Consider the following 144,179-nt stretch of genomic DNA (forward strand, 5'->3'; position numbering starts at 1 on the left):
CAGCAGGGCTCACCCCAATGGGAACATTAGTGGTTAAGTACAAGGACAAGAGGGATGTCCTTGTACTGACAACAGTTCACGGGAACAGCATTCCTGTATGAGGTACCACTACATTCAAGACAGACTGCATCCTGGACTACAATAGGCACATAGCAGGGGTTGATCTTTCAGATCAAGTGCTGAAGCTATACAGAGAGATATGGAAAACAAAGGTGTGGTACAAAAAGCTAGCTGTGCACATTCTATAGATGGTGCCATTTAACTCTTATGTGTTATTTCAATCTGCAGACCAGACATGATCCTTCCTTCATTTTTAAGAAGTGGTGATCAAGGCGCTAATTTTGGAAACCAGGAAGGGGAGGGCTCCAGTACTTCTGAAACTGATGGTGCCCAAATTGTACAAGGGCAATATTTCCCTGGTGAAGTCGCCCAAACAGCAAGCACGGGAAGCACCCAAAAAGATAGAGTGTGTTCCAAAAGGTAGATATGAAAGGATATAATTTATAATTGCCCCGAAAAACCTGGCCTCTGTATAAAGGATAGCTTCAAAGTGTACCACTCATCCATGGGTTATTCATTTTATCCTTTATGTGACCGGTCATTTTACCATTTTATTACATTCTTATATACTCTGCACAGCGTACATATTCACTTTTCGCCATCTACCTATACATTCATTTCTGGAAAATGCTTGAGAGGTCAAAATGCCCACCATACCCCTTGAAAAAGTCTTTGAGTGGTGTAGTTTCCAAGATGGAGTCACTTCTTGTGTATTTTGACTGTAGGGTTACCTCACAGTCTCTTCATATATGACATGGCGCCCAAAAACCATTCCAGCTAAATTTGTCTTCCAGAAGTCATATAGTGCTTCTTCTCTTCTGAGCCCTGCTGTATGCCCATACACCAGTTTATGACCACATATTCTCATGCCGTATTCAGGAGAAATGAATACGTTTTAGGTTGATTTTTCTCCTGTTAACCCTTGTGAAAATGAAAAAATTGGGGCTAAAGGAATATTTTATTGCAAGCAATATAATTATTCCTTTTTTAAAGCAAAGTGTTATTAAAGGAAACCTGTCATCTCCAAAACACATTTTAAACATCATTACCTTACAGTAGCCCCCAGTGTGTTCCTAATCATGTTTTTCATTCCTCCACTGGTTGTATATGCTGTTTTAATCTGTGTTTTCACTATCCTGAGAGTCAGCTTGAAGTCAAGGGGGCAGCGGCCTCCTTGCTTCAAGTCAAGCTAAGCCTCCCCTTACCCATCCTCACTTCACTGTGATTGACATCCTGCTGTGAGGCTGGGATCGTGCAAGTCTCCCGCATGTGCGGTGCGCTACTTGTCACTGCGCAATCACATCTCCGGCTCCCGCACTCAGCCGGCCGCTTTCCTCTCTGCGCATGCGCCGGGCTTTTCCATCGTGCGCGCGTGCCCGGCGCATGCGCAGAGAGAGCAAAGTGGTCGGCTGAGTGCAGGAGCCAGAGACTGGATCGAGCAGTGACAAGGAGCACACCGCGCATGCGCGAGACTTGCACGATCCCAGCCTCACAGCAGGATGTCAATCACAGTGAAGGGAGGACGGATAAAGGGCGGGCTTAGCTTGACTTGAAGCAAGGAGGCCGCTGTCCCCTTGACTTCAAGCTGACTCTGAGGATAGCAGATTAAAACAGTGTTTTTATGAAGTATACAACAACCTGTGGAGGAATGAAAACATGATTAGGAACACACTGGGGGCTACTGTAAGGTAATGATGTCGGTGTCACGAGGCGCCGGCTTCAAATTTCCCCTCCTCAGTGCCCCCGGCACCCTGCGGCTAGTACGGAGCGAGGACGTGCGCTGCGTCCTCGTCTCCACAGCAACGGGAGGCGGGGAGGACCCAGCTGCACTCACCTCCATAGCGCGGTCGGCGTCCGCTCCCGTGGCAACTGTAAGGAGTCCGAGCGTCGAGGTGAGTACTCGGCGCTTGGCTGGTTGCAGGGGAATAAGTCATGTGGTGCTGGCCACGTCACATGACTGCTCTTGCTAGGAATGAGTCATGCGGCACTGGCCACGTCACATGACTCCTCTTCCCCACTATATATACAGGCAACAGGCTGAACACAGGTTGCCTTTGAATAAGGTCCTATCCAGAGTTCCTAGTGTGATTCCGTGGGTTTTGACTCCTGACTTGTTGATCGTCTCCGTCCTTGTTCCTTGTATCTGCTTCGCTTCTCCTGGTTTTTGACTTTGGCTTGTTTTTGAGCCGTCTTTGCTTATCCTCTTGTACTTTGGTTACCTCTTGGTTCTAACTCAGCTTGTTGACCATTCTATGTTTGTCTGTCTTTTTTTTCCCTCCACACTTACAGAGGCTAGGGAATGCTGTTCAGTTGCGCTCCGTTACTTAGGACGGATAGTGCAAGTAGGCAGGGACAGGGGTGTGGGTGGAGTCAGTGGTGCACCATCTCCTCCCCCTCTTTGTGACAGATTCACAGGCCCACTTTACCACTATGAATCCCTTGCAAAATCTGACGGATCATGTCCTGAACCTGGCCCAGGTTCAGGAGCTAGGAGAGAGGTTACAAGTTCAAGAAGCTGGCCGTAACCTCACTGTCTCCTCTCAGTCCTCCTTTGTCATGCCGGTGACAGGTTTGAGAACGTCTGAAAGAATATCTGCACATTAGTTATCTGACAGCCTCTTTTGGTTTCACTTTGTCTGTGTGTTGCTGGTATGTCCACACCCCCTGTTCAGGTGTGGATCATGTGACCTTCACCTCCCCCTATTTAGTCTGACTTTACCCATCACTCCTTGCTCTGGATAGCTTCATTTGGTTTTTGGAAGAGCTGGAGTGTGGTTCGTGGTGAAGTCCTGTTCGTCCATCATCCATCAGCCTCAGAAGTTAAGTGCTCCGCTTGTTGTGTTTTGTATTCCCCCCCACCTTTGTTGTTTACTAGGCTTCAGCGAGACGCTGGTTCCTTCACCAGGGAAGGAGCGGGTTGTCTCTGCCCGGTCATTACTATTAGGGCAACTGAGGGCCACCAGGGTTTTCTAGGTTCCTGTGTATGGGCATCTCTACCATCAAAAGGTGCCCATACGGATAGAAGTTAGGGCCAGGAGCAGGGTTTTATAGGTGGTGACCCTTTTCCTTCCCTAGCGATGAGGCCTAGTGTCTTTTCCCTTTCTTCTTGTTGTCCTTTGGCGTTCTCCCCTACAACATCCGTGACATTATCCAGAGCCAATACCGCAATTTTTTGTTCTGATCTGTGCAGCTATGGATGCTATGACTGCACTGGTCAAACAGCTGTTAAATTTGACTTTCGAGATAGCAGACCTCCTTGCGATGGTTTTGCAGATTCAGAGCCCACAGGCTGCTTGTTCCGGTGGTGGGTTCCAGTCCTGCCCTGAACTGAAGGTAGCTCTCCCGGACAGGTTTTCCAGGGGTAGTGACAATTTCATCCGGTTCAGGGAGTCATGTAAATTATACTTTAGGCTGCGTCTATACTCTTCTGGGGATGAGTGTCAACGGGTAGGTATGATTATTTCATTGCTAAAAGAGGACGCCCAATCTTGGGCTTTTTCTCTGCCGACCGGATCACCGTCCCTCCGGTCGGTAGATGAATTCTTTAGAGCCTTGGGTCTTATCTATGATGACCCGGATCGGATCTCTCAGGCCGAGACCAAATTACGGGGTTTGCGGCAGGGAGACCTATTGCTCAGAATTTAGGAGATGGGCTACGGATACAGAGTGGAACGATTCTGCTCTCCGTAGCCAATTCTGTCAGGGTCTCTCTGAGAGACTGCAGGACGCATTGGCTTTTCATGAAAATCCTGAGTCATTGGAAGCAGCTATGTCTCTTGCTGTACGTCTTGATAGACGCCTGAGGGAGAGATCTAGGGGTCCTCACCTTCAGGACGTACTGTTCAATAAGGGTACTGCTTCCTTTGACACTTATGGTGGAGAGACACGGGTGGTTGTGCCTTGTGATGAGCCTATGCAGTTAGGAGGAGCTACTCCTGGAACTATTGGCAAAAGCTTGGGTCATGTGAAAGGAGTCTGCTTTTGTTGTGGCAAGAAGGGACATTTAGTGAATATTTGTCCGTACTTGCAGCATCAAGGTGTAAACAAAAAGAAAAAAACGTTTAATCCCCAAATTACTATTGGTAGTATGGGTGGGGAGCAAGAAAACCTACTTTTGTCTTTTACTGGTAGTACCCGTTTTCTCCTGTCTGCCGAGGTGGTGCTAGAGTCCAAAACTGTGAAAATCGAAGCATTTATCGACAGTGGGGCAGGAGTTAACTTGATTAATGGACAGTTTGTACGCTTTCACGGGTTGACTACTAATGCATTAAAGAATAGTATTTCTTTCTTTGCAATTGACTCAGCACCTCTCGCCCAAAAATGCCTGTCGCAGGTAGTGAATGACATTCAAAAAAATATTGGATGGGGCGGCTCACCCTGCTTTCTTCCAAATCAAGAAAGAGAGATTTATAATAGAAATGTAGAAGGGCACTCAGCATAAGGAGTCACATCGAATCATGAAAGTTCGAACAGTGCGATTTATTGAACACCTTTACAACAATAAAACCATATAAAATAGCAACTATAGTAAAAAACAATAATCTACACACCATAAAACATAAGGGCAATTAGCACAATATAATACATAAAATGAAGACTGTCCAATGTAAAAAAGGGAAAAAAAAAAATCGAATAAAATGTCCTATATCACAAAGTGACGCACTTGAGCTTTGAGGTAAATTGTATATATGCAATCATGGGAATTTTTCGAATCCAAATTTTTTCGAATTGAATAATCGACTTAAGCTATCTTGATTAGAGCCAGTTCGTGGCGTCCCACGTTTTCAAATAATATTATAATCGATATGGGAAAACAATGTTCGTCGAATAAACAATCACAAACTTTTACTTAGCTTATTCGTAGCCGGCACTGTAGTATGCATAGAGTTTTCCACTATGACGTACTGGATCTAGGATTTAGCGTCCCACATGGTATGGCCTATTTGCGGCCTTCTGTTGGTCAGCAGTATAACACAAGTCGAATCTTTCTCTGTAAAGTATCGAACTTGAATTTTGGTATCCCACGTGTTCGTATTATTCATACACAGATTCAATAGTCGACCCAGGCACTGTAATTATCGAGTCACGCACATTCACATTCAATGGACCTTGTTTAGTTGCAGCAAGATTTAGTGCTTGCCTTTTCCTCGATCCTGTGGGCGTTCCTCTCCAGGTGTTGTGTCTTTCGGGTCTTTATAATCTGTTCAGTTGTATCTTTTCCAAAAATTGTGGGTTATGGTTATAATCCCACTATGCAAGTCCATAAATTGAGCACCAAACGCGTTTCGGAGTGTTGCCTTACTCCTTCCTCAGTGGTAATGCTTGCATAGGGTGTTGACTGTCTTTTATATCCCTTCTTCATAAGTTCCTAATAAGATATGGACCAGATTCCCAAAAAACGGAATGACATTCATTAAAGAGTGGGTGATTTGCATCAGGAATCTATCTCCTGTTATGTGTTGGAGGGTCTGCCTGCTCCATTGGTGTTGGGCTTACCATGGTTAAGCAAACATAACCCTAACATCGATTGGCAAGCGAGACAGATTCTCGATTGGAGTGATTTTTGCATGGACAACTGTCTTAATGCATCGTTCTCTATGGTTACCACTAAAACTGTACCCTCGTTCATTTCAGTTATTTTCTGATGTTTTCTCTGAGAGTGGTAATCAGTAGTTGCCTCCAGACCGGGAGTATGACTGTCCCGTTAATCTTATTCCCGGAGCTAAATTGCCCAAATCTCGGTTGTATAATCTTTCGGAACCCGAAAGAAAGGCTATGCGAGAATATATCACCGAGAGTTTGGCAAAGGGACATATTAGACCATCCAAGTCCCCAGTGGCTGCTGGATTTTTCTTTATAAAGAAAAAGAATGGTAACCTGAGACCATGTCTGGACTTCCGTGAGCTCAATCGTATTACCGTCCGTGATCCTTACCCCCTTCCTTTGATTCCGGATTTGTTTAGTCAGATTGTCAGTGCCAAGGTGTTCTCTAAATTGGATCTGAGGGGGACATATAATCTGGTAAGGATCAAGGAGGGGGATGAGTGGAAGACCGCATTTAATACCCCTGAGGTTCATTTTGAAAACCTGGTCATGCCCTTTGGGTTAACCAATGCTCCTGCGGTTTTTCAACACTTTGTCAATGACATCTTTCATCATCTGGTGGGGAGGTTTGTCGTTGTATACCTTGATGACATACTAATTTATTCACCTAATATGGAGACTCATCAGGATCATGTGAGACAGGTGTTACAGATCCTAAGAGAGAATAAGTTGTATGCTAAGATGGAAAAGTGTGTATTTGCTGTACAGGAAGTGCAATTTCTGGGTTACCTGCTCTCATCCTCAGGTTTTCGTATGGATCCCGAGAAGGTCCGTGCCGTGTTGGACTGGGATCGACCCGAAAATCTGAAAGCGCTTATGCGGTTTTTGGGGTTTACCAACTACTATCGTAAATTTATCTTGAACTATTCATCAGTGGTTAAACCTTTAACAGACATGACTAGGAAGGGTGCTGATATTTCTATCTGGTCTGATGCGGCATTACAGGCCTTTTCTACTGTGAAAGAATGTTTTGCTCCGGCCCCTATTCTGGTGCAACCGGACGTGTCTCAGCCATTTATTGTTGAGGTTGACGCGTCTGAGGTTGGGGTAGGAGCAATATTGTCGCAGGGTCCTTCACCCAGTAAATGGCGCCCATGTGCATTTTTTTCTAAAAAACTCTTGACTGCTGAAAGGAATTATGATGTGGGGAATAGGGAATTGCTGGCCATTAAGTTGGCGTTCGAGGAGTGGCGGCATTAGTTGGAAGGAGCAATTCATCCTATTACGGTAATTACGGATCACAAGAATCTGGCCTACTTAGAGTCGGCTAAGCGACTGAACCCAAGGCAGGCCAGATGGTCATTGTTTTACACCAACGGAAAATGCAAATGTGATCGCACACTACATCCAGCACTCTGCCCTCCATGCTGGACGAGACATTGGTTTATATTTTGGCCAAAGCATAGTAAGCCACTCACCGCGTCAAGGTTGTCTCATGAGTGGTCCCTAACTCTTGTTCCTACCTGTTCATGGGCCATGACAGCCACATAAAATCCAGGGAATGCAAGCCAAGTACACTTTGCTTGTAACCCCGTCCGGTGCCATTACAGCTTTCATCGGATCCAGGGATGCAAGTACCAACATGCATGCTGAACCCACCATATACTTCTCCTGGAGCCAGATGGCTAATGGTAGGTTCTATACAAGCAGACTCAGTTTTATACTGACTTTAAAACCAGCCTCAAGGACAGATTAACTGGTCAGGTGTGCAATGACTCCAAGGAGATCGCCACGCCTCCAATATATACTACAAAGAAAAAAATAAGGGGTTGGGTCAGCACAACCTGCCTGTAGGTGCACATCACTATGGCGAAATACATATACAAACGGAAAATGCAAATGTGATCGCACACTACATCCAGCACTCTGCCCTCCATGCTGGACGAGACATTGGTTTATATTTTGGCCAAAGCATAGTAAGCCACTCACCGCGTCAAGGTTGTCTCATGAGTGGTCCCTAACGTGGAGGCGTGGCGATCTCCTTGGAGTCATTGCACACCTGACCAGTTAATCTGTCCTTGAGGCTGGTTTTAAAGTCAGTATAAAACTGAGTCTGCTTGTATAGAACCTACCATTAGCCATCTGGCTCCAGGAGAAGTATATGGTGGGTTCAGCATGCATGTTGGTACTTGCATCCCTGGATCCGATGAAAGCTGTAATGGCACCGGACGGGGTTACAAGCAAAGTGTACTTGGCTTGCATGCTGACCTGCATTCCCTGGATTTTATGTGGCTGTCATGGCCCATGAACAGGTAGGAACAAGAGTTAGGGACCACTCATGAGACAACCTTGACGCGGTGAGTGGCTTACTATGCTTTGGCCAAAATATAAACCAATGTCTCGTCCAGCATGGAGGGCAGAGTGCTGGATGTAGTGTGCGATCACATTTGCATTTTCCGTTTGTATATGTATTTCGCCATAGTGATGTGCACCTACAGGCAGGTTGTGCTGACCCAACCCCTTATTTTTTTCTTTGTAGTATATATTGGAGGCGTGGCGATCTCCTTGGAGTCATTGCACACCTGACCAGTTAATCTGTCCTTGAGGCTGGTTTTAAAGTCAGTATAAAACTGAGTCTGCTTGTATAGAACCTACCATTAGCCATCTGGCTCCAGGAGAAGTATATGGTGGGTTCAGCATGCATGTTGGTACTTGCATCCCTGGATCCGATGAAAGCTGTAATGGCACCGGACGGGGTTACAAGCAAAGTGTACTTGGCTTGCATGCTGACCTGCATTCCCTGGATTTTATGTGGCTGTCATGGCCCATGAACAGGTAGGAACAAGAGTTAGGGACCACTCATGAGACAACCTTGACGCGGTGAGTGGCTTACTATGCTTTGGCCAAAATATAAACCAATGTCTCGTCCAGCATGGAGGGCAGAGTGCTGGATGTAGTGTGCGATCACATTTGCATTTTCCGTTTGTATATGTATTTCGCCATAGTGATGTGCACCTACAGGCAGGTTGTGCTGACCCAACCCCTTATTTTTTTCTTTGTAGTATATATTGGAGGCGTGGCGATCTCCTTGGAGTCATTGCACACCTGACCAGTTAATCTGTCCTTGAGGCTGGTTTTAAAGTCAGTATAAAACTGAGTCTGCTTGTATAGAACCTACCATTAGCCATCTGGCTCCAGGAGAAGTATATGGTGGGTTCAGCATGCATGTTGGTACTTGCATCCCTGGATCCGATGAAAGCTGTAATGGCACCGGACGGGGTTACAAGCAAAGTGTACTTGGCTTGCATGCTGACCTGCATTCCCTGGATTTTATGTGGCTGTCATGGCCCATAAACAGGTAGGAACAAGAGTTAGGGACCACTCATGAGACAACCTTGACGCGGTGAGTGGCTTACTATGCTTTGGCCAAAATATAAACCAATGTCTCGTCCAGCATGGAGGGCAGAGTGCTGGATGTAGTGTGCGATCACATTTGCATTTTCCGTTTGTATATGTATTTCGCCATAGTGATGTGCACCTACAGGCAGGTTGTGCTGACCCAACCCCTTATTTTTTTCTTTGTAGTATATATTGGAGGCGTGGCGATCTCCTTGGAGTCATTGCACACCTGACCAGTTAATCTGTCCTTGAGGCTGGTTTTAAAGTCAGTATAAAACTGAGTCTGCTTGTATAGAACCTACCATTAGCCATCTGGCTCCAGGAGAAGTATATGGTGGGTTCAGCATGCATGTTGGTACTTGCATCCCTGGATCCGATGAAAGCTGTAATGGCACCGGACGGGGTTACAAGCAAAGTGTACTTGGCTTGCATGCTGACCTGCATTCCCTGGATTTTATGTGGCTGTCATGGCCCATGAACAGGTAGGAACAAGAGTTAGGGACCACTCATGAGACAACCTTGACGCGGTGAGTGGCTTACTATGCTTTGGCCAAAATATAAACCAATGTCTCGTCCAGCATGGAGGGCAGAGTGCTGGATGTAGTGTGCGATCACATTTGCATTTTCCGTTTGTATATGTATTTCGCCATAGTGATGTGCACCTACAGGCAGGTTGTGCTGACCCAACCCCTTATTTTTTTCTTTGTAGTATATATTGGAGGCGTGGCGATCTCCTTGGAGTCATTGCACACCTGACCAGTTAATCTGTCCTTGAGGCTGGTTTTAAAGTCAGTATAAAACTGAGTCTGCTTGTATAGAACCTACCATTAGCCATCTGGCTCCAGGAGAAGTATATGGTGGGTTCAGCATGCATGTTGGTACTTGCATCCCTGGATCCGATGAAAGCTGTAATGGCACCGGACGGGGTTACAAGCAAAGTGTACTTGGCTTGCATGCTGACCTGCATTCCCTGGATTTTATGTGGCTGTCATGGCCCATGAACAGGTAGGAACAAGAGTTAGGGACCACTCATGAGACAACCTTGACGCGGTGAGTGGCTTACTATGCTTTGGCCAAAATATAAACCAATGTCTCGTCCAGCATGGAGGGCAGAGTGCTGGATGTAGTGTGCGATCACATTTGCATTTTCCGTTTGTATATGTATTTCGCCATAGTGATGTGCACCTACAGGCAGGTTGTGCTGACCCAACCCCTTATTTTTTTCTTTGTAGTATATATTGGAGGCGTGGCGATCTCCTTGGAGTCATTGCACACCTGACCAGTTAATCTGTCCTTGAGGCTGGTTTTAAAGTCAGTATAAAACTGAGTCTGCTTGTATAGAACCTACCATTAGCCATCTGGCTCCAGGAGAAGTATATGGTGGGTTCAGCATGCATGTTGGTACTTGCATCCCTGGATCCGATGAAAGCTGTAATGGCACCGGACGGGGTTACAAGCAAAGTGTACTTGGCTTGCATGCTGACCTGCATTCCCTGGATTTTATGTGGCTGTCATGGCCCATGAACAGGTAGGAACAAGAGTTAGGGACCACTCATTAGACAACCTTGACGCGGTGAGTGGCTTACTATGCTTTGGCCAAAATATAAACCAATGTCTCGTCCAGCATGGAGGGCAGAGTGCTGGATGTAGTGTGCGATCACATTTGCATTTTCCGTTTGTATATGTATTTCGCCATAGTGATGTGCACCTACAGGCAGGTTGTGCTGACCCAACCCCTTATTTTTTTCTTTGTAGTATATATTGGAGGCGTGGCGATCTCCTTGGAGTCATTGCACACCTGACCAGTTAATCTGTCCTTGAGGCTGGTTTTAAAGTCAGTATAAAACTGAGTCTGCTTGTATAGAACCTACCATTAGCCATCTGGCTCCAGGAGAAGTATATGGTGGGTTCAGCATGCATGTTGGTACTTGCATCCCTGGATCCGATGAAAGCTGTAATGGCACCGGACGGGGTTACAAGCAAAGTGTACTTGGCTTGCATGCTGACCTGCATTCCCTGGATTTTATGTGGCTGTCATGGCCCATGAACAGGTAGGAACAAGAGTTAGGGACCACTCATGAGACAACCTTGACGCGGTGAGTGGCTTACTATGCTTTGGCCAAAATATAAACCAATGTCTCGTCCAGCATGGAGGGCAGAGTGCTGGATGTAGTGTGCGATCACATTTGCATTTTCCGTTTGTATATGTATTTCGCCATAGTGATGTGCACCTACAGGCAGGTTGTGCTGACCCAACCCCTTATTTTTTTCTTTGTAGTATATATTGGAGGCGTGGCGATCTCCTTGGAGTCATTGCACACCTGACCAGTTAATCTGTCCTTGAGGCTGGTTTTAAAGTCAGTATAAAACTGAGTCTGCTTGTATAGAACCTACCATTAGCCATCTGGCTCCAGGAGAAGTATATGGTGGGTTCAGCATGCATGTTGGTACTTGCATCCCTGGATCCGATGAAAGCTGTAATGGCACCGGACAGGGTTACAAGCAAAGTGTACTTGGCTTGCATGCTGACCTGCATTCCCTGGATTTTATGTGGCTGTCATGGCCCATGAACAGGTAGGAACAAGAGTTAGGGACCACTCATGAGACAACCTTGACGCGGTGAGTGGCTTACTATGCTTTGGCCAAAATATAAACCAATGTCTCGTCCAGCATGGAGGGCAGAGTGCTGGATGTAGTGTGCGATCACATTTGCATTTTCCGTTTGTATATGTATTTCGCCATAGTGATGTGCACCTACAGGCAGGTTGTGCTGACCCAACCCCTTATTTTTTTCATTGTTTTACACCAGATTTAACTTCATCGTCACTTATCGGCCTGGGGTTAAGAACGTCAAGGCGGATGCTTTGTCACGTAGCTTTCCTGGGGGGGGTTGAGTCTAATGACCCTAGTCCCATTTTATCTGAAGGGTTGGTTATAACCGTTATTTATCCTGATCTCGAGGCCAGGGTGTTGGAGGCACAGGACGATGCTCCGGACTCTTGTCCTCAGGGGAAATTATTTGTTCCCTCCGAATTACGTCACAAGGTGTTCGAGGAACATCACTGTATGGTGCTTGCTGGGCACCCTGGGAGCAGATCGACTGTCGATCTCATCTCTCGCAGATTCTGGTGGCCGGGGTTGCGTAAGTGTATTGAGGACTATGTGTCAGCCTGTGGTACCTGTGCTTGTGCTAAGGTGACACATACTCGGCCTTCCTGATCTCTGCTTCCATTGCCTATCCCGTCCAGACCATGGACCCATTTGTCCATGGATTTTAGCACGGATTTACCGAATTCTTCGGGAAAGACTGTGATTCTGGTGGTTGTCGATCGTTTTAGTAAAATGGCACACTTTATTGCATTACCTAGTCTACCCAATGCTAAAACTCTTGCACAGGTGTTTGTCGACAACATTGTGAAACTACATGGCATTCCCTCTGATGTGGTGTCCGATAGAGGGACTCAGTTTGTTTCCAGATTCTGGAGAGCGTTCTGTACTCGTCTCGGTATACAATTGACAGACGGAGCACACTAATCAGAATCTGGAGACTTACTTGAGATGTTTTTTTTCAGAGAATCAGGAACAGTGGTCTTCATTTTTGTCGTTAGCTGAGTTTGCTATAAATAACCGTAGACAGGAATCCACTGATAAGTCGCCGTTTTTTGGGGCATATGGGTTCCATCCACAGTTTGGTACATTTTCTGGTGCTCAAAATTCCGGCATTCCTGAGGAGGAACGATTTTCCTTTTCTTTGTCCAAAATAACCTGGAAAAAATGGGCAACAGGTATAAGCGTGCGGCTGACAGGAGATGTATGAGTGGTCCGGACCTGAGAGTGGGTGATTCTGTGTGGCTGTCTACAAGAAACATTAAACTTAAGGTACCTTCTTGGAAGTTGGGACCAAGATTTATTGGTCCATATAAGATCACTGCCATTGTTAACCCTGTAGCCTTCCATCTTGAACTTCCTCAGGCATTGAAAATCCATAACGTATTTCATAAATCGTTGTTAAAGAAATGTGTTGAACTTGTTGAACCGTCCTCCTTGCCTCCCGCTCCTGTCATGTGGACGGCAATTTAGAATTTCAAATAAGCAGGATTGTGGACTCCCGAGTTCTCCGGAGATCCCTCCAGTATCTCGTTCATTGGAGAGGGTATGGACCAGAGGAGAGGATGTGGGTTCCAGCGACCGATGTTAATGCTAGCCCTCTGGTGAGAGCATTCCACAGAGCTCATCCTGATAAGGTCGGTCTTGGGTGCCCGGAGGTCATCCGTAGAAGGGGGGGTACTGTCACACTGGTGACAGGTTTGAGAAGGTCTGAAAGAATATCTGCACATTAGTTATCTGACAGCCTCTTTTGGTTTCACTTTGTCTGTGTGTTGCTGGTATGTCCACACCCCCTGTTCAGGTGTGGATCATGTGACCTTCACCTCCCCCTATTTAGTCTGACTTTACCCATCACTCCTTGCTCTGAATAGCTTCATTTGGTTTTTGGAAGAGCTGTAGTGTGGTTCGTGGTGAAGTCCTGTTCGTCCATCTTCCATCAGCCTTAGAAGTTAAGTGTTCCGCTTGTGTTTTGTATTCCCCCCCACCTTTGTTGTTTACTAGGCCTCAGCAAGACGCTGGTTCCTTCACCAGGGAAGGAGCGGGTTGTCTCTGCCCGGTCATTACTATTAGGGCAACTGAGGGCCACCAGGGTTTTCTTGGTTCCTGTGTATGGGCATCTCTACCATCGAGAGGTGCCCATACGGATCAGAGTTAGGGCCAGAAGCAGGGTTTTATAGGTGGTGACCCTTTTCCTTCCCTAGCGGTGAGGCCTAGTGTCTTTTCCCTTCCTTCTTGTTGTCCTTTGGTGTTCTCTCCTACAACACCCGTGACAGCCTTACAGGTGGAACCCCACATTAAACTTCCTGAGCAGTTCTTGGGGTACTGCAAAAGTTTTCAAACCTTTAGGGAGAGTTGAAAACTATATTTCAGACTGCGACCCCATTCGTCTGGCCTCAGGCCGTGTCTTGAGTAGTGATGAGCGGGAGGTGTCATATTCGATTTAGATGAAATTCGCGAATATTCGCTTGAATATTCGTCCCATATTCGTCCAAATCGAATATTCGTCATTATTTTAGTTATCGCGATTAATATGCGAATTAAATAATCACGTATTGCGATTTTAACTTAAGGTAACTCTCCTATTGGTTTGATATCTAGAATTAGCGAAGATGACGAATATGACGAATGTATTCGTCATATTCCTCAAAACGAAGATAACGAAGTATTCTCCATCTTCGTTTTAGCTCCATATTCGTCAACTTCGCTAATTCTAGCAATCAAATAGGAAGGTTGACTATAGAGACAGCTGTGTTTAATTCGCTATGCGATAATATTACTTAGCTTTTTTTTAAATAAATAGAATAATTATAATAATTATCAAGTATTATAATTATTTTATTTATTGAAAAAAAAAGCGAAGTAATATTATCACATAGCAAATTAAAAACTTAGCTGTCTCGACTCTCTAGTCAACTTTCCTATTTGATTGCTAGAATTATCGAAGTTGACGAATATGGAGCTAAAACGAAGATGCAGAATATTTCGTTAACTTCGTTTTGAGGAATATGACGAATACATTCGTCATCTTCGGAATCGTCATCTTCGCTAATTCTACCAAGCCAACCATAGTAAACCAGGTATAAGTTGAAATCGCAATGCGATTAATTCAAGTTATATTAATCGCATGCCGATTTCAACTTAGCAGCACTGCTATATTCCATATTCGTAGAAACCCAGCTCTAAGTTGAAATCGCAATGCGATTATTTAAACTTAAATTACTCGCATTGCTCTTTTAACTTACAGCTGTCCAGATTTAACCTAATCATAACCAACCAATATAGAGAATCCTACTCTATTTTCTTATTTGTTAATTTTAACAGTCAATTGTTCACATTAGTCAACTTTCCAATTGGTCCCCCACTATAAGTTATAATCGCGTACGAATGGAACATTAGAGCTATTAGTCTGATTTACTATTGGTTGGCTCAATGGAATTAAGTTTCATTCGTACGCGAATACAACTCAGAGCAATGTACCAATATGAAATTTGCCTGCCTATACAGTCTACTATGTTTGTTTTGTTATCACGATAATACGTCATTTAAATAATCGTGTACGTGCATCTGTACGTGCTTTCATCTGTATGTGCGTGCCTGTCTTTGGATCGGAAAGAGAGTGGATAGAGACCGATTCTACAGAGGCAGATTTTGAAACTGATCAAAAGTAAAAGTACTGGGCACTCTCGCTCTATGTGAAACCATATGATTTATTAACATAAAATCAGTGACATATAATGATATATACTTGATTTAAGACGTACTGAAATCAAAAAGTGGAGATACTTTAAAATACCATAAAATACAAAAAATCTAAATTAATACATAAATATTATATTCCCAATATCACATATGACAATATAATTATTTTGAGGTGTAATGAAGTAGGGCTCCGTATAAGATAATGTATCATCCGTCTGAGTGCTACTTTGTAACTTGTTAATGTCCTCTGTGGATCCTATAAATCTCAGAGTTCGCGTATCCTCTGAATTACAGTGGTAATTCTTGTAGTGAGTCCCAGTGACTGTTTAAGCGGCGTCCCGCTATACTCACTGTTCAGCGGCGTCCCGCTGAGTTCTTTCTATTGGCGGCTTTCCTCTGCTGGTGTTGCGGTTCAATGTGCTGCTGTAGCAAAAACTTTTTAGATGCCTCTGCCGTCACCCTCAGTCGCTCTAGATGCCGCTCCGTTATCGCTGGAAACCGGTGTCTTACGAGCTTCAATCTGCCTTCTCCCACGCCAGTTTTGGTAATTAGCGTGTCAGGTCTTCAATTTTCGGGGTTAAATCGGCATCAAGTTCTTTCAGCTGATATTCTTACAGTCCATCCTGGGGGTCTTGAGCCAAACACGTTTCGGGGCTTACTGTCACCCCTTCCTCAGTGGACTTCCTCAGATTTTGAAACTAACTTCGGATTTTCGGAAATGGCAAAAAACAATTTCAAACCAGAAGAGCTGGAAGCTTTGATCACTGTAAGTAATTCTACCTAACAAGTATGTCACTCTTAAAGGGGCGGCCACTGTTCAAGTCACTCTTAAAGGGGCTGCCACTGTTCAAGTCACTCTTAAAGGGGCAGCCACTGTTCAAGTCACTCTTAAAGGGGCAGGCACTGTTCAAGTCACTGTTAAAGGGGCAGCCACTGTTCAAGTCACTCTTAAAGGGGCAGGCACTGTTTAAGTCACTCTTTAAGGGGCAGCCACTGTTCAAGTCACTCCTAAAGGGGAGGCCGTTGTCAAAGTCACTGTTAAAGGGGCGGCCACTATCAAAGTCACTGTTAAAGGGGCGGCCACTGTCTAAGTCACTGTTAAAGGGGCGGCCACTGTCTAAGTCACTGTTAAAGGGGCGGCCACTGTCTAAGTCACTGTTAAAGGGGCGGCCACTGTCTAAGTCACTGTTAAAGGGGCGGCCACTATCTAAGTCACTGTTAAAGGGGCGGTCAGTGTTCAAGTCACTCTTAAAGGGGCAGCCACTGTTCAAATCACTCTTAAAGGAGCAGCCACTGTTCAAGTCACTCTTAAAGGGGCAGCCACTGTCAAAGTCACTGTTAAAGTGGCGTCCACTTTGGAGTTTAGTTCTGATATTTGCCTTGAATATAAATGTTTTTATTTTTATTTTACTTTCATATAGTTCCATAGGGAACTATATAAATATCTACTCTTTTACCGTTTTGATATAAAATTTTATTTTTGATGGTTGACATGACTATAATTACTGATAATTGTATTTTACAACTTTGGGATTACATCCTTTAATTGTTATCTTGCAGACTATGTTGGAGAAGGGTTATGATGATCTAAAATGCCGTTTAGAGAAACAGGCCATAGTACGGAGAGAAGCACGCCGGCTGTGGCATTTGCATGGAAAGATTCATTCCAAAAATGCTATGTTAACAAAATGGTCGGACCTTAAACGGCATCAGATGGATCTTATAAAAGAGGTCAGAGACAAAAATTGTCCAGGTACGATGCTTACATTAATTTTCTATCACCCACCTATTGTTATTTATGTGTTCAGTTATGCAAATAAGTATTTCTATCCCTTTATAACTGATTACTTAGTACAGTGGTGTCGAACCGATGGAACGGGTGCTAAAGGCGGCACTCAGAGCCCTCTCTGTGGGCCGCATACCTTTGAAAAGGTCTAAGGCGTACTAATCGGCTTTAGACATTTCCTACCATACAGCTTCGCAGGCACACTATTAACAGCACAGTCAGCATATTGAATGTAGGCAGGCTGTTACAGCAAAATGATAATTGTGTGGAAGACAGACTATACTGGTATTCAGATACACTGGTAGCGTTGGCTATTTGAGATAAATAATTTAGTTGGTTTTCTGTTCTGCCTCAAAATTCTCCAGCACGATTTAGTAAATGCTGGGACACGTAGCTGATTATTCCTTTAAAATATATACATACACTCACAGCGAGATACAGATATGATGTAAACCCTTATCCAATGTCAAAACAGTTGACTTGGTCCACCTCATTGGAATAACCTGCAACAGTACCTTGCGAACCAATACCCCCCGGTACCTCATCCTAGATATTAACGTACTCAACTGTAAACCATCTGAAAGACTTCATTTATAGTTTCATCTAACACCAAATCAAGTGAAATCAAACATAGGGGTAATCATTATGCCATCCAGATCCCACCATAGATTAATTTGTGTACCGTTACCTTTTTTTTTTTTTTTTTGCTTTCCATGTTTATCTTGGTATTTTTGAAAAATTTGGTCATTACAGGGGTGCCTCTTCCAAAAGTACGAGCTAAGCGCTCTAAAAAGAAGGTGGTGTGGAAGAGAAGGAGATGACGGAGGATGAGGAGCAGGAAGAGGAACAGGCAGGGCCATCAGGGCATCAGGCCCATAGCCCACCTGAGGCAGATGAGGTCCAGGAGGATGATGAGGAGGAAGAAGACGAGGTGGTGACCACCCCCCACACACATACAGGTGTCAATTTAGTCTTCACCACAGGCAGATTTTATTCAAGCAAAGAATTATAAACAAGTTCAAGTTCAACCTCTAATTTTTATTTAGACTTCAGATATTGTATTAATCTAAAGTCCCACACTTTGCTTTCACTCCAAGCAGTGTAACAAAAAGATTAGTATATCACCACTCTTTAGGGTCTGTCAGAGACCATGCTCATTTCTCTGCAGGTTCAGTTTTCACATCTCCTGTCCACACTTGAAAAAAACTGAATTTTTAATCCCCACTTTATAAAAACCCTTGATGGAGTACGGGAGTGACCTGTGCCACTATATCTGTCTGGGCACTCAGTCCAAATACCCGGACCCCAAATCCACGTAAAAAGTTTATTTTAAAGCAAGCTGATGTTACTGGTGTACTGATTTCCTTAAAGTATCTCAATGAGGCATACAATTTAATTAAGATGTAACGAGCATCCAATATATAAAATTTTTCTTAGACTAAAAAATAAAGTCCACAAAACCATATTAATATTTATCTAAAAAATGGTGTAAAAACTATAAAACAGTCAACAAAAAACGTACAACACACAACAGTAATATAAAACATGAAAACTATAAAGTAATTAATCTACATATCTACAAATTCCTTCCCGACTCCAATCAGGCAATCAGACTAACTCCCTGGATCAACGACCCCTCTCTAGTAGCTATAGCCTGTAATATTATTACACTCCAGAAATACAACCAGACCCCTCTTGAATTCCTTTATTGTACTCACCATCACCACCTCCTCAGGCAGAGAGTTCCATAGTCTCACTGCTCTTACCGTAAAGAATCCTTTTCTATGTTTGTGTACAAACCTTCTTTCCTCCAGACGCAGAGGATGTCCCCTCGTCACAGTCACAGTCCTGGGGATAAATAGATGATGGGATAGATCTCTGTACTGACCCCTGATATATTTATACATAGTAATTAGATCTCCCCTCAGTCTTCTTTTTTCTAAAGTGAATAACCCTAATTTTGATAATATTTCAGGGTACTGTAGTTGCCCCATTCCAGTTATTACTTTAGTTGCCCTCCTCTGGACCCTCTCCAGCTCTGCTATGTCTGCCTTGTTTACAGGAGCCCAGAACTGTACACAGTACTCCATATGTGGTCAGACTAGTGATTTGTAAAGTGGCAGGACTATGTTCTCATCACCGCCATCTATGCCCCTTTTGATGCAACCCATTATCTTATTGGCCTTGGCAGCAGCTGTCTGACACTGGTTTTTGCAGCTTAGTTTGCTGTTTATTAAAATTCCTAGATCCTTTTCCATGTCAGTGTTACCGAGTGTTTTACCATTTAGTATGTACGGGTGACTTGCATTACTCCTTCCCATGTGCAGAACTCTACATTTGTCAGTGTTAAACCTCATCTGCCACTTATCTGCCCAAGCCTCCAATCTATCCAGATCCCTCTGTAGTAGTATATACTGTCCTCTTCAGTGTTAATTACTTTACACAGTTTAGTGTTATCTGCGAAAATTTATACTTTACTATGCAAGCCTTTTACAAGATCATTAATAAATATATTGAAGAGAATAGGGCCCAATACTGACCCCTGAGGTACCCCACTAGTGACAGTGACCCAATCTGAGTGTGTACCACTAATAACCACCCTCTGTTTTCTATCATTGAGCCAGTTATTTACCCACATACAGACATTTTCTCCCAGTCCAAGCATTCTCATTTTATATACTAACCTTTTATGTGGTACAGTGTCAAATGCTTTGGAGAAGTCCAGATATAAGACATCCATTGATACGCCGCAGTCAAGTCTAGAACTTACCTCCTCATAGAAACAGATTCCATTAGTTTGACATGACCGATCCCTCATGAAGCCATGCTGATATGACGTTATTTGCTTATTTCCGTTGAGATGCTCTAAGATAGCATCTCTCAGAAAACCTTCAAACAGTTTACCCACAACAGATGTTAAACTTACCGGCCTATAGTTTCCAGGCTCTGGTTTTGCACCCTTTTTGAATATTGGCACCACATTTGCCATGCGCCAATCCTGTGGGACATTCCCTGTCAGTATAGAGTCCGCAAATATCAGAAATAAGGGTCTGGCTATGAGATTACTTAATTCCCTTAGGATACGGGGGTGTATGCCATCCGGTCCTGGCGATTTGTCTATTTTAATCTTTTTAAGTCGCTGATGTACTTCTTCCTGGGTCAGACAGGAATTCATCTGCTTTATACACCAATCAATGATTGTCTTTTAAAGTACATTTCAAATTTTTATTTCCTTTACTTTTACAGCTCACAACAACATGATGAAAAAAATAAAAAAAAATGCAGTGGGAGCAGCGCCAACGGATGAGGGAGTTCAGGGCGCTGCAGATGCGCAAGGGAGCTGAAGCTCCAATTGTCACACGAGCTCACCCTAATGGAGGAGGCCAACCAAAAGGCCCTTGATGAACTGCTCCAAGAGCAGAAAAAAATGAAAAGTTTACCATAATTTTTTTCATTTTTTTTTTGGCTTCTGTTATTTATGTTATTAATATTTTTCATTATTTAAAGACTGTTTTATTAAACTTTATTGTTCTATAAAATTTGTTGCGTTTTGTTTTATTGTAACCAATGGGGTTACAGTACGGACAATTTAGTCTGGGCCCAAGTAATAATTCATTATCATTACATACAGCAGCCGCCGTTACATGGAAACAGGGTAATAGACATGGCGCCGCTTATGGTCGCACCACTTATTCACTATGACTATTTTCTTGTGCCGATGGTCATGTGTGTGCCACAATTGAAACCGAATACTGCGGTCTGTGGCGCTCTTAGCAGCACGCGTGACGGGACCAGGTCCAATCATAGACCTTGTACAATATGCATACATGTAATCCAAAACTTTTAAAATACAAGTATTAGTAATTAATGTGATCATGTCATTAAAAAAAAAATAATTATTATGGCTATAAATGGAAAATATTAGATTTTAGGTTACCGTTATAACATTACATTGTATTTAAATTGTATGTGTGTGGGGTATGAGCAATGGGGTATTGGCCAATGGCCATCTGAGGAGAGGTGTACCTGTGTAGTGAGGTGACGGTATGGTATGGGGTGTACAGCTGGTTCACCCTGGGTTATGGTAAATGAACCAGCGAATACTGAAATACTGGAGGTCAATCATTACTTCTCAAAAACTGTGTGTGAGTGAGGAGGTGGGGGGGGGGGACTTGATGGAGGGGGGTTTAAGGTGGTGGAGGGTTTAAGGGGGGAGGGGGGGTTGGTGTGGGTTTTATAGCGTGGGATATACAGTGTGTAGCACGTAAATAGAGGTGTTATGTGCATATGAGAGATATTTGTCTGCTATCCATACATACATGTTACAGAGATTGTAGTGTGATGTAACCACTATAATTTGTGCCATAATCATTTACCGCTTCACACCCAATGACGTAGCTATACTTCATCCAGCAGAACAATTAAACATGGATCAATCCTTATGCGGGCGCCGTGGCCACCTGCTTTGTGTGGCTGCATACACCCACGGCTAATGTCCGTGACCGTCAGTAATATCGATGGTGGACATTTAACCCATAAGATGTAGTGGTCACTTGTTAACTATAACAATACAAGCAATACGAATCTTTAAGCAATAGTGTTGGATTCGAAATGCAACTAATATTTTATTGCATTGCAATTCCAGCTTTGGAGATTTTGCTATAGGTAGTATTGGTAGAATTAACTAATAAAACAAATATAGTACTGTATGTCAGAATAGTCCATTATAAAAGTTGGATTAGCAATGTGGTTAATAATAATAGCAAATATTATCGCATTGTGATTAAAAATTAGCACTGCTAGATTCAATATTAGTTAAGTTCGTTAATTCTAGAAAGCTGACCCATTCCATTAGAGACCCAGCAGCAGCCTCAAGTTGAAATCGCAATGCGATTAATATAACTTGAAGTAATCGCATTGCGATTTCAACTTAGCACTGCTATATTTCATATTCGTTAACTCTAGCCTAATATGGAATATAGCAGTGCTAAGTTGTAATCGCAGTGCGATTAATATAACTTGAATTAATCGCATTGCGATTTCAACTTAGACCTGGTTTACTATGGTTGGCTTGGTAGAATTAGCGAATGTATTCGTCATATTCCTCAAAACGAAGATAACGAAGTATTCGCAATCTTCGTTTTTGCTCCATATTCGTCAACTTCGATAATTCTAGCAATCAAATAGGAAGGTTGACTATAGAGACAGCTGTGTTTAATTCGCTATGCGATTATATTACTTTGCTTTTTATTTTAAATAAATAGAATCATTATAATAATCAAGTATTATAACTATTCTATTTATTTAAAAAAAAGCTAAGTAATATTATCGCATAGCCAATTAAAAACTTAGCTGTCTCTCTCTACTAGTCAACTTTCCTATTTGATTGCTAGAATTAGCGAAGTTTTCGGATATGGAGCTAAAACGAAGATGGAGAATATTTTGTTAACTTCGTTTTGAGGAATATGACAAATACATTTGTCATATTCGTCATCTTCGCTAATTCTACCAAGTCAACCATAGTAAACCAGGTCTAAGTTGAAATCGCAATGCGATTAATTCAAGTTATATTAATGGCATTGCGATTACAACTTAGCACTGCTATATTCCATATTAGGCTAGAATTAACGAATATGGAATATAGCAGTGCTAAGTTGAAATTGCAAATTCTCAAATCCGACAGTACATTCTAGTATGGAGACGTTCCCATGGTGATGGGGACGCTCCATGAGCACGGAAGTCGGCAGAAGCGGCAGGAAGCCAGGAATCCTAAGGACAGGTAAGAACTACTTTTGGGAAGTGGGAAAGAAAAAAAATATAACAATAAAAAAAAAAAAATGAATATTCGAAATAGCGAATTTATAGCACTATATTCGAAATATTCGCGAATTAGCGAAGTTCCGATATTCGCTAAAAAAATTCGATATTCGAATATTCGCACTCAACACTAGTCTTGAGTCAGTTGATGCGTTTTTTCAGGCCCTAGGGCTGCTATACGATGAACCGGACAAAGCAACCGTAGCAGAGAGTCAGCTGAAAGCTTTGGTGCAGGGTGACCGACCGGTAGAGGAATATTGTACTCAGTTTAGAAGATGGTGCTTTCCATCTGGTTGGAATGAACCTTCTCTCAAAAGTCAGTTCAGATCTGGTTTGTCTGAGACTCTTAAAGGGTTTCTACCACTTCGTTTTCACATAATTAGCTTTCAGACACTAGCGATCCGCTAGTGTCTGCTCTAACAAACAATCCTAATATAATAGCTTTTGGGGCAGCCGTTTCACTAAAAAAAGAACTTATATTGATATGCTAATGAGCCTCTAGGTCAGGGGTGGGGAACCTCCGGCCCGAGGGCCGTATGCGGCCCACGGTATCATTTCATGTGGCCCCCGGCCCCCTGCCAGAACATAATGTGAAAATGCTTATGACCCCTTCCATTATGGAAGCGGTCATTAGCATACGGGAGGCACAGGAAGGTGAGAACAGCACTGCACTGGCTGTCCTCACCTTCCCTGGTCTTCTTTCAGCCCCACACTGTGTCCTGACACATCCAGCGTCAGGACGCAGTGCACGTAGACGTGCACTATGACCTGACGCTGTGCGGTGTGAGGTGACAATATAGTGCGGCAGGAAGAAGAACAGGGAGGGTAAGTGAATCTGCCAAGAGGCAGCGCCGTACGGAGCTGGAGAGGTAAGTTTATTTGTTTATCTTAAATACAGTATCTGATCTGATGTCTGATTGGGGCTGATCTGAGGCTAAAGGAGGGTGGGGAGGGTCTGATGGGGGTCTGATCTGAGGCTTGGGAGGGTCTGATCTGAGGCTGGGGGTGTCTGATCTGAGGCTGGGGTTTGATAGGGGTCTGATCTGTTGAGTGTTGTAAGAAGAAGGGGAGATGCCACACAGTGGTGAAAATGGCCTTGTCCCAACTTTTTTGGGATTTGTTGACACCATGAAATTCTGATTCAACATATTTTTCCCTTAAAATGGTACATTTTCTCAGTTTAAACTTTTGTTCCGTGATTTATGTTCTATTCTGAATAAAATATTAGAAGTTGGCACCTCCAGATCGTTGCATTCAGTTTTTATTCACGATTTGTATAGTGTCCCAACTTTTTTGGAATCCGGTTTGTATAATTAATACGGTCCTGAACGCAATTCCATGAGAGAATATGTTAAGGAAAGTCTGATTAAAGGACACATTCGACCGTCTGTGTCTCCTATGGGGGCGGCGTTCTTTGTAAAAAAAAAAAAGGACGGGAATTGAACAAGATCACCATTAAGAATCAATATTCCCTTCCTTTAATCCCCGATCTGTTCAATCAGGTTTTGGGGGCTTCATGGTTTTCCAAACTCGATTTGAGAGGAGCATATAATTTTGTTCGAATTAAAGAAGGGGACAAATGGAAAACTGCTTTTAACACTCCGGAAGGACATTTTGAATATTTGGTCATGCCTTTTGGGCTTAGTAATGCTCCTGCAGTTTTTCTAAATTTCATAAATGACATTTTCAGGGAATTTATTGGCAAATTTATGATTGTGTATCTTGATGATATTTAGATTTTTTTTCTTCGAGTTGGGATTCTCATGTTATGCATATCAGACAAGTACTTGATATTCTAAGAAAAAATCAACTATCTGCTAAGTTAGAAAAATGCATTTTTGGGGTACAAGAAATTTTGTATCTTGGCTATGTCCTCACTCCACATGCGTTTAAAATGGATCCTGGTAAGGTACAAGCTATTTTAGACTGGATGAGACCATCATCCCTAAAAGCCTTATAGCGCTTTTTAGGGTTCTCTAATTATTACCGTAAGTTTATCAAAAAATTTTAGGTAATTGCTAAACCCTTGACCGACCTTACTAAGAAAGGGGCGGATCTTGTTAACAGGCCTTTGGAGGCCATTGAAGCCTTCAAAACTCTTTTAGGAACGCCCCAGTCTTGATTCAGCTGGATCAAGAGAAACCTTTCATAGTGGAAGTGGATGCTTCTGAGGATGGGGTGGGGGCTGTTCTTTCCCAGGGACCCTCTAATCTCACTCATTTAAGACCTTGTGCGTTTTTCTCACGGAAGTTCTCTCCTACTGAGAGGAACTATGATTTTGGTAATCGGGAATTGTTAGCCATCAAATGGGCTTTTGAGGAGTGGAGACATTTTTTAGAGAGGAAAAAACAATGTATCACCGTTGTCACTGACCATAAAAATTGATTGTTTCTTGAGTCTGTGAAAAGGCTGAATGCTCGTCAAGCTAGATGGGCATTATTCTTCACGCGTTTTAACTTCTCTATTACTTTTAAGCCAGGAAGTAAGAATGTGAAGGCTGATGCCTTGTCTCGAAGCTTTTGTGCATTTCAACCCCCTGACATTCCTCCTGAACCCATCTTACCAGCTAACATCATTGGGGCAGCATTATCCGCGGATCTTGCATCTCATATTAAGGCAGAGCAACATCTAGCTCTAGCACAGACACTTACAGATACGTTTTTTGTTCCTGGGCATTTCAGTCTCCGGCTGCTTGGTGAGTGTCATGATTCTTTTTTTTTGTGGGCATCCCGGTATTGAGGGCACCAGAGAACTCGTGTCCAGGTCTTATTGGTGGCCCACGTTATCTACGGATGTCAGGTCTTATGTCTCTGCTTGCGAGGTGTGTACCAAGTCCAAGACTCCAAGAACGCGTCCTGCTGGTGAGTTACGTCCACTACCCATTCCTAGTAAACTCTGGTCACACATTTCTATGGATTTCATTACTGACTTGCCACCCTCTGAGGGTAAGTCAGTGGTTTGGGTAGTGGTCGATAGATTCAGTAAAACTGTACACTTCGTTCCTCTAGTCAAGCTCCCGAATGCCAAGACTCTGGCTTCTGTTTTTATGGAACAAGTGGTACGATTGCATGGAGTTCCTGAAAACATTGTGTCTGACAGGGGTGTCCAGTTTGTCTCCAAATTTTGGAGAGCTTTTTGTCAGAGATGTGAGATATCTTTGTCCTTTTCGTCAGCTTTTTATCCCGAGACCAATGGGCAAACCGAACGGCTTAATCAGGCTGTTGAACAATTTCTAAGATCTTACATCTCTGATAACCAGCAGTTATGGGTAAAATACCTCCTTTTGGCGGAGTTTGCCATTAACCTCCTCAGGACCGCCGTACGCAGGATTGCGTCTTTGCGGCGGTCCTGTTGTTCTGGGTGGACGCGCCGGTGCGTCCTCTCGCGAGATGCGAGATTTCGTGCATTGCCGGCCCGCGCATGCGCATCGCGGGCCGGCAAAAGTTAAAGAAGTATTTCGTCACCAGCCTGCCAGCAACGATCATTGGCTGGCAGGCTGGCGATTTTCAAAAAATCTAATCACAAGCCAGATAACAGATCATATTAGTAAATATGATCTGTTATATGGCTTCTCTGCTCCTCTGCTGGTCCTTTTCGTCGGTTGGATCCAGCAGAGGAGCAGACTTCACAGTGAGTACACCAAACAGCACACCTTAGCCCCAGATCACCCCCCTGCACCCCAATTAACCCTTTGATCACCCCTTTGATCGCCCCTGTCAATCACTATTGAAAGGAAAAAAAGTGATCAGTGTAAACTGTCACTTTTTTTGTTTCACTAGTATTGGCTGTTAGGTTTTAGGGATAGTTTAGGCCCCTTGGTTAGGTAGTTAGCGTCAGTTAGCGCCCACCCCACCGCACCGCAGTCACTTTTATTCGCTGATTAGCGTATCGCTAATCAGCATTTGTACTTTTATAGTATCTGTAAGTGATCAAAACTGATCACGGTCAGATCTATAATAGTATTAGTGTCACTTTAGTTTGCCCTCCACCCAAAACGCAGTGTTTGCCCAATCAGGCCTGATCGGTCGCCCACACGTGCGTTCACCCACGCCCGCCCCACCGCAGTGACAAAAAAAATTTTGTTTTTTGATCACTGCACATTCACTTTACACGCACTGCGGCGATAAAAAAATCAGTTTTGATATTTTTTATCAACCGCAGCAGCCTCCGGTACTTCGCTAGCCTCCCCTTTGTAAGACAGGCTTGCTTTTTTTCTTGGGTAGTCTCAGGGAATACCCCTAAATTTAGTAGTCCAAATGGCAAACAGGGGGTATTCTTCTGAAGAGGCCTACAGGATTCTGACCCAGTCGGATGAGGAGTGGGAACCCTCATCTGATGAATCTAGCGGGTCAGAATATGAACCTGTGGAAAGCAGTGGCTCTCTGACCCAAAGTTCGGACGAGGAGGTGGAGGTCCCTGGCAGCACCAGGCGTACCCGGCCCCGTGTCGCTAGACCACAGGTTACGCAGGATCCGTTTCAAGAGCAGCAGAGTGGGGCTGTCGCTGCCGGATCACGTGGTGAGGCATACACCAGCAGCGCAGCCCTTCCTGGACCTAGTACCAGCACTGCCGTACAACATGGTGACGTGGCGAGCACCAGAAGGGCAGTTGAAGCTGGTACGGTGGCACGTGCACTAGTTACCCCGTCGCAGCCACCGCGCAGACAGGCCCGTAGAGCCCCTAGAATCCCTGAGGTGCTGGCAAACCCTGATTGGCAGTCACCAACTTCAGCCGCACCAGTAGTTCCCCCTTTCACCGCCCAGTCTGGAGTTCGGGTTGAGACGGCTCAAATCGGTTCGGCCCTGGGATTTTTTGAGCTGTTCTTGACTGCGGAACTCTTGGACTTAGTCGTGGCAGAAACAAATCGGTATGCCACACAATTTATATCCGCCAACCCGGGAAGCTCTTATGCCCAGTCTTTCCGGTGGAAACCAGTCCAAGTTTCCGAACTTAAAATTTTTTTGGGCCTTCTCCTCAACATGGGTCTAACTAAAAAGCATGAATTGCGGTCATATTGGTCCACGAACCCAATTCATCACATGCCCATGTTCTCTGCTGCTATGTCCAGGACACGATTTGAGACCATCCTACGTTTTCTGCATTTTAGCGACAACACCACCTCCCGTCCCAGAGGCCACCCAGCTTTTGACCGGCTCCACAAAATTCGGCCCCTCATAGACCATTTCAACCAGAAATTTGCAGATTTGTATACCCCCGAGCAAAACATCTGCGTAGACGAGTCCCTAATACATTTTACCGGGCGCCTTGGCTTCGGTATGGGGTCAAATTGTATAAGCTCTGTGAAAGGGCCACAGGCTATACCCACAAATTTCGGATCTATGAGGGAAAAGATCAGACCCTGGAGCCGGTCGGTTGCCCTGACTACCTGGGGAGCAGTGGGAAGACAGTCTGGGACTTGGTGTCACCCTTATTCGGCAAGGGGTACCATCTTTATGTGGACAATTTCTACACAAGTGTGGCCCTCTTTAGGCATTTGTTTCTAGAACGGATTTGCGCCTGTGGCACCGCGCAAACTAGTCGCGTGGGCTTCCCCCAACGGCTTGTAACCACCCGTCTTGCAAGGGGGGAGAGGGCTGCCTTGTGTAATGAAGAACTGCTCGCGGTGATATGGAGAGACAAGCGTGACGTTTACATGCTCTCCTCCATTCACGCAGACACGACAATCCAAATTGAAAGGGCAACCCGTGTCATTGAAAAGCCCCTCTCAGTCCACGACTATAATGCGCTCATGGGAGGGGTGGACTTCAATGACCAGGTGTTGGCTCCCTATTTAGTTTCCCACAGAACCAGACGCTGGTATAAGAAGGTGTCTGTATATTTAATTCAATTGGCTGCCTATAATAGTTTTGTTCTCTACAGTAAGGCTGGGAGAACAGGATCCTTCCTCAAATTCCAGGAAGAGATCATCGAGAACCTCCTTTACCCAGGAGGTTCCGTGGCCCCATCCACCAGTGTAGTTAGCCGTCTACACGAGCGACATTTCCCCAGTGTCGTTGCTGGTACCTCAACCCAACCGCCACCCCGAAAAAAATGTTGTGTCTGTAGCAGGAGTGGAATAAGGCGTGACACCCGCTATTTCTGTCCTGACTGTCCTGACCACCCTGCCCTATGCTTTGGTGAGTGTTTCCGGAAGTACCACACACAGGTACACCTAGCATAGGGATTGCATCTTACAGGACAGGCACACAGGGCTATTAGGGCCCTTTTACTCACAGCTGCTGCAAACCTCTCCTTTCACCTGGGATAAAGTGCATAACGTACTTCGCCACATCTTTGGGCGATTTGCGCTTTGCACATTGTCCCATGGGGAAGGAGAGGTTTGTTCTATAAAGGTAAAAAAAACTAAACAAAAAAAAAATTACCGGTAAGTAAAAAAGTTAAACGTTCAGTTAAAAAAGTTAAAAAAAAGTTTCTATGTTCTGTTCAACAGTTAATAAATTTATTGCGTTGCGGCCTGGTTTTTTCTTTTTTTTTTTTTTTTTTTTACCTTTCAGGTGGACCAACCGATCGACTAGCTGCAGCACTGATGTGCATTCTGACAGAAGCATTGCGCTGCTGTCAGATTACACGCAAGTCGGTGTATACGGCGCTGCAAGATGAGATTTCTCCTCTGCAGTAAAAGATACGTTTGCCGAGGCATATGAGCTGAGGAGGTGGCGGTGTTCATATACTTTGGCAAACACTTTGTATATATAAAAAAAAAAAATCCCGGCAATGATTTATTCATCCACATCGATTGATGTGAATGGAGAAATCGGGTTTGCCAGGGCATACGAGCTAAGTGGGTATGGATGTTGGGCGGAGCTCCTATGTCCTGGCAGACGCCTTTCCCCTCCTTTTTTTTTTTTGGCAGAGATTTTTTCATCCACATTGATCGATGCGAATGAAGAAATCTGTGCCGATCATTTTTTTCTTTCAGCCCAGAGGCTGAACGGAAAAAAAAAATCTCATAACCCGTATGCTCAATATAAGGAGAATAGCAGAAACTCCTAATGCTGGGCATACATGTAATGATTGTGGAGACCCTCAAATGCCAGGGAAGTACAAACACCCCACAAATAACACCATTTTGGAAAGAAGACACCCCAAGGTATTCGCTGAGGGGCATATTGAGTCCATGAAAGATTGAAATTTTTGTCCCAAGTTAGCGGAAAGGGAGACTTTGTGAGAAGAAAATCAAAAAAATCAATTTCCGCTAACTTGTGCCAAAAATTTTTTTTTTCTATGAATTCGCCATGCCCCTCATTGAATACCTTGGGGTGTCTTCTTTCCAAAATGGGGTCACATGTGGGGTATTTATACTGCCCTGGCATTTTAGGGGCCCCAAAGCGTGAGAAGAAGTCTGGTATCCAAATGTCTAAAAATGCCCTCCTAAAAGGAATTTGGGCCCCTTTGCCCACCTAGGCTGCAAAAAAGTGTCACACATCTGGTATCTCTGTATTCAGGAGAAGTTGAGGAATGTGTTTTGGGGTGTCTTTTTACATATACCCATGCTGGGTGAGATAAATATCTTGGTCAAATGCCAATTTTGTATAAAAAAATGGGAAAAGTTGTCTTTTGCCAAGATATTTCTCTCACCCAGCATGGGTATATGTAAAATGACACCCCAAAACACATTCCCCACCTTCTCCTGAGTACGGAGATACCAGATGTGTGACACTTTTTTGCAGCCTAGGTGGGCAAAGGGGCCCACATTCCAAAGAGCACCTTTCAGATTTCACAGGTCATTTACCTACTTACCACACATTAGGGCCCCTGGAAAATGCCAGGGCAGTATAACTACCCCACAAGTGACCCCATTTTGGAAAGAAGACACCCCAAGGTATTCCGTGAGGGGCATGGCAGGTTCCTAGAATTTTTTTATTTTTTGTCACAAGTTAGTGGAAAATGATGATTTCTTTTTTTTTTTTTTTTCATACAAAGTCTCATATTCCACTAACTTGTGACAAAAAATAAGAAATTCTAGGAACTCGCCATGCCCCTCACGGAATACCTTGGGGTGTCTTCTTTCCAAAATGGGGTCACTTGTGGGGTAGTTATACTGCCCTGGCATTCTAGGGGCCCAAATGTGTGGTAAGGAGTTTGAAATCAAATTCTGTAAAAAATGACCTGTGAAATCCGAAAGGTGCTCTTTGGAATATGGGCCCCTTTGCCCACCTAGGCTGCAAAAAAGTGTCACACATCTGGTATCTCCGTACTCAGGAGAAGGTGGGGAATGTGTTTTGGGGTGTCATTTTACATATACCCATGCTGGGTGAGAGAAATATCTTGGCAAAAGACAACTTTTCCCATTTTTTTATACAAAGTTGGCATTTGACCAAGATATTTATCTCACCCAGCATGGGTATATGTAAAAAGACACCCCAAAACACATTCCTCAACTTCTCCTGAATACAGAGATACCAGATGTGTGACACTTTTTTGCAGCCTAGGTGGGCAAAGGGGCCCATATTCCAAAGAGCACCTTTCGGATTTCACAGGTCATTTTTTACAGAATTTGATTTCAAACTCCTTACCACACATTTGGGCCCCTAGAATGCCAGGGCAGTATAACTACCCCACAAGTGACCCCATTTTGGAAAGAAGAGACCCCAAGGTATTCGCTGATGGGCATAGTGAGTTCATGGAAGTTTTTATTTTTTGTCACAAGTTAGTGGAATATGAGACTTTGTATGAAAAAAATAAAAATAAATAAATCATCATTTTCCACTAACTTGTGACAAAAAATAAAAAATTCTAGGAACTCGCCATGCCCCTCACGGAATACCTTGGGGTGTCTTCTTTCCAAAATGGGGTCACTTGTGGGGTAGTTATACTGCCCTGGCATTCTAGGGGACCAAATGTGTGGTAAGGAGTTTGAAATCAAATTCTGTAAAAAATGACCTGTGAAATCCGAAAGGTGCTCTTTGGAATATGGGCCCCTTTGCCCACCTAGGCTGCAAAAAAGTGTCACACATCTGGTATCTCCGTACTCAGGAGAAGGTGGGGAATGTGTTTTGGGGTGTCATTTTACATATACCCATGCTGGGTGAGAGAAATATCTTGGCAAAAGACAACTTTTCCCATTTTTTTTATACAAAGTTGGCATTTGACCAAGATATTTATCTCACCCAGCATGGGTATATGTAAAAAGACACCCCAAAACACTTTCCTCAACTTCTCCTGAATACAGAGATACCAGATGTGTGACACTTTTTTGCAGACTAGGTGGGCAAAGGGGCCCATATTCCAAAGAGCACCTTTCGGATTTCACAGGTCATTTTTTACAGAATTTGATTTCAAACTCCTTACCACACATTTGGGCCCCTAGAATGCCAGGGCAGTATAACTACCCCACAAGTGACCCCATTTTGGAAAGAAGAGACCCCAAGGTATTTCGTGATGGGCATAGTGAGTTCATAGAAGTTTTTATTTTTTGTCACAAGTTAGTGGAATATGAGACTTTGTAAGAAAAAAAAAAAAAAATCATCATTTTCCGCTAACTTGTGACAAAAAATAAAAAGTTCTATGAACTCACTATGCCCATCAGCGAATACCTTAGGGTGTGTACTTTCCGAAATGGGGTCATTTGTGGGGTGTTTGTACTGTGTGGGCATTGTAGAACCTCAGGAAACATGACAGGTGCTCAGAAAGTCAGAGCTGCTTCAAAAAGCGGAAATTCACATTTTTGTACCATAGTTTGTAAACGCTATAACTTTTACCCAAACCATTTTTTTTTTACCCAAACATTTTTTTTTTATCAAAGACATGTAGAACAATAAATTTAGAGCAAAATTTATATATGGATCTCGTTTTTTATGCAAAATTTGACAACTGAAAGTGAAAAATGTCATTTTTTTGCAAAAAAATCGTTAAATTTCGATTAATAACAAAAAAAGTAAAAATGTCAGCAGCAATGAGATACCACCAAATGAAAGCTCTATTAGTGAGAAGAAAAGGAGGTAAAATTCATTTGGGTGGTAAGTTGCATGACCGAGCAATAAACGGTGAAAGTAGTGTAGGTCAGAAGTGTAAAAAGTGGCCTGGTCTTTCAGGGTGTTTAAGCACTGGGGGTTGAGGTGGTTAATAACCTTGTGAACTCTCCCACTGGGGTGTCTCCGTTTTTCTGCAATTTTGGTTTCCACCCTCGATTTAATTCTGTTTCATCTGTTTCTTCACCTAACCCTGAAGCTGAGAGGGTAACATGTGTCGCTAAAGGTGTCATCCAGGAAGATTGCACCACGTTTTATTGGTCCATATGAGATCCTCGATGTTATTCATCCCGTATCTTTTAGGTTGCAGCTGCCAGATTCGTTCCGTATTCACAATGTATTTCACAAATCATTGCTTAAAGGGTTTCTGTCACCCCATTAAACCGTTTTTTTTTTTTTCTTTACTAATAATCCCTATAGTGCGATCTCATGATACATAAGCAAATTAATCATTTTGGTTCAGTAGAATTTGCTAAAAATCGATTTTTAAAATATGCTAATTACCTTGCTACCAGCAAGTAGGGCGGCTACTTGCTGGTAGCAGCCGCATCCTCCGATGGTAATGACGCCCCCTCGGCATGCTGATTGACAGGGCCAGGGAAGGGAATCGTTCTCTGCTGGTGCTGTTAGAATTTGAAATCTCGCGCCTGCGCCGTACCTGTCTTCAATCGGCGCAGGCGCACTGAGAGGCGGCCGCTCGCTCGACCGCTCCATCCTCAATGCGCCTGCGTCGATGACGTCATCAAGTACACCCGGAAGAGAAGACGCCGGCATCGCTGGAAGGAAGCGGAGAGTCTGGTGACGTCGCTGGATGCTCGAATCAGGTATGTATGTACATAATAAGCATGCTGCCACAAAAACCACCAACGAAATGGGAATAAATAATTTTATAAAAATGACAGTTATTAACACTATACCACCAACGATTATTAATAATAAATCTCTTCCAGGTGTACTTGATGACGTCATCGACGCAGGCGCATTGAGGATGGAGCGGTCGAGAGAGCGGCCGCCTCTCAGTGCGCCTGCGCCGATTGAAGACAGGTACGGCGCAGGCGCGAGATTTCAAATTCTAACAGCGCCAGCAGAGAACGATTCCCTTCCCTGGCCCTGTCAATCAGTATGCCGAGGGGGCATCATTACCATCGGAGGATGCGGCTGCTACCAGCAAGTAGCCGCCCTACTTGCTGGTAGCAAGGTAATTAGCATATTCTAAAAATCGATTTTTAGCAAATTCTACTGAACCAAAATGATTAATTTGCTTATGTATCATGAGATCGCACTATAGGGAATATTATTAAAGAAAAAAAAAAAAAAACGGTTTAATGGGGTGACAGAAACCCTTTAAGAAATATGTTTCGCCCGTAATACCATCGCAGGCAGCCCCTCACCGGTACAGGTGAATGATCAAAATGAATTTGTCATTTCTAAAATTATTGACGTCAGGAGAGTTCGAAACTCATTTCAATACCTGGTTCATTGGAAGGGTTATGGACCTGAGGAAAGGTCCTGGGTACCGATTAATCGGATTCATGCTACTAGGTTGATTAAAAAGTTTCATCATGATCATCCTGACATCTCCAGTGACTTTGGGTCCGGTGGCCCCTCGTAAAAGTGGGGGTACTGTCACGAGGCGCCGGCTTCACGTTTCCCCTCCTTAGTGCCGCCGGCGCCCTGCAGCTAGTAGGGAGCGAGGACGCGCGCTGCGTCCTCATCTTCACAGCAACGGGGGGCGGGGAGGATCTGGCCGCACTCACCTCCTTAGCGCGGTCGGCGTCTTCCACTCCCATGGCAACTGTAAGGAGTCCGAGCGCCGAGCTGAGCACTCGGCACTCAGCTGGTTGCAGGGGAATGAGTCATGTTGTGCTGGCCACATCACATGACTCCTCTTGCTGGGAATGAGTCATGCGGCGCTGGCCACGTCACATGACTCCTCTTCCCTACTATATATACAGGCAACCTGCTGAATACAGGTTGCCTGTGAATAAGGTCCTATCCAGAGTTCCAAGTGTGATTCCGTGGCTTTTGACTCCTGACTCGTTGATCGTCTCTGTCCTTGCTTGCTCCTTGTGTCTGCTTCGCTTCTACTGGTTTTTGACTTTGGCTTGTTTTTGACCCATCTTTGCTTATCCTCTTGTACTTTTGTTACCTCCTGGTTCTGACTCAGCTTGTTGACCATTCTATGTTTGTCTGTCTTGTTTGTCTCTCCGCACTTACCAAGGCTTACTTACCGATTGCCATCCAGTTGCGCTCCGTTACTTAGGACGGATAGTGCAAGTAGGCAGGGACAGGGGTGTGGGTGGAGTCAGTGGTGCACCATCCCCTCCCTCTCTTTGTGACAATCGGTTTAAAATGTGTTTTGGAGGTGACAGGTTCCCTTTAAATGCTGTGAAATACCTTGTTGGGTAAAAGTGCTCATTATATCCCTTGAAAATTTTCTTGACAAGTTTATTTTCCTAAATCTGGTGATTTCTTTGGGTCTTCCACTATAGGGATACCTCCGTTTTTTTTTTTAAATGCAACATGGAGTGAAATCTGCCCTCCAAAAGCCAAATGGCACCGTGGCCTGATACTGGACCGGCTGCATGTGGTGCTGCTGTGATGAGCGCTCTGACAGGGCCCGGCATGAAGTACAGTGACTGTGCCGGGCCCCGTTACATGTGAGTACAGCAGGTCCCCTCCCCCCACCAGGAACGGTTGCGGTTGTACCCTCTGCGATCGCGATCATTACGCCCCTGATCATGGAATAACTGTCATGAAGGTGTCACGACCTATCGCTGACCCTGTTGTGCCTGGGGTCAGAAGGTTGCTGCGGCGGGTGGCTACTCACTCGGTTTCAAGAGATCGCTCCATGACCTAGTGGTGGGAATGGATTCCAGTCCAGGTTTTCCTGCTTAGGTTTGCGATAATTTTTGTCCCATTTAGGAATCTGTAGTTTTTCCTTTAAGCTGTTCTCTGTCAGCCACTCCCAGCTACTATACATTCTCTCTTGCTGCTTCCCTTGTTGCCAGATATAGACCTTCTTTCCAGATCTTCTAACCTCTGGTGGAGTTGGAGTTGCTGTGGAGGTGTTGGAACTGGAACTGGTGCTGTCGGATCTCTGGTTCTCTCCTGTTCTTGTTGTCATCTCCCTTTGGGGATTGTTTGTGGTGTTTGTGTTGTTTGTCCTTTCCCTGTTGTTACCCTAGGTGTCAGTGGGGAGGACCAGTGCTCCCACCGCTCTATTCACTACCTAGGGCTTATTTCAGGGTAAGCCAGGGACGAGGCACGTGATCGGCGTACGGGTTAGCAGCCTGTCTAGGGATGTCAGGGCAGCCAGGTGCTATTGCTAGGTTAATTAGGGGTCACCACTCCCTCTCCCTAGTTAAAGGGTACTCTACTTTCCTCCCCTCTGCACTGCATGTCTGTTACCTGCCATATCAGACGTGATATTATAACTGGCCCTTATTTTGAAGAGAAAAAAATAATAATATATATATTTTTTTTAAGATCCACTATGGATCCTATTGCTGCTTTAGCAAAGCAGTTGCAAGGTCTGTCTCTTAAAGTGACAGAATTGAGGGCGTCGGTCCTTCAGCAGTACCAGCTGCAGACCTCGAGCTCAGTAGTTGCTATGGGTAACCAGGTCAATCCGGAACCTAAAGTTGCTCTCCCAGATAGATTTTCTGGAGGGAGAGACAAATTTGTGGTGTTCCGAGAAGCCTATAAATTATATTTCCGGCTGCGCCCAAATTCCATATGGTAATGAGGAACAGCGGGTGGGGATTGTTATCTCCCTTCTCCAAGGGGATCCTTAATCCTGGGCTTTTTCGTTGCCAGCTGGTACCCAGGCCCTCCGGTCGGTAGATTCGTTTTTTGAGGCCCTCCGGTCTCATATACAATGACCCTGACCTAGTCTCCCTAGTTGAGTCTAGATTATAGCGGCTTCAGCAGGGAGATCAGTCAGCAGAGGTTTATTGTTCCGAGTTTTGAAGATGGACCACAGATACTAAGTGGAATGACTCAGGAGCCAGTTTTGCCAGGGGTTGTCAGAGAAAGTAAAAGACGCGCTTGCGCTGTATGAGACTCCTATAGCCCTTGAGGCCGCTATGTTGCTATCTATAAGAATTAATATATGCCTTAGGCCTCTTTCACACGAGCGTCACGTGTGAGGGCCGGATAGGATGCGGGTGCGTCATGGGAAAATCGTGCGATTTTGCCTGTGAGTGGGGTGAATTTTGTATGCGATTGCGTTGTGTTTTTCAGTTTTTTCCACACAAGTGCAATGCATTTTGCACGCGCGAGAGAAAAAACTGAATGTGGTACCCAGACCCGAACCCGAACTTCTTCACTGAAGTTCGGGTTTGGGTTAGGTATTCTGTAGATTTTAATATTTTCCCTTATAACATGGTTATAAGGGAAAATAATAGCTTTCTTAATACAGAATGCTTAGTAAAATGTAGATTGAGGTGGTAAAAAAAAAAAAATATTAACTTACCTGTTCCAATTGATCGCGCAGCCGGCATCCTCTTCTTGCTTCTTCCAGGACCTGCAAAAGGACCTTTGGTGATGTAATCAGTCTCACCATGTGGTGAGCGCGGTGACGTCAGCGCAGGTCCTGTTGAATTAAGATAGAAATCTTCTATCTTCATTCAACAGGACCTGCGCGGACGTCACCACGCTTACCACGTAGTGAGTGCGATTACGTCACCAAAGGTCCTTTTGAAGGTCCTGAAAGAAGAAGCAAGAAGAGGATGCCGGCTGTGCGATCAATTGGAACAGGTAATTATTACTTGTTATAACGGAAAATAATACAGGTAATACACTTAAATGGGGTCCGGGGTTGCTTTCATCCCTATTATCTCCTAGCAACCATGCGTGAATATAGCACCGCATCCGCACTTGCTTGCGGATGCTTGCGATTTTCACTCATACCCATTCATTTCTATGGGGCCTGCGTTGCATGAAAAACGCAGAATATAGAACCTGCTGCGATCTTCACGCAATGCACAAATGATGCGTGAAAATCACCGCTCATGTGCACAGCCCCGTTGAAGTGAATGGGTCCGGATTCAGTGCGGGTGCAATGCGTTCACCTCACGCATTGCACCCGCGTGGAATTTTCGCCCGTGTGAAAGGGGCCTTAGTGATAGGCTGAGAAGCTCTTGTCCTCCAGAGAATTTTATGACTCAGACGAATCTATGCAACTAGGGGGAGGCACTCCCTTCCCTCCCCTCTGCTCCGCACATCTGTTACCTGCCATATTAGGCGTGATAACCCTTTTAAAGTGAAAACTGCCTGTGTTCTGTTTAATAGGTCGTTTTCTTATCACATTCCCTTTAAAAGTCCTGGTCAAACCCCTTTAACAAAGCAAAGACTCAGTTAATAGTGGTTATGCTTTTATTGTTTTATTAAGCTTGATGCTGATTTACCACAATTCAATAGTAAGCATTAACATTAACAAAAAAAGAAAAAAAGGTTAGCTATGTTATATATTAGCCCTGAATATTTTTTAATTGAATAACTATTTTTTTTCTCTTTAGAATAATATAGAAAAATATACTAGAGTGAATAAACAGCAAACTTCTTAACCTGTAAATGAAAGCACACATACATACAGTCCTGATCAAAAGTACTTGAAAAATGGCAAAAAATCATATTTAGCATGGCTGGATCTTAACAAGGTTCCAAGTAGAGCTTCAACATGCAACCAGAAGAAATGGGAGTGAGACAAAACATTTTTTGAGCATTCAATTTAATGAAAACAACGAATAAACCGAAACAGGCTGTTTTTCAGCTGATCAAAAGTTTAGGACCACACCTCCAAAAAAAAAAATAAACCCCCCCAAAACAGAAATCCAACTTCCAAACATGAACTCAGTAATAAGTAGCTCCGCCGTTATTGTTTATCACTTCAAAAATTCGTTTCGGCATGCTTGATGCAAGCGTTTCCATGAGGTGAGTGGGAACATTTCTCCAAGTGGTGAAGACGGCCGCATGAAGGCCATCTACTGTCTGGAACTGTTGTCCATTTTTGTAAACTTCCCTTGCAATCCATCCCCAAAGGTTCTCAATTGGATTTAGATCAGGGGAACACGCAGGGCCAAAAGAGTGATGTTATTCTCCTAGAAGAAGTCCCTTGTCCTGCGGGCATTGTGTACTGTAGCGTTGTCCTAAACCCAGTCGTTACCACACAGATGAGGGCCCTCAGTCATGAGGAATGCTCTCTGCAACATCTGGACATAGCCAGCGGCCGTTTGACGCCCCTGCACTTCCTGAAGCTCCATTGTTCCACTGAAGGCAAAAGGACCCCAGACCATTATGGCGCCCCCTCCACTGTGGCGCATAGAAAACATCTCAGGTGGGATCTGCTTGTCATGCCAGTAACGTTGGAAACCATCAGGACCATCATAGTTACATTTTTTCTCATCAGAGAATAAAACTTTCTTCCACCTTTGAATGTCCCATGTTTGGTGCTCTCTTGCAAAGTCCAAACAAGCAGTTCTGTGGCGTTCAAAGAGACGAGGTCTTTGAAGACGTTTTTTGTTTTTGAAGCCCTTCAGTCTCAGATGCCGTCTGAAGGTTATGGGGCTGCAGTCAGCCCCAGTAAGGGCCTTAATTTGGGTCGAGGATCGTCCAGTGTCTTGACGGACAGCCAATTGGATCCTCCGGCTCAGTGCTGATGAATTTTTTTTGGGTCTTCCACTTGACTTTTTTGTTCCATAACCCTCAGGATCATTTAAGAAATTCCAAATGACTGTCTTACTGCGTCCCACCTCAGCAGTGATGGCGCGCTGTGAGAGACCCTGCTTATGCAGTTCAACAACCCGACCACGTTTAAAAAGGGAGAGTTTTTTTGCCTTTGCCATCACAACGTGTGACTACCTGACAGAAAATGACAATGAACCCACATCTTTGCACAGATTTGGCCTTTTAAAGGCATGTGGCCCTAAAATTTTGATCAGCTGAAAGACAGCCTGTTTCAGTTTAATCGTTATTTTCAATTAATTGAATGCTCAAAAAATGTTTTGTCTCACTCTCATTTCTACTTGTTGCATGTTGAAGCTCTACTTGGAACCTTGTTAAGATCCAACAATGTAAAATAAGATTTTTTGCCATTTTTCAGGCGGTCTTAAACTTTTGATCAGGACTGTACATGTAATAATTGATGCATAGCACCGGTATGGGTTTCGTTATAATGAATATGTTCCTTCTATAGCCTGTGCATGCTAAATTCAAGTGCATTTCAACCACATTGAAAAGTCCAGAAACACAGAGAAATATAATAGAAAAAGTTTGAGATAAAGCTAATGGTAGTATTAGCACGTAAATTAATAGCAATGTTTGTTTTCCATGCAATATATATTATTTTACAACTCATCTTCAGATGTATTTTTATGCATATTTGGCAGGCAGGTAAGGAGTTTGACACAAAGGTCCCTTGTTTTACCTAGAGCTTATAGCACTGTTCTAACTAGATAGACTTTCATATAATATTACCGTAATTCAACTGTCAAAATCTAGTGATACATTTGGCACAACCAAAAGTCACGTAATGCTATTGGTACAATGCGTTTCGAAGTCAGTCTGAGGTCACACGACCGTATGTATTTTGCAGAACGGAACAGCTGGCCCTTCATAGAACAGTACTATCCTTGTCCGCGGAAATACGGACATACGGAAACGGATTGTTAGCGGAATAACTTCCTTTTTTTTGCGGACCCATTGAAGTGAATGGTTCCGCATACGGTCCACAAAAAAAAAATAAGGAACGGACATGGAAAGAAAATACGTTTGTGTGCATGAGCCCTAAGGATGATGAAGTCAGAATGACTTTGAATCATGTTATACATTTTGCAGTAAATATTTTATAAGGTTCCTGTATTACGATGATTTACTCTAAGTTGGTGGTGCCAGATGTATCCCTGCATTTTGGTACGTAGCCAAAGTGAAGAAAAAGTTTCACTGATGTTGATCAGTGCTGTGCCTGTATCTTGTACAACCTTCTCTGGTGAGCCATTTTATCTGGTTATTCAATTTTCCACATTATGGAGCATTTGTTTTAAATTAATTGGAATTTAATTATTGCCACTCAGCTGTAAGTGATACATTGATGCACAAAAATATGAGAGACATCTACCACAGTGAAATGTACAAAATACCTCTGTAACATATGTTACTCAGGGTTACATTTTCTGTAATATTTCACAGTTCTTCAGATGTGGTATCATCTGTGCACTTAAGTAGACAGATTTAAAATACAAATTTATGCTAATGTTAAAGTAATTGCTCCTGATAATGACATTTACAACACTGTGCTATGTCAAATATTGGGTAGCTATAAACATTAGATTATATAAATACATGTGAATAGGGAACACTACAACACCAGTAACAATGGTTTTAATGTCTGCCATATGTTATTGTTCTTTTATGTTTATAGTAGTGGTAAAAGAAACTCCTTAGCACTGATAACTGGGTAGGAGTCAAGTAGTTTTTAGATCCAGACATCTCTACAATTCTAGCCTCTCTCGAAGATAGGAGACTGAACTTCACATATTCACATCTTCTGTACCACACACAACACTAAACATTGCTGAATATAGTTTACTCACAAGTTGTTTTTTATATGATTAGTCCCTGCTATGAACAATAAGGATAAATCCCTTTTTACAATCCAAGATTTGATCTGGTGCCCGACTTAGATCTTCCAATTGCTCCATTAATGTAGGAAGAAATCACGGATCCTTGTGGCCTCAATCCAAGGAATATATGTCGAAGTCTTAGTGAAGACACTTGGTTTGTTCTCCACTGTGCAACCAATGGGTCCAAAGCTGACAATACCATGAACTTCCCATCGTTCTCTTCCATTCTGACAAACAAGAGGCCCTCCAGAGTCACCCTGTTGACAACAAAGACTTCATGTCACATGTTTATGCACGTTATCATTAAAGTCTAGACTAAAAAGCTCAAGAAACGCAATACAGAAATTTAGTTGCAAGAACTCTCTAATGATAGACAGCTGTCTCATAAATGGTCATTGAGGCATCTGGCAGTTTATGGCCTGCTTAATCCAAGCAGATCATGGGAAATTAACATATCCTGATTTTCATTTTTTTTGCAGGTAAGGCTACTTTCACACTAGCGTTAATATTTTCCGGTATTGAGATCCATCATAGGGTCTCAATACCGGAAAAAAACGCTTCCATTTTGTCCCCATTCATTGTCAATGGGGACAAAATGTAACTGAACAGAACGGAATGCTCCAAAATGCATTCCGTTCTCATACCGGAGAGCAAACCACAGCATGCTTTGTTTTGCTTTCCATCCTGGGATGCGGAGCAAGACGGATCAGTCATGACCCACAATGCAAGTCAGTAGGGACGGATCCGTTTTCTCTGGCACAATAGAAAAAGGATCCGTCCTCCATTGACTTTCAGTGGAGTTCATGACGGATCCATCTTGGCTATGTTAAGGATAATGCAACCGGATCCGTTCATAACGGATGCAGGTGGTTGTATTATAAGTAACAGAAGTGTTTTTGCTGAACCCTGCCGGATCCAGCAAAAACGCTAGTGTGAAAGTAGCCTAAATTTGGCATTTTGGTGGAAAGGCTTTTTGAATTATTAGCAAAAATGGAAATGTTAGCCAAACAGTTGAATGAAACTGTTGAATTATAAAGTTTGTTCCAAGATTTTTTTTAAATTGTATTTCTTTATTTTACATGTACTTTGAAGATAGCAGTAGATCTGATAAATCTTTATTCATATGTGTTCTAGTTAGGATTATTTTTTGTAAGACGTTCACTGTCCATAACCTACAATGTGCCTGTACGTCTTAGCCACTGGCGAAGTGCAGATAGACTATATATGTCCTTTGCCCCTATAATGTGGAGCATGCAGAGATGGTTTATCACCGTCCTTGTCTTCCCCATGGCTGTTTTTTACAGCACTCAATGATTTCTGTGTATATACTGAACGGGACGGCGCAGGAGCGAGATTTATACGGCAGAAGGGGCCAGCAGGAGAACCAACGCTGGCCTGACCCTGTCAATCAAGACAGAAGGGCATGGAAAGGAGGTGGGTGAACGGAGCCTCTAGGAGCAAGTGCAACGCCCCCCCTGCTCCTAGAGGCTCATTTGCATATAATAAAAGTTAAAATTACACGAAAACGGGGGCATACTTAAATAAAAGAAATGCAGAGTTAAATTCAGGTGACATTTTCACCTCTATAATGTCAGCCTGTTTAATAGCAAAAACTGGGGTGACAAAAACCCTTTAAGTGCAGTATATACAGGGTGGCCATTTATATGGATACACCTTAATAAAATGGGAATGGTTGGTGATATTAACTTCCTGTTTGTGGCACATTAGTATATGTGAGGGGGGAAACTTTTCAAGATGGGTGGTGACCATGGCGGCCATTTTGAAGTCGGTCATTTTGAATCCAACTTTTGTTTTTTCAATAGGAAGAGGGTCATGTGACACATCAAACTTATTGGGAATTTCACACAAAAAACAATGGTGTGCTTGGTTTTAACGTAACTCTATTCTTTCATGAGTTATTTACAAGTTTCTCTTTGTTTACAGCCATTGACATGTCGCCGAGGTTAACACGTGAGGAGCGGATAGAAATTGTGTTGATGTCTGGTGAACGCAGTAACCGGATCATTGCAGCAGATTTCAATGCAAGACACCCTACGAGACCACCCATCTCCCATGCTACAGTTAGCAAACTGCTTGCTAAGTTTCGTGAAACTGGTTCAGTGTTGGATTTGCCAAAATGTGGACGCATGAAATCTGTCTCTAATGAAGAAACATCAGTGGCTGTCCTAGCTTCATTCAGCAAGAGCCCACAGCGTAGCACTCGCCGCATGTCACTGGAGAGTGGCATTAGTCGAACATCCCTTCGGCAGATATTAGCTACTCACAAATGGCACCCCTACAAACTCCAGCTACTGCAGCATCTCAACGAGGATGACCCAGATCGGCGCACTGAATTTGCAGAATGGGCAAAACAAAAATTGGAACAGGACCCTCAGTTTACGCAGAAGAATTTTTTCAGTGATGAGGCAAACTTTTATGTGAATGGTGAAGTTAACAAACAAAACCACCGCTATTGGTCTGACACTAACCCACATTGGATAGATCCCTCCAAGACTGTTGGAACAAAAAAATTTATGGTATGGTGTGGTATATGGGGTACAAAGATAGTGGGGCCATTCTTCATCAATGGAAACCTCAAGGCCACTGGATATACGAAATTGCTATATTATGATGTGTTTCCCTCCTTATGCACTGAAGCTGGCACGTTCCCTGAGTTTTTCCAGCAAGATGGTGCACCACCACATTATGGGTGTCAGGTCCGAGCATTCCTAGATGAACAGTTTCCTGGAAAGTGGATTGGTCGTCGTGGGCCAGTTGCATGGCCCCCAAGGTCTCCCGATCTGACCCCCTTAGACTTTTATCTTTGGGGTCATCTGAAGGCAATTGTCTATGCTGTAAAGATACGAGATGTGCAGCACCTGTAACTACGGATACTGGAAGCCTGTGCTAGCATTTCTCCTGCGGTGTTGCTATAAGTGTGTGAAGAGTGGGAGAAGATGGTTGCATTGAATGCAACACAATGGGCAGCACATTGAACACATTTTATAAGTGGTCAGAAACTTGTAAATAACTCATGAAAGAATAAAGTAATGTGCCACAAACAGGAAGTTAATATCACCAACTATTCCCATTTTATTAAGGTGTATCCATATAAATGGCCCACCCTGTAGTATAATATCTATGTACATGTTTGTAATTCCATGTTGTCTGCTAACATTTTGAAATCTCTCCCAGAACAGAGAAACATTTTGACCTTTTTTGGTGTTTTAATACATAAAAACGTAATAAAATATACTGAAACATCGAAACTCTTTAAACAGTGTATTTCTTGGATGTGTTTTATGCAACACAAAGAGCGCCATGTAGATATGCTGCAAAAATATCAAACTTTAAAGGGGTTGTCTGGGCACAAAAAAAATCTATTGTTGTATCTATTGTTTAAACATCTTCTGGTAACATACTGAACATATTGCTGTACCTCTCTCCATAATTTGAATCTCCTAGTCAAACTCTGTTCTTCTGCTATGTCCCACTGTTTAGAACTCAAACTTGTGGGATGTGGGCGTTTCAGAGTTGGAGACACAAAACCTCCCATAGTGCTGTGTGCTGCCAGCTCATCCCACACTGTAAACACCCACTACACCTCTTCCTTGGTAGCCAACTCTACCCATCACACCTTCCATCCTCCATTACTCCATCAATGTGCTACTCCTTCAATCTCCAGCAAGTGAATGTGCATGCCCTGGCTGGCCGATTACGCATCAAGTCAGTTCCCCATCACATATCACATTCACATGGGACTGATGTTACGACCATTTGGCCATAGATTATGTTGCAGGGCATGATGGGAAGCCTGGTCATGATGTCAGTGAAAATTCTGATGGAATTGAAGAAGAAATCATGTGAAGAGTTCCCCGATCTTTGGAATAAGAAGGTATTAGCAGCACAAATATATTAGGAAATTAGAGGGTCTCGCAGTGGAAACACAATGATAGGGAGAAGTTTAATCCCAGACAACCCCTTTATAGATGGGGTTCTTTAAAACCCCTTTTTACACCATTAAAATTAAGATTTCTGGATTCTTATTGCTTGTACATCTTTCAGTCTTGCTAACAGGGACCCCATTTTATTTATCGATAAATGATAGGACCAATGTACATTTTCTGTACCAGTGGTTATAAAACATAAGTAATGATCATTAATGATCACAAGACTTGCATGAAATTTCATCAATGTACGTTAAATGGTCTGGACAAGCAGTATAATTTTCCATGATCAAAATAAATTTAGGAATGTTATTTCTAAAGCTATGGATCTCCAACAATGTGCATCAAGGAATCATCTAGGAACTAAGAGGGTGGGAGATCAGGGACAAATAAATGTCAGTGTTAATAATTCCACCAATCGTACCGTAAAGGTAATAAATGGAAGTGTTTCAACAGAAAAAATACATTGGCAACCAAAATCCTTGTTTGACATTATACAAAAAAGACATTCATGACACCCAAGGCTTGTGGGATACTGTCCTGTGAACTACATGGAAAGAAAAACTTTTTGGAAGACCAAGATCCTGTTCCATCAAGCATAAAGCTTACACATAATTCAACAGTAGGGATATCATCCACAGTTCCCAACAGACAAGCATCATGGTGGTAGGGTGATGGTGTGATGCTTTGCTATATCAGGGCCTTTATACTTGTCATAGATAGACCCATAGAACCATAAAGTATGTACCAGCAATGTCTGAATGATGCAGTTGCTGTAGGTGAAATGGCTTCTATGCTCTGTTCACATCTGGGTTTTATATGTGGTGTAGAGCTCTAGTCCCATTTTATCCAACTTTATGCCATAGAGTTGCATATTATGTGTCTGCTTGTTGCTTGTTGCAGTTTTTCTCCTACCCTTCTATTGGAGGATAGCATAAAGGACAAGGAAGTCTATAATTTTTGTAGCTCCATTCTCTTTCACCCAGAGCAAAGCTTCAGTGTCCTACTCTAGACCTGTATCTAAATACTTTGGCCAAAGTGGAGTGGTTTGGCACAGAAACTCGAGTGAAAAAAGATTTTACAGCTAGTGATCATTCTATTCAATGTAATAACAGGGAAATGGAACATTCTTTTAATTCCCAGTTTCACCTCAAAATAAAACTATGAGTTCACTTTAAAGGGGTTCTGTGGGAATAATGTTTTTTTTTGCAAGTGCCCCCAGCCCACTCCCATAAGCACAACAGTTATGTTGTGGTGTGGACTTGTGATAATTTGTGTTTGCTAATTACCTGGCAGGCAGCAGGGGGTCCTCCAATGTCACGGAAGCCGGCACAGATCATTGACTCCCGAATCCTATCACCCCAGAATTTTTTCTGTTTGCATGTTTTGGTGTCAATGATTGGCAGCTTAGCTTGGTTCAGTACTTCTGACAGTGTTAGGTTCTCTTTTCCACCTTGAAAAAATACAGAGATTACATAAAATAACATACAGAGATGAACTCTAAGCTGCTAATCGAACCATTATGGGATTACACTGTCAGAGTATTGTATACCCACACCACAAGTCACCTCAATGGAAACGGCCTAATTGCAAGCCTCCTAGCATAGCAGGCACAATAAATACTGAAGTAGCTTATTGTTCAGAAACATTCTGAATGCACATAACTATATGTATTTTGATGTCCACAAAAAAAGGCAGATTTGCAAAATGCGGATGACGTCCGTGTCATGTCTGTGTTGCATCTGTTTTTTTTTTTTTAGACCCATTGACTTCAATTGGTCAAGGGTCTTCCAGCCAAGTATAGGACCTGTTCTATCCTTTTGGGGAAATAAACATAAATCCGGAAAGCACAGATCGGCCCCCATCCAATTAAACAAAAAATGAAAACCTTTGTTCTTAGATTATATATACAAAATAATCACTAATTGTTTATCAGTTGGTGACATGAATTAGTTTATTTGCACCTTGACAAATGCAAAAATAACTCTGCATGTGTGGACAGTAGAGCATTGTCAATTGCTGGTTCACATATTGCACATTTAGGGTAGGTTGACACAAAGGGTTTTATCCATGACAAAATCTACTGCGTATCCCACGGCAGAAACCGCTGCAATTTCTGCCAAGTGTTTTCATTTTGAATAGTGAAGACACAGTCTCTGTTTAGCTGCATTGAAATGAGCTAAACAGCGAGAAGGCTTCAACTGTGGCTTTGCAAGGGGTCTGCATGGTAACTGTGCCAAGAATGGACCTGTACATTCCTGATGCGGTCTAGAAAACCGAGCTGAAAAAATCCTCAGCTGCATGAATGTGCGTGGCCTCCCATTGAAAACAATCCGCCCAAAAAATTAAGGCCCCTTTCACACGAGCGAGTTTTCCCGTGCGGATGCAATGCGTGACGTGAACGCATAGCACCCTCACTGAATTCTGACCCATTCATTTCAATGGGTCCGTGTACATGAGCGTTTTTTTCACGCATCAGTTCTGCGTTGCGTGAAAAACGCAGCATGTTCTATATTCTGCGTTTTTCACACAGCCCTGGCCCCATAGAAGTGTATGGGGCTTCAGTGAAAAACGCATTGCATCCAGAAGCAAGTGCAGATGCCATGCGTTTTTTACTGATGGTTGCTAGGAGATGTTGTTTGCAAACCTTCAGTTTTTCATCATGCGCGTGAAAAACGCATCAAAATGCATTGCACTCGTGCGGAAAAAACTGAACGCAATTGCAGACAAAACTGACTGAACTTGCTTGCAAAATGGTGCGAGTTTCACTGAACGCACCCTGAACGCATCCGGACCTAATCTGTCACGTTCGTGTAAGGCCTCTTTTACACAGGTGTCCCGTATTTGCTCCGGATGCGTCACGTGTGCATTGCGGGAAACTCGCGCGAGTAGGCACGCAATTGCAGTCAGTTTTGACTGCGATTGCGTTCTGATGTTCCGTTTTTTTTTCACGCGAAGCAATGCGTTTTGCACGCGCGTGATAAAAAACTGCATGTGGTACCCAGACCCGAACCCGGACTTCTTCACTAAAGTTCGGGTTTGGTTAGGGTTTCTGTAGATTTTATTATTTTCCCTTATAACATGATTATAGGGAAAATAATAGCATTGTTATTACAGAATGCTTACTAAAATGTGGCTTGAGGGGTTAAAAATAAAAAATTTATTAACTCACCTCATCCTCTTGTTCGTGCAGCCGGCATGGTCTTCTTTCTTCTTCTTTCAGGACCTGCAAAAGGACCTTTGATGATGTAATCGCGCTTACCACGTGGTGAGCGCGGGGACGTCAGCGCAGATCCTGCTGAAAGAAGATAGAAGATCCTTCAATCTTCATTGATTACATCATCAAAGGTCCTTTTGCAGGTCCTGAAACAAGAAGAAAGAAGACAATGCCGGCTGCTCGAACAAGAGGATGGGGTGAGTTAATATATATATTTTTTTAACCCCTCAAGCCACATTTTAGTAAGCATTCTGTATTAAGAATGCTATAATTTCCCCTTATAACCATGTTATAAGGGAAAATAATACAGTGATTAGACTTTAATGGGGTTGCTCATCCCTATCATCTCCTAGCAACCATGCGTGAAAATGCGGATGCTTGCGATTTTCACGCAACCCCATTCACTTCTATGGGGCCTGCGTTGAGTAAAAAACGCTGAATATAGAACATGCTGCGATTTTCACGCAACACACAAGTGATGCGTGAAAATCACCGCTCATCTGAACAGCCCCATTGAAGTGAATGGGTCCGGATTCAGTGCGGGTAGAAGGCGTTCACCTCACGCATTGCACCCGCGCGGAAAACTCGCCCGTGTGAAAGGGGCCTAATTCTGAACATGCCCTAAGGCCTCTTTCACACGAACGATACGGATTAGGTCCGGATGCATTCAGGGTGCGTTCAGTGAAACTCGCACTATTTTGCAAGCAAGCTCAGTCAGTTTTGTCTGCGATTGCGTTCAGTTGTTCAGTTTTTTCCGCGCGGGTGCAATGTGTTTCTCACGCGTGTGATAAAAAACGGAAGGTTTGCAAACAACATCTCTTAGCAACCATCAGTGAAAAACGCATTGCATCCGCACCTGTTTGTTTTTCACTGAAGACCCATTCACTTCTATGGGGCCCGGAGATGTTTGTAAACCTTCAGTTTTTTATCACGCGTGTGAAAAACACATCAAAACGCATTGCACCCGCACGGAAAAAACTGAACGCAATCGCACCCTGAACGCATCCAGACCTAATCCGTATCCTTCGTGTAAAAGAGGCCTAAAGGTCCTTATACACATGAATTTTCCTCAGGTGCTTTTTATACCAGTAAAAAAAAAATCCAGAAGAAGGGCAAGCATTTTCTTTGTATCTGCGGTTTTTGCTGTGGTTTTTGTGGCAGTTTTTTGCACAAGGCATATCTTACCACCAGTGTTTTCTTCATGGCATTTTTCACCTATAGATGTTGGCAAACCTCCAAGAGCTACAACATGCTGCGTTTTTTAAACAAAAAAGCGATCTAATAGGAAAATATGCCATAAGTAAAAAAAAATGCTTGTGTATCATGCAATTCATATTTCCCATAGATCGTCAAATAACATCTGGAGCTGGTGTTTATACAGCAAAAAAATTGTTGCAAAAAACGTAGGTGCAAAGAAAAAAAAAACAACACAAAAAAATGCAAAAGTGATGAAATGCTCAACTAAAAAAACTAAATGTGGAAGCCCCCTATTGGTACATCTCATCAGTCTAATCAACATAATTGCACTGGTTAGCTTCCTGACATTTTTAAATACAGAATTCAGAATTACATCCTTTCTTTTAAATGTACAAGCATGTTACCTCTGGTATCTCCCCATCCAGTTACCCAGCAAAAATGACCTGGGCGCAAAGTCAGTTCTTTCTTAGGAAGGCAGGCATACTGTATAAAGTGGGTGGTCAGTATGTCTCCTACTGGCTTGACTAATGCAATGTCATAGTCCAGCTCATTCAGATGGGGGTAGCGGAAACGTTCATGTCTGTATATGCGCTTCACATCGTAAATTTTTTCCGTAGGTTCTGTACAGTTGAGGTTATGCTTCCCAAGGACGATCCTCCAGTTAGTGGCATCTTCTGCCTTCCCCCTTTTCAATCAACAAATGGCAATCGGATGAGTTAGACAGAAAAGTCTAGTGGTACCAATGTACAATTTTTAGTCATAAGTTATTTACCAAGTTCTGAAGAACTTACACTGGGGAAATTATGAACACATAACATATTTGTTTCAGAAATATCTATAACTATCCCATGTATCTGAATGGGTTGCAAGCAATACATCTGATTGCTGCTGAAATGACACCATTCAGATTACTGAAACAGATTTTCAGTCTTGAAATATATTCTTAGGTAAGCTTTCTAAAAATTTACATAAGTCAAAATGATAGAAAATAAACCAAATTACAGTTTTAATTTTATATATAGTGCACTCGGAAAGTGTAACAGACAGTGGGTGTGGATCCACTGTGCCAACTAACCAGTCTGACTTTAGGCTATACCTAAGGGTGGCCCTTGTAGTCACACTTTAACACAGGGGTCTGGACTGCAGGGAACCAACCAGGCCGGGTACGCCTGGAGTAGTCTTGGTGTAGTTGGCTGCTGACCCACGGGGGTCAGAGACACTGATGCAAAGCACCAAGGGACCAGGCAAAAGATGTAGTCCAAGGTCTGGGTAGGTTGAGTACATAAGTAATCCAGATAGCAATTCCAAGTTCAGGGCAGGCCTCAAAGAGCAGAAACGGAAGACATGCTAGGTATAGTACACGGGTAGTTAGACAGTAGATTACAACTTTGTTGGTTATTAGACACTTAAAAAAAAACAAAGCACAGGAATGGAGGTGGATCCACAGCCCAACTAAATAGGGAGTCTGATTTACTGTTGCTGGATGTGACACAGGTTGTATTTTGTAAAGAGAGAGAGTTAAACTTTTACTTGTGGCCTGATTCTTCAAACTGCCTTTTTTACTGGGAGCAATGGCCTGAGGGCATATACCGTGACACAGCGCTTCACCAGGGCCACTACCACTGCCATTATCTGCAGCAGCTCCTCAGGGGCTCGCTACATGATCAGATCCTTAGTTAATTCACCATCAGTCTGCACTGAATACCCCTTAAGGAGAAAATGAAAACAGAATTTTATACATTTTTGCAAATTCATTAAAAAGGAAAAAGTTAAATTTCGCATGGACATAAGTATTCAGACTCTTTGCTCTGACACTTGCAAATATAGCTTTGTGGGCCATTTCTCTTGATCATCTTTGAGATGTTTCCACCCCCCGATTGGAGTCCACCTGTGGTAAATTCTGTCGTTTGGACATGATTTGCAAAAATACACACCTATGTATATAAGTCTCACAGCTGACAATGCAGATGAGAGCAAAAACCAAGTCATGAGGAGAAACAACTTCCTGTATTGCTCAGAGGATTGTGTGGAAGAACAGATCTGGTGAAGGGAAAAAAATCTGCTGTACTGAAAGTTCCTAAGAACACAATGGCCTCTCTAATAAGTTTGGAACAACCAGGAGTCTTCCTAGAGCTGGCCAACTCTCGAAACTAAGTAATTTAGGGATAAAGGTAGTTGGTAAGGCTACTTTCACACTCGCGTTTGGTGCGGATCCGTCATGGATCTGCACAGACGGATCCGTTCAGATAATACAACCGTCTGCATCCGTTCAGAACGGATCTGTTTGTATTATCTTTAACATAGCCAAGACGGATTCGTCTTGAACAACATTGAAAGTCAATGGAGGACGGATCCGTTTTCTATTGTGCCAGATTGTGTCAGTGAAAATGGATCCGTCCCCATTGACTTACATTGTGTGTCAGAATGGATCCGTTTGGCTGAGTTTCGTCAGACAGACACCAAAATGCTGCAGGATTGGAGATGGAAACGGAATGGAGGCAAACTGATGCATTCTAAGTGGATACTTTTCCATTCAGAATGCATTAGGGCAAAACTGATCCGTTTTGGACCGCTTGTGAGAGCCCTGAACGGATATCACAAACGGAAAGCCAAAACACCAGTTTGAAAATAGCCTAAGAGAGGTAAACAAAAACCCATTGGTCACTCTAACTGAGCTCCAAAGATCATGTGTGCAGATAGGAGAAACTTCCACAAGGTCAACCATAGCTGCAGAATTCATCTGGGTTTTATGGCAGAGTGGCCAGAAAGAAGCCTCTCCTCAGTAAAAGACAAAAGTTTGCAAAAAACACCTAAATGACTCTCACACTGTAAGAAACAAGATTCTCTGGTTTGATAATACCAAGATTAACTTTTTTAGCCTCAATTCTAAGCGGTGTGTTTGGAGGAAACCAGGCACTGCCAATACCATCTCTACAATGAAGGATAATGTTCGCAGCATCATGCTGTGGGGGTGTTTTTCAGTGGCTTGGGCTGGGCGACTGAGCCTGTAATCACTTCTAAAGGTGCTTCAACTAAATTCTGAGTAAAGGGTCTGAATACATAGAAACATAGAAACATAGAATGTGTCTGCAGATAAGAACCATTTGGCCCATCTAGTCTGCCCAATATATCTGAATCCTATGAATAGTCCCTGGCCCTATCTTATATGAAGGATAGACTTATGCCTATCCCATGCATGCTTAAACTCCTTCACTGTATTTGCAGCTACCACTTCTGCAGGAAGGCTATTCCATGCATTCACTACTCTCTCAGTAAAGTAATACTTCCTTATATTACTTTTAAACCTTTGCCCCTCTAATTTAAAACTGTGTCCTCTTGTGGTAGTTTTTCTTCTTTTAAATATGCTCTCCTCCTTTACTGAGTTGATTCCCTTTATGTATTTAAAAGTTTCTATCATATCCCCTCTGTCTCTTCTTTCTTCCAAGCTATACATGTTAAGGTCCTTTAACCTTTCCTGGTAAGTTTTATCCTGCAATCCATGTACTAGTTTAGTAGCTCTTCTCTGAACTCTCTCTAGAGTATCTATATCTTTCTGGAGATATGGCCTCCAGTACTGCGCACAATACTCCAAGTGAGGTCTCACCAGTGTTCTGTACAGCGGCATAAGCACTTCACTCTTTCTACTGCTTATACCTCTCCCTATACATTCAAGCATTCTGCTGGCATTTCGTGCTGCTCTATTACATTGTCTTCCCACCTTTAAGTCTTCTGAAATAATTACTCCTAAATCCCTTTCCTCAGATACTGAGGTCAGGACTGTGTCAAATATTCTATATTCTGCCCTTGGGTTTTTACGCCCCAGGTGCATTATCTTGCACTTATCCACATTAAATTTCAGTTGCCAGAGTTCTGACCATTCTTCTAGTTTTCCTAAATCCTTTTCCATTTGGCGTTTCCCTCCAGGAACATCAACCCTGTTACATATCTTTGTGTCATCAGCAAAAAGACAAACCTTACCATCGAGGCCTTTTGCAATATCACTTATGAAGATATTAAACAAAATTGGTCCCAGTACAGATCCCTGTGGAACTCCACTGGTAACATGACCTTGTTTTGAATGTTCTCCATTGACTACAACCCTCTGTTGTCTGTCACTCAGCCACTGCCTAATCCACTCAACAATATGGGAGTCCATGCTCAATGACTGCAGTTTATTGATAAGTCTTCTATGTGGGACAGTGTCAAAAGCCTTACTAAAATCTAGATATGCGATGTCTACTGCACCTCCACCGTCTATTATTTTAGTCACCCAGTCAAAAAAATCTATAAGATTTGTTTGACATGATCTCCCTGAAGTAAACCCATGTTGTTTTTCATCTTGCAATCCATGGGATTTTAGATGTTCCACAATCCTATCCTTTAATAGGGTTTCCATTAATTTGCCTACTATTGATGTCAGACTCACTGGTCTATAGTTGCTCGATTCCTCCCTACTACCTTTCTTGTGAATGGGCACGACATTTGCCAATTTCCAATCTTCCGGGACGACTCCTGTTGCTAATGATTGGTTAAATAAATCTGTTAACGGTTTTGCCAGCTCACCACTAAGCTCTTTTAATAATTTTGGGTGTATCTCATCAGGCCCCTGTGACTTATTTGTCTTCACTTTAGACAGCAAACTTAGAACATCTTCCTCTGTAAAGACACATGCATCAAACGATTTATTAGTCATCCTTTCTAGTGGAGGTCCTTCTCCTTCTTTTTCTTTTGTAAAAACTGAACAGAAGTATTCATTAAAGCGAACCTTTCACCTCATTTTCACTTGTTAAACTAGCCACAGTACCTTATAGATTATATTGAATGTGTTGTTATCCATGTTAGTGCCGCTTTCCTGCGCTTTTTATTCATAAAAAAACCGTCTTATAAAGTTCTGATTTCTGCTTCAACAGTCAGGCAACAAGTCAAGGGGGTAGCCCTTCCCTCTCCTCTGGCCGTACCGCCCCTGCCCTAACGCCGCCTCTATGCTTTGTGATTGACAGCCGGCTCAGTCGCCGGGACGGCGCTTCTGAATCCTGCGCATGCGCCGTCCTCCTCATTCACCGCGCGATCCCGTCTTTCTGGGGCTCACGATGATCACTGGCTTGCAATCTGCGGCAAGTCTACAGTGATCACGTGGGGCACTTGGAGCCTGAAGATAGTGGAGCGCGCGCACGGGAGGGAGAGCAGACAGGCAGGCATCGCGTACGGCGCATGCGCGATCCTGTTACATGGTCGTGCTTCTGTCTGCCAGAAAGACGGGATCGCGCGGCGAATGAGGAGGACGGCGCATGCGCAGGATTCAGAAGCGCCGTCCCGGCGACTGAGCCGGCTGTCAATCACAAAGCATAGAGGCGGCGTTAGGGCAGGGGAGGTACGGCCAGAGGAGAGGGAAGGGCTACCCCCTTGACTTGTTGCCTGACTGTTGGAGCAGAAATCAGAACTTTATAAGACGGTTTTTTTATGAATAAAAAGTGCAGGAAAGCGGCACTAACATGGATAACAACACATTCAATATAATCTATAAGGTACTGTGGCTAGTTTAACAAGTGAAAATGAGGTGAAAGGTTCGCTTTAAGGCAGTCGGCTAGCCCTTTATTCTCTTCTACATACCTTCCGTCTTTTGTTTTTAATTTAGTTATTCCTTGTTTTAATTTCCTTTTTTAATTTATATATCTGAAGAATGTCTTATCCCCTTTTTTCATAGACTGAGCTAGTTTTTCTTCTGCCTGCGCTTTAGAAGTTCTTATAACTTGCTTGGCCTCTTTCTGCCTAATCTTGTAGATTTCCTTATCTTCATTGCTCTGGTTTTTTTTATAATTACAAAATGCTAGCTTTTTATTTTTAATGATTTGGGCCACTTCTGCTGAGTACCACAGTGGTCTCTTCCTTTTTTTGCTTTTACTGACAAGTCTAATGCAATTTTCTGTTGCCTTCAATAATGCACCTTTTAAGTAGTCCCATTTCTCATGGAGTCCATGTAATCCGTTCCAGTCTGATAAGGACTCATTTATGACTAATTTCATTTTTGAAAAGTCTGTTTTTCTAAAATCTAAAACTTTGTTTTTGTGTGGTGGGACTCTTTCACAGTTCTTATATTAAACCACACTGACTGGTGATCACTAGATCCCAAGGTTTCGCCTATAATGACATCATATACCGAATCCCCATTTGTGAATACCAAATCCAAAATGGCCTCCCTCCGGGTTGGCTCCTCAACCACTTGTTGTAGAGATAACCCCAGTAGGGAATTTAGAATATCTGTACTCCTGGTAGAACTTGCTATTTTGGTTTTCCAGTTTATATCTGGAAGATTGAAATCTCCCATAATGATAACTTCTCCTTTCATTGTCATTTTAGCTATTTCTGCAACTAGTAGATCATCTAGTTCTTTAACTTGACCAGGTGGTCTATATATCACACCTACACGAGTTACTGCATGATTAGCAAACTGCAACGTAACCCAAACTTACTCTATGTTGGCCTCACCAACTTGTATTAGGTTAGATTTAATGCTATCTTTCACATACAGGGCCACTCCTCCTCCTTTCTTGCCTTCTCTGTCTCTTCTGTATAAAGAGTACCCTGGTATGGTTATGTCCCAGTCATTTCTTTCATTAAACCATGTCTCCGTAACAGCCACTAAATCTACATTCTCAGATGCCATTATTGACCCAAGTTCATTGATATTTTTACCTAAACTGCGAGCATTTGTAGACAGGACTCTGAGCTTATCATTTCTTAACCTCTGTGCTTCTGACCTGTTCTGGCATTGTTTCGGGGGGCAATTGGACTCTTTTAATACTTATGTCAATGAAAGATTTAAGTTTTTGCTTTTCAATAAAGATTTTGAACAGTCTGTTTTCACTTTCTCATCATGGGGTCCTATCTTAGCACAAGGACGCAAAATAACAAAATGTGAAAAAAGTGAAAGGGTCTGAATACTTTCCGTTTTTGAGTTTCTTTTTTTTACTCCCTGACTTCCTCAATCCATAACTTTTTTTATTTTTATGCTTACATAGCCATATGAGGGCTTGTTTTTTTGTTGTGTTTTTTTTGCAGATGTACTTACTAATGGCACCATTTAAAATGTCATAATATAGTGGACAAGTAAAATGGGGAGAAATTGGAAAAAAATGCAATTCCGCCACTCATATTGGTGGTAAAACTGACCTGTTACCTTCATTCTCTGGGTGTGACAAAAAAAATGATTACCATTTAGATTTTTTTTGTTTCCGTTACGACATCTGCTGCATGGGATAAATATTTTTTAGATTTTAATAGTACGGGAGTAAACGATGCAGTGATGTTTATGATTAGGGTTGAGCGAATCGGGTTCGGATTGCTGTATCCAATCCCGCTTCTTTTAAAAACTTTATTAACAATATCGGCTCCATCCTACCATAAAATATATGGCCTCCGTGGAGGTTTTTCCAAAATTTCTGCAAATATCTTGAGACTTACTTCGTCCTGCCTCTATTATGTGTCACTTTGTTTATTCGCATAAATTACTGTATCAAAATACTAAGCCGAACTTGGCTTAGGCTACTTTCACACTTGCGACAGGACGGATCCGACAGGCTGTTCACCCTGTCGGATCCGTCCTTCCACTATTTCGCCATGCCGCCGGACCGCCGCTCCGTCCCCATTGACTATAATGGGTGCACGGCGCAGTGCACGGCGAAAGGCCGCCGGACTAAAAGTCCTGCATGTCCGACTTTTTAGTTCGGCGGCCTCTCACCGCGAACTGCCGTGCTGCGCCGGAGCTCCGCCCCGTCCCAATTATAGTCAATGGGGACGGAGCGGTGGTCCGGCGGCGCGGCGAAATAGCGGAAGGACTGATCCGATTTTTTCCTACGGGGGATATGTTCATTGATAAAAATATTTTGTATAAAAAATGTAAACTGTAAAAAATAACAATAAAAAACATCAACAAAAAATAATAGAAATAAGTAAAACAAGGGCAATGGGTTTTCTGAGTGTCACTTGTATCACTAATTCTGTATATCATTTCAGATTCACTGGAATTTCGGGGAAAGAAATGAAAGAACAATGATGAGCCTGGACGGTGGACGAGGAGCCCACAAAGTATTCGCTTTTCCTTTATTATGTAATTTGTTGCGTTTTTTTTCTCTGGGGTGTAGTGTTCTTGTCCCGATCACATATAAGGTAGGGTAGTATGTAGATTGGCAATGCTGACTGCTTGTAGATTATAGTTTTGGTATATACTGATGAGGAGAACCCTCTAGGTCACGAGCCGCAACTAGAATGCAGCCCGCAATGCTGGTGGTACTGGCGTGCATGCAGCATTGGGGCCGCACATAGGGGATAGTTTCCTATCTTGGAAAAGTGGGGACGCTCCTCTAGGTTGCAACTAGTGGAAATCATCCACTGTGACCTGATATTGAATCTAGCAGGCCTGCAGCATGTAATTCAGTACGAAATATATATACTGGCCAAACTCCCTTTAGCAACATGGTGATTCCGAGCTTTAATGATGGGAGTGCGCATGCGCTTTCTTCTCCTGGTGTCAGCGGACGCGACTCAATAGGAGTCAACAATGTGCGTCCATTGCGTAACTCGAGAGCGTCATCACTGGAATAGTGTGGTGTTACTCGGACGCTGACTGATTAGGTATATGCGACCGGGACATGCGCACTTGCACCCTCGAGACGCGCTCAACAACGCGATGGTATGTGTGGGCTGCATCACTCCCCCAGGTACTAACTCATCATTATATCCCCGCTACATATGTGCACAATTAAAGTATTATTAATTACAATGTATGTATAAGGAACAGCTGACAAGATTTATGGATTTTATGTATTATCATATGCTAGTCAGCTCTATTATGCACTTGATTTACTGATAGCACTAGTCACTTTATTCATGATTACTGGGATGACCTCCTTATGATTGTATGTAAACTTTTTACACTGTTTTTTATTAAGTATCAATTATGTTGATGTATCCAATGATTTGATTGGTTCACCTATATATGTCTGCTTTTGCACTTTTATCAATGCTTGAAAAAGGCTCATGTTGAGCCGAAACGTCGCTTTTTTGCTGCTACCACATGAGTGAATAAACACTACCTGTTGTTTTACTGAAGAAACCGTCTGGAGTGCAGTCCAATTTTTTCTATTATCTACAAGTGGGTAAGATCCAGTTACCGTACTTGGACTTTGCACCCGCCTTCAATTGCTTCCAAGGTGGTGCTGCCAGTTGTTTTTCGCATTATATATATATATATATATATATATATATATACTGTATATATATACTGTATATATATATATTTTCTATATTTTAAAAAATGTTTTAGTTTTTTTTTTTTTACACTTTTTAAAAGTTCCCCTAGGGAACTTGAAGAAGCGATAATTATATCACTTTTCTTATAGACTCCAATGAATTAGCATTGAAGTCTATAAGAAATTCGCTATGTTCCTATGGAGGGGTCTTCATAGGAACATAGGTTTGGCAGCCTCAGATCATTCAATGGGAAACGAGGCTGCCGCAGCGAACCCAGGTTTTCACCGCTCAGATGCCGTGGTCACATTTGACCATGGCATTTGAGAGATTAAATGTCTGCGATCTGTGTTATCACCGATCGCAGACATTAATTTCAGATTGCTTCAAATAGCAGACATCCGGCTGCTATGGCACTCACATTAAAGAAATGACTTCCACCATACAGGTACGGTGCTGGTTGCCAAGGGGTTAAACTGCTCTTGAAAAATAAAATCTGAGCCTTAATTGGTTGCTACGGGTAATAAGGACACTTATAGTGTTACACAGTTTTTAGAAATGAGGCCCAAAAGTTAGTTAATTTTATTTATTCTTTTATATTAAACTCTCTCTGCTTTATAGGCACACCACTTCCTAGCTCTACCCATGAAAATATTATAGGCTATGAGGACAGTCATAAACATACTGTAAATAAAATCTAGTATTTTTTTTTTTTATAACCTTTTTCTAGTTTTTCCTCAGATCAATTTATCTGAGCAAATGACTAATAGTTAACTATGACAAAACCAAAATTGTAAAACTCACTTCTGAAAGCAGTGGGCCGCAGTGAGGACCCAATTTTTGTGAATGAGCGTCCCACCGCAGACATGAACAAATTTCTTACTTCCCCTAGCCCGAACCTTAAAAAACAAAGCACAATTCAGTTAGTCAAACAAATAAAGCAATTAACCAAATTACAGTATTAAATTCACCATTCTTCTTGTAGGTCACAAAAAAATGTGAATGTCCATGGAAGGTAGTAAATTGAATTTCTGAAGTTCTTTTGCAGTGTAATGCATGTACAATAGGGTAATTGTGTACTGTAATTAACCCCCTGTGATCAACCAGAGTTCTGTTCATTCACAGAAAAGTCCTGTTACCCTCTGGATGGCTGCAAAAGGGTTATTTTTCAGGCTGCATGATCCTATGTGGCTGCCACTTCGGAGGTTAGAACCCGCAGCGCCTGCATGAGTCTGAATCCCTCAGAAGCGCTTTGGCAAGAGATGCTTGCACTGCAGGTTGTAATCCCAGACTGGGATCACATGCCCAATGATCCCAGAAGTGACAGATGTACAGCGCATCTCGGATAACCCCTTTAACTTAGAACCTAATTGTTTATTTGATGATCACTGTTAATGGCCACCCGGTAATGCCTCATTCACACATCAGTGTTTTGGTCAGTTATTTCCATCAGGATTGGAGCCTATACAGAGATAACACACAAAGAAATAAATGCAATCAGCTCATCGCCTGTCATGGTCCCTCCCTAGACAGAGGTGAGAAGATCAGAGAGACTGTCTGCACGTGAGGGTATCTGACAGTCTCTGTTTTCTCTTTGCAGTGTTGTTGTTTGGTAATCACCACACCTCTTGGCAGGTGCAGCTTGAAGTCATTACTGAGGCTCTATTTAGTCCTGAATCACACTGCTTACTATGTGGTTGATATTTCCTACTGGAGTTGGTTGAGCTGGTTTGTTGTTTCTTTGGATCTCCTGTTCCTCCATTCTGCTTGAAGCTAAGTGCACTTTGTCTTGCATTTTGTTGTTTGATTGTGTGTGTTGTTGTCTAGGCCTCAGGGAGATGCTGGTTCCTTCATCTGGGAAGGAACCAGTAGTCTCATTCCCTGCCACCATTCCTAGGGCCTTCCAGAATCTTCAGGGCCTAGGTTCCGGTATATGAGTATTTCCACCTTCAGGGTCTACTCATACTGGCAGGAGTCAGGGAGAGGTCGAGGTCACCATCCCTCTCCCTTAGTTTTGAGGCCTAGACTCCGGTCTATTCCTTCTGTGTGTCATTTGGTGTTATCCCCCCCCCATTACTCGTGACATTATCAACCGCCCCAAAAAAAGTCATTTTGGTGGTGTCAGTGCATCGATGGATACTGTTTCTGCACTGGTCGATCGTATGCAGGGATTGTTTTTGAAGGTGGCTGACCTCCGCACGGCCGTCTTGCAGTTTCAGAGACCACTGGCGGCGGCTTCCAGCAGCGGTAGCCAGACCTGCCCGGAACCTAAGATCGCTCTCCCGGATAGGTTTTCCAGGGCAACTTTGTTCCGTTCAGGGAGTCACGCAAACTATATTTTAGACTACGTCCTAACTCTTCTGGGGACGAGAGTCAAAAGTGGGGATTATTATTTTGTTTCTGAAAGGTGACGCTCAGTATCGGGCGCTTTCGTTGCCGACCAGATCACAATCTACGATGACCCAGATCGGGTCTTCCTGGCCGAGACAAAGTTGCGTGGCTTACGGCAGGGAGAGTGTTCTGCGGAGTCCTATTGCTCTGAATTTAGATGATGGGCAATTGATACTGAGTAGAATGACCCGGCCCTCCGTAGTCAATTCTGTCAAGGGTTATCCGAGAACCTGAAGGATGCATTGGCATATCACGAATATCCAGAGTCATTGGAGGTGGCCATGTCTCTGGCTGTACGTATTGATAGATGCCTGAGGGAGAGATCTAAGGTTCCTCTCACTCGGGACGCACTATGATATGGGGAAGCGGCCTCTTCGACACTTTGGGTAGGGAGGCACTTGAGCTCATGTCTGATGATGAGCTAATGCAGTTGGAGGAAGTCACTCCTGGACCTGGTAATAAAAACATTAAGGTCAAGAAAAGACTCTGCTTTTTCTGTGGTAAATGGGGACATTTTGTTAACGTATGTTCTTATGTTAAACGTCAAGGTGAAAAAGAGAGAAAGAGAACTAATGTGTTTAGTCCTCTTCTCACTCTTGGTAGTGTGGGTGGGGAATCTGAGAATGTACTTTTTGTCATTTACCGGGAATTGAAGCATTTATTGACAGTGGGGCAGGGGTTAACCTAGTGGATGGCCAATTCGTCTGTATGCATGGTTTGACAACAAGCACATTAGACAAAAATATTTTGGTGTTTGCGATTGATTCTGCTCCACTCTCACAAAAATATTTGTCATAGATTGTGCAGGACATTCGCCTAAAGGTGGGAGATTCTCATCAAGAATCCATTTGATGTTTTGTGCTGGAGGGTCTGCCTGCTGCTCTGATGCTAGGTTTACCATGGTTATCCAAACATAACCCTAACAGAGCGAGACAGATTCTTCATTGGAGTGATTTTTGCATAGACAACTGTCTTAGCACGTCGCTTTCTGTTGTAACCACTAAAATTGTACCTTCTTTTATTTCAGATTTTTCTGATATATTCTCTGAAAGTGGAGACCAGGAGTTATCTCCACATCGGGAGTATGATTGCCCTGTCAACCTTATTCCCGGAGCTAGATTGCCCAAGTCTCGGTTGTATAATCTTTCTGAACCCGAAAGAGTAGCCATGCGAGAATATATCACCGAGAGCTTGGCTAAAGGTCATATTAGACCATCCAAATCACCAGTTGCTGCAGGGTTCTTCTTTGTAAAAAAGAAGGACGGAACTCTTAGGCCATGTTTGGACTTCCGTGAGCTTAATCGCATTACTGTCCGTGATCCCTATCCGCTTCCTTTGATCCCAGATTTGTTCAATCAGATTGTTGGTGCCAAAGTGTTCTCTAAGTTGGATTTGAGGGGGGCATATAATCTGGTAAGGATCAAGCAGGGGGACGAATGGAAGACGGCCTTTAATACTCCTGCAGGTTATTTTGAGAATTTGGTCATGCCTTTTGGGTTGACCAATGCTCCTGCTGTTTTTCAACAGTTCATCAATGACATCTTTCATCATCTGGTAGGCAGGTTTGTGGTGGTGTATCTGGATGATATTTTAATTTATACCCCCGACATGGAGAAGCATCAGGATCACGTGAGATAGGTCTTACATATCCTAAGGGAGAATAAATTGTATGCTAAGATGGAGAAGTGTGTATTTGCAGTTCCAGAAGTGCAATTCCTGGGTTACCTACTCTCATCTTCAGGTTTTGTATGGATCTGAAAAAAGTCAGTGCTGTGTTGGACTGGGATCGACCTGAAAATCTGAAAGCGCTCATGCGATTTTTGGGGTTCACCAACTACTACCGTAAATTTATTTTGAATTACTCAACTGTTGGTAAACCATTAACATTTATGACTAAGAAAGGTGCAGATTTCTTAGTCTGGGCTAATGAGGCATTACAAGCCTTTTCTGCTGTGAAGGAATGTTTTGCTTCTGCTCCTATACTGGTGCAGCATGATGTGTCACAGCCATTCATTGTGGAAGTTGACGCATCCGAGGTAGGGGTTGGAGCAGTCTTGTCGCAGGGTCCTTCTCCTAGGAAATGGAGCCACGTGCTTTTTTCTCAAAAAAACTCTCTACTGCTGAAAGAAATTATGATGTAGGTAATAGAGAGTTGCTGGCCATTAAGTTGGCTTTTGAGGAATGGCGTCATTGGTTGGAAGGAGCGATTCACCCCATTACGGTAATTACTGATCACAAAAATCTGGCCTATCTGGAGTCGACTAAACATCTGAACCCAAGACAGGCCAGATTGTCGTTGTTTTTTACCAGCTTTAATTTTGTTGTCACCTATCGCCCTGGGGTTAAAAACGTCAAAGCGGATGCTTTGTCGCGTAGCTTTCCCGGGGGGAGGGGGGAGTGATTCAGAGGATCCTTGCCCGATATTAGCTGATGGGGTGGTTTTATCCGTCCTTTATCCTGAACTTGAGGCAGAGATGTTAGAGGCCCAGGAAGATGCACCTGATTCTTGTCCTCCAGGGAAGTTGTTTGTTCTTTCGGAACTACGGCACAAGGTGTTTCAAGAACATCACACTACTGTTCTTATGGGACACGCTGGGAGCAGATCCACAGTTGATCTCATTTCAAGGGGATTGTGGTGGCCAGGATTGCGTAAATGTGTTGAGGGCTATGTGTCAGCTTGTGAGCGTGCAAAGCTGACATATACTCGGCCTTCAGGATCTCTACTTTCCTTGTCTATCCCATCCCGACCGTGGACTCACTTGTCCATGGACTTTATCACAGATTTGCCGAATTCCTCAGGCAAAACCGTGATTCTGGTGGTTGTTGATCGCTTCAGAAACATGTCGCACTTTATAGCATTATCAGGTCTATCTAATGCTAAAACTATCGCACAAGTGTTTGTCGATAGCATTGTGAAACTACATGGTATCCCCTCTGATGTGGTGTCTGATAGAGGGACTCCGTTTTTTTCCAGATTCTGGAAGGCGTTCTGTATTTGCCTGGGGGTACAATTGTCCTTCTCTTCGGCCTTTCATCCTCAGTTAAACGGACAGACTGAGCGCACTAACCAGAATCTGGAGACTTATTTGAGATGTTTTGTCTTGGAGAATCAGGAGGAGTGGTCTTCATTTTTGTCGTTGGCTGAGTTTGCCATAAATAACCATAGGCAGGAGTCCACTGATAAGTCGTAATTTTTCAGAGCATATGGGTTCCATCCGCAGTTTGGCACATTTTCTGGTACTGAGACTTCTGATATACCGGAAGAGGAAAGAGTTTCCTTTTCGTTGTCATCTATTTGGTGGAAAATTCAAAACTATTTTTAAAAAAATGGCCAAAAAGTATAAATGTATGGCTGACAAGAGGCGTATGAGTGGTCCGGACCTGAGAGTGGGTGATTCTGTGTGGCTGTCCACAAGAAACATTAGGTACCTTCTTGAAAGTTGGGGCCAAGTTTTATTGGGCCATATAAGATCTCTACCAATATTAATCCAGTTGCTTTTTGTCTTGAACTTCCGCAGGCTTTAAAAATTCATAATGTTTTTCACAAATCATTACTGAAAAGATATGTCGAACCTGCTGAACCGTCCTCCTTACCTCCTGCTCCTGTCTTGGTGGACGGTAATCTTGAATTTCAGATTGCCAGGATAGTGAACTCATGAATTCTCAGTCGATCTCTTCAGTATCTCGTGCACTGGAAAGGTTACGGTCGAAAGGAAAGAATGTGGGTTCCTGCGACTGACGTTAATGCCAGTCACCTTGTGAAGGCCTTTCACAGGGCGCATCCTGATAAAGTTGTCCCTGGGTGTCCGAAGGTCACCCGTAGAGGGGGGAGGGTACTATCATGGTCCCTCCCATGAAAGAGGTGAGAAGATCGGAGAGACTGACGGCATGTGAGGGTGTCTGACAGTCTCTGTTTTCTCCTTGCAGTGTTGTTGTTTAGTAATGACTACACCTCTTGGTAGTTGCAGCTTGTAGTCATTACTAAGGCTCTGTTTAGTCCTGAATCACACTGCTTACTATGCAGTTGATATTTCCTACTGGAGTTGGTTGAGCTGGTTTGTTGTTTCTTTGGATCTCCTGCTCCTCCATTCTACGTGAAGTGCATTTTGTCTTCCATTTTGTTGTTTGATTGTGTGTGTTGTCTAGGCCTCAGGGAGACGCTGGTTCCTTCATCTGGGAAGGAACCAGTAGTCTCATTCCCTGCCACCATTCGTAGGGCCTTCCAGGGTCTTCAGGGCCTAGGTTCTGGTGTATGAGTATTTCCACCTTCAGGGTCTACTTATACTGGCAGGAGTCAGGGAGAGGTCTAGGGATTCCTAGAAGGTCACCATCCCTCTCCCTTAGCTTTGAGGCCTAGACTCCGGTCTATTCCTTCTGTGTGTCATTTGGTGTTATACCCTCCCCATTACCTGTGACATCGCCTTTGTTTGTCTTCGGTGCACAGATCCTTAGGAGAAACAAATCCAGTGTAGGAACAAAATAGTGGGTCCAGAACTTGGGTCTAGAATAAAACCATGAATCTTTTATTTCACATATTTAAAAAAAAGTCAAAAATGGCACACAGCAGGATATCTCATGGGTATATGTCCTAATGTGTGCCATTTTTGGACTTTAAAAAAAATAAAATATTTGAAATAAAAGATATATGTTTTTTTATTCCAGACCCAAGTGCTGGACCTGCTATTTTGTTTCTACACAGGGATAAGGTATTTTGGAAAGATCTGCACCTGTTCTGTGTTTAGAGCCATACCTAGTTTTGGCTCACAATTACTGATGGAAATCACTGCCTGTGTGAATAAGGTATAACCTGTAAAAACTCACGGCCATTAACAATAAACAATGAATAAACAATTTGATTGTAGTTAAGGCTTTATTTAACTGGTTGAGAATTGGCCAGATCATCGCTAAGAAGCATTCGTAGGAATGCTTGTTAGAAATGATCTGCCTGTGTAAAGATGCCGCCGACTACCTGATGAAGGAGAAAATGTTCGTTCATCGGGTAATCATGTTTTTATGCAGGCACAAAAATCATTGTTAGCTGGTAGCAGATTGCGCTGTCTAATCAAGTTCTCCTGCCGGCAAATAATGATTATGTATGGGGATGAGCAATAGCATTAGCGATCAGTCTTCCCCATACTGTGAGATCACTGCATGTAAATAGGGCGGTCTCCTTCACTGACGAGTAGGTGATTGCCAGGAAGGAACACTTCCTTTACGACAATTGTCTGCTAAATCTAAGGGTTCATTCACATGGATCACATAGAGTGGATCTGGATCTGTTCCACAATGTTGTGGAACGAATCCGGACCCATTCATTCCCTATGGGGCCAGAAGAGATGCGGACAGCACACAGTGTGCTGTCCGCATCCGCATTTCCAGAGCGCGGCCCCGATCTTCCGGTCCAAGGCTCCCCAAAAAAATAGACCATGTTCTATTCTTGTCCGCAATTGCGGACAAGAATAGTCAGTTCTATGGGGGTGCCGGCCGGGTGTATTGCGGATCCGCAATACACTACGGACATGTGAATGGACCCTAACTGTGTAATACAGCCCTTCGTTAATATGCTACTGCTGCAGCCTGTATGGATGCATGGTGGTCACGTCTCAACCACAGCTCAACCACACCATGTGGCGGTACCCCAATAGTACTTACTGTAAATCACTTTTATTAATGCCTATTAATTCACTTCCACAAGGTCCTTTCATAGGACTGGACCCTTTTTTCCCCTATAGCTAACCCACTAACCATAATGATTTCCAGTCACATATAATACCCAAAAATATATGAACAAATATTTATCACAGGAGCTATATTTTTACCTGCAAGGAAACCTGCCATGGCCAGGAGAACGGGCGTACTTCATTCCCAGACACAATTCTTCCAGCAGTGTTTTGTTGGAAAAATGCAACCCCACAATCTGCTGGCCAGTCTGAGAAAATAAAAAAATTACTTGTGAAGCAATCTTCATATAATAATGACTTTTCCTGTTGAAAGGGTTAAAATAAAAACCCATGGTCTTTACTAGATTCTATAAGCTTATGATCATATTCTTGGACATATGTGGTTGTGGTGTTTGTATACTTTCCGTTACTACATCTAATTTTCACCCACTACAGCTAAAAAATGTAAACTTGATCACTTTTTGTAATACATTTTCTACTTACTGACTCTCGTGTTGTCTTGGTGCACACTCTTAGTACACATTTTTGTATAGCAGTTTGAAATACAGATTGAAAAAGTGCATTAGTTGATTAATCAGTTTGGATCTGTTGAAGAAAAGATAACTACAAATATACAAGCATAGTTTTGCCCAATGGTAGATTTTTTGATGTGATGTGATGTGTCTGGAGGGTACTTCAGCATTTTGCTCAGTCATTGGAATCATAAGCCTGAACATCTTTGCTTTTTAGGGTGAAAAATGTAGATTTCCTACCATTCATGTTTGACAACCTGACATCTGGGTCTAATCCATTGCCCATTCTATATTGTAATCTAAACATCATTAGTACTTACGCAGGGTGATTAGCGTTGAGCGAATCGAAGTAAAACAAATTAAATTTGATCCAAATTTCTGGATAAATTTAATTTGCCACGAATCCTCGTGTTTCATAGTAATAAATAGTTTTTTTTCCTAAAATAGCTGCTACATGTGTTAAAAACTGAAAGTCAGAAGCTCAGGAAGCCAATATGACCCATAATGCCATGCAGCCAGCCAGTCAGCAGATATCCCTCCCCTGTGATGTCACAGCCCTATAAAAGCCTCATCCCGCCTGGTCTCTGCCATTTTACTGTGAGCTGAGCATAGGAACAGGCGTGCCAAGCACTAGATACAGTGGTTGTAATGGATCTCCTGGCACCCCGACTAAGTACCTCCGTTGATGGATGCTCCTAGTGCTTCCCAAGGGCTCCAAGCACTCAACTTAACACCATAACCACCACAGACCCCACGAACCGCTGCAGCTTGGTTGGGGTCTCACCGTCATCCACCCACGCTGGACCCAAGACCGGGCTTCAGCTTCTAGTGGGTGAACCCTTCAAGGTACACAAGGTACACTGCCGCTGGGGAATGGAGACGATGCTCTTCTCTCCCTGCAAAACATACTGCCGCTGGGGAGCAGGACCGACTGCCCCTACTCCCTGAAAATCCAGCTGCTGTTGGGGATCTGGGCCGACTGCCCAGCATCCCTGTAGGGCCAGTGGAGGGACCTCAATCCCATCTCCACCTGCCATATGGGGTTCCCCCCAGGACCAGTCTATGACTTCCCCTACCTCCGCAGCTGGTACTGAAGCAGGGGATACTTCAGTCGGGTCTTCCCAGCTGTAGGGTTGTAGGTCTGGGACTGACACCCAGCTCTCTGGCAGTGTATATTGGGGCCGAATTGAGCTGAGGAAGTATTGGTAATCCTGCTCCAGCTCCCACTCCATTGTCACTAGAGATGCCAGGTCTTGTCTCACCTCTCTCGCTGTAGCCCAATCATGCATAGGCTCCCTGTAGTCATAGATATTCCAGAACCGGGACTCTCCAGCATCTCCGAACTCCGGTTCTGCTAAGGCCTCAAAGAACAGGCCAGGGCCATCATAATCCTCACCCTCGGGTCTGTTGTGCTCAGCCATCCAGGGGGAGTGCCGAATCACGTACCACCAGAGTGCCTGGTAGGCGTCGTCTAGCCACAGCTCCTTCCATACCAGGCTCTCGAGTTCTGTCACCCACTCATCCAGGGGCTGCTCTCCCAGAAGGGGCATTCGCAGGGCCACTCGCATCTGCAACTGCTGCTCCTTACTGGGGAGACTCTCGCCCCGCCGACGCTGTACATCTTCCAGGGCCTCGTGCCAGACGCCTTTCTGGACTGCATCCCTCCAGTCCGGGTCATCCTCCTCCTCATAGTGGAACGCTGTCTGAAGACTAGCCGATTCCATCCTGCTGTAGCCAGGGGCGCTGTACGGATACTAGTGTTGCCCTCAATATACTCCACGAATGGTGTCTCCGAGCTGCTTCTCCTGGCACCCCGACTGGGTACCTTCGTTGATGGATGCTCCTAGTGCTTCCCGAGGGCTCCAAGCACTCAACTTGACACCATAACCACCACAGACCCCAAGAACCGCCGCAGCTTAGTTGGGGTCTCACCGTCGTCCACCCACACTGGACCCAAGATCGGGCTTCAGCTTCCAGTGGGTGAACCTCTCCTAAATCCACAGAGCAGGAACCATGAACAAGCTTTTACAAGAGCTTATACTCAGGGGAGTATTGTGATATAGCAATCCCCAAGAGTGTAGTTATCCCATCCCCCAAACATGAGCCAAAACTTCATGAAGGAGTAAAGCAGGTCTCTCTATTGAACACACAAGCATTGACTTATATACACATTTTCCAACAAGGGTACCCCGTGGACCTGGTTGGGAACTGAGGACATAACATAGCAGCCAATCCTTTACACAAAAACTATACATTCAACAAACACAATGGCATTGTCTGTGACGCAATTAACAGACACAATGGCATTGCCTGTGACGCACTCAATAACAGAATAGGCATTGTCTTTGACGCAATGAACAAAATACAATTACCAAAACACAATGGGCTCTGCCTGTGATACAATTACCAAACATAATGGGTTAACTTAATCACTCACAGGCAGAAAACACACATTTTCCCCCAAAACACAGAAAACACCTCAAAACCCCACATATAATTTATACATCCATGAATAGCTCTGATCTGGGTGAACAACATATCCAAAAATCACCAAGATCCGAGAAGGGGTTCCCGAATTCAATGGAAGTCACATTTGGCTGACTGCAAGCATGGCTTTCCTGCCCAAAACAGTTCCACAGATTTAGGCTGTGCGGCCGGTCTACCTTCTCCTTCAAAGTTAGTATATGGCCCATAATCCTGAGGCAAGAGGCTGGCAAACAGGCCCCTCCAAAACCCAGTGGCGAGGTTATTTTCGCCACAGTGGTTAACAAAGCTTTTAATTGTAGAATATTGGGATAGGGTCCTGTTGTTTGAGCGTCAATAAAGGCTCTATCATACGGTCAGTATTTTGCATCAGAATTTGATCATGATTTGGAAGCCAAAAGCAGGAGTGGGTCCAAAAACGCAGAAGAAATGCAAATATTTCCATCATGTGTGAACTCTGTTTTGGACCCACTCCTGTTTTGCCTTACAAATAATGATCAAATTCTGATGCAAAAAACTGACCAAATACTGACCGTGTGATAGAGGCCATAAAAGTCCTGCATGTAGGACTTTTTTTTCCATCTGAATAAAACTGATTTCAGACACAAATGGTTAAAACTGATGCAAATTGAGCATGAGACCTCTATCACATGGTCTGTATTTTGCATCAGGATTTGATCATGATTTGGAAACCAAAAGCAGGGGTGGGTGCAAAACACAGAAGACATGCAAATATTTCCACTCCTGTTTTTGCCTTACCAATACTGATCAAATGCTGACCAAATACTGACTGTTTGAAGGCAGATGCTCAAACTACAGGATACGCTTTTTTGCCTGTTCTTCTGATGGATTAGAAGAACGGAAAAATAATCAGTGATGTAAACATAGCCTTACTGCTGACACCCTCCCCACTGTCATGGGGCCACTACTTAAACTGCACAGTTAAGTCCAGGCAGATAAGTTAGGGCTGACGCTAATATTGACCTGTAAGTTCACACTTCTGTTATTTGGTCAGTTTTTTCCATCACTTATTGTGAGGCAAATTCAGGAGCCAAACCTACTCTCAGAATAGGTATCATGAATAGGTCTGCACCTGTTCTGTGGTTTTGACCTGCACCTGCTTTGGGCTGACAATAACTGATGTATTCTCAAATAAGTGAAATGTGAACTAAGCCGGATAGTGACGTACAGTCCTTCTACAGCTAACAGAAGGGATTCAAATGTATGTGTTTGCAATGCCACAACATGGATTAAACGAACCTTTTTTTTCTCCACTACTTTATTGCTTCTGCCTCCATGTCCTTATTTTGTTCACTAAAGAGACATTGGGACACCTGCAGAGGCAGGCAGCGTTTTTTTTTTTTTTTTTTACTGATGGACGATGTATGCTTTTTTTTGGGGAGTTAAGCTAGGGGTTAGCTAGGATCTTTGCGCCACAATCTTCTCCAGAAATATGTCTAATATAGGCGTATTTCTGGTTAGTAAAAGACCCCCAAAATGTTAGGGCTTGATAGGAACTTTGCTATGGCAGGCTTCGGAGCCTTCAGAATGCCCCGGGCTGCCATGGCAACCAAACGGCTCCAGTGATCTTGTCACAGGGGAGCCATTTGGTCAGCAGGAGCTCAGCTTTTCCAGTAATTGACTAAGGCATCTGAGGGGTAAAAAGTCCATGATCAGAGTTGTCTCGGATTAGTGACTCTTCCATTGGATGTTTGCTGTATTAGGCCTCTTTCACACTTGCGTTGTCCGGATCCGGCGTGTACTCCACTTGCCGGAATTACACTCCGGATCCGGAAAAACGCAAGTGTACTGAAAGCATTTGAAGACGGAACCGTCTTCCAAATGCGTTCAGTGTTACTATGGCACCCAGGACGCTATTAAAGTCCTGGTTGCCATAGTAGTAGTGGGGAGCGGGGAGCAGCATACTTACCGTCCGTGCGGCTCCCCGGGCGCTCCAGAATGACGTCAGAGCGCCCCATGCGCATGGATGACGTGATCCATGTGATCACATGATCCATGAGCTTGGGGCGCCCTGACGTCACTCTGGAGCGCCCGGGGAGCCGCACGGACGGTAAGTATGCTGCTCCCCGCTCCCCACTACACTTTACCATGGCTGCCAGGACTTTAGCGTCCCGGCAGCCATGGTAACCACTCTGAAAAAGCTAAATGTCGGATGCGGCAATGCGCCGAAACGACGTTTAGCTTAAGGCCGGATCCGGATCAATGCCTTTCAATGGGCATTAATTCCGGATCCGGCTTTGCGGCAAGTGTTCCGGATTTTTGGCCGGAGCAAAAAGCGCAGCATGCTGCGGTATTTTCTCCGGCCAAAAAACGTTCCGTTCCGGAACTGAAGACATCCTGATGCATCCTGAACGGATTTCTCTCCATTCAGAATGCATTAGGATAATCCTGATCAGGATTCTTCCGGCATAGAGCCCCGACGACGGAACTCTATGCCGGAACACAACAACGCAGGTGTGAAAGAGCCCTAAGACAGTAGACACCTAGTGGCTAAGGTGCCCGCTCAGCTCCTGAATGGACATAATCTTTAAAGACCCAACATCGGCCAAACATGTACAATGTATGTTGAGAAGTGGTTAATCGGCTGTTAAATCAGTTATTGTTATTGGGTAACTTCCTCACTATTATGAGCTTAAAACTTTATAACTGCAAATTTCTTACACATTGTGTAATACTACATTTTGCCTGCTGAGGTTCGGCTAGCTGCATCTTTCTTAGGTGAACAGAGCTGAGAAACATCTCCTAGAGATACTAGGCAGGCTTCAAAGACTTGTCATCAGGAGTCCACTCTATGAGAATATACAAATTGCACTTAGCAAAGCAGTATGCAAACACATCTCAATGAGATGCAAATTAAAGGGGATTTCCAGGGATGCAAATTAAAAGGGATTTCCAGGGTATAGATATTGATGAGCTATCTTTAAGATAGTTTATCCAAATTAGATTGGTGGGGTCTAACATCTGGCACCCCACTGACGACCTGTTTACTGTAGCTGCCAGAATTAACACAGATAACTAAGCAAGAAGCTATCCTAAAGATAGGTCATGAGTATGTATAACCCGGAAAACATCTTTAATTGTAAAGCATTTTTGTGGTCAGAATTTCTGAAAGTAAGCGACAGCTCTACAACTATGTCAGTGCTCACAATCAGTTCTTTTAGAGGCAGATCACATATTGCAGCACATGCTACCTTTTGCTTCTTCACTTTTACTTCTGCTAGACAAATTTGTGTCAGAAAGAGGAAGAACATTTTTTAACATTGCTATTCGTTTCATTTTCCGTGCTAGAAAATGAGAATGCAACAGGAACCCCAATCAGCTTTGTGTAAGAAAAGTTTTAAGCTCATAATACTGAGGAAGTTACCCAATAACAATTACTGATTTAAGAGCAAATTAACCACTTCCCGACATCCATCGTACATGTATAGCCGATGTAGGGTTTTTAACCCCTTCTACCCCGGGCCAGTTTTCGCTCTTTTGTCCGGCCATTTTTTGCAAATCTGACATGTGTCACTTTATGTGGTAATAGCTTTGGAACACTTTTACTTATCCAAGCCATTCTGAGATTGTTTTCTCGTGACACATTGTACTTCATGATAGTCATAAATTTGAGTCAATATATTCCACCTTTATTTGTGAAAAAATCCCAATTTACCAAAAATTTGGAAAAATTCCCAAATTTTCTAATTTCAATTTCTCTACTTTTATAATAGATAGTGATACCTCATATAATAGTTATTACTTTACATTTCCCATATGTCTACCTCATGTTTGGATCATTTTGAAAATGACATTTTATTTTTTGGGGACGTTAGAAGGCTTAGAAGTTTAGAAGCAAATCTTAAAATTTTTCTGAAAATTTCCAAAACCCACTTTTTAAGAACCAGTTCAAGTCTGAAGTCACTTTGTGGGGCTTACATAATAGAAACCAAAAATTACTCTATTTTAGAAACTACACCCCTTAAGGTATTCAAAACAGATTTTACAAACTTTGTTAACCCTTTAGGTGTTCCGCAAGAATTAATGGAAAATGGAGATGAAATTTCAGAATTTCCCTTTTTTGGCAGATTTTCCATTTTAATCCATTTTTTCCAGTAACAAAGCAAGGGTTAACAGCCAAACAAAACTCAATATTTATTACCCTGATTCTGCGGTTTACAGAAACACCCCACATGTGATCGTAAACTGCTGTACGGGCACACGGCAGGGCTCAGTAGGAAAGGACCGCCATATGGTTTTTGGAAGGCAAATTTAGCTGAACTGGTTTTTAGATGCCATGTCCCATTTGAAGCCCCCCTGATGCACCCCTACAGTAGAAACTCAAAAAAGTGATCACATTTTGGAAACTACGGGGTAAGGTGCCAGTTTTATTGGTACTATTTTGGGGTAAATATGATATATTTTTTTTTAAGTTAATGTTTTTATTTTCATTTTCAGCATATAAAAAATAACAAGAGAACAGACAGGGAACAAAAGATATAAACAGTGATGATTCCCAGATATACAGTATACAAACGTTTGTTACATAATTATCATTAATCATCAGGAGTCTATCATTACCCTGTTTCTTTTCTTATATCATACATATATAATAACAAATTATAATAACAAATTATAACCCCCCCCCCCCCCCCCCCCCCCCCCCCCTTGGTTGTCTTGATGGTTTCTTTAGAAAAAAGAGAAGAGATTGATTTCTTGATCTCATATTGGGGATTTCGGTCTGGGATTTCAATCCTCCCTCCTTCGTTTATTTATTAATTCTGAGTTTTAAGCACGTCCCACCTACTCCTTATCTCCCCTCTTTTCTCCTATCTGTTTACCTTCCCTGTTTATTTTATTTTATCTTACAGGCATATTCATATCTCTGCACCCTATCGCATAGGTTCTTCCACTCTTCAATATTTGGTGGTGCGTCCGCCCCCCACTCTCTGGCCACCACAACCCGCGCCAGCATCAGTCCTTTTGCCCATTTCCTTTAATTTTTGCTGTCTAAACCTATTTTCCTAATATATCCGAGCACCGCTATAGAAATCTCCAGTGGCGCAGTGCACCCAGTTGATCTAATTAGCTCCTGAAATACCTGAGTCCAATAATCCTGAATAGGAGGACAATAACAGATCAGGTGGATAAAATCCGCATTGTTCGCTTTGCACTTCCAGCATCTAGAATCCTTTGTTTTATACATCCTACTCAGCACCCAGGGGGTGATATAGGTTCGGTGGAGAATGAAAGACTGTATCAGCCGGAAATTGCTCGATAAAGTGCTTCTTTTTATTTTTCTAAATGCATCTCCAATCTAGACTATTAGACTCCACTTCTAATGTCCATTTTCTTTCACTATTAAACTTAGTCACTCCCACTAGCCCCCTTTTAATTTTTTTTATATATCTGTGAAATTGATATTTTAGTCCCATTACTGTGATAACAGAATTCTACAAATTCTGAGTGTTCAGTGACTAAATACTCTTTGTTCTCTGTTGAGTCAAATGCGTGCTTTAATCGGGTGTATCTAAACCGTGTAAGAGTGTCTAATTCTATACTAAGCCCCAGTTCCTCTAGTGTCCTGAGCTTTCCTTTCACCTCAATCTGTGAGATAAACTTTATACAATTTTTTTCCCAAAATACATAGTCATCCAACTTCTGAAACTCACCCAAGTTTATATTCCCCCATATAGGGGTAATCTTTAGTGAGTAACTTATCCCCAGTAATTTTTTAACATTAACCCATAATAAGTGCATCATATTGCTAATTGGACACTTCCTGCCCTTTATTTTAAAAATCCCAGTTTCCAGGACACTAATAATATTGTATTAAAGACCTTCAAACTCGCCTGCCAGAAAATGACGCAGTCTGTCATCTTCTGTCATTAACCACTGAAGCTGGGATGCATAATAATAGGCTCTAAAGCAGGGGACGGACAAACCACCGTCTTCTTCATCTAACCATAAGTACTTTTGTTTCAGCCTAACCCTTTTTGCCCCCATATGAGATCATTTATCAATCCTTCCAATACATTAAAAAAAGGATCCCCTATCCACACAGGGCAGGAGGAAATGACATAAAGAATCTGCGGTAACAGGACCATCTTGATAATGGCAATTCGATCTGCCTGTCGAATCATAAATTTTTGCCAAATACTTATTTTGTTTTTAACCCTTTTAAGCAGGGGGGAGATGTTAAGTTCTATATACTCCTGTATCCGCGAGCTAATTTTTATTCCCAGATATTCAAATGATTCTGTGGATTTTAATATTTTAACATTAATATCCGTTCGCATAGTTTCATAGCCGATTGGGAGCAACACCGATTTAATCCAGTTCACCCTAAAGCCGGAAATTCGGCCGAACTGGTTTACTATCCCCATCAGGTATGGCACCGTTTGCGCCCCCCCTTCCAAAAAAAACAGGATATCATCCGCATATAAGCATATTTTGTCTGCTGCACCCCTTCCCCCAAACCCCCTAATATTATCATCTGCTCGCACCTTACATTCCAACGGTTCGACAAATATGGCAAACAATAAGGGGGAAAGTGGGCACCCCTGCCTGGTTCCCCTTTGCAATACTACTGACTCAGATATCTCCCCATTAATTTTAATCCTCACTTTCGAATGATGGTATAGCAATTGCACCCATCTAATATATTTTTCCCCCAAGTTCATCTCATGCATTATTTTCCAGAGGTATGCCCACTCCACCCTGTCAAACGCTTTCTCCGCGTCCAATGACAGGATGGAGTGAGCACCCTCCCCGCTCATCTGGATGTTCAGCAGGGCCCGTCGAATATTCGTTTGAACCTGATGTTTCGGGACAAACCCTGATTGGTCTGAGTGTATTATTTTTCCTATGACTCTTTTTAGGCGGTTTGCCAGTAGTTTAGCACATATTTTAAAATCCGTGTTGAGAAGAGGGATGGGGCGATACGAGTCCACCTTACTCTCATCTTTCCCTTTTTTTCCTATCAAAGCAATCACCGCTTCCGAAAGGGAAGCAGGGAGTTCCCCCTTGTCCATGGATTCATTAAGGACCCGCAGGAATACAGGGAGAATAACCTCACCATATCTTCTATATATCTCAAAGGGAAGACCATCCAGCCCAGGACTGGAATTACCCTTTATAAATTTGAGGGTATCCCGTAATTCCTCCAGTTCTATAGGACCATTCAGTGAATCCCTGTCCTCCTCGGAGAGACTAGGGAGCGGTACACCCTCCATAAAGAGTCTTATATCCTCACACCCCCCTACTCCCTCCGAGGAGTAAAGGTCCTTATAATATTTAACAAATTCTTGCTCGATTTCTCCCTGGTTGGATGTTATCCCCCCATCTCTCCTCTCAACACACTTGATTCTGCCGTCCCCCCTTTGGTTCTGTATAAGAGTGGACAGCAGTCTCCCTGGCTTCCGAGACTCCCTGAAATATCGGGCCCCCTCAAAAAATACTTTTTGTTGTGCCTTATCCTCCAAATACTTATTTAGTAAATATGATTTTTAATTGCTCTATATTACGTTTTTTGTGATGCAAGATAACCCAAAAATTTATGTTTTGGCACCGTTTTTATTTTTTACAACATTCATCTGACAGGGTAGATCATGTGCTATTTTTTATAAGGGCTCTTTCACACTTGCGTTGTCCGGATCCGTCGTGTACTCCATTTGCCGGAAGTGCCCGCCGGATCCGTAACACCGCAAGTGAACTGAAAGCATTTGAAGACTGATCCGTCTTCAAAATGCGTTCAGTGTTACTAGGGCAGCCAGGACGCTATTAAAGTCCTGGTTGCCATAGTAGTAGTGGGGAGCGGGGGAGCAGTATACTTACCGTCCGTGCGGCTCCCGGGGCGCGCCAGAATGACGTCAGAGCGCCCCATGCGCATGGAATACGTGATCCATGCGATCACATCATCCATGCGTGTGGGGCGCCCTGATGTCACTCTGAAGCGCCCCGGGAGCCGCACGGACGGTAAGTATACTGCTCCCCACTACACTTTACCATGGCAAACAGGACTTTAGCGTCCTGGCAGCCATGGTAACCATTCAGAAAAAGCTAAACGTCGGATCCGGTAATGCGCCGAAACGACGTTTAGCTTAAGGCCGGATCCGGATTAATGCCTTTCAATGGGCATTAATTCCGGATCCGGCCTTGCGGCAAGTGTTCAGGATTTTTGGCCAGAGCAAAAAGCGCAGCATGCTGCGATATTTTCTCCGGCCAAAAAACGTTCTGGTCCTGAACTGAAGACATCCTGATGCATCCTGAACGGATTTCTCTCTATTCAGAATGCATTGGGATAATCCTGTTCAGAATTTTTCCGGCATAGAGCCCCGACGACGGAACTCTATCCCGGAAAAGAACAACGCAAGTGTGAAAGAGCCCTAAAGCAGGTTGTTACGGATGCAATGATATAAAATATGTCTACTTTCTATGTTTGTTTGTTTCAGTTTTACATAATAAAGCATTTTTGAAAAAAAAATTGTTTTTTGTGTCTCCATTTTCTGAATGCCCTATTTTTTTATTTTTCTGCCGCTCGTCTTGTGCAGGGGCTCGTTTTTTGCAGGAAGAGTTGAGGTTTTTATTGGTACTATTTTTGGGTACATACGGTTGTTTTGGCTCAGTTTTTATTTATTTATTTTTACAGCGTTTACCTGAGGGATTAGGTCATGTGAATTTTTTATAGAGCAGATCGTTACGGATGTGGCAATACCTAATATGTCAACTTTTTCGTATTTATTTAAGTTTTACACAATAATAGCATTTTTGAAACCAAAATAATGATGTTTTAGTGTCTCCATAGTCTGAGAGCCATAGCTTTTTTATTTTTTGACCGATTGTCCTAGGTAAGGTCTCATTTTTTGCGGGGTGAGGTGACGGTTTGATTGGTACTATTTTGGGGGTATATGCCTTTTTGATCGCTTGGTGTTGCGATTTTTGTGATGCAAGGTGACAAAAATGGCTTTTTTTACACATTTTTTTTTTTTTTTTTTTAACGATGTTCATCTGAGGGGTTAGGTCATGTGATATTTTTATAGATCTGGTTGTTACGGATGTGGCGATATCTAATATGTATATTTTTTTTATGTATTTCACTTTAGCAAAATAATAGCAGTTTTCAAACAATAAATTGATGTTTTGTGTCTCCATGTTCTGAGAGCTATATATATATATATTTTTTTGGGGGCGATTGTCTTAGGCTAATTTTTTGTGGGATGAGGTGAGGGTTTTATTGATGCCATTTTGTGGGACATACGCCTTTTTGATTGATTGGTGTTCCACTTTTTGTGATGTAAGGTGACAAAAATTGCTTTTTTTTTCTGGTGTTTATCAGACAAGGGTGGATCATGTGATATATTTATATAGCCGGTCATTATGGATGCGTCGATACCTAATATGTGTGTTTTTTTTTTCTTCTGTTTTTTATTATAAAATAAGGGGAAAGGGGTGTTTTATTTCTTTTTTTACTTAAAAACTTTATTAATTTAATTACTTTTTTTATAACTTTTTTCTTTACTTTATTTCTGACGTTCATTTTTGGGGGTCTGATCCCCTCTGCAATGCATTACAATACATCTGTATTGTAATGCATTGCCTGTTCATGTACTACAGTGAGTAGTACACTAACAGGTTGCCTAGGAGACCCAGCCTAAGGCTGGATCTCCTGGGCACCCGTAGAAGGCAGGTCCCGATACCGTGCAAGGCATTGAGCAGCCTCTGCATGGTATCGGGCTGCCTTCTGACACAATGCACTCCCTCACCCGACACAAACCCCTTCTATGTCGCGGTCAGCGCAGACCGCGGCATAGAAGGGGTTAATCTGCCGGCATCGGTTTGTACAGCGATGCCGGTGGATACAGCAGGGGCCCGGCTACCAGGGACTGCCTGACCCCTCCAGTGATGGGGCGCGCACCGCTCCTATGCGCGCCCGATCACCATGACGTACTATTACGTCAAATTGCGGGAACACAGTGGCTTCCATGATGTAACAGTACATCAGGTGTTGGGAAGGGGTTAAAGATGATGTCCACTCAGGAGCTGAGTGGGCACCCTAGCTACCCGGTGTCTGCTGTCTTATAAAGTAGACACCTGGTGGCAAAGTCTGTGATCAAAGACAACTCTGATCACAGACTTTTATCCCCCAGATGTCAGTCAATTACTGGAAGAGCTGGTGTGTGCAATCTGAAAGAGCTGGTGTGTGTATTTCAGGCGCAGATGGTGACGCTATCTGTGACTTTTCCCCTCTCATGCCAGGTCTAAAATTGTGGGCTTGGAGTGGGCGGCAAAGGGGACAGGCCGGCGTGCCTGTCTCATTCAACATTTTCCACGCCTGTTTTAGACGTAGAGAATTGTCTAATTGTAAAACAGCTCAGAAGCTGTCTTACATTTAGAACTTGTGGAGGATCCGCCAAAGTTATGAAGAGGCTGGTGCCCACAAGCAGTCATTGATGGTGGGCACAGAGCAATGGTACAAATGAATCGCCATTGTAACAACAATGCAAAAGATATTGTAACATATAGTACATGACCAAAAATGCCATATGTATCTGGAGAGTGACCCGGTGAAGCTGGCTTACATTATACTCTGCCTCACATGTACAGTATATCACCATTCAGCAGCTGGCTTCTGTTAGCAACTCCAATGAGCTGAGGCAGAATGTTTGATCATTTTAACTTCAATCACATGATGAGGATGGCTTTACTCTTTAGGCCTCTTGCACATGACCGTATGTATTTTTCGGTCTGCAAAAAACGGATCTGCAAAAAATACGGATGACGTCTGTGTGCATTCTGTATTTTGCGTAATGCAGACAATAATAGGACATGTTCTATTTTTTTGCGGTAGGGAAATATGGAAACGGAATGCACACGGAGTACCACCTTTTTTTTTTGTGAACCCATGGAAATGAATGGTTCCGTACACGGGCCACAAAAAAAATGGAATGGACACGGAATGAAAATACGTTCGTGTGCTATGTTGGTAAAAATAGCAGGCATGTCAGTAGCACAGCGAAATAACATTTGTGAGATCAGAAGTGAACTAAGGAATATTGTAACTTTGATGGCTACTGAGCATGTGAATTGCATGTTATGACCTAAGTTCTCTTTGAGCCAAACTACAAGAGCACCTTTAGCCTGAATTCTGAACCAACCCACTCTAGTAGTAGATTATATGACAACTATCTAAAATAGCAAGTAGAGGAAACAGCATGGTTCTAGGGATTTGCAACTAATTCCATGAACATTTATTTCATATGATTTTCCCAAATCCTAAAGAAATTTTAAGGACTTTGAGGCTACTTTCACATATGCATTTTTCATTTCTGGTATTGAGATCGGGCAGAGGATCTCAATACCGGAGAAAAACGCTTCCGTTTTGTCCCCATTCATTGACAATGGGGACAAAACTGAACTGAAGGGAACAGAATGCACCAGAATGCATTCTGTTCCGTTTGGTTGCGTTTCCATACCAAATGGAAAACCGCTGCATGAAGCATTTTTCAGCATGGGGTGCGGAGCAAATAGAATACGGACCCATTGACTTACATTGGTTTCAATGCTGGATCTGCCATTGCTATTTTACCATTTGGGGTCGAGGCCTATTTTCATTTTTGCATTTTGGATTTTTCCTGCCCACAAGAACAATAAATTTTTTATTTTTCCGTTTACATAGCTACCTGAGGGCTTATTTTTTGCGGGACACAATGCATTTTTAATGCCACAATTTAATTTACCATGTCTTGTAATGGAAAACAGGAAAAAAAATTGTTTGTGTGGCAAAATGTAAAAAAAAACAACAGAATTCCACCAAAGTTTTTGGGGTTTTGACATAACAGCGTTCACTGTGCACTAAAAACGACCTCACATCCTTATTCTGCGGCAGGGTGGATTTGATTTAAATCAAAATGATTTAAATCACAATTTAAATCACTAGTCAGTAAGGCTTCATTTAAATAATAGTTTTCTACATAAAGACAAATTCTTGCTGTTATAACTTATAATATGAAAGTAGATGAAGATTTTTAGAATAACAACTTTTCATATTAGTTTGATTAGGTTGATTCTGCATTCATAGGTTTGTAGAAGTTAGGATTAAGGTATTTTTCTCAACTCTGTTCATGTTATAACATTTTTGCTGTGAAGAAGAGGCATGTGATCTCTGCTGAGTCAAATTCAGTTTTGAGAACTGCAAAAGTAAACCAAGCATCTGTGATAATATCTTGTAGGCAGAGAAACTGCCCAATAATCTTACAAAAACCTTTGGAAGAGCATGACATTGTGAAAGGATTAATGGAATTTATTTACCAAAAGAATTACACATATAGAAACATAGAATGTGTCGGCAGATAAGAACCATTTGGCCAATCTAGTCTGCCCAATATACTGAATACTATGGATAGCCCCTGGCCCTATCTTATATGAAGGATGGCCTTATGCCTATCCCATGCATGCTTAAACTCCTTCACTGTATTTGCAGCTACCACTTCTGCAGGAAGGCTATTCCATGCATCCACTACTCTCTCAGTAAAGTAATACTTCCTGATATTACTATTAAACCTTTGCCCCTCTAATTTAAAACTATGTCCTCTTGTAGCAGTTTTTCTTCTTTTAAATATTCTCTCCTATTTTACCTTGTTGATTCCCTTTATGTATTCAAAGGTTTCTATCATATCCCCTCTGTCTCGTCTTTCTTCCAAGCTACACATGTTAAGGTCCTTTAATCTTTCCTGGTAAGTTTTATTCTGCAATCCATGTACTAGTTTAGTAGCTCTTCTTTGAACTCTCTTCAAAGTATCAATATCCTTCTGGAGATATGGTCTCCAGTACTGCGCACAATACTCCAAATGAGGTCTCACTAGTGCTCTGTAGAGCGGCAGGAGCACCTCCCTCTTTCTACTGGTAATGCCTCTCCCTATACACCCAAGCATTCTGCTAGCATTTCCTGCTGCTCTATGACATTGTCTGCCTACCTTTAAGTCTTCTGAAATAATGATCCCTAAATCCCTTTCCTCAGATACTGAGGTTTGGACTGTATCACTGATTGTATATTCTGCTCTTGGGTTTTTACACCCCAGGTGCATTATCTTGCACTTATCAACATTAAATTTTAGTTGCCAGATTTTTGACCATTCCTCTAGTTTTCATATTTAACGTTCACGGCCATCACAGCGCCGATGCAGCCACATTACAGTGCAGCTGCTCCATTCAAATTGACACTGTAATACAGCAGTTTCGCTCCTGATGAGACATGTAAAATATACTGCATGTCGAAACGCGTACAGCGATTGCCGTGTCATGTATTGCCCACATTCTAGGGGAGTCTTATCTAAGTGATCACCTTGTCACAAGTACTATCCATATGTGAGCATATTTATTCTACTAGACGTACCATTCAGGTGTTCAAGCAGCAGCGTGAGGGTGCACCATAACCCATTTGAGCTGCTCTTACTGTATTGATCCTCCACGGCATTGCTAGGGATCCACAGCAAATGCCTATGATTAGTGAAGTTGATCAATGGTCTCAGTGCCTGCGCTGAGTGGTACGTTTATTATACTCTGTGGACCCAGGTCATACGTCTATCAGTGTGCCCCAACACTGGACGCTGGCCTTGGACATAGGCTACTAGTCAGGCTCTCAGAGTGTTGGATGGACTATTCCCTCCCAGAGTGTTCCCAGAGTGTTGGATGGACATCCCTCTCCACACCTCTGAGCTCCTGTATGCCTGATTTTATCGATACCCCTCAATTAGTTTTATTAAAATATTTATTATTTTCATATTTAACGTTCCTTCAGGCTGAGATTTGACCATTCCTCTAGTTTTCCTAAATCCTTTTCCATTTGGTGTATCCCTCCAGGAACATCAACCCTGTTACAAATCTTTGTGTCATCAGCAAAAAGACAGACCTTACCATCGAGGCCTTCTGAAATTTTGCTATTAAAGATATGAAACAATATGGGTCCCAGAACAGATCCCTGAGGTACCCCACTGGTAACAAGACCATGGTCTGAATATAATCCATTGACTACAACCCTCTGTTGTCTGTCCCTCAGCCACTGCCTAATCCATTCAACAATATGGGAGTCCACGTACAGCCTTATTCTACATAATTAAAAAACTAATCTTTATTTCATGATGGAATAACCTTTGGATGGTAATATATTTTCCTCAAAAAGCATTTTATATAAAAAAAATCTGATTTAAATAAAAAAAAATCTGATTTAAATTAAAAAAAATCCGATTTAAATAAAAAAAATCTGATTAAAAAAAAAATCATTGATTTGTATCCACCCTGTTCTGCGGCTTAATACGAATGCAACAATACCAAACTTGTATATTTTTTTTTTTGTTTTACTGCTTAAAAAAAAATATAAAAATCAAATTTTTCTTTGCATTGCCATATTTTGACAACCATAACTTTTATATATTTCGGTCTACAGAGCTGTATGAGGGCTTGTTTTTTGCATAACAAACTGTATTTCTTGTTGGTACCATTTTTGTGGTATGTATGTCTTTTTGATCACTGCTATTTAATTTTTTTTGGGGGGATAAGATGACAAAAAATGGCGAATCGCGTGTTTTTATTTTTTTTTTCGTTACAGCATTCACTGTACTGGAATTCTTTTAAAATATTTTAATAGTTCAGACATTTTTGGATGCGGCGATACCTAAAATGTTTATTTTTTTATTGTTTATATATTTTTATATGTAAAAGTGGGAAAGGGATTTAAAGAGGACCTTTCATGGGTCCAAACTAGAGATGAGCGAAAAATTAGATTCGGTCGGTTCGCCGAATTTTCTGAAAAAATTCGATCGGAATTCATTTGTGCTGAATCGTGTTAAAAAACAGCTATTTCCTGGCTGTAGAGAGCCTGTATAGTGGTGTAGAACACTGTGCCTTGTAGCAACACGCATAGTGAGTCTGCTGTGGTAGTGAAATAATACTGTGAGTCCATATGACACGCAGATGACAGGTGTCGCTCTTAGAATCACTGCACACTTTACTTCTTTGGGCAGTTATGGTGCCAAAACTGACCAAATAACTCAAGTGTGAACTCAACCTTACAGGTCGATGTTAGTGTCAGGTATAAAGAACCGTGCAGAGGCTCAAGATCCTACTAATAGCGTGAAAGAGCGCACTTCTTTTACACCGTCGTCAGCTGATTCCACATAGATCTCTTCAGAACCTGTTCTATTAAATGCTTATACAAGTAGAGCCGCCCTGACAGAGTGGAGAGGGTCTCAGCAGTAAGTTTGTGTTGACGTCACAGATTATTTTGCCCTTCCTCTGATCCATCAGAACAATAACCCCCCAAAAAATGGATCCTGTCTTAATTCTTCTCCAAATGATGATGAAGCCCCTTCGTCACCCGACTCCCAATTGCGATCGGCTACATCATCGAGTACTGTCTGCACATCACTGATGTCCTCCTTAACGGTCTCTGAGCCAGAAGCCTGACCGCTCGCAACACCAACTCCCACGCCACTCTCCTCATCACTACTTGCCTGCCTACCGGAGTAAGCGGCGGATGTCTCCTCCTGATCTTGGCTGGGCAGTAGCTGCTGACTGTCCTCTAGTATTTTGTCCTTGCTGTATAGTGGAGCTGAGCCCACAGCATATAGTACTTCTCTAGCTGAGGGAACAGAAAAGGACAGAGGCAGGTTGAGGACAGGTGAGGTCACAGGGCCTGCTCCCGGGACATGCCACCTAAGTGTTATGTCTGACGAACCCACCGACTCTTGCTGGGGGTGTCTGATGTCACTTGCAATGAAGTCGGAGATCGAGTCAACCAATCCCCACACAATGGCTAATAAGCCCTCTTTCTTTTTCCCCACTAATAAACACCAAAAAGAGGCTTTAGAACATATAACTGCGGCCGTGAAGGGCAAATAATATTTTTTTTCCCCACTAATACACGGCAAAAAAAGGCTTTAGAACATATAACTGCGCCCATGAACGGCAAATAAAGTAGCATGCCAAAAAGGGCTTTAATTTTCTCACTTCACCACACAACGGCTAATAAGCCCTTTTTCTTTTTTCCCACTAATACACGCCAAAAAAAGGCTTTAGAACATATAACTGCGGCCGTGAATGGCAAATAAAGTAGCATGCCAAAAAGGGCTTTAATTTTCTCACTTCACCACACAACGGCTAATAAGCCCTTTTTCTTTTTTCCCACTAATACACGCCAAAAAAAGGCTTTAGAACATATAACTGCGGCCGTGAACGGCAAATAAAGTTTCTTTTTTTGTCACTAATACACGCCAAAAAGGCTTTCATTTTCTCACTTCACCACACAATGGATAATAAGCCCCTTCCCCCCCCCCCCACTAATACACGCCAAAAAAAGGATTTAGAACATATAACTGCAGCCGTGAACGGCAAATAAAGTTTATTTTTTTGCCACTAATACATGCCAAAAAGGGCTTTAATTTTCCCACTTCACCACATAACGGCTAATAAGCCCTTTTTCTTTTTCCCCACTGATACACGCCAAAAAGAGGCTTTAGAACATATAACTGTGGCCGTGAAGGGCAAATAATATATATTTTTTTGCCACTAATAAACGCCAAAAAGGGCTGTAATTTTCTCACTTTATCACACAACGGCTAATAAGCCCCCTCCCCCCCCACTGATACACAACAAAAAAAGGCTTTAGAACATATAACTGTGGCCGTGAACGGCAAATAATATTTCCCCCCCCCCACTAATTCACGCCAAAAAAAGGCTCTAGAACATATATAAAACTGCATCGCACAAGGGCTAATAAGACCCTAATAGCAAGAACGGTTTGCTGGAATTACAGAGGTACTGCAAACCTGAAATGTGCAGCAGTATAATGCCAATTTGCCTCCTCAGTCAGTGCAGCAAGGTGTAATAGAATTGTTCCTATTACCCAGGCTGTAACCTCCCATATTAGACCTGTTCTGCTTCAATACTGTGGAATAATTCCTTCCTATCCTTTCCCTGTACTTCTAATGCTCTTTCCCTGAACTTCTATTGAGCAAAATATAAGTTTTCAAGTCTTTCCTAACACTGTCCCTAGCGCCTGCTGACGTGCACCCTGCACTAAGTACACTGGAAAATGGCTGAATCCAAGATGGCTGAGGCTATTTAAAGGGCTGTGACATCACAGGCCTGGCTGGCTGCTGATTGGCTACATGCATGGCATTGTGGGTGATCCCTCATTCCCAGAGTTCCTTGCTCCATGTCCTTACATGTGCAGCAGGCATTTTAGGAAATGTGCAGCAGCCATTTTAGGAAAAAATGCGAGTCGTTACCACAAAGCTTTAGGAAATTACTGAAATTCGGATCGAATTCCACTTCGTCAGCTTCGATTAGTTTATCTCTAGTCCAAACAATATGAAATAAGTAGGGTGTTGTGTAGGGCATAGTGCAGGGATGTAAGATCACTTACTAGTGTGTCTGTCCGGCGCTCCGTTCCCCCGCTGTGCCCCACTTTTACTTTTCCCGCCTGGTATGGAAATGAATATCATCGGTACAGGGAGGAGAAGACTGCCCTGTTTCTCAATGGGCGTCTCCTTTTCCCTGGCTGTAGTGCGGTACAATCACAGCGGAGAGCGTCACAGCCAGGGAGAAAAAAAGCTCACCTTCTCCCTGGCTGTGATGCTCTCCGCTGTGAGTGGACCGTGGGACAGCCAGGGAGAAGGAGAAGAAATGGGTTAAAGATAATACAATCGGATCTATTCATAACGGATGCAGACGGTTGTATTATCAATAACGGAAGCGTTTTTGCTGATCCCTGCAGTATCATTCGTCTAATTTTGGTAAGTTTCTTCAAGAAGATATACAGATGGAAATGGACTACAAAGTATGTTAAAAAAGTGAAAAATAATAGCTTAGTATTGTGATAATTTTAGCTATTTATTGTTCAATGCCTTAAAGGGCTTCTGTCACCCCACTAAAGTCATATATATTTTTTTGGGCTACTTAAATTCCTTATACTGCGATATATCAATCTATAATGCTCTTACTCATTTTCGTTCAGTAGTTTAATAAAAAAACGGACTTTTATAATATGTAAATTACCTCTCTACCAGCAAGTAGGGCGGCTACCTACTGGTAGCAGCGCATCCTCCTCTCATAAAGACGCCCCCTCCTCATGTTGATTGACAGGGCCAGCGAACGCGCTCGTCCTCTGACTGGCCCTGTCTGCAATTCAAATCCCGCGCCTGTCTTCATTCAGCGCAGGCGCTCTGAGAGAAGGAGGCTCGCCTCTTCAGCACTCCCTCAGTGCGCCTGCGCCGATGACGTCACCGAATGAGAAGACGTCATCGGCGCAGGCGCACTGAGGAGGCGAGCGTCCTTCTCTCAGAGCGCCTGCGCCGAATGAAGACATGTAGATGTTCCATGGCTCCATTCAAGTCAATGCGTCCGCAAAAAAATGGAACACATACGGAAATGCATCCGTATGTCTTCCTTATCCGTTCCGTTTTTGCCGAACCATCTATTGAATATTTTATGCCCAGCCCAATTTTTTAGGCCTAGCCCAACGGAAAAACGGAACGGAATAACGGAACAGAAACGGAAACAAAAAACGGAACAACGGATCCGTGAAAAACGGACCGCAAAACACTGAAAAAGCCATACGGTCGTGTGCAATAGGCCTAAAGATGTTAGAATGCTTAAGGTACTTTCACACTTGCGGCAGGACAGATCCGACAGGCTGTTCACCCTGTCGGATCTGTCATTCCGCTATTTCGCCGTGCCGCCGGACAGCCGCTCCGTCCCCATTGACTATAATGGGGACAGGACAGAGCTCTGGCGCAGCACGGCAGTTCGCGGTGAGAGGCCGCTGGACTAAAAAGTCGGACATGCAGGACTTTCAGTCCAGCGGCCTTTCGCCGTGCACTGCCATGCTGCGCTGGAGCTCCGCCCCGTCCCCATTGTAGTCAATGGGGACGGAGCGGCGGTCCGGCAGCACGGCAAAATAGTAGAAGGACGGATCCAACAGGGTGAACAGCCTGTCGGATCCATCCTGCCGCAAGTGTGAAAGTAGCCTTAGCTCTCCTGTGTTTGGGTCCATTCACACATCCGTGTGTGTTTTGTTGATCCGCAAAACACGGAAACCGGCAATGTGCGTTCCGCATTTTGCGGACCGCACATCGATGGCACTAATAGAATATGCCTATTCTTGTCCGCTAATAGCTCTATTTTTTTTGGGATCGGAATTGCAGACCCGGAAGTGAGGCCCCATAGAAATTAATGAGATTTTTTTCGGAATCGGAATTGCGGACCCAGAAGTGCGACCCCATAGAAAAGAATGGGTCCGCAATTCCGTTCCGCAAAATACGGAACGGAATTGCGGATGTGTGAATAGAGCCTTACTGAATTTAAATGCTAAGGCTCATTTTAAAATTGAGAGGATATAGTGGAATAACCTGAGTATCTAAATGTAAAAACATGATCAATGCATACACATACACTCAGTATTGCCTCAATATTGGTGCAAGGGTTCATATGAGAGTAACATCTACATGGAGGCTTAGGATGAATTTACACATGGCAGATTTATTGCAGAATTTTCTATGACTCTCTCATTTATTTGAATAGATCTTGCAGAAATGCATATAGTGTAGATGGCTACACTGAGTGGCACCTGGTTGCCATGGCCTGGAGTATGTCTAAAGGGGCATCAATCTTCTCACTTATTGACTTGTGAGTATTCTTCCATGCTTGTTATTCACTATTTGGGTTGCTATTTTGTTTCTCCTGTTCGTAACCTCTGCCTTAGGGCTCATGCACACGGCCATTGCTCGGCCATTGCTAGACCCTTTCAACTTGAATCGGTCCGTGATCCGTCCACACCACAAAAAGAAATATAGAACACACACTCTGTAGTGCTTCCGTGGGGTTCTGTGCTTCCGTTCCACACGGCACTGCACCGCACCTTACAGATTGCAGACCCATTCAAGTGATGCGGGGTGCACATGGCCGGTGCCCGCAAATAGCGGACCCACTGTTTACGGGCTGCAATATGGGCAGGGCTGGGCAACGGCCATGTGCATGAGCCCTAACTTCCTAAATACTTACAGTATTTCTTGATCCTTTGATACCACACCTAATACCTGTAGTGCTAATCATGGTCCTTACTTCCTTATCTTTTTAGTGTTTAGTTCTGGGTATTCCATTAAATTGGACCTGTTACCACAAAGTGCAATGCAATCTGTAGGCAGAATGTTATAGAGCAGGAGGAGCTGAGCAGATGAATATATAGTTTTGTGGGAAAAGGTTCAGTATAACTTATTCATTTAAACCTCTGTTCTTTCTATACTTAAGACTGCCCCATGCTATTGCTGTCTACACACAGAGAAAGCTATCAGTCACTGAAAACACCTCCCCTGTGTGCAACTGAAGTCAAAAATAGCACAGATATAAATACATAAATTACAGTAAATTACAATTACAGATATATCAATCTGATCAGCACCTTCTGCTCTATGGCCCCTTTCCCACGGGCCAGTTTTCCGCGTGGGTGCAATGCGTGAGGTGAACGCATTGCACCTGCTCTGAATCCGGACCCATTCACTTGAATGGAGCTGTGCACATGAGCGGTGATTTTCACGCATCACTTGTGCGTTGCGTGAAAATCGCAGCAAGCTCTATATTGTGCGTTTTTCACGCAATGCAGGCCCCATAGAAGTGAATGGGGCTGAATGAAAATCGCAAGCATCCGCAAGCAAGTGCGGATGCGGTGCGATTTTCACGCATGGTTGCTAGGTGACGATCGAGATGGGGACCCGATCTTTATTATTTTCCCTTATAACATGGTTATCTCTTATAACATGGTTATAAGGGAAAATAATAGCATTCTTAATATAGAATGCTAAGTAAATTAGGGATGGAGGGGTTAAAAAATAGAAATATTAAACTCACCTCATCCACTGGTTCACGCAGCCCGGCTTGTCTTCTTTCTTCTTCTTTGAGGACCTGGGAGAAAAGGACCTTTGGTGACGTCACTGCGCTCATCACATGGTTTAGCACATGGTCCATCACCATGGTGATGGACCATGTGATGAGCGCAGTGACGTCACCAAAGGTCCTTTTCTCCCAGGTCCTCAAAGAAGAAGAAAGAAGACAATCCAGGCTACGCAAACAAGTGGATGAGGTGAGTTTAATTTTATTTATATATTTTTTAACCCCTCCATCCCTAATTTACTTAGCATTCTGCATTAAGAATGCTATTATTTTTCCTTATAACTATGTTATAAGGGAAAATAATAAAATTTACACAACACCGATCCCAAACCCGAACTTCTGTGAAGAAGTCCGGGTTCGGGTTTGAGTACCAAACATGCAAAATGCATTAAAACGCTTTGCACTCGCGCTGAAAAATCACGCATCCTATCCGGCCCTCACACGCGACGCCCGTGTGAAAGAGGCTTATAACGTTCTGCCTGCATTTTTTGGTGACAGGTTCTATTAAAGGCTACTTTCACACCAGCGTTTTTGCTGGATCCATCATGGATCAGAAAAAAACGCTTCCGTTACTGATAATACAACCATCTGCATCAATTATGAACGGATCTGGTTGTATTATCTTTAACATAGCCAAGACGTATCCGTCATGAACACCATTGAAAGTCAATGGCGGATGGATCCGTTTTCTATTGTGTCAGAGAAAATGGATCCGTCCCCATTGACTTACATTGTGTGATCCATCTTGCGCCGCACAACATTGTGGACAGAAAAACGCTGCTTGCAGCGTTATTCTGTCCACGATGGGGACGCAACCAAATGGAACGGAATGCATTTTGGTGCACTCGTTTCATTCAGTTCAGTTTTGTCCCCATTAACAATGAATAGGGACAAAACAGAAGCGTTTTCCCCCGCTATTGAGATCCGGATCTCAATAGCGGAAAGGGAAAGTGCAAGTGTGAATGTAGCCTTAGGCTTTGATATACAGTAAATACATATATAATGACATTTCAATCAGGCTTTTTATTAGCCAGGCCTGAGTATGAATGACAGAGATGGTGCAGTTATATTGGATGCCTCAGCATGAGCAATAACTAATGAGTGTAAAAACATTTTGGTGCAGATTTACCAATGTGCCTGCACATAGAAGCTTTTTAAATAGTGGCTCAAAGCTGCCTAGCCCTGTACCAGGTCAGGTCTAGACAGCCTGTATACGTTTGCACCATTTATAGGAGGAGTAAGTCTGCCTCTTTGTGTGCTGTATGTGATTTAGGATATTCTGAAGTTAAATAAAAAAAATGAGTAATTAAAATAAATGATTGAAATGTTAGGATACATCCATAAATACATTAGCAGCGAAATGTACTGTTCTTGAGTTAACAGTGACATTCTAGTTAGTACATTGATGGACATGGATGCTAGATTCCAGAGGTTTTCCAGCATATTTCTGTCTGGCTCGGTTGAGTAAAGCGTGTCATTATTTGCAAACAGCAATTTCACTTCTTATCTGACACAACAGTATGATAATGCTCCTCCTGAGTGACAGGAGGAACATATACTCAGTTGAGTCACATTATGAACAATTCCTATTTCAACTTCGGCAGCGCGTAGCTCATGAAGAAAGTCACTTGTAATGAGCTGGCTTGGTGGGTATATAAGGGGTGTGTGATAGGATGTCAGCACGCACATCCCTTATGACTGTCATGGGTAAAAGGGTCATTTATCAGAGTTGCAAACAGGGATGATTATTGGCTTTCGGTGCAAGGGCAGAAGTATTTCAGAAACTGTTTGTGAACTGTTCACATTCTGCTGTGGTGACAGTGCATTGTGAGTGGACAAATGGCACCATTGTGAATAAGTGACATGGAAACTGCAAAATACCATGTGCAACTGATGCGAGAGGTGAATGTCGGCTGCAAAGGTGCTCAAGGGCTCACTGCCAAAATTAACCACGGGCTACCAGACGTGTCTAAAACAACTGTTCAGTGGACTCTACTGCGTATGGGGCTCCGAAGCAGACGGGTGGTCACTACACATCTGCTAGAAATGTCTGATATTAGTTGGAAGAGCATGAACTGGCCCCCTAATATCCCAGATTTAAACCCAATTGAGCATCTGTGGAACCACCTTGATTGTTGTGTTTACTCTATGCACTACAGTCACCTGTGAGAATCTGTAATTTGAAGGTAGAAAAAGAATCCAGCATGTTGTAAAAATCAATCCTTTATTGTAATAAATCGCATTAAAAAACACACATCCCCACTGTCACCTGACATGTTTAGTTTTAATTAGAGATGATGTAACAGGGTTCCGAAGGTGCACTCGGTCCCCCATTGCTCGCAGAACTGTTGCTTAGCTTTGGGAATGAGGATCTGTGTTTGACCTCATTCCCAGGGCGGCTTTACTGCTGGGTGGCTCCCTACTCCTAAGTCTGCCTTGAGCGCCGAGCTGATCACTCGGTGCTCAACGGGTTGGTCTGTCGGTCATGTGACGCTGGCCACGTCACATGACCCTCACTCCCCACTATAAATACAGGCAGCCTGCTAGCCACAGGTTGCCTGTTAATTTCTAGGTTCCTGGCTATTTGTTGGACTACTGAATACTCACCTGATTCCGTTCCCTGACGATCCTTTTGCCTGATCCTCCTGTACTGCGCATCTGTCCTGGTATTGTGACCTCGGCTCCCACCTGACTACTCTCTTAGGACTCCTCTTGTACTTCTCTACTCTCCTGGTATTTGACCCCGGCTTCTCCTGACCATTCTTTGCTTAACCCTTTGTACTGCGTAGCTCTCTTGGTTCTGACCCGGTCCGTTCATGTTCCGTATTTTGTCTTGTCTGTCTTCCCTGCACGTATCCTAAGTTAGGGACTGTCGTCCAGTTGTCCCCTGTCATCAGGACTCATGAGGCAAGTAGGCAGGGCCAGGGGTGAGGGTGGAGCGCAGTGGTCACTATCCTTCCCCCTGTGTGTGTGTGGACGTGACCGTTACAGATGAGCAAAGTTTTGAAAAATTTGATTAGGTAAATTTGCCGAATTTCGACAAGAAATTCATTTTGTTCTAAATTAATTAGTTTAAAAAAATCAAGATAAATCAGGTATACCCAGGCCACTCTGCCTAATATTCATCCCACTTGGTGGTCCAATCTCAGTGTGAATACTGCCTAATACTGCCTAATCTGCCTAATCATATTCATCCCACTTGGTGGTCCAATCTCAGTGTGAATACTGCCTAATACTGCCTAATCTGCCTAATCATATTCATCCCACTTGGTGGCCAAATATCAGTGTGAAGGCTTGGAAGTTAAACTGCAAGGAGAGTGCAGGGAGACTGCAGGAAGATTGCAGGGGAAGTGTATCGCCGTGTGCATTACGTTCTAGTGCACCCATATTCATACGTTATCCATTCTGTAGGTACTGTGCTGTCAGTATTACAGGTGTAATTTATCGCCATCTACATCATTGTGCAGTGCACCAAGATTCATAGCTAATCCCTTCTGTTAAACAAAAAGAAAAGCATACAGCACCCTTCAGTAAAGCAAAAAACCTGTGTGCGCCCCTACGGGAGCTGTGTCTGAATGGCTCCTTAGTGGAACATAATAAAAAAATGTCAGCGCCAATAAAGTAGTGGAGTAAAAATTTTTCTTTTAATGCATGTTGTGGCTGTCCAAACACATGCTTTTTAATCCCTTCCGTTAGCTGTAAATTTACAGTGCTACAGTATTACAGGTCAGTGTTACCGTCAGGTCTAATTTATTGCTGTGCATTTAACTGAACAGTGCCTCAAGAATCAAATAGTGGCCCCATGACAGAGTGAGGAGTGTGGCAGCAGCAGCACTGACAGTAAAAGAGACAATAGGGGCCCCATGACACAGTGGGGATGTGGACCAACAGCAGTGGCAGGAACAGGGACAATATTTGCATCTCTTCTGTGTTCTGGACCCACTTCTGGTTTTGGCTTACAAATACAAAATGCTGACCATATTTGCTCAATTTGCATCCGTTTCTGCCACTCATGTCTTAAATATTTTTTTTTTAACAAGGAATAAAAGTCCTGCATGCAAGACTCCCACTGCCTTCCTCTGCTTGTGCAGGTGGTCTAACATATGGAGCGTGGAATTCAGGTGGAATAGGTGGAAATGTCGCATATCAGGAGTTGGGGGAAGAGCATTTTGCCTTTGCAGCTCAAGGAGGGCATGTTTTGCATGGTAAGAGTGGCTGAAGTGCATGCACAGTTTTCTGGCCATTTTTAACAGCTCTTGCAGTTCAGTGGAAGACTTGAGGAACCAGATGACAATGAGATTGAAGACATGTGCCATGCAGGGTGCATGGGTCAGCCCTCCCTGACGTAGCGCAATCAAAATGTTATATCCAGTTATTAGTAACCGTAGTTCCTATCTCCAGTTGGCAAGGGCACAGCCAGTGTTCGATTTCTTTATTGATAACACCAAGCAGTTCCTCCCCGGTGTGGCTCCGTTAGCCTAGGCTGATGAGGTGCAGAACCACGCAGAAAAGTCTAGCTTTGCATACGTGATATACTGAAGGACCACTGTGAACTGTGCCTACAGTGGAGGGTGAGGACAAGGTGGAGGATGAGGTAGAGGAGGACATTGGTGCAGAAATCCCACGATTACAAAGCAGAGGCAGCATTGCAATAATCGGGCCAAGTCGCTGGTGTGCCTGACCCAGCCACAGCCCACTTGACACAGCCCACTTGACATTTACCAAGTGGGCTGTGAGCAATAGATATCGTCCGTGACCATAGTTACAACTCCATGCATCAGCGCTCGCGTGAACTCTACCAGACACTAAGAGGCCTAAGGACTGGCCCACCTTCTGCTCAACGTATGTGTAGAGCTTTTTTGGTAAAGTAATATCGGCTTGGGACTCCACCTTGGGTGGGCACAAGCTATCAGTTCTCTAAAATGTGCAGAGTCAACTACATGGAAAGGGAAGGACTGTAGTACAAGCAACTTGGCCAGGTGCACGTTCTGCGCTCCAAATCTGTGCTGGCCTGTAAATGCTGACTGTCCCCACAAAACTCATCCTCGCTGAAAAGCGGAGAAAGGCCGGCGGCTATTGTTACTTGGCTAGCAGAAGGAGCAGCAAAGGCAAGAGGCATGTTCAGGTAAGGTGAGGGCACAGAGGCAATTCCTGGGCCATGACAACTAGGCATGGTGTCAGAGGAACCCACCGATTCCTGGCTGTGTGTATCTGTTGCCACTTGAGATGATGTTAAAGATCGAGTCAACCATACAGCTGGATTGTTAGTCATAACATGACCCCTGGATGACAGTGGCAGCTCACCTATTGCTGCAGCTGCTGCCATCCCCTTCTTCTGCTGCTACTTGTGCTGGCTACAGCAACATTTTTGCCACTGCCCATTTCTTTGGAGGGCCCAGGCACCTGTCTGTTGGCCATAGTGTACAGTAACTGTTTCATTAATGTAACAGATTAACTTTGAATGTTGCTGCAGCTGAACAAGATGCATGCGGCTATATATATTAGACCATCATTTAATACTGAGGCACAGTAATTCTATTTGTAAAATAACGGATTAACTATGAATGTGGCAGCAGTTGAACAAGATGCACATGGCGATATATTATACCGCCCTTTAATACCGAGGCACAGTAAGTCTATATGTAAAATGAAGGCTTAACTATGAATGTTGCAGCTGTTGAACAAGATGCACGTGGTGATTACACTCAATCTGCAGTCTTCCTGCTGTTTCCCTACACTGTACCTACAGTCTCACAAAACTCTCCCTATGATCTCCCTACACTTTCCCTGCAACCTCCGTATCCAACATTATTTTTTAAACATTTTTCAGCAACACTGTCCCTAGTACATTAACCTGTTGCCACGTCTCTCCCTATGCTCAGCTCACAGTGAAATGGCGGAGACCGCGCGGGATAAGGGTTTTATAGGGCTGTGACATCACAGGGCGATAGCTAACAGTGGTTTGGCTAGCTGCACAGCTTAAAGGGGTTGTCCGGGTTCAGAGCTGAACCCCGACATACCTCCATTTTCACCCAGGCAGCCCCCCTGAATTGAGCATCAGGGCAGTTCATGCTCCGATGCTCTCCTTTGTCCTGCCCTAAATCGGGCAGGGCAAAGGCTTTTTCAGGAGTTCCGGTGATGAACCGGGCTCTCCATGGGGCTGCCAGGAAGCCCGGTGACATCACCGGCACTGATGGGCGGGCTTTAGCGCTGCCATATCCAGTAAAACGGCTACTGGCTCCGATGCTTACATCAGGGGGGCTGCCTGGGTGAAAATATGGGTATGTCCGGGTTCAGCTCTGAACCCGGATAACCCCTTTAATGGGTGATCTCGCATTCCCGATTGTTTGTTACTGCAAAGCTCAAGGAAATTCGGATTTGTGGCAAATCAAATTTTTCCTAAACTTGGGATTAAATTCCACTTCGAATTCCACTTCAGATGCTTTGATTTTCTCAACACTAGTCTTAATCATAGAATAAATATACATACACATACCCTGCTTATATATATACACATATATATATATATATATATATATATATATATATATACAGACCAAAAGTTTGGACACACCTTCTCATTCAAAGAGTTTTCTTTATTTTCATGACTATGAAAATTGTAGATTCATACTGAAGGCATCAAAACTATGAATTAACACATGTTGAATTATATACATAACAAACAAGTGTGAAACAACAGAAATATGTCATATTCTAGGTTCTTCAAAGTAGCCACCTTTTGCTTTGATTACTGCTTTGCACACTCTTGGCATTCTCTTGATGAGCTTCAAGAGGTAGTCCCCTGAAATGGTTTTCACTTCACAGGTGTGCCCTGTCAGGTTTAATAAATGGGATTTCTTGCCTTATAAATGGGGTTGGGACCATCAGTGACGTTGAGGAGAAGTCAGGTGGATACACAGCTGATAGTCCTACTGAATAGACGGTTAGAATTTGTATTATGGCAAGAAAAAAGCAGCTAAGTAAAGAAAAACGAGTGGCCATCATTACTTTAAGAAATGAAGGTCAGTCAGTCAGCCGAAAAATTGGGAAAACTTTGAAAGTAAGGGCTATTTGACCATGAAGGAGAGTGATGGGGTGCATGCGCCAGATGACCTGGCCTCCACAGTCACCGGACCTGAACCCAATCGAGATGGTTTGGGGTGAGCTGGACCGCAGAGTGAAGGCAAAAGGGCCAACAAGTGCTAAGCATCTCTGGGAACTCCTTCAAGACTGTTGGAAGACCATTTCAGGGGACTACCTCTTGATACTCATCAAAAGAATGCCAAGAGTGTGCAAAGCAATAATCAAAGCAAAAGGTGGCTATTTTGAAGAACCTAGAATATGACATATTTTCAGTTGTTTCACACTTGTTTGTTATGTATATAATTCCACATGTGTTAATTCATAGTTTTGATGCCTTCATAGTCATGAAAATAAAGAAAACTCTTTGAATGAGAAGGTGTGTCCAAACTTTTGGTCTGTACTGTGTATATATATATATATATACACTGCTCAAAAAAATAAAGGGAACACTTAAACAACACAATGTAACTCCAAGTCAATCACACTTCTGTGAAATCAAACTGTCCACTTAAGAAGCAACACTGAGTGACAATCAATTTCACATGCTGTTGTGCAAATGGGATAGACAACAGGTGGAAATTATAGGCAATTAGCAAGACACCCCCAATAAAGGAGTGGTTCTGCAGGTGGTGACTACAGACCACTTCTCAGTTCCTATGCTTCCTGGCTGATGTTTTGGTCACTTTTGAATGCTGGCGGTGCTTTCACTCTAGTGGTAGCATGAGACGGAGTCTACAACCCACACAAGTGGCTCAGGTAGTGCAGTTTATCCAGGATGGCACATCAATGCGAGCTGTGGCAAGAAGGTTTGCTGTGTCTGTCAGCGTAGTGTAAAGAGCATGGAGGCGCTACCAGGAGACAGGCCAGTACATCAGGAGACGTGGAGGAGGCCGTAGGAGGGCAACAACCCAGCAGCAGGACAGCTACCTCTGCCTTTGTGCAAGGAGGAACAGGAGGAGCACTGCCAGAGCCCTGCAAAATGACCTCCAGCAGGCCACAAATGTGCATGTGTCTGCTCAAACGGTCAGAAACAGACTCCATAAGGGTGATATGAGGGCCCGACGTCCACAGGTGGGGGTTGTGCTTACAGCCCAACACCGTGCAGGACGTTTGGCATTTGCCAGAGAACACCAAGATTGGCAAATTCGCCACTGGCGCCCTGTGCTCTTCACAGATGAAAGCAGGTTCACACTGACCACATGTGACAGACATGACAAGACATGAGTCTGGAGACGCCGTGGAGAACGTTTTTCTGCCTGCAACATCCTCCAGCATGACCGGTTTGGCATTGGGTCAGTAATGGTGTGGGGTGGCATTTCTTTTGAGGGCCGCACAGCCCTCCATGTGCTCGCCAGAGGTAGCCTGACTGCCATTAGGTACTGAGATGAGATCCTCAGACCCCTTGTGAGACCATATGCTGGTGCGGTTGGCCCTGGGTTCCTCCTAATGCAAGACAATGCTAGACCTCATGTGGCTGGAGTGTGTCAGCAGTTCCTGCAAGACGAAGGCATTGATGCTATGGACTGGCCCGCCCATTCCCCAGACCTGAATCCAATTGAGCACATCTGGGACATCATCTCTCGCTCTATCCACCAACGTCACATTGCACCACAGACTGTCCAGGAGTTGGCAGATGCTTTAGTCCAGGTCTGGGAGGAGATCCCTCAGGAGACCGTCCGCCAACTCATCAGGAGCATGCACAGGCGTTGTAGGGAGGTCATACAGGCACGTGGAGGCCACACACACTACTGAGCCTCATTTTGACTTGTTTTAAGGACATTACATCAAAGTTGGATCAGCCTGTAGTGTGTTTTTCCACTTTAATTTTGAGTGTGACTCCAAATCCAGACCTCCATGGGTTGAAAAATTTGATTTCCATTTTTTAATTTTTGTGTGATTTTGTTGTCAGGACATTCAACTATGTAAAGAACAAAGTATTTCAGAAGAATATTTAATTAATTCAGATCTAGGATGTGTTATTTTTGTGTTTCCTTTATTTTTTTGAGCAGTGTATATACTGTATATACACTCACCTAAAGAATTATTAGGAACACCATACTAATACGGTGTTGGACCCCCTTTTGCCTTCAGAACTGCCTTAATTCTACATGGCATTGATTCAACAAGGTGCTGATAGCATTCTTTAGAAATATTGGCCCATATTGATAGGATAGCATCTTGCAGTTGGTGGAGATTTGAGGGATGCACATCCAGGGCACAAAGCTCCCGTTCCACCACATCCCAAAGATGCTCTATTGGGTTGAGATCTGATGACTGTGGGGGCCATTTTAGTACAGTGAACTCATTGTCATGTTCAAGAAACCAATTTGAAATGATTCGAGCTTTGTGACATGGTGCATTATCCTGCTGGAAGTAGCCATCAGAGGATGGATACATGTTCTCATTCTGTTTACGCCAAATTCGGACTCTACCATTTGAATGTCTCAACAGAAATCGAGACTCATCAGACCAGGCAACATTTTTCCAGTCTTCAACAGTCCAATTTTGGTGAGCTTGTGCAAATTGTAGCCTCTTTTTCCTATTTGTAGTGGAGATGAGTGGTACCCGGTGGGGTCTTCTGCTGTTGTAGCCCATCCGCCTCAAGGTTGTGCATGTTGTGGCTTCACAAATGCTTTGCTGCATACCTCGGTTGTAACGAGTGGTTATTTCAGTCAACGTTGCTCTTCTATCAGCTTGAATCAGTTGGCCCATTCTCCTCTGACCTCTAGCATCCACAAGGCATTTTGCCCACAGGACTGCCGCATACTGGATGTTTTTCCCTTTTCACATTATTCTTTGTAAACCCTAGAAATGGTTGTGCGTGAAAATCCCAGTAACTGAGCAGATTGTGAAATACTCAGACCGGCCCGTCTGGCACCAACAACCATGCCACGCACAAAATTGCTTAAATCACCTTTCTTTCCCATTCTGACATTCAGTTTGGAGTTCAGGAGATTGTCTTGACCAGGACCACACCCCTAAATGCATTGAAGCAACTGTCATGTGATTGGTTGACCTGATAATTGCATTAATGAGAAATAGAACAGGTGTTCCTAATAATTCTTTAGGTGAGTGTATATACAGTCATGGCCGTAAATGTTGGCACCCCTGAAATTTTTCAAGAAAATGAAGTATATTTCACAGAAAAGTATTGCAGTAACACATGTTTTGCTATGCACATGTTTATTCTCTTTGTGTGTATTGGAACAAAACCAAAAAAGGAAGGAAAAAAGCAAATTGGACATAATGTCGCACCAAACTCCAAAAATGGGCTGGACAAAATTATTGGCATCCTTAACTTAATATTTGGTTGCACACCCTTTCGGAAAAATAACTGAAATCAGTCGCTTCCTATAACCATCAATAAGCTTCTGACACCTCTCACCGGAATTTTGGACCACTCTTTCTTAGCAAACTGCTCTCTCTTATTGAAAGGGGGCCTTTCACCAACAGCAATTTTAAGATCTCTCCACAGGTGTTCAATTGGATTTAGATCTGGACTCATTGCTGGCCACTTCAGAACTCTCCAGCGCTTTGTTGCCATCCATTTCTGGGTGCTTTTTGACATATGTTTGGGGTCATTGTTCTGCTGGAAGACCCAAGATCTCGGACGCAAACCCAGCTTTCTGACACTGGGCTCTACAGTGCGACCCAAAATCCGTTGGTAATCCTCAGATTTCATGATGCCTTGCACACATTCAAGGCACCCAGTGCCAGAAGCAGCAAAACAACCCCAAAACATCAATGAACCTCCACCATATTTCACTGTAGGTACTGTGTTCTTTTCTTACCGTTTTCAGTAAACAGTAGAATGATGTGCTTTACCAAAAAGCTCTATCTTGGTCTCATCTGTCCACAAGACATTTTCCCAGAAGGATTTTGGCTTACTCAAGTTCATTTTTGCAAAATGTAGTCTTGCTTTTTATGTCTCTGTGTCAGCAGTGGGGTCCTCCTGGGTCTCCTGCCATAGCGTTTCATTTCATTTAAATGTCGACGAATAGTTCGCGCTGACACTGATACTCCCTAAGCCTGCAGGACAGCTTGAATATCTTTGGAACTTGTTTGGGGCTTATTATTCACCATGCAGACTATCCTACGTTGACACCTTTCATAAATTTTTCTCTTCCGTCCACGCCCAGGGAGATTAGCTACAGTGCCATGGGTTGCAAACTTCTTGATAATGTTGCTCAAAGGACAAAGGCAAATCTAGATCTCTGGAGATGGACTTGTAACCTTGAGATTGTTGATATTTTTCCACAATTTTGGTTCTCAAGTCCTCAGACAGTTCTCTTCTCCTCTTTCTGTTGTCCATGCTTAGTGTGGCGCACACAGACATACAATGCAAAGACTAAGGGTACTTTCACACTAGCGTTTTTCTTTTCAGGCACTGAGTTCCGTCAAAAGGGCTCAATGCCGGAAAAGAACTGATCAGGTATATCCCCATGCATTCTGAATGAAGAGTAATCCGTTCAGGATGCATAAGGATGTCTTCCGTTCAGTCATTTTGACTGATCAGGCAAAAGAGAAAACCGCAGCATGCTACGGTTTTATCTCTGGCAAAAAAAAATGAAGACTTGCCTGAATGCCGGATGCAGCATTTTTTCCCATAGGAATGTATTAGTGCCGGATCCGGTATTCAAAATACCGGAAGCGCAGACCGAAAAAAAGGTGAAAAAAATAAATGCCGGATCCGTTTTGCCGGATGACACCAGCATTTTTTTGACTGATCAGGCATTTTTAAGACTGATCAGGATCCTTGCCGGATCACTCTGCGCAAGTGTGAAAGTAGCCTAAGTGAACTTCTCTCCTTTTTATCTGCTTTCATGTGTGATTTCTATACTGCCCACACCTGTTACTTGCCCCAGATGAGTTTAAAGGAGCATCACATGCTTGAAACATTTTTGGAGTTTGGTGTGACAATATGTCCAATTTGCTTTTTTTCCTCCCTTTTTTGGTTTTGTTCCAATACACACAAAGGGAATAAACATGTATATAGCAAAACATGCGTTACTTCATGTGTATAGCAAAACATACTTCAAAAAGCACCCAGAAATGGATGGCAACAAAGCGCTGGAGAGTTCTGAAGTGGCCAGCAATGAGTCCAGATCTAAATCCCATTGAACACCTGTGGAGAGATCTTAAAATTGCTGTTGGTGAAAGGCGCCCTTCCAATAAGAGAGACCTGGAGCCGTTTGCTAAGGAAGAGTGGTCCAAAATTCCGGTGAGAGGTGTCAGAAGCTTATTGATGGTTATAGGAAGCGACTGATTTCAGTTATTTTTTCCAAAGGGTGTGCAACCAAATATTAAGTTAAGGGAGCCAATAATTTTGTCCAGCCCATCTTTGGAGTTTGGTGCGACATTATATTCAATTTGCTTCCCTCCCTTTTTTGGTTTTTTGGTTTTGTTCCAATACACACAAAGAGAATAAACATGTGCATAGCAAAACATGTGTTACTGCAATACTTTTCTGTGAGAAATACTTCATTTTCTTGAACAATTTCAGGGGTGCCAACATTTACGGCCATGACTGTGTATGTATATATATATATATATATACACATACAATACAGACCAAAAGTTTGGACACACCTTCTCATTCAAAGAGTTTTCTTTATTTTCATGACTATGAAGGCATCAAAACTATGAATTAACACATGTGGAATTATATACATAACAAACAAGTGTGAAACAACTGAAAATATGTCATATTCTAGGTTCTTCAAAGTAGCCACCTTTTGCTTTGATTACTGCTTTGCACACTCTTGGCATTCTCTTGATGAGCTTCAAGAGGTAGTTCCCTGAAATGGTCTTCCAACAGTCTTGAAGGAGTTCCCAGAGATGCTTAGCACTTGTTGGCCCTTTTGCCTTCACTCTGCGGTCCAGCTCATCCCAAACCATCTCGATAGGGGTTCAGGTCCGGTGACTGTGGAGGCCAGGTCATCTGGCGCAGCACCCCATGACTCTCCTTCATGGTCAAATAGCCCTTACTTTTAAAGTTTTCCCAATTTTTCGGCTGACTGACTGACCTTCATTTCTTAAAGTAATGATGGCCACTCATTTTTCTTTACTTAGCTGCTTTTTTCTTGCCATAATACAAATTCTAACAGTCTATTCAGTAGGACTATCAGCTGTGTATCCACCTGACTTCTCCTCAACGCCACTGATGGTCCCAACCCCATTTATAAGGCAAGAAATCCCACTTATTAAACCTGACAGGGCACACCTGTGAAGTGAAAACCATTTCAGGGGACTACCTCTTGAAGCTCATCAAGAGAATGCCAAGAGTGTGCAAAGCAGTAATCAAAGCAAAAGGTGGCTACTTTGAAGAACCTAGAATATGACATATTTTCAGTTGATTCACACTTGTTTGTTATGTATATAACACATGTGTTAATTCATAGTTTTGATGCCTTCAGTGTGAATCTACAATTTTCATAGTCATGAAAATAAAGAAAACTCTTTGAATGAGAAGGTGTGTCCCAACCTTTGGTCTGTACTGTATATATATATATATATATATATATATATAATCTAGGCAACTCCATACACGGCATCGCAATATAAACATATTAAAAATGACCAGAGGCAGGAAAATAGTAAAAGCTTTGTTAGTATAAACTAATAAAATGTCATCATGTCTCTGCGGTAATTCAGACCTGCAGAAAAATAAGTATTTACGGTTAACATCCAAAATGCCTCCCGCTCCAATAGGTGCTGCTTTAGATCCCCTCCTAGGTTTCCCGCATGACATTCACAAAAATGTCTGGATGCTAATAGTGGTGATATCATTAATGTGCTCCAGCACATGTACTTTAAGTCTCCTTAAAGAGCTACCTATATATATTTGATCACATAATGTACAGTTAATCATATATATTACTACATCTGTATTACAGTTTATATAATTTTTTATTGGATAGGTAACAGTATGGGCAGAATAAGAGAAATTCTTGGTGGGTTCAGCAAAAAGACACATTCTCCATTTTTAAAAACCAGTGCAGTGTAACCAGGTCTTATTGGCACACACTGTTCTGGGTACACTAGGTGCAGCTGCTTGCCCAATAGTGGGTTCACACTTTGGTGGGCTGGCTCACCCAATATATAAGCAAGGTGTGTGTATGTTTATTTATTCTATGATTAAGACCACTTGTCGGTCAAAACATGTCAGATGACAGAGGGGATGTGCGTTTTTTAATGCAATTTGTAACAGTAAAGGATTAATTTTTATTTGTAACACGCAAATGTGGAATGTGTAGGTTTGCCAGTACTTTTGTCCGTATAGTGTACTTTTATTAGTTTATCGATATTATTAACAAAGGGGCAAACATTTCTCTACCAATGTATCATCTGTTCTATAGCCACGTACAATGTGAAAGTGGGCTTGGATAACAATAATACTCCCACAACACATTTTACTGTTTCCAGTTTACATTGGTTACAGGAACATTATAAGCATATGTACATATTAGCAATATCTTAACAATCCTCCAACACTCAGCAGATGGCTCAGCTAGGGAGGATGGTTTTCCTCATCAGTGAACCCTCTTGGACCCTGAAACGAAGACCTTCTGCTATCATTATTATATATGTAACAATGAAAAAAAATATGAATTTGGTAAATTGCAAACTGTTACATGGAATATAACAAGGTATGAAAGAAATCACTTATCACTTACCGAGGTGCAGAAACTTGGGATGGTTAATATGTTGAGGTGATGTTGCCTGTGCTAATGACAGCACAAAAAGCAGGAGAAAGAGATCCTTTAAAATCATTTCCAGGTTCCTGAACTGCTGTACTGAGGGTAGTGTTGGTATTTATACAGCAGGGGCAGTGTCATTGGAAGCTTTACACAGGGGACACAACACTAACTTTTGCTGTTACGAGGGTCCTGATGCACGTACAACAATGTACCCTGATCAAAACACATGGGCCTGGATGGTTCTGCGTGTGCCTAGCATTCTACTTAGAAACTGACCGCTAGGACTAATATCAGCAGTTTTATACTGGCAGGCAGAAAACAAGCTCAGTTTGGACTATGAGGAGTGTGAGTGCAGAAAAATAACTCAACTGGCTGTTAATTATTTTAATATGTACAGTAGATCTATGTTCTAAATGTAATATATTGTATTGTCTTGTACAATTCAGTTTAGGGTATTTGCATGTAGGAGGAGGCAACCCTCAAAGGCAAAGGGACAATGAGAACTAAATATTACTACATTATATATGATATGGACAATTTCAGACATCTGTAATACAGTTGCATATTACAGTCTATATTATAGCTATAGATATAGCCGTAAATCTGCCGAATTATTGAGACATCTTGTTATCTTAGATCAGTCTTACATAATGTTGGAGCATTATGTTCAGTGTTTGAAACAGTCTGCTGAGCATGTGCCCCAGATGTATGCAGCTCTATGTCCATACTGTGCATATGTCTATTACCGACTTCCATTTGCATACAGTAGAACTGTAACTTGGAATCAAATTAACTTAAAATACAGTTAAGGTAAAGCTATTGTAACATAAAACACCAAGCATACACAAAACATCCGCATCTATATTTTGATAGTTTATACATCTGGAGAATATTCCTGATTATTCATCGTGGTTTCATACACTTGGGTGAACTTAAGAAGCTCTATTTTATGGCTTCATAAAAGTCCCAAATTTTTTCTGATCTTACACAGCTCTCGCCACTTTAAAAAAGTGTGTGGGAGATTGGATGTCGTAATGACACACCGTGCCTGTGCCATCCGGGTGGGCTCAGGTGCTGCATCGCTTACCTAGCTTCTGCTCGGTCTCCAGAATCCAGTGAACCACTCTGTAGGCTGCATCCTGGCTGCAAGGCCTCTTTCTATGTGTGTTTTTAAGAGATTTTTCTCTGCAGTACTGCAAGTGTTAATTCCCCTTTCTGATCCTGTGCTCAGCCAATGATTAATGCCAGCTTGACTAATGAACTAAATGGCTCTCCTATATATACTGGGCAGTTTGTTCCACCTCTTGTCTAAGCAATCCAATAGATTCCTTTTGCTTTCAACTTGCTTGCTAGACCCTGCAACAGAGCTATAATCGATTTGTCTGTCTGTGTGACAACTTCTATCTGTTTCCTGGATCCTGACTCTCTGCCACCTGACCTGACCCATGGCTGATCACCGTATTGACCCTGTGCTGCTTGCACTGACCCTTGGACTGTTTCACTGGTTCACACAAACTTTGCCCTTCCTGACCTTGGCCTGGTATTGATTACAAGTAGAGAACCAAAAATATTTTCCCAAAAGGAATAATGCATTAAACGACGCGTATATAAATCAACTATACCTATATATATGTAAAGAAATATATCAACACCATATGTGTATCAAAAAAACATTTTATTAGTATATCATTTCATAATATCTATTCACATGATTGTCAATACACAACAATTTAAAATCAGAAATAAAACATAAGTGACTGGTGGTGCATAACCGTTAGCGGGATAATATAGTGCTAGTCAAATTTATCACGGTCAGTAGATAAGCTGCTCAATGCAAAATTGAATGGCTAAGGCCTCTTTCACACTTGCGTTGTCCGGATCCGGCGTGTACTCCACTTGCCGGAATTACACGCCGGATCCGGAAAAACGCAAGTGTACTGAAAGCATTTGAAGACGGAACCGTCTTCCAAATGCGTTCAGTGTTACTATGGCACCCAGGACGCTATTAAAGTCCTGGTTGCCATAGTAGGAGCGGGGAGCGGGGGAGCAGTATACTTACAGTCCGTGCGGCTCCCGGGGCGCTCCAGAATGACGGCAGAGCGCCCCATGCGCATGGATGACGTGATCCATGCGATCACGTGATCCATGCGCTTGGGACGCCCTGATGTCACTCTGGAGCGCCCGGGGAGCCGCACGGGCGGTAAGTACACTGCTCCCCCACTCCCCGCTACACTTTACCATGGCTGCCAGGACTTTAGCGTCCCGGCAGCCATGGTAACCATTCAGAAAAAGCTAAATGTCGGGTCCGGCAATGCGCCGAAACGACGTTTAGCTTAAGGCCGGATCCGGATCAATGCCTTTCAATGGGCATTAATTCCGGATCCGGCCTTGCGGCAAGTCTTCAGGATTTTTGGCCGGAGCAAAAAGCGCAGCATGCTGCGGTATTTTCTCCGGCCAGAAAACGTTCCGTTCCGGAACTGAAGACATCCTGATGCATCCTGAACGGATTTCTCTCCATTCAGAATGCATTAGGATAATCCTGATCAGGATTCTTCCGGCATAGAGCCCCGACGACGGAACTCTATGCCGGAAGACAAGAACGCAAGTGTGAAAGAGCCCTAACTCAAAAATGCTGTGTGATTTTAATATCTACAGCCAAATTTAGTGACTGATAGAAGACCAGGCTGAATACATGAGTAATAAGAAGATAAATCACAACAGTGAACAAATAATAAATGCCAAAGCTGAGTACATAGATGACATATAATTAAATCCCACCAGAGGCTATATATACTAGTCAAAGAGGATTCACCAAACTGAATGCATAAATGGTATGTGAAGGAATCACAGCAATAAGCAGATTAAGTTCCTAAATAGCATATAAGTCATAATCGTGAACGATGTATACTGACCCGAGAAGAGACTCCCACCACAGAGATTCACCACCAGTCCACACCCCAATTGATTACAAGTAGGCCTGTTCCCTCGGTGCCAGGCACTGGTGTCTCTGGGGAATGTGGCGTAAAAACTGGAGTAACTCTAGACAAAAGTGTTCTATTAAAAGATATGAAACAGCTTACATTATTTGTTAAATTTAGCACAAATTATTGCAGTGTGGGATAAATGGAGTTCCTTTTTAATGTAAACTGCTGTTTAATGCAACATTTTTAATAAATAAAATACATTTAAGTTTGTCGGTGTGACATGAAAAAATGTGGAAAGGTTTAACAGGTCTGAATATTTTTTCAAGGCACTGTATGATGGCAGGTTGGATAGCTGCTAATCTGCACTTGGCCGAGTGGTTTGTCTGATAGGTGATTGTGTCTGTTGTCCCTCACCTTGCTGTAATTGCTGTATTTTGCTGATCTCTCTGCAGGTTGGTCTCTCAAGGCTTTACTTGAGGATGTATTTAACTGATGTTCTGGCAGGAGAGTGATCATTTGGATCCTGGCCATGGATATGGTTCACAGGAGTGGGTGTCCTATGAGCCGCTTCCGTACTGTAATGTAAACTGCTGTTTAGATGCATAACCATTAAAGGGGTATTCTAGTAGTTTTTATGTTATCCTTTATCCACAGGATAGTGGTGATTAGTTTGGTGTGAGTACTACGACTAGGTCCCCAACTGATCACGAGAACATACCCTACAGGACCCCCAAAATGAACAGATCAGCAGGTGGAGCATACTGCTGCTCCAATCATCTCTACAAGACCTTTCAGTAGGTCCCATAAAGATGAATAAAGCAACAGTGTGCATGCTCGATCTGCTGGTCCGTTAATTTTGTAGGCCCTGTGTGGTATGGAGCCCCATCCTCATGATCAGTGATGTACCCTTTTAAAAATGAAATTGGTCAACTTGAAAACAGAGCTAATCTGTATATTGCAGTGGTTTATGCGAAAATGCACCCGTAGCATATTAATTCAGCCTTGGAGTTTAAGGAAATTAAACGCAGAGTAAAAATACCACAGTCCATTTACTATCCTACTTTGTCTTGTGACAATTTGTAATTAAAGCAAATTGAGGCTTTAATAATGGTCACCCACTAGAGGGCACCCCGGGTCAACATAAAAGAGAATTTGTTTATAAGAACTCAAGACTTCAGAAGTATAGAACGCGACCGATAAGGAGAATGGAGAGTAGAAAATAATAAATAAAATCTAAATATTCCTTAAAAGGTCCAATGAATCTGGCATTTTGCTGTATGCTGTGCTATTTTGTCCTTTTATTTTATTGCAACAGAGGCCCCTAATAGAGCTTCCAATGCAGATATACACTGTAAATGAAGCACAACACATAGCAAGCAAGATATAAATGTTATGTGATCAATAACTTTAAAGGCAATGTACACCTTCAGAGGCAATTTTTTTTAAATGACTGACCTATAATTAGTGTTTATAAGGTCAGAGAGCAGAGATAAGGAGTCCGTCTGCTCCTGGTCTGGTGGAAAAGACAGAAAATCCAAAGGCTGCTCAAAATGAGTACAAGGCAATAATAAAAAAAAATTGCCCCCAAAGGTGTACATAGCCTTTAACTATTGTTTCATCTCATGTGAAAATAACATTTCGGAGGATGCTCTTTAACGTTTCTGACTGTTGTAGTGATATCATAGCTAAAAGTTACACAGCAGATCATAGTGCTCAGTGATATTGATAACATAAGGCTCCAGGGACACATGTCCAAATCTCCTCAATAAATTATACATTAAATTATATCTCCATCCACCCCCTCCCATAGTACCCCTATTAACCCCTTACTAATATAGAGTAACTTGTCTTGTTTATGATTAGTGCAAATGTATGTATTATGTATGTATACCTCTTCTCATATGTACAGCGCTATGGAATGAATGGCGCTTTAATAATAAATAATAATAATAGAGGAAAATAGTGTTGTAAACAATGTACAAAATGTAATGGTGTATGGCTGAATGACTGATGACTGAATCTGAATTGCGTGTCTTGGTAACCGTTCCTTTGGCTCATGCAAACAGGTTTCCAGGCTCTGCCATTTCGGCAGTTCACTTCTCTCACTTTGTGATCTTATTTTTTTGCTGGTGATTTAGTGGTATGCAATGGGCTAGAGCAGCTCCTTACATTCTTTGAGTGTACGTGGGGTGTCCATGACCGTCCAGAGGGAGCCACCTTTGGGGTTGGATGTCTGTCATCTATGTTTGTCTTCCTATTGCAGAGAGCCCCTGCGGGTGCTGGTGTAGAAGATGGGAGTGGTAGTGTTGTAGTGTTGTTTAGTGTTGAGCCATATTCGATTTTGCGATATTTCGCGAATATTCACTTGAATATTCGTCGAAATCGAATATTCGTCATTTTTGTATTTATCGTGATTAATATGCGATTTAACATTTCGGAGGATGCTCTTTAACGTTTCTGACTGTTGTAGTGATATCATAGCTAAAAGTTACACAGCAGATCATAGTGCTCAGTGATATTGACAACATAAGGCTCCAGGGACACATGTCCAAATCTCCTCAATAAATTATACATTAAATTATATCTCCATCCACCCCCTCCCATAGTACCCCTATTAACCCCTTACTAATATAGAGTTTATAGAGTAACTCGTCTTGTTTATGATTAGTGCAATTGTCTGTATTATGTATGTATACCTCTTCTCATATGTACAGCGCTATGGAATGAATGGCGCTTTAATAATAAATAATAATAATAGAGGAAAATAGTGTTGTAAACAATGTACAAAATGTAATGGTGTATGGCTGAATGACTGATGACTGAATCTGAATTGCGTGTCTTGGTAACCGTTCCTTCAGCTCATGCAAACAGGTTTCCAGGCTCTACCATTTCTGCAGTTCACTTCTCTCACTTTGTGATCTTATTTTTTTGCTGGTGATTTAGTGGTATGCAATGGGCTAGAGCAGCTCCTTACATTCTTTGAGTGTACGTGGGGTGTCCATGACCGTCCAGAGGGAGCCACCTTTGGGGTTGGATGTCTGTCATCTATGTTTGTCTTCCTATTGCAGAGAGCGCCTGCGGGTGCTGGTGTAGAAGATGGGAGTGGTAGTGTTGTAGTGTTGTTTAGTGTTGAGCCATATTCGATTTCGCGATATTTCGCGAATATTCGCTTGAATATTCGTTTGAATATTCGTCGAAATCGAATATTCGTCATTTTTGTATTCATCGTGATTAATATGCGATTTAATCATTTGCATATTGCGATCTTAAAGCTTAGAATTAGAAGTTATAAATTATAACTTCTAATTGCCTTATAACTTAATAATAAGGCAACTTTCCTATTCTTCAATCTTGGAGATCTAGATTTAACACAAATATAGCGCTATATTCTATGTCTTTATATTAATAAAAGAATCAAGATAGCGAAGTATTCTTTATTCTACATCAACGAAGATAGCGAAGTATTCTACATCAACGAAGATAGCGAAGTATTCTACATCAACGAAGATAGCGAAGTATTCTACATCAACGAAGATAGCAAAGTATTCTACAATGTAGAATACTTCGCTATCTCCGTTGATGTAGAATACTTCGCTATCTTCGTTGATGTAGAATACTTCGCTATCTTCGTTGATGTAGAATACTTCGCTATCTTCGTTGATGTAGAATACTTCGCTATCTTCGTTGATGTAGAATACTTCGATATCTTCGTTGATGTAGAATACTTCGCTATCTTCGTTGATGTAGAATCTACATCAACGAAGATAGCGAAGTATTCTACATCTTCCTCAATTTAAGTTATTATCGCATTACACGATAATGACAACTACGTCATTATCGAGTAAGGCGATTTATCTCCCCATGTTTAATGCTCCACAAAAGTAACTTAGCATAAGGCCTCATGCACACGACCGTTGTGTGCATCCGTGGCCGTTGTGCCGTTTTCCGTTTTTTTTTCGCGAACCCATTGACTTTCAATGGGTCCGTGGAAAAATCGGAAAATGCACTGTTTTGCAGCCGCATCCGTGATCCGTGTTTCCTGTCCGTCAAAAAAATATGACCTGTCCTATTTTTTTGACGGACAACGGTTCACGGACCCATTCAAGTCAATGGGTCCGTGAAAGAACACGGATGCACACAAGATTGGCATCCGCGTCCGTGATCCGTGGCCGTAGGTTACTTTTTATACAGACGGATCCGAAGATCCGTCTGCATAAAAGCTTTTTCAGAGATGAGTTTTCACTTCGTGAAAACTCAAATCCGACAGTATATTCTAACACAGAGGCGTTCCCATAGTGATGGGGACGCTTCTAGTTAGAATATACTAAGAACTGTGTACATGACTGCCCCCTGCTGCCTGGCAGCACCCGATCTCTTACAGGGGGCTGTGATCCGCACAATTAACCCCTCAGGTGCTGCACCTGAAGGGGTTAATTGTGCATATCATAGCCCCCTATAAGAGATCAGGGGCTGCCAGGCAGCAGGGGGCAGACCCCCCTCCCTCTCCAGTTTGAATATCATTGGTGGCCAGTGTGCGGCCCCCCCGCCCCCCCCCCCCTTTTGTAATATCATTGGTGGCCAGTGTGCGGCCTCCCCCCCCGGCCCCCCCTCTATTGTATTAATATCATTGGTGGCCAGCGTGCAGCCTCCCCTCCACCGCCCCCCCCTCCGTCGGCCCCCTTCCCCCCCTCTATTGTAATTTCATTGGTGGCCAGTGTGCGGCCTCCCCTCTCCCGCCTTCCCTGCCCGATCATTGGTGGCAGCAGAGATTCTGATCGGAGTCCCAGTTTAATCGCTCTGGGGCTCCGATCGGTAACCATGGCAATCAGGACGCTACTGCAGGCCTGGTTGCCATGGTTACTTAGCAATATTACAATATTTGAAGCATCATACTTACCTGCTGGCTGCTGCGATGTGTGTCCGGCCGGGAGCTCCTCCTACTGGTAAGTGACAGATCTGTGCGGCGCATTGATCTGTCACTTACCAGTAGGAGGAGCTCCCGGCCGGAGACAGACATCGCAGCAGCCAGCAGGTAAGTATGATGCTTCTAATATTGTAATATTGCTAAGTAACCATGGCAACCAGGCCGGCAGTAGCGTCCTGGTTGCCATGGCTACCGATCGGAGCCCCAGAGCGATTAAACTGGGACTCCGATCAGAATCTCCGCTGCCACCAATGATCGGGCAGGGGGGGGGGGGGGAGAGGGGAGGCCGCACACTGGCCACCAATGAAATTACAATAGAGGGGGGGAGGGGGGCCGACGGAGGGGGGGGGCGGGGGAGGAGAGGCCGCACACTGGCCACCAATGTTATTACAATAGAGGGGGGCCGACGGAGGGGGGGGGCGGGGGAGGGGAGGCCGCACACTGGCCACCAATGATATTCAAACTGGGGAGGGTGGGGGGTCTGCCCCCTGATCTCTTACAGGGGGCTATGATACGCACAATTAACCCCTTCAGGTGCGGCACCTGAAGGGTTAATTGTGCTGATCACAGCCCCCTGTAAGAGATCGGGTGCTGCCAGGCAGCAGAGGGCAGTCATGTACACAGTTTGTAGTATATTCTAACTAGAAGCGTCCCCATCACTATGGGAACGCCTCTGTGTTAGAATATACTGTCGGATATGAGGTTCACGATGTAACTCATATCCGACAGTATATTCTAACATAGAGGCGTTCCCATGGTGATGGGGACGCTTCAAGTTAAAATATACCATCGGATTGGAGAAAACTCCGATCCTATGGTATATTAACTCCTGACTTTACATTGAAAGTCAATGGGGGACGGATCCGTTTGAAATTGCACCATATTGTGTCAACGTCAAACGGATCCGTCCCCATTGACTTGCATTGTAATTCAGGACGGATCCGTTTGGCTCCGCACGGCCAGGCGGACACCAAAACGACTGTTTTTTCATGTCCGTGGATCCTCCAAAAATCAAGGAAGACCCACGGACGAAAAAACGGTCACGGATCACGGACCAACGGAACCCCGTTTTGCGGACCGTGAAAAAATACGGTCGTGTGCATGAGGCCTAACACCGTATTAAAGTTCCTATAGCATTAAGCGATGATGACAACTACATCATTATCGAGTAAGGCGATATATCTTCCTATGTTTAATGCTCCACAAAAGTAACTTAGCATAACACCGTATTAAAGTTACTATCGCATTACGCGATAATGACAACTACGTCATTATCGAGTAAGGCGATTTTGTTGTCCCATCTTTTAACTTACAGCTGTCCAGATTTAACCTAACCAACCAATAAAGAGAATCCTGCTCTATTTTCTTATTTGTTAATTCTAACAGTCGATTATTCAGATTAGTCATCTTTCCAATTGGTCCCCCACTATAAGTTGTAATCGCGTTCGAATGGAACATTAGAGCTATTAGTCTGATTTACTATTGGTTGGCTCAATGGAATTAAGTTTCATTCGTACGCGAATACAACTTAGAGCAATGTACCAATATGAAATTTGCCTGCCTATACAGTCTACTATGTTTGGTTTGTTATCTCGATAATACGTCATTTAAATAATCATGTGCGTCTGTACGTGTGTGCGCCTGTACGTGCGTGCCTGTCTTTGGATCGGAAAGAGAGTGGAGAGAGACCGATTCTAGAGAGATTTGGGAAATAACTTCTGAAATGGCCAAAAGCAATTTCAAACCAGAAGAGCTGGGATTTTTGATCACTGTAAGTAATTCTACCTAACAAGTATGTCACTGTTAAAGGGGCGGCCACTGTTCAAGTCACTGTTAAAGGGGAGGCCGTTGTCAAAGTCACTGTTAAAGGGGCGGCCACTGTTTAAGTCACTCTTAAAAGGGCGGCCACTGTTCAAGTCACTGTTAAAGGGGAGGCCGTTGTCAAAGTCACTGTTAAAGGGGAGGCCGTTGTTCAAGTCACTGTTAAAGGGGAGGCCGTTGCTCAAGTCACTGTTAAAGGGGAGGCCTTTGCTCAAGTCACTGTTAAAGGGGAGGCCGTTGTCAAAGTCACTGTTAAAGGGGAGGCCGTTGGTAAAGTCACTGTTAAAGGGGAGGCCGTTGGTAAAGTCACTGTTAAAGGGGAGGCCGTTGTCAAAGTCACTGTTAAAGGGGAGGCTGTTGTCAAAGTCACTGTTAAAGGGGCGGCCACTGTTCAAGTCACTCTTAAAGGGGCGGCCACTGTTGAAGTCACTGTAAAAGGGGAGGCCGTTGTTGAAGTCACTGTTAACCTCCTCCCGTCACACTAACGCCAATAGGCGTCAGTGCGGCGGCTCTCTCAGGTCTCGATGACGCCAATAGGCGTCAGTGCGGCGGCTCTCTCAGGTCTCGATGCCGCCAATAGGCGTCATCTCGTGAGACCCGAGATTTCCTGTGAACACGCGCTCACAGGATCGCGCGTTCACAGGATCGCGCAGTTCAGAAGTTCATCTACAGCCTGCCGGCAGCGATCATTGGCTGGCAGGCTGTAGATTTTTAAAAGATCCAATGAAATGGGTATGTCAGACGCTATTTTGTAAATAGCGTCTGATATACCTGCTACCTGGTCCTGTGATGGTCCCTTTTGCTTGGATCGACCACCAGAGGACACAGGCAGCTCTTTAAGTAGCACCAATCACCACACATACACTACACACATACCCCTGTCACTTATTAACCCCTTATTAACCCCTGATCACCCCATATAGACTCCCTGATCACCCCCCTGTCACCGATCACCCCCCTGTAAGGGTCCCTCATCACCGCCAGGTAGTTAGCTACTTGTTAGGTAGTTAGCGCCTAGCGCACCCAGTCACTGATTAGTCGCTGATTAGCGTCATCGCTGTCGCTAATCAGCACTAGTACTATATAGTATCTGTAAGTGATCAAGACTGATCGCAATCAGATCTATATAAGTACATTAGGGTCACCTTAGGCTCTACAAAAAATGCAGTGTTTGCCCGATCAGCCCTGATCTTGTGCGCACACTTGCGTTTAGTCCGCCCCACCACATCGACAGAATTAATTTTTTTTTGATGAAAGCGATGGGGACGCCTCACTCGCTGAATCCAGTGGTTCAGAATATGAACCTGTAGACAGCAGTGGCACTCTAACCGCTAGTGATGATGATGAGGTTGAGGTCCCTGCTACGGTCAGGCGTACCCGATCCCATGTCAGTGTTCTGCCTACCCTGCATGATGAGCCTCATTTGCAGCAGAGTGGTGCTAGCGCTGATCTTTTTTATGGTGCGGCATACACCAGCAGCGCAGCACATCCTGGACCTTCTACCAGCACTGCCGTATTCCCTGGTGAAGTGGCGAGCACCAGAAGGGCAGTTCAAGCTGGTACGGTGGCACGTGCATTAACTCCCCCGTCGCAGCCACCACGTTCACAGGCCCATAGAGCCCTTAGTATCCCAGAGGTGCTGGCAAACCCTAATTGGCAATCCCCTGCTTCCGCCGCACCTGTATTGCCCCCTTTCACCGCCCAGTCTGGAGTTCGCATGGAGACAGCTCATTTAGGATCGGCCCTTGAGTTTTTTGAGCTGTTCTTCACCACGGATCTCTATGACTTAATTGTGGCAGAAACCAACCGCTACGCCACAGACTATATAACCGCCAATCCGGAAAGCTTCTATGCCCAGCCTTACCGGTGGAAACCAGTCACAGTTTCCGAATGTAATTTTTTTTGGGGCCTTATCCTCAGCATGGGTCTAACTAAAAAAAATGTATTGCGGTCCTATTGGCCTAAAGACCCAATACATTACATGCCCATGTTCTCTGCTGCAATGTCCAGGGCACGTTTTGAGGTCATCATGCGTTTTATGCATTTCACTGACAATAAAACCTGTCATCCAAGAGGCCACCCTGCTTATGACCGGCTCCACAAAATTCGGCCCCTCATAGACCATTTGTCATCCAGATTTGCAGATACGTATACCCCCAATCATAACATCTGCATAGACGAGTCCCTAGTACATTTTACCGGGTGCCTTGGCATCAAACAGTACATCTCCAGCAAGCGCGCCCGGTATGGGGTCAAACTGTATAAGCTCTGTGAAAGGGCCACAGGCTATACATATCGTTTTAGGGTCTATGAGGGAAAAGACTCAAAACTGAAGCCGGTCGGATGTCCTGACTACCTGGGGAGCAGTGGCAAGATTGTCTGGGACTTGGTGTCACCCTTACTCCACAAGGGGTACCATTTATACATGGACAATTTTTACACAAGTGTGGCCTTCTTTCAGCACTTACATCTAGTCAGAATTCAATGCTGTGGCACCACACGACCTAGTCGCCGGGGCTTCCCCCAACGGCTCGTTAATACCTGACTTGCACGGGGGGAGAGGGCTGCCTTGTGGGACCAAGAACTGCTCGCGGTGAAGTGGAGGGACAAGAGGGACGTTTACCTTCTGTCCACCATTCACGCAGACACGACTGTCCAAATTGAAAGGGCAACTGGAGTCATTGTGAAACCCCTCTCTGTCCACGACTATAACCTTCACATGGGAGGGGTGGAATTCAATGACCAGATGTTGGCTCCCTATTTAGTGTCCTGCCACACCAGACGCTGGTATAAGAAGGTGTCTGTTTATTTAATTCAATTGGCTGCCTATAATAGTTTTTTTCTTTACAGTAAGGCTGGGAGAACAGGATCCTTACAAAAATTCCAGGAAGAGATCATTTCAGAACTCCTGTATCCAGGAGGGTCCGTGCCCCAAGTCCCTGATGTAGTGAGCCTGCTACATGCCAGACACTTCCCGAGTGTCTATCCTGGTACCCCAACTCAGCGTTCCCCAAGAAAAAGATGTTGTGTCTGTAGCAGGGTTGGAATAAGGCGTGACACCACCTTTTTTTGTCCTGACTGTCCTGACCAGCCTGCCCTATGCATAGGGGAGTGTTTCCGCAAGTACCACACACAGGTACACTATTAGTGTAGGGATTGCGTGACACAGGACAGGCACACAGAGCTGCCACAAACCTCTCCTTTCAACTGGGACAAAGTGCATAATGTACTTTGCCACATCTCTGGGTGATTTGCGCTTTGCACATTGTCCCATGGGGAAGGAGAGGTTTATCCTCTAAAGGTAAAAAAACTAAAACAAAGTTAATGTTCTGTTTCAAAAGTTCAATAAAGTTTATAAAAGTTAATGTTCTGTTTCAAATTTTATATAAAGTTAATGTTAATAAATTTATTGCGTTGCAGCCTGTTTTTTTTTTTTTTTACCTTCTAGGTGGACCAAGCGATCAACCAGCTGCAGCACTGATGTGCATTCTGACAGAAGCATTGCGCTGCTGTCAGATTACACAAAAGTCGGTGTATGCGGCGCTGCAAGACGAGATTTCTCCTCTGCAGTAAAAAAGATACGTTTGCCGAGGCTTATGAGCTGAGGGGCGGTGTTCATATGCTTTGGCAAACACTTTGTATAAAAAATAAATAAATGATGGCAATGATTTATTCATCCACATCAATTGATGTGAATGGAGAAATCGGGTTTGCCAGGGCATACGAGCTGAGTGGGTTTGGATGTTGGGCAGAGCTCCTATGTCCTGGCAGACGCCTTTTCCATCTTTTTTTTTTCCACATTTTTTGGCAGAGATTTTTTCATTCACATTGATCGATGCGAATGAAAAAAATCTGTGCCGTTTACTTTTTCTTTCAATGTGTTTTGGGGTGTATTTTTACATATACCCATGCTGGGTGAGAGAAATATCTCTGTAAATTGACAACTTTGTATAAAAAAAATGGGAAAAGTTGTCATTTACATAGATATTTCTCACACACAGTATGGGTATATGTAAAAATACACCCCAAAACACATTGCCCTACTTCTTCTGAGTACGGCGATACCACATGTGTGACACTTTTTTGCAGCCTAGGTGTGCAAAGGGGCCCAAATTCCAATGAGTACCTTTAAGATTTCACAGGGCATTTTTTACGCATTTGGATTCCAAACTACTTCTCACGCTTTAGGGCCCCTAAAATGCCAGGGCAGTAACAAGTGACCCCATTTTGGAAAGAAGACACCCCAAGGTATTTCATGAGGGGCATGGCGAGTTAATGTAAAAAAAAATATTTTGTCACAAGTTAGTGGAATATGAGACTTTGTAAGAAAAAAAATATATAATAATCATTTTCCGCTAACTCGTGCCCAAAAAAAAAATCTTCTATGAACTCGCCATGCCCCTCACGGAATACCTTGGGGTGTCTTCTTTCCAAAATGGGGTCACTTGTGGGGTATTTATACTGCCCTGGCATTTTAGGGGCCTTAAAGCGTGAGAAGTAGATTATTTTTTTTTTTGCCAGAAGTTAGCAGAAATGGAAACTTTATTTCTTTATATTTTTTCTCAGAAAGTGTCATTTTCCGTTAACTTGTGGAAAAAAATTAAATCATACATAAACTCACCATGCCCCTCCGCGAATACTTTGGGGTGTCTTATTTCTAAAATGGGGTCATTTGGGGGGTATTTATACTATCCTGGCATTCTAGCACCTCAAGAAACATGACAGGTGCTCAGAAAGTCAGAGCTGCTTCAAAATGCAGAAATTCACATTTTTGTACCATAGTTTGTAAACGCTATAACTTTTGCGCAAACCAATAAATATACACTTATTGTTTTTTTTTTTATCATCAAAGACATAAATTATGACACAAACTTGTATAGAAATGTAATTATATTTGAACAATTTAACCAGAGAAAGTTAAAAATACACTTTTTTTTTTAAAATTGCGGTCTATTTTGATTAATATCAGAAAAACGAAAAATGTCAGCAGCAATCAAATTCACCAAAAGAAAGATGTATTTGTGAGAAGAAAAGGAGGGAAAATTCATTTGGGCGCCAAGTTGCATGACCGAGCAATAAACCGTTAAAGTTGTGAAGTGCCGATTTGTATAAAAGGGCCTGGTCACTAGGGGGTATAAACCTGTGGTCCTAAAGTGGTTAAAGGGGCGGCCACTGTTCAAATCACTGTTAAAGGGGCAGCCACTGTTCAAGTCACTGTTAAAGGGGAGGCCGTTATCAAAGTCACTGTTAAAGGGGAGGCCGCTGTCAAAGTCGCTGTTAAAGGGGAGGCCGTTGTTAAAGTCACTGTTAAAGGGGTGGCCACTGTTCAAGTCACTCTTAAAGGGGCGGCCACTGTTCAAGTCACTGGTAAAGGGGAGGTCGTTGTCAAAGTCACTGTTAAAGGGGCGGCCACTGTCAAAGTCACTGTTAAAGGGGAGGCCGTTGTCAAAGTCACTCTTAAAGGGGCGGCCACTGTTCAAGTCACTGTTAAAGGGGAGGCCCTTGTCAAAGTCACTGTTAAAGGGGCGGCCACTGTTCAAGTCACTCTTAAAGGGGCGGCCACTGTTCAAGTCACTCTTAAAGGGGAGGCCGTTGTCAAAGTCACTGTTAAAGGGGAGACCCTTGTCAAAGTCATTGTTAAAGGGGAAGCCGTTGTCAAAGTCACTGTTAAAAGGGCGGCCACTGTTCAAGTCACTCTTAAAGGGGCGGCCACTGTTCAAGTCACTGTTAAAGGGGAGGCCGTTGTCAAAGTCACTGTTAAAGGGGCGGCCACTGTTCAAGTCACTGTTAAAGGGGCGGCCACTGTCAAAGTCACTGTTAAATGGGAGGCCATTGTTGAAAGTCACTGTTAAAGTGGGGGTATCTGTGAAAGTCACTGTTAAAGTGGCGTCCACTGTGGAGTTTAGTTCTTATATTTGCCTTGAATATAAATGTTTTTATTTTTATTTTAATTTCATATAGTTTCATAGGAAACTATATAAATTATCTACTCTTTTACCGTTTTGATATAAAATCAAATTGTACGTTTACATGGCATTCCAGAAAATATTGTATCTGACAGGGGTGTGCAGTTTGTGTCCAAGTTTTGGAGGGCCTTCTGTCTGAGATGTCAGATTTCTCTGTCCTTTTCATCTGCTTATCACCCTGAAAGTAATGGACAGACTGAGCGCCTCAATCCAGTGGCGTAGCGTGGTTTGCCAGCGCCCGGGGCAAGCCAAGTATCCCTAACCAGTGGACACTCCTCTTTTTACCAACCTGCAATCCTATGCAACACCGCAGATAACACACTGATAATGCTCTGAGTACAGATAATGAAGTAGATGTCATCTGAATTGTCCCTCTCTTCTTTAAGCAAGACACAACAGCAGCCCTGTAAGAGGAAGTAGGCAGAACAAGCTTTGAGACCCCCGCTCAGAACATCCTGATGCTGGCTAGACTCAGCATGTTAAAAAAAAGAGAATTGTGCATACCATGGCTTATACCTGTTATGAGTTCTGGGGTCGCTCACCCCTACAATCCACACAGTGAAAATTGTCAGAATTATTGTTGTGAGAGGCCCTAGAATTCAAAACAGACATAGTGTGACCTGGGGCCAGCTGTGGCGGTGTGGACCTATAGAGGCCCTCAGTGGCTTAAAGGGAAGGGCTGATTCTAGCCTTTCTGCTGTTCCTGCTGTGGAAAATTCTCAGTCCAACAACTCTCCCAGCCATAGCGTTAAAGAAATATTTGGATTGACATTACATACAACTTTACAAAACATGCAGGATAATACAGCACATACCTCTTACTTTCAGTGACGTCTCCTCTGATGTAGATCTTTTCTTTCCTCATCTTCTCCTTTCAAAGATCAGACCTCCATGATTATTTCTTCCAGTCATATCTCGTTTCTGCAGAGCTTAACACACAGACATCTTAGTTTCCTCACTTTTCTATAATCATCCCCCTTTTTGTGCCCCAACATTGTCATGCTGCTACCCCCAATACTGTGCCCACTGTGCTCCCTAATACTATACTGCAGACAACAGTACCATGCAGATAATCCCCCCAATAGTAATAGTGCTTCCATACTGTCCTCAATAGTAATAGTGCCCCTACAGTACCCCCAATAGCAACCTCATTAGCAATGCCCTCCATATTATGCTCAATAATAATGCTCCCACAGCACCCCTAATATAAGACCCCTCGATAAGGCCCCTTTAGAGCCCACAGAAGTAATAAGGCTGATCTATAAGGCTCCCCTATAGTGCCCCCAGTAGTTATAATGCCCCCTGTAGTAGCCACAGTATTTCTAAACTCCCAATGCAGTGCCCCCTGTATTATAACGCCCCCTCACCCCATAGTGTCTATATGTATATTGCCCTCTGTATTTATAATATATATAATGGCCCCTCTGTATTATTAGTATATATAGCTCCCCCTCTGTCTTATTAGTACATAATGACCCCCTGTTTATTAATATATAAAATTCCCCTTCCGGAGTAAATAAAATGCTCTCCCCCATTCCCGTTGTGCCCCTAATACTGCATGCATTAGCATATACATTTAAAAAAAATAATAATACTCACCTGTAATCCTCTCTTTGTCGTTGCCTATGGCTTGAGTTCCAGCATCCTGGTGTAGGCAGTCACACTGTGCCCTCCTGCGCCACGTCATCACGTCATCTCGCAAGACAGGGCACAGGAGGTCATGTGAGGTACCCCCTCCATATAATCTTACACAGCCCCCCCTCCATACAATCCTACATTTACTCCCTCCATACAATGCACAGCCCCCCCTCCATACAATCCTACACTGCCTCCCTCCATACAATCCTACACTGCCTCCCACCATACAATGCACAGCCCCCCTCCATACAATCCTACACTGCCTCCCTCCATACAATCCTACACTGCCTCCCTCCATACAATCCTACACTGCCTCCCTCCATACAATCCTACACTGCCTCCCTCCATACAATCCTACAATGCCTCCCTCCTTACAATCTTAGACACCTCCATCAAATCTTGCACAAAACCCCCCTTAATTCACAGCCTCCCTGTCCTCAGCACATCCACAGTATTCACATGTACCTCCTCCTCAGAGTCTCCTGTACTGACAGATGCTGTTTCTATCTCCCTCCCTACACTGACACTTCTGAGCAGCCATCCGTGACCCGACCTCCTTCTCTGTGCCGCACGCCAGCTTCTGACCCACGTGACCTAGGAAATGGAATGTCACGTGATATTGTAAGTTGCAGGTCCCTACCGTGCATGTGATTTAACCTTTACCCTGCCTGTGCCGCTCAACAGCTCCTCACTCTGCTCTGCAGCGCTGTGTGTTGGGAAAAAGAAAACCACAGCGATTTAGGATTTTCTTGTGCCAGCGGCCAGCACCCCCCTGCAGTGTGGCGCCCGGGGAAACGGCCCCCCCGGCCCCACCCACGCTACGCCACTGCCTTAATCAGTTGGTGGAACAATTTCTCAGGGCATATGTTGCAGATGATCAACAATTGTGGGTGAAATACCTTACGTTAGGCGAGTTTGCTCTGAATAACCATGTTAATTCCTCTGCTGCGGTCTCTCCTTTTTTTTGTAACTATGGCTTTCATCCTCATTTTCTTTCTGGGTCATCCGTCTACTCGTGTAATCCCGAGGCGGATAAGATCTCCTCAAAACTGTGCACAGTATGGGTTCAGGTTCAATCGAACCTAGAAAAAGCTCAAAATACTTAAAGAGTCAAGGCCAATAGGAGATGTTCCACGGGGGTGAACTTTTAGGTGGGGGATAAGGTGTGATTGTCCTCTAAAAATCTTTCACTCAAAGTTGCTTCAAAAAAGTTTGCTCCTCGCTTTATAGGGCCGTATGAAATCGTAGAGGTGATTAATCCTGTATCATTTAGGTTAGAATTGCCCAACTCGTTCCACATTCACAAAGTATTTCACAAGTCCCTACGAAAAAAATACATGGAACCTGTTGTACAGTCACAAGCCGCGCCTCTGCCTGTTCTGGTTAAGAATTCTGTGGAGTATGTGGTATCTAAAATTGTGCATGTCAGGAGAGTGCGTAATTCCTTGCAGTATCTGGTGCACTGGAAGGGCTATGGACCCAAGGAAAGGTCTTGGGTACCAGCTAGGGAGGTTCATGCCCCTAGACTGGTTAAGAAATTTCATGAGGATCATCCCGAGAAACCATCACCTGAGTCCTTGGGTCCGGTGGCCCCGTGTAAAAGGGGGGGGTACTGTCACGGCGCGGTCTAGGAGGCGGGCACGTCCGGAGCACGCGCGCATCATCAGCGCATCCGGTGTCGCCCACGCTCCAGATAATACTATGCGCGCCTCCCGCGTGTCTATGCGCATTCATGCGAATGGTTTTAGGGCTGAGCGCAGAGCTGATCGCTTGGCTGTGTAGTCTGTGTGGAGTCATGTGACGCTGGCCACGTCACATGACCCCTCTGGCTCCCTATTTAAACAGGCAATCTGCTGGCCAGAGATTGCCTGTTATTCAGGTTCCACCTGTGTCTCCTTGGATTCCTGGTGTACTTACCTCCTGTTTATCTGACGTCTCCCTGTCTGTTCCTGTTGTGCTGTACTGCTTTCCTGGTTCCTGATCCCGGCCTGCTCCAGACGATCCCTGGTTACTCCTTTGGTACTTCTAGCTGCTCCTGGTTAACGACCTTGGCTTTCTCCTGACCATTCTCTGCTTGTTCCTTTGTACTGCGTTGCCTTCCCAGTTCATATTCGTTCTGTTTGTTGTCTGTTTGTCCTCCCTGCACTTACACCAAGTTAGGGACTGCCGTCTAGTTGTCCCTTGTCGATAGGACTTGTGAGGCAAGTAGGCAGGGTCAGGGGCAAGGGTGGAGCGCAGTGGTCACTCCCTCCCCCCTGTCTGTGTGTGTGTGTATATGTGTTCATGACCGTTACAACCGGGATTAGACATTTACCAATACTAGGCTGCACAGCCTAGTATCAGAGAACATGGTGCACGCTGCTCTCAGAGCACTCCATGTTCTCCTCAGCAGCACAGGGGAGAAGGAGTCTCTCCTTCCCCCCCTGTGCCACTGCTGCCAATAAGATGAGAGACAGGAGTAGGAGGGGAGGGGCTGTGGCCACTGCGCCACCAATAACGATATCTCACCCATTATTACAAATATAGGCGGCGGGTGCCGGCGGCAGAATCACATAGCCAGCACCCTGCCTCTATGACAGGGTTCTACGATCCGCGACAGTTAACCCCTCAGGTGCGGCGCCTCCTGTATTTGTATTAAAAGGTTACTTATCTTCATTGGTGGCGCAGTGCGCCCCCTCCTGCAAACCCAGTGTTAAAGACATTGGTGGCGCAGTGTGCTCCCCCCCAACCCCACCAGTATTATAATCATTGGTGGCAGTGGCCACAGGGTCCCCTCCCCTCCTCCTCATTGGTGGTGCAATGGCAGCTTCTGATCGGAGCCCCAGCAGTGTAATCCTGGGACTCTGACCGGTTACCATGGCTGCCAGGACACTACTGAAGCCCAGGCTGCCATGGTAAGCTCCCTGCTACTGTGTGCACAAAGCACAGGGCAGCAGGGAGAGTGTGAAGTCCTATTAACTCTAATAGAGCTCTATTAGAGGGAATAGGACAAGGGATTAAAAAATTCCAGGGGACTAATAGTTATTAAATAAAAAGTAAAAAAAAAAGTAAAAAAAACCCAACACCAAAATAAGAAGTTTAAATCACCCCTTTCCCAATTTTACATATAAAATATATGAACAATAAATAAATAAACATATTACATATCGCCACACCCGAAAAAAGTGCGAACGATTAAAATATCAAAAAATATCTCCTATGCAGTGAATGGCGTAGCAGAAAAATAAATAAAAACCGCGCAATTCGCCAATTTTTAGTCACCTTGTCCCCCCAAAAAATAGAACTGTAGATTATGGGCGGTCGTTCCATAAAATGCGGAATGCATGCGGCTTTCTTGGTGTTTTATTTTTTTTTACGTGGTATCGAGTATCGCAATACTTTTTTATGGTATCAAAATCGAATCAAAATTTTGGTATCGTGACAACCCTATTTCATACTGCCTTCTACTTCTTGTACTGTGGGCTTCATTTATGATCAGAAATGCGCCTATATTAGGCATATTTCTGGCGCAGATTGCATTGCAAAGGTTATTTGCGCCACAATCTGTGACTTTTCCCCTCTCACGTCAGGTCTAAAAAAGTGGGCGTGTTGTAGGCGCTGAAAGAAACAGGCCGGCAGGCCCTTCTCATTCATCATTTTCTTTGCCTGTTTTAGACATAGAAAATGGTCTAAATGTAAGACAGCAAGGAAGCTGGCTTACATTTAGAGCTGGCGCTGGATATGCTGAAGTTATGTACAGGCCGGCACCTCTACATAACTTCAGCGGATCCACCGCCAGTGCAAGGGGCTTATTAAGACAGGCGTCTAAAACGCCAGTCTTTACAAATGCCCCTATGTATGACACACAGCTATTATTTATTTTAAAGCACCATTAATTCCACATAATATAAAAAATACAAATATGATAAACATGAAAATATTAACAAACTGGTACAGAGGGGAAGAGGACCCTGACCACTAAAGCTTGCAATCTACAAGGGAAGGGAAATGACACAGTAGGTAAGGGTAAAAGCTGCTCATTTGGTTGCATGGAGGCAGCATGCTTATTGCAAGTGGTAGGCTTTTTCTGAATAGGCAGGATTTCTAGTTGCTTTTGAAGGTTTGGATGTTGGGGGAGTGTCTGATGTACTGTGGTATCGAGTTCCATAGCATGGAGGATGCACGTGAGAAATTTTGTAGACGACTGTGTGATAAACAGATGAGAGGAGAACAGAGAGGGAGGTTCTGTGAGCAGGGGTGGACTGGCCATAGACCCTACACCATGACCATATGGCCACCCCTGCCTTAACCACTGCCGCTCGCTAGGTACATACTACTGGGGGCAATATTAGAGGAAATCCAAGCAGTATGTAAAAGCAAAGATAGCTTGGTGTTGTGGGCTACACCTCAACTCCTAAGCCCTCTGCTCCATATCTTAATTGGAGAAGGAGGACAGAATGTAGCAGCTATTGATGGCCACCACAGAGAGACAGCTTCTGGGGAGGTATTTTATGCTGAACTGTGGTATTTGGTTCTTTGGAATGATATTCAATGCTGCACTATGGTATTTATATATACAAACTAAGAAGACAGGTTGGCATTAGTAGGAGGTGCTTGAACCCACATGCAGTTGTGCATATATACAGGGGAGCAAATCCTTCACTTGTGGCCCGTTGCTAATGGCAATCCCCAGCAAAATGCATACGGTGGAGGATGCCCGCGGCGAACCACAAGTACCACAATAGACATCCTACACAAGGTAACAAGTGCGGATGTCATAATTAATATAACAAAACAATAACAAACACAGGTGCACTCTGTAGTCTCACTAAACATTCAAACTGATTTTAAAATTGAGAGATTAGTCAACATGTTCTACGGTGTAGAACATGTCTAAGCCCGGGCACCACGCCAAGGTTTCTCAAGTAGCCCGGGACCTAACACTCTCCTACCTGAGCCGTATGGGCGATACCAGGAGCCAGTGGGCAAATTACAGGAGCATACGGCCGACTCACAAACAGCTCACCAGTTACCTCCAGCATGTAGCCATGCTTGCAATGGGAGGAGGGAGGAGTCTGCGAGTCCCACTCAAGACTGGCTGATATGTCCCAGGCCTCACAGGTGCACCTAAATGTGGCCTGTAGATGGAAAACAGGCACATTTAAATTGGAGTTTATACACCTCCAGGAATCTATATATACAAACTAAGAAGACAGGTTGGCATTAGCAGGAGGTGCTCGAACCCACATGCAGTTGTGCATATATACAGGGGAGCAAATCCTGCACTTGTGGCCCGTTGCTAATGGCAATCCCCAGCAAAATCATACGGTGGAGGATGCCCGCGGCGAACCACAAGTACCACAATAGACATCCTACACAAGGTAACAAGTGCGGATGTCATAATTAATATAACAATATAACAAAACAATAACAAACACAGGTGCACTCTGTAGTCTCACTAAACCCTCAAACTGATTTTAAAATTGAGAGATTAGTCAACATGTTCTACGGTGTAGAACATGTCTAAGCCCGGGCACCACGCCAAGGTTTCATAAGTAGCCCGGGACCTAACACTCTCCTACCTGAGCCGTATGGGCGATACCAGGAGCCAGTGGGCAAATTACAGGAGCATACGGCCGACTCACAAACAGCTCACCAGTTACCTCCAGCATGTAGCCATGCTTGCAATGGGAGGAGGGAGGAGTCTGCGAGTCCCACTCAAGACTGGCTGATATGTCCCAGGCCTCACAGATGCACCTAAATGTGGCCTGTAGATGGAAAACAGGCACATTTAAATTGGAGTTTATACACCTCCAGGAATCTATATATACAAACTAAGAAGACAGGTTGGCATTAGCAGGAGGTGCTCGAACCCACATGCAGTTGTGCATATATACAGGGGAGCAAATCCTGCACTTGTGGCCCGTTGCTAATGGCAATCCCCAGCAAAATGCATACGGTGGAGGATGCCCGCTCCTGGTATCGCCCATCCGGCTCAGGTTGGAGAGTGTCAGGTCCCGGGCTACTTGAGAAACCTTGGCGTGGTGCCCGGGCTTAGACATGTTCTACACCGTAGAACATGTTGACTAATCTCTCAATTTTAAAATCAGTTTGAGGGTTTAGTGAGACTACAGAGTGCACCTGTGTTTGTTATTATTTTGTTATATTGTTATATTAATTATGACATCCGCACTTGTTACCTTGTGTAGGATGTCTATTGTGGTACTTGTGGTTCGCCGCGGGCATCCTCCACCGTAGGATTTGCTCCCCTGTATATATGCACAACTGCATGTGGGTTCGAGCACCTCCTGCTAATGCCAACCTGTCTTCTTAGTTTGTATATATAGATTCCTGGAGGTGTATAAACTCCAATTTAAATGTGCCTGTTTTCCATCTACAGGCCACATTTAGGGGCACCTGTGAGGCCTGGTACATATCAGCCAGTCTTGAGTGGGACTCGCAGACTCCTCCCTCCTCCCATTGCAAGCATGGCTACATGCTGGAGGTAACTGGTGAGCTGTTTGTGAGTTGGCCTTATGTTCCTGTAATTTGCCCACTGGCTCCTGGTATCGCTCAAATGGCTCAGGTAGGAGAGTGTTAGGTCCCGGGCTACTTGAGAAACTTTCGCGTGGTGCCCGGGCTTAGACATGTTCTACACCGTAGAACATGTTGACTAATATCTCAATTTTAAAATCAGTTTGAGGGTTTAGTGAGACTACAGAGTGCACCTGTGTTTGTTATTGTTTTGTTATATTGTTATATTAATTATGACATCCGCACTTGTTACCTTGTGTAGGATGTCTATTGTGGTACTTGTGTTTCGCCGCGGGCATCCTCCACCGTATGCATTTTGCTGGGGATTGCCATTAGCAACGGGCCACAAGTGCAGGATTTGCTCCCCTGTATATATGCACAACTGCATGTGGGTTCGAGCACCTCCTGCTAATGCCAACCTGTCTTCTTAGTTTGTATATATAGATTCCTGGAGGTGTATAAACTCCAATTTAAATGTACCTGTTTTCCATCTACAGGCCACATTTAGGTGCACCTGTGAGGCCTGGGACATATCAGCCAGTCTTGAGTGGGACTCGCAGACTCCTCCCTCCTCCCATTGCAAGCATGGCTACATGCTGGAGGTAACTGGTGAGCTGTTTGTGAGTCGGCCGTATGCTCCTGTAATTTGCCCACTGGCTCCTGGTATCGCCCATACGGCTCAGGTAGGAGAGTGTTAGGTCCCGGGCTACTTGAGAAACCTTGGCGTGGTGCCCGGGCTTAGACATGTTCTACACCGTAGAACATGTTGACTAATCTCTCAATTTTAAAATCAGTTTGAGGGTTTAGTGAGACTACAGAGTGCACCTGTGTTTGTTATTGTTTTGTTATATTGTTATATTAATTATGACATCCGCACTTGTTACCTTGTGTAGGATGTCTATTGTGGTACTTGTGGTTCGCCGCGGGCATCCTCCACCGTATGCATTTTGCTGGTGATTGCCATTAGCAATGGGCCTCAAGGGCAGGATTTGCTCCCCTGTATATATGCACAACTGCATGTGGGTTCGAGCACCTCCTGCTAATGCCAACCTGTCTTCTTAGTTTGTATATATAGATTCCTGGAGGTGTATAAACTCCAATTTAAATGTGCCTGTTTTCCATCTACAGGCCACATTTAGGTGCACCTGTGAGGCCTGGGACATATCAGCCAGTCTTGAGTGGGACTCGCAGACTCCTCCCTCCTCCCATTGCAAGCATGGCTACATGCTGGAGGTAACTGGTGAGCTGTTTGTGAGTCGGCCGTATGCTCCTGTAATTTGCCCACTGGCTCCTGGTATCGCCCATACGGCTCAGGTAGGAGAGTGTTAGGTCCCGGGCTACTTGAGAAACCTTGGCGTGGTGCCCGGGCTTAGACATGTTCTACACCGTAGAACATGTTGACTAATCTCTCAATTTTAAAATCAGTTTGAGGGTTTAGTGAGACTACAGAGTGCACCTGTGCTTGTTATTGTTTTGTTATATTGTTATATTAATTATGACATCCGCACTTGTTACCTTGTGTAGGATGTCTATTGTGGTACTTGTGGTTCGCCGCGGGCATCCTCCACCGTATGCATTTTGCTGGGGATTGCCATTAGCAACGGGCCACAAGTGCAGGATTTGCTCCCCTGTATATATGCACAACTGCATGTGGGTTCGAGCACCTCCTGCTAATGCCAACCTGTCTTCTTAGTTTGTATATATAGATTCCTGGAGGTGTATAAACTCCAATTTAAATGTGCCTGTTTTCCATCTACAGGCCACATTTAGGTGCACCTGTGAGGCCTGGGACATATCAGCCAGTCTTGAGTGGGACTCGCAGACTCCTCCCTCCTCCCATTGCAAGCATGGCTACATGCTGGTGGTAACTGGTGAGCTGTTTGTGAGTCAGCTTTATGCTCCTGTAATTTGCCCACTGGCTCCTGGTATCGCCCATACGGCTCAGGTAGGAGAGTGTTAGGTCCCGGGCTACTTGAGAAACATTGGTGTGGTGCCCGGGCTTAGACATGTTCTACACCGTAGAACATGTTGACTAATCTCTCAATTTTAAAATCAGTTTGAGGGTTTAGTGAGACTACAGAGTGCACCTGTGTTTGTTATTGTTTTGTTATATTGTTATATTAATTATGACATCCGCGCTTGTTACCTTGTGTAGGATGTCTATTGTGGTACTTGTGGTTCGCCGCGGGCATCCTCCACCGTATGCATTTTGCTGGGGATTGCCATTAGCAACGGGCCACAAGTGCAGGATTTGCTCCCCTGTATATATGCACAACTGCATGTGGGTTCGAGCACCTCCTGCTAATGCCAACCTGTCTTCTTAGTTTGTATATATAGATTCCTGGAGGTGTATAAACTCCAATTTAAATGTGCCTGTTTTCCATCTACAGGCCACATTTAGGTGCACCTGTGAGGCCTGGGACATATCAGCCAGTCTTGAGTGGGACTCGCAGACTCCTCCCTCCTCCCATTGCAAGCATGGCTACATGCTGGTGGTAACTGGTGAGCTGTTTGTGAGTCAGCTTTATGCTCCTGTAATTTGCCCACTGGCTCCTGGTATCGCCCATACGGCTCAGGTAGGAGAGTGTTAGGTCCCGGGCTACTTGAGAAACATTGGTGTGGTGCCCGGGCTTAGACATGTTCTACACCGTAGAACATGTTGACTAATCTCTCAATTTTAAAATCAGTTTGAGGGTTTAGTGAGACTACAGAGTGCACCTGTGTTTGTTATTGTTTTGTTATATTGTTATATTAATTATGACATCCGCACTTGTTACCTTGTGTAGGATGTCTATTGTGGTACTTGTGGTTCGCCGCGGGCATCCTCCACCGTATGCATTTTGCTGGGGATTGCCATTAGCAACGGGCCACAAGTGCAGGATTTGCTCCCCTGTATATATGCACAACTGCATGTGGGTTCGAGCACCTCCTGCTAATGCCAACCTGTCTTCTTAGTTTGTATATATAGATTCCTGGAGGTGTATAAACTCCAATTTAAATGTGCCTGTTTTCCATCTACAGGCCACATTTAGGTGCACCTGTGAGGCCTGGGACATATCAGCCAGTCTTGAGTGGGACTCGCAGACTCCTCCCTCCTCCCATTGCAAGCATGGCTACATGCTGGTGGTAACTGGTGAGCTGTTTGTGAGTCAGCTTTATGCTCCTGTAATTTGCCCACTGGCTCCTGGTATTGCCCATACAGCTCAGGTAGGAGAGTGTTAGGTCCCGGGCTACTTGAGAAACCTTGGCGTGGTGCCCGGGCTTAGACATGTTCTACACCGTAGAACATGTTGACTAATCTCTCAATTTTAAAATCAGTTTGAGGGTTTAGTGAGACTACAGAGTGCACCTGTGTTTGTTATTGTTTTGTTATATTGTTATATTAATTATGACATCTGCACTTGTTACCTTGTGTAGGATGTCTATTGTGGTACTTGTGGTTCGCCGCGGGCATCCTCCACCGTATGCATTTTGCTGGGGATTGCCATTAGCAACGGGCCACAAGTGCAGGATTTGCTCCCCTGTACATATGCACAACTGCATGTGGGTTTGAGCACCTCCTGCTAATGCCAACCTGTCTTCTTAGTTTGTATATATAGATTCCTGGAGGTGTATAAACTCCAATTTAAATGTGCCTGTTTTCCATCTACAGGCCACATTTAGGTGCACCTGTGAGGCCTGGGACATATCAGCCAGTCTTGAGTGGGACTCGCAGACTCCTCCCTCCTCCCATTGCAAGCATGGCTACATGCTGGAGGTAACTGGTGAGCTGTTTGTGAGTCGGCCTTATGCTCCTGTAATTTGCCCACTGGCTCCTGGTATCGCCCATACGGCTCAGGTAGGAGAGTGTTAGGTCCCGGGCTACTTGAGAAACCTTGGCGTGGTGCCCGGGCTTAGACATGTTCTACACCGTAAAACATGTTGACTAATCTCTCAATTTTAAAATCAGTTTGAGGGTTTAGTGAGACTACAGAGTGCACCTGTGTTTGTTATTGTTTTGTTATATTGCACTATGGTATTGCTGACCCTGCCAACTTGTATTGGACCCATCTACTGTACTTGTGTTACCCTGCCTTCTGTCAATTTGGACTGACCTACAACATTGGGGCCACTTTAGGTTTTTTTCAGGGCCACTGTAAGTTCACAATCCGCCCCTACCTGTGAGTATTGGAGATTACGTGGGGATGTATCTAAAAGGCTGGTCAGAGCTTTATGGAGGCGACTGATTGTGGACGGCCTGATATGTAGTTGTTAGTCTTTTAAACTGAATTTGCTAGGCAGTGGAGAACCAGTGAAGGGGTTGGCAGAGGAGAAACGAGGGGAGAATGTTGCAGTTCTCCAGGAGGGAGATTATGAGGGCATACACTAGCATTTTAGTGTATGTATTACATGTATTATATATTGTATTAGATATTAGAGTGGGTGGGGCCACAAATTGCCCATCAGATTTACTATCAATTGCTTTTCTGGTGCATTGAGTGACAGAAGATGCACCAAATTGATTAATTTGGTGCATTCATTACTGAGCATTCTTACTGAGGATTTTGAATGATTGTACAAAATCTTTATGGTAGAGAATCTTTAAGGGTACTTTCACATTAGCGGCAGGGGACTCCGGCAGGCTGTTCCGGCGGGTGAACAGCCTGTCGGATCCGTCCTGCTGCTAGTACATGTGTGCCCCGGACTGCCGCTCCGTCCCCATTGACTATAATGGGGGCAGAGTTCTGGCGGCGGCACCGTAGTGCACGGCGAGAGGCAGCTGGACTAAAAGTACTGCATGCAGTACTTTTAGTGCGGCTGCCTCTTGCCGTGTGCTGCCGTGCCGCCGCTGGAACTCTACCCCCGCCCACATTATAGTCAATGGGAACGGTGCGGCAGTCCGGGGGCACACGTGAACTAATTGCATGACGGATCCGACAGGCTGTTCACCTGCCGTAACAGATCGCCGGAGTTCCCTGCCGCTAGTGGGAAACTAGCCTAAGGTGGAGACATAAATAATGGCAACTGGCTGAGGTAAACAGCAATTTAACCTACAAAACCACTTGGACATAATCATTAGAAAACCATGCTGATTTGAGATAAATCTGCATGATAATTGTCAGCCACATTGTGGCCACACATCCCCCAGACAATAGCCATTTCCGGCTACTCTTTAAAATTTTCCATATGTATCAGACTATTTCTTCCCAGTCTGATCTTTCTGCCTCAGTATTTTACCACCTTCACATTTTCTGACCAGTACAGTAAATAACAGTTAATTTGACTGAAGGCACAAGGAGTAATTACATTGCGTGAAGGATAATTGGATAGTGGGAGAAACTGCCAAGAAATTTTGCAGCGTTTAACAGAAGCTTTAAAGGTTTCAAATGCAAATTGGATACTTAGGTAGAGGACACAAGTACCACTGCTGATACAGCAGAAGACAGTGCTGTAACATGAATTTAAAAAATGATTTAGCACTTTAAAGTATTACAATTAATAAACTTTTGAATACAGCATTTAATAGCGTTAAATTGTGCTTCATGGCCTGCGTTGCTACTTGAAGAAGCAGTGCAGAGCCCAAGTTGTCAAAGCAAGGCTAGTGCAACGTGCTGCCCCCCAGGGCCAATTGTGTCCCAGGTCTATAGGAATGCCGAGTGGTGTGGTGCGGCCTTAATAGTCTCTATGTGTCACGGTGCTCCTACCTGGATATAGCCGATCCTTAGGGTTAGGCTCCGTGTAAATAAAGGGGAATAGTTGAGGTGATGGAAAATAAATATTGAGTCCAGACCTTGATAAAGTTCAACAGCTTTATTTGGGTAAACTTGCATCCAAACAATTAACTGGCAGGCACACTTGATAACTCAGCTTTCTCTCTCTGCTGTGCTAAACTCGGCTTGGGGCTAGTTACTGGACTTTTGGTCGGTTCTAGTATCCCTGGATTGGAGTGCTTTTGGCTGTTGTCCCCCTCCTGACACTCAGTAAGTAAATTAGCAAGGAGTCAGGGGGCTCTATGAGCTACTTCCCTTTTGAGAGACTCCTGCTGCAGCCGGAGAAAACTTTCCCCTTGCTGCTACATCTTCCATGTCTTCTCAGCTCCACCATCGAGTCTAAACTGGAATAAACTAGAACTGCAACCCCTCCTTCTGGTAGGAAGCAGGACTGGCCCAGTTCTGCCCAAAAGGGGGAGAATGGAATGGTAAATTCCATTCTATCTAAGGATCTATCTGCCATATACACTGCCACCTACTGGAAAACCAGGTACATACATGAACATAACAGTTACATAGCAAGATTGTAAATGAACCATGTGAAGGACCTGGAAATAAATACACAGATGACATTTATGTTAACCATTAGAGACAGTAGCGGAGTACAGAAATGGGGATATCACTCCGGGGTATTATACTAGATGTTGAGCCCTGTCAATCAACAGGCAGGCGGCCCTTCCTCCGCCTTGGGGACAGCCCCTAACAGCCTCTAGTGAGCTAATGAGACAATTATATTTGTTACAATTGACTCCCTCATCCCTAGCGCATGCCAGGGTCTGACTGTCCGCAGGACAGTGATACAGTTGAATACTATTTTGTGCTGTACTGTGATATTTGGTTCTGCTGGGGTGGTATTTTGTACTGCAGTATTGTATTGCTGGCCTCACCTACTTCTGTTTTTCCTGCCTATTTGTGTTGTCCTGCCTTATGTCAGTTTGGACCCACCAACAATATGGGGCCACTTTTAAGTTTTTATCCAGACCCAATTTAAGTTTCCAGTGAGCCCCTGGTGCATGCCATATTTGCCCCATAATTTGTGACTTTTTGAACTTCTTGATGCGACAACTTCCAGCCACCTTCCAGTTAAAAGCTAGGCCAAGCAGTGGTCGGTGAACTCACTATTTATTTTATTTGTGTTTTTTGAGCTTCTTGCCACTTTTCTAAAGAGGTGAGAAAATAGGTGGAGCTTAGAAAGCAGGGCTGGGGCTACCCGCTGGGGCTACCCAGGTCCCCTTTGGACTAGCGTAGATTTGATTTTCTGCTGCACGGATTATCTGGTGGATGGATCATTAGCCTCCATTTCTATGATCCCAAAGCCTGATAAAGGCTGTCTTAATCTGGGTAATTTTCAGACTTACGTCTGAATCAGGCTTTGGGTATTCTAGTTGGCCAGGATAAAGCTGGCTTTGTCCCTTTTTAGATAGACCTCCAAAACATCAAATGGGTTTTCTATCTTGTTCACCAGTGCAAAGTCCATGGCATTGAGGCTATATTTAATTTACTGTATCCCCCTCATGCCTTGTGATGTTGGATTTCTAGGGGATTCCTTTTAAATTAATTGGATGTGGGCATTATACCACTATCCCTTTTCTGTGTAATGCAAATTCTCTTCCCTTCACTTTCCAATCCAAAAGGTACACAGCAAGGGTTACATTTCTTGCCCTACATTTTATTCTTACCCTGGAGCCCCAGTTTATCTTAGTCCACTCTAATCCTAACATCAGGGAGAGAGAGACTACTTGTGTAGATCGTAGATTTTGATGGCATCCTCCTTTACAAGAATTCCCCAATTATCTTATTATCAAATCTGTTAGATATACTGTCAACCTTTAGGTTTATCCCTGGTTTAGTGGTAAACCAATCCAAATCTGAGAAATTTAGTATATCCTTAGCTCCCTCAACATCAGCCTCCTTCAATCACCCAGTCACTCAATCATATTAATTACTTGGGTTTTCCCCATGAGGCTAATTATCACCACTTCTTATAAACCTCTTTTGGCTTTTAGAGGTCTGCTAGAATTATTATTTCTCCTGGCTGGATAGAGTCTGTAAACTAAAGATGATCCTGTTAACTAAACTGTAATTCCTCCCTCTCTTTTTTGTTACCTCTGTTCTTCACCCTTTAACCCCTATACAGGTATCTGGACTCCATTGCAGGGAACCACCAGGTCGCTGCCTTGTTGAATAGTCTCTGCTCAAGTGATGGCTGACCCATGGGGGTCAAGAGACACTGGTGCAGTGGACCGAGGTATAAGGGAAAACCGTAATCGGGGACAGGCCAATGTCAGGGCAGGGAAAGTTTGTGTGATTTGATAAACAGTCCACCGTCAGGGAGGGCAGCCAAAGCTCAGAACAGAGACCAGGTAGAGGTCAGGTGAGACAGCAAAGGGTCAAATCCGAGAGACTGGCAGACGTCAGCTCTTGAGCAGGTAGGATATATGGCTACTATGCCCACCAGGAGGACAGGAGGGTCAATGGGCATGGACTGCCAACATAACAGTACCCTTTCCGCTTATGCCCTCTCTTCTTTGGTCCAGACAGGTGCAAAAATTTTCTTAGGAGAGCTGGTACATGAATGTTCTCTGTGGGCTCACAGGATCTCTCCTCCAGACTAAAGACCTTTCACTCCACCAGAATTTCCAGAATATTTTTGACCCCATATTTATTCTCCATGCCAACATGAGTAGGAGCAGAAACAGAACAGCTGGAGTAGAGGTTAAACACAACTGGCTTGAAGAGAGAGACATAAAAAATATAAATTAGAGATGCATAAAGGGGAAGGGACACACAGTTTGCAACAGACTGGATTCAATTGGCTCAAAACATCAAAAGGACCAGTGAAATGGGGTGCAAACGTGTAAGAAGGTACCTTGAGTCTGATGTTCTTGAAGCAGAGCCAAACCTTGTCCCAAGTTGAAAACTGAGGAGGAGTTCTGCTCCTGTGATCAGCAGACCTTTTCATGCCAGCAGAAGTCTGTAGCAGGGAATATTTGGTTTCTTGCCAGAACTGGCAGTAATTATTAAGCAGTGGATTTGGCCACCGGAACCTGCAGAAAAGGAACCTGCATTTTTCAACCATGCACAACAAATAAAGGAGTCTTACTGGTCGCCTCATTGGGATGATTATTGTAGTAATACTCTGCCCAGTTGTGATAACGTGCAGAAATGAAGTGTCGCAAATAGTTGACCAGGACCTGATTGATAAGTTAGACCTGCCCATTGATCTGCAGATGATAAACAGAAAAAAAGTCCAATTTGATTTGATAGTTCTCCAGAATTTGGAAATAAACTGCTCTGCCCAGTCAGACATGATGTGCAAGTGCAAACCATGCAGGCAAAAAAAGGGGTTTCAGGAACTTGTTGGCAAACTAATCTGCAGAAAGGAAGGCCAGACAGAGATACAAAGTAAACCATTTTAGACAACTGGTCAGCCACCACCCAGACTACAGTGCATCCCGAGGAAGGAGGAAGATTGGTAATAAAATCCATAGTTACGTTTTGCCAAATGTAGTTAGAGTCCTGCAGGTCTTTGCTTTGGATTCTTGTTCTGGGCAAAAGTGGAGCAGGAGGCTACATAATCCCGGATATACTAAGAAATCGTACGTCATCTGTAATCTTGGGTAATTAGGCTGGAAGTTCTGCAAAGACCTGGGTGACCAGTGATGTTAGAGCCATGTACCCAACCCAGGACCTGCTTCCTCTTGACCATGGGGACGTACATCATGACAGGTGCAATGTCGCTCCAGAATTGGAGTGACTATTTGGGCAGGATCGATGATATGCTGGGAATCCTCTACCAGGTCAGTAGGGTTGAACAAATAAGAGAGGGCATCAACTTTGTTATTCTTCTCAGTCAAGCGTAAAGGTAGAATAAAATCAAACTGAGCGAAGAACAGTGAACACTGGGCTTTGCAAGAGTTTAGATGCTGAGCAGACTGAAAATAGGTCAAGCTTTTTTAGTCTGTGTACAGTCGTGGCCAAAAGTTTTGAGAATTACATAAATATTGGAAATTGGAAAAGTTGCTGCTTAAGTTTTTATAATAGCAATTTGCATATACTCCAGAATGTTATGAAGAGTGATCAGATGAATTGCATAGTCCTTCTTTGCCATGAAAATTAACTTAATCCCAAAAAAACCTTTCCACTGCATTTCATTGCTGTCATTAAAGGACCTGCTGAGATCATTTCAGTAATCGTCTTGTTAACTCAGGTGAGAATGTTGACGAGCACAAGGCTGGAGATCATTATGTCAGGCTGATTGGATTAAAATGGCAGACTTGACATGTTAAAAGGAGGGTGATGCTTGAAATCATTGTTCTTCCATTATTAACCATGGTGACCTGCAAAGAAACGCGTGCAGCCATCATTGTTTTGCATAAAAATGGCTTCACAGGCAAGGATATTGTGGCTACTAAGATTGCACCTCAATCAACAATTTATAGAATCATCAAGAACTTCAAGGAAAGAGGTTAAATTCTTGTTAAGAAGGCTTCAGGGCGTCCAAGAAAGTCCAGCAAGTGCCAGGATCGTCTCCTAAAGAGGATTCAGCTGCAGAATCGGAGTGCCACCAGTGCAGAGCTTGCTCAGGAATGGCAGCAGGCAGGTGTGAGCGCATCTGCACGCACAGTGAGGCGAAGACTTTTGGAAGATGGCCTGGTGTCAAGAAGGCCAGCAAAGAAGCCACTTCTCTCCAAAAAAAACATCAGGGACAGATTGATCTTCTGCAGAAAGTATGGTGAATGGACTGCAGAGGACTGGGGCAAAGTCATATTCTCTGATGAAGCCTCTTTCCGATTGTTTGGGGCATCTGGAAAAAGGCTTGTCCAGAGAAGAAAAGGTGAGTGCTACCATCAGTCCTGTGTCATGCCAACAGTAAAGCATCCTGAGACCATTCATGTGTAGGGTTGCTTCTCATCCAAGGGAGTGGGCTCACTCACAATTTTGCCCAAAAACACAGCCATGAATAAAGAATGGTACCAAAACACCCTCCCACAGCAACTTCTTCCAACAATCCAACAACAGTTTGGTGAAGAACAATGCATTTTCCAGCACAATAGAGCACCGTGCCATAAGGCAAAAGTGATAACTACGTGGCTCGGGACCAAAACGTTGACATTTTGGGTCCATGGCCTGGAAACTCCCCAGATCTTAATCCCATTGAGAACTTGTGGTCAATCCTCAAGAGGCGGGTGGACAAACAAAAACCCACTAATTCTGACAAACTCCAAGAAGTGATTATGAAAGAATGGGTTGCTATCAGTCAGGAATTGGCCCAGAAGTTGATTGAGAGCATGCCCAGTCGAATTGCAGAGGTCCTGAAAAAGACGGGCCAACACTGCAAATACTGACTCTGCATAAATGTCATGTAATTGTCGTTAAAAGCCTTTGAAACGTATGAAGTGCGTGTAATTATATTTCACTACATCACAGAAACAACTGAAACAAAGATCTAAAAGCAGTTTAGCAGCAAACTTTGTGAAAACTAATATTTGTGTCATTCTCAAAACTTTTGGCCACGACTGTATATGCTGATGGAATGGCAGACAGAATATAATACAAAATATGTAAATTGGCAGTTTCAGAATCTGCTGTAGTCCATGACATTTTTTTTTCTATATAACTACAAATAAAATCAATGTGCTTGAGTTCCTTGTATAACAAGGTTACAGGGCCATAAAAGTTCTCACCACTCTCCTGATATGTAGATGTGGAGCAGCCCAGTTTCTTAAGTTTGTACAGTATAGCAGGTTCATTGCACTATGTCCTGCCAGCATCAACTATGCACTATACTGTACAAACTAACACATCTATGCAATTATCAGGGGAATGGTGAGAACTTTTATGACCCTGTAACTTGTTATACAACCCCAATTCCAAAATTTGTTGGAACCCTGAGTAAAATGTAAATAAATGTAAAAAAAAAGAGAATGCAATGATTATCAAATTTCATAGACCCATATTTTATTTGCAATAGAACACAAAACACATATCAGATATCGCTTATCAGACACGACCTAAACAATGTGCAGTCTAAATTACAAGAACTAGATGCCGTTACTGCAGATCTGAGGTTAGTCGAGAACATGAAAAGCGACGTTCTGCTCCTAAGGCCTCATGCACACGGCCGTGCCGTTTTTTGCGGTCCGCAAACCGTGGATCCGCAAAAAACGGAAGCCGCCCGTGTTTCCTTCCGCAATTTGCGGAACGGGCGCGGGCAATATAAATGCCTATTCTTCTCCGCAAAGCGCGGACAAGAATAGGACATGTTATATTTTTTTAACGGGGCTGCGGAACGGAGCCACGGAAGCGGACAGCACATGGAGTGCTGTCCGCATCTTTTGCGGCCCCATTGAACGGTCGTGTGCATGAGGCCTGGAGGAAAATGGGGCCCTGAAAGCAAAACTCACAGACTAAGGCCTCATGCACACGACCGTTGTGTGCATCCGCGTCCGTTCTGTCATTTTTCACAGTTTAGCGGAGGTCCCATTCATTTCTATGGAGCTGTGAAAATAACTGATAGTCCTCAGTTTTTTCTCTGCGTCCGTGATCCATGATTCCAGTCCGTCAAAAAAATATAACCTGTCCTATTCTTGTCAGTGGAAAACGGAGGACGGACCCATTCAAGGCCTCATGCACAGGACAGTATTTTTTCACGGTCCGCAAAACGGGGTTCCGTTGTTCCGTGATCCGTGTCCGTTTTTTTTTCTGTGTGTCTTCCTTGATTTTTGGAGGATCACCAGACATGAAAAGTGAAAAAAAAATCAAAGTCAAGTTTGCCTTGAAAATGATAGGAAAAAAACGGACACTGATCACGGACGCGGATGACATTCTTGTGGACGCGGACACGGACCACTGAAGCCAAATCACTGACAGTGAAAAAACACTGTCGTGTGCATGAGGCCTTAGAGGATAGGTCAAGACGCTGTAACATCAGGATTAGGCCTCATGCACATGACCGTTGTTGTGTTCTGTTCCGCAAAATGGGGTTCCGTTGTTTCCGTGTGTCTTCAAGTCAAGTTTGCCATGCAAGTGATAGGAAAAAAACTGACGCGGATGACAATCTTGTGTGCCTCCGCGTTTTTTCACGGTCCCATTGACTTGAATGGGTCCGCGAACCGTTTTCCGTGAAAAAAATAGGACAGGTTATATTTTTTGGACGGACTAGAACCACGGATCACGGACGCGGATGACAAACGGTGCATTCGCAGAGTTTTCAACGGACCCATTGAAAGTCAATTTCTTCCTTTTTTTTAGTATGTCGGTTAAGATATTAGCACGGAATGTACGGGGTATGGCAGACAAAGTGAAGAGATGTGCCATTTTCAACCTGATTCATAAACATCTCCCAGGCACAGTAGGTTTAATGGAAACGCACTTGATTAAGGACACCATTAGTCGTATTAAAAAAAAAAACTGGATGAGCTCTTGCTATTATTCAGTTTACACTAGTTATTCAAGGGGTGTCTGTGTTTTGATACACAGAAGGGTTGATTTTAAGTGCATTTCAACATCATGTGATGGGGAAGGGAGATATATTTTTCTTTATGGGATTTTAAATGGCACAAAATATATCCTTGCATTTGTTTACATTCCTCCGCCATATTCTCCATACATATTGGGACAATTGGTTGTATTTATGGAACAGAGGGAAAGTTGCACAACTGTAGTTATACTTCTCCATTGGCAAAATTATGTAGAGAAATGGGTTTCGTAGATATCTGGGACATAGAAATGGCCGCACCAAGGTTTTCTTCTGCAGTAGCAGAACGGGTGGCTCCATGTCCAGCATTGACATGGAGTTAATTAACCATAGATATGCGGGAAGTGTGATTAAAATGAGATATGAGCCACTCTCCCTTGCTGCTGGAGATCGACCTTGGCTGGAGTAGAGGGGGTGGAGCATGTCTCCGCTCCATCCTGTCTTTGGAGGCCACTAAGGCGTTCGATAGGGTGGAGTGGGGTTTCCTTTGGACTACAATGAGGTATTTCGAAATAGGTGATTATTTTATTAACCTTACACGTATGTTATATACAAATCCCACTGCTCAAATTAGTGGTAATGGTGTTCTGACCCTTCTGTTTAACTAACTAGAAGTATGCGTCAGGGATGCCCCCTATCTCCTCTTTTATTTGATCTTTTTTTTAGAGCCTTTGGCTTTGAAGATCAGGCAAGATGACTCAATAAGAGGTTTTGGAGAAGATGGAAGTTTTGGTTAAAGTGTCCTTATATGCTGACGATATTTTATTTTGCCTGGCCGACACCCCGAACACCTTACCAAACATCATTCATAGTGTGGAGGAGTTCAGGGGTATGTCGGGGTTGAATATTACCTGGAACAAGACCACCTTGCTGCCCCTGGATAAAATGGTGCTGGATAATGTAGGGAAATTGAGAATACTTGGGCCTCAGGAATCTTTTGAGTATCTGGGGATAAGAGTGTCGTCCTCTATAGATGGTTTTGTCCCACTTAATATCAACCCGCTATTCAAAAAAACAAAGACAAAATTGCGATATGGTCTAAATTGCCATTATCAATGGCTGATAGAATCTCACTTATTAAAATGATTATCCTTCCTCAATTTTTGTATCAATTTATGGCTCTAGTATGGATAGACAATAGTACATTTTCACTTATTGATAAGTTTTTAAAAGAGCTGATCTGGGGGAGAAAACGTGTTAAAATGAAAATAAAATATTTGCACTACCCGGTTAG

The 144,179-nt window shown here is 43.5% G+C and overlaps 1 protein-coding gene across 1 annotated transcript; it reads right to left on the reverse strand.

Annotated features, from left to right (window-relative positions):
* Positions 1–41,506: 41,506 nt before the first annotated feature.
* On the reverse strand, positions 41,507–106,080 carry LOC121004751 (elastase-1-like). Its single transcript, XM_040437089.1, has 6 exons — positions 105,906–106,080; positions 67,346–67,455; positions 59,940–60,034; positions 50,294–50,574; positions 46,765–46,928; positions 41,507–41,785 (listed from the first exon to the last, which is right to left on the reverse strand). Exons 1-6 carry the CDS (start codon positions 106,000–106,002, stop codon positions 41,606–41,608), a joined length of 927 nt encoding a protein of 308 aa, XP_040293023.1. The 5' UTR covers positions 106,003–106,080; the 3' UTR covers positions 41,507–41,605.
* Positions 106,081–144,179: the final 38,099 nt, after the last annotated feature.

Source organism: Bufo bufo, chromosome 6 (genome assembly GCF_905171765.1).
Source record: "Bufo bufo chromosome 6, aBufBuf1.1, whole genome shotgun sequence".
NCBI lineage: Eukaryota > Metazoa > Chordata > Amphibia > Anura > Bufonidae > Bufo > Bufo bufo.

Bases quoted from the DNA above. Each gene is read 5' to 3' on its own strand.
- LOC121004751 (XM_040437089.1), bottom strand. From the start codon at position 106,002: ATGATTTTAAAGGATCTCTTTCTCCTGCTTTTTGTGCTGTCATTAGCA. The intron at 67,456-105,905 runs GTAAGTGATAAG...TTATTTTCTCAG, and splicing joins TCCCAAGTTTCTGCACCTCG to ACTGGCCAGCAGATTGTGGG. The intron at 41,786-46,764 runs GTAATTAGCAAA...TGTTGTCAACAG, and splicing joins GACCCCCTGCTGCCTGCCAG to GGTGACTCTGGAGGGCCTCT.